Source organism: Lissotriton vulgaris, chromosome 7 (genome assembly GCF_964263255.1).
Source record: "Lissotriton vulgaris chromosome 7, aLisVul1.2, whole genome shotgun sequence".
Lineage (NCBI taxonomy): Eukaryota > Metazoa > Chordata > Amphibia > Caudata > Salamandridae > Lissotriton > Lissotriton vulgaris.
In genome coordinates this window covers 1237470557-1237614735 of record NC_141695.1, presented here as the reverse complement: position 1 = coordinate 1237614735, position 144179 = coordinate 1237470557, and the positions used below count along the sequence as shown (strand labels likewise).

General features: G+C 44.7%; 1 protein-coding gene across 2 annotated transcripts; it reads left to right on the top strand.

Annotated features, from left to right (window-relative positions):
* The first annotated feature begins 31946 nt into the window (after positions 1-31946).
* On the top strand, positions 31947-133627 carry LOC147703300 (uncharacterized). 2 transcript variants are annotated; one of them, XM_086931735.1, is made up of 18 exons: positions 31947-32088; positions 33306-33371; positions 55287-55327; positions 56246-56311; positions 56630-56695; positions 57206-57259; positions 71164-71205; positions 74873-74947; positions 77286-77351; positions 86141-86173; positions 103099-103131; positions 106892-106924; positions 107375-107407; positions 108121-108153; positions 108313-108345; positions 130843-130866; positions 130963-130977; positions 133430-133627. In XM_086931735.1, exons 1-17 carry the CDS (start codon positions 32040-32042, stop codon positions 130969-130971), a joined length of 756 nt encoding a protein of 251 aa, XP_086787861.1. In that variant the 5' UTR covers positions 31947-32039; the 3' UTR covers positions 130972-130977; positions 133430-133627. The 2 variants fall into 2 exon arrangements, with proteins under 2 accessions (XP_086787861.1, XP_086787860.1); XM_086931734.1 differs by having other exon boundaries at positions 33306-33383.
* The last annotated feature ends 10552 nt before the right edge of the window (positions 133628-144179 follow it).

Below are 144179 nucleotides of genomic sequence, written 5' to 3'. Positions count from 1 at the left end.
GCCTCAACTGATTTCCATGAGTCCGACTTGCAGGACCAGTGTTTGGCCATCTTTTGAGCTTGAGTTACTTCAAGAGTTTGTTGGAGTAAATTTGAGCGTGCTCAGTCTGCAGTACTTTCAGCAGCAGATGTTGATGTAACTTTGATGAAAAACATTTGTCTCTCTCTTTTGTTGGAGGGGTGCATGTGCCTAGCTGGGCCTTTCTTTGCTCTCCTCTCCGCTCCCCCGATTTGGTAGTAGATATTTCTCATTTTCCAACCACTCCTCCTTTATCCTTGAACATTTTCATCAAAAAAACGTACTTCCCCATTTGCAGAGTTGGCAGCATTGTGGCTCAGATATTCTTGCATAAGGGACAGGGCAGGCATAGATGGGGCTCACCACCCACCTGTTAATGAGTAGAATTTGTGAGTACATAAAGTAGGCCCATTTGGAGGATACTTTTCATGCTTAAAAATGCTTTGGCACAAGATGCCCATAATAGCAATCACCAGACTGTATATTTAATAGTTCAGTACAAAAACTCATTTATTAAATGTGTTGACTTTTGGCCCCCATTATGGACTATGGGAATGTTCTTTTTCTGGGTGCATGCAAGGAGGTGACTCGCAAACTTCAGACGGTTCAAAACATGGCCGTCCGATTACTTTGCAATCTCCCCAGAACCTGCTCCACTTCTGCTTCTCTGCGTAGCCGTCACTGGCTCCGAATCGAAAACCGCTCTAAATGCAAGGCCCTCTGTATCATGCACCGTATTAAGTCAGGCAATGCCCCTCATTATTTAAGCACTTTGGTTCACCATTAGTGTTCCACCCGCACTCTCCGTTCGTCTACCCAATATAGATATCAGGTGCCTCGCATTAGGAGAGCTAAAATGGGCGCCCGCTCATTCGCTTACTTAGCCCCTTCCCTGTGGAATGCCCTACCTCTTTCCCTACGTTCTGAATCCTGCTATCTAAGGTTCCACAGAGACCTCAAGACCTGTTTTTTTAACCTATAGACCCTACATGTTCTTTAGAGATTCTTTCTACAACTAACCCGTCCTCTCTCTTCTGTTTAGCTCCGGGAAACCTCCGGGTAGCTGTGCGCTGTATAAAATTAAATATAATAATAATAATAATATTATGAGTCTGGAGGAACGGTAGTCAGAATTTGAAATTACCACGTGATGGAACATCAACTGCGTGTCCACAACAGGTTAAAGTTGACAGGATCAGTGAACAGAGTTGAAACCTGGTCCTTGTCCTAATACTCCCTACACCACATTTAGAGCATGGAACGCTCTCCACAGCCGTGTCACACCCTATCCTGTCCTGCTCTCCTCACACTCCATATCCCCTAACCCCTACACTGATTGTGATTTGTTGCTGCTTTATACCTTAAGATCAGAGCAGCTGGTAAATCTCATATGATTGGTCCCCAGACTTCAGAATAAGCATAGGAAAAGGATTTCTAGGTATTACCAGGTATGCATGGTTATTTTTTATTCTGGGGACTAACATTTGTAATGCTAGAGTAAGGAGGGTAAATACAGGCTGGAATCAGTAAGTCTCATCTGCATATCTTTTCTTCCAAACCCTGCACGTCTTTGTGGAGCCCTAGATGGGCTGTCAAGTTAATGTGGATGTTCACAACAGGACAAAATTCAAGAACATTTTATTTTGACTGTGTATACATAATACACTTTTCTTTCTTTCTTTGATAACTTTATTTCGGTCACAAAGGACCATACAAGTACATGATAAAATACATAAAACAGTACATTCCAGTAATAAATAACACAGAGTATATCACTCACTGCTATAAACATATATACACACACCTATTTACGCATATAAAAGCAGCACTACTAAAATTCAAATTAAATCATTCACAATAGTTATCAGAAGAATACATTTGAATTCATAGAATATATGGATGACAGTTTATATCTTTAAAAAGGTTCTGCGTTTTGACCACATTCCGTTTAGGAAGCGGGAGATGGCGAAAACGATAGGAGGATGAGTGTCATATTTTAGTACTCTAAAATCATTTTCACATTCTTTCTATCCCAAGTTCCTGCAAATTAGTTTCACCCAGCGATTACGCACCAACTGGTATTAAGGACAGAAAAAGAAAACATGGATTTCCCTTTCCGAGTGGTGTCTGCATGCTGGGCACTCTGTATTGTTGTTCGAGTCCCATTTACTAGTAAATGCTCTAAGCGGCAGACAACCCATTCTGAATTGCAAGTACAACTTCCTTGCAGATGCTGGATATATCAGGTCAAGAAAGTCCTCCTTTTTGTACTCCTCTTTTATTTGAAGGAAATGAGTAGTCAGTCTACCCACTGATGAGCTAGCATGAAGAGCTGCTGATTATGGTGCCTGTACTGATGTACCAAGTTCGCCCTAGAAAGGGCCAGGCATGATACATCAGGTGAATCCCAAACCTCTGGTAGGCCAATCCTGCCACAAAGATCCTTAATATGGATTAGCCAAGGAGTTTTCTTGTGTCTAATTACTGCCCACACATCCCTGAACTCATTTCGGTAGGAGACCAATTCTGGGACAGACCAGAGTCTTCTCCAATAGGTAAGTGGCCTTGATGCCACCTCCTCCTCCAAAGGGAGTAACCCCAGATCCAGCCTGAGAGGCACTAACAGGGTGCTAACTGGCAGTCCTAGCAAGTTCCTCATAAATGAGTGTTCTACCCTAGCTAGACTTGTAGGCCTATAGTGCCCCCATAGTTCCACCCCATACATAGAAGCCGCTCTCGCTTGTACTTTACCCCCCTTAGATTGTTGGGGTAAAGTTCCCATGAACGTCTTGTCCGACTTCCCACCCCTTACACTGGAGCAGCTAGACTCTCTCCTAAATAGAACCAAGTCAGGCTCGCCTCTAGATCCCTGCCCTTTGAAGATCCTGAAAGAATGCAGGGAAACTCTGCTGCCCCCTCTGTTGGAGATAATGAACGGTGCCATGACCCAGGGCATTTTCCCTACTGTTTGGAAAAAGGCCATAGTCAAGCCGCTGCTTAAAAAGCTGACTTAGAACCCGGAAATCCTTAAAATTTTTCGACCTATATCGTTGCTGCCTGCCCCAGCTAAAATGCTTGAATGGCATCTCAATCAGCATCTGACTTCTTTTCTGGAGGTCTTGGGGTTTCTGGACCAATCACAGCACGGCTTTAGAAAGTTCCATAGTACCGAGTCGGCTCTCACGGTAGTAGTCAACAATATTAGATCAAAAGGTCGACCGAGGCCAGACCATTCTACTGGTCTTACTCGACCTGACTGCAGCTTTTGACACCCTATCTCCTTTGACTTTAAGAGCTCGGTTAAAGGAGATAGGGGTGGAGGGCCCAGCACTGAGCCTCCTGTCCTCTTTCCTCAGCCATAGAGAGCAGAGGGGCAAGCTTGGAGAGTTCCTCTCCCCTGCTAAGCCTGTAAATGTAAATGTACAGGAATTTATATAGCGCAAATCACCAAGCGGTTTCTAAGCGCTTGCTTAGGGAACCTGTCCTGGTATTCCCCTGTAAGATAACCCCGGCAGGGTATCCACAAGGTGAAAGCCAGGCATCCTGCCGTGAGGGGCCGTTGTGGAGATTTAGCAAGCTATTGCCCAGAGTCGCAGAGTGTGAACCCGTGAATTGAGTAGGCACCGGAGCGAGAATTGTTGAGTCCATGGACATTTTTAGGACTCAAGACCCCGTCGAGCCGGGAATTGAAGCCTGGTCCCAGGCTGACCTCTGCTTCCAGGTCTGCCTCCTCTAACCAGTGAGCCACACTTCTCTAAGCCTGTACAATGTGGGGTCCCACAGTGGTCGGCCTTGAGTCCGACCCTTTTTAACATCTATGTGGCCCCACTTGCTAGGTTAGTAAGATCGCACGGGATGGAGGTGGTGTCATACGCCGACGACACGCAGATCATGGTGTCCCTCTCCCACTCGGTGAGTACCTCCGCATTCAGCTTCAGGAACTGCATGCAGGCAGTTTCCGAATGAATGATTTTAAATTCCCTGAAGCTGAATGGAGAGAAAACCGAGGTCTTGATCTTCGGCAAAGATCAAAATATATGGTCCAGTGATTGGTGGCCCCCCTCACTGGGAACATGTCCTATGCCTGTTAAATCAGCCCGCAATCTGGGAGTGATTTTTGATACTTCACTGGCCAAGACGCAACAGGTTAACCGGACTGTGTCCACATGTTGGGGAGTCATCAAGATACGTAGAAAAGTAGCCCATTATCTTCCCCCCCAAGCTCGTAAACAGACCGTGGTGGCCCTTCTGGCTTCACGCTTAGATTACTGTAATACACTGTACGCGGGAATCAATAAGAGGCTGATTCTACGCCTGCAGTCCATTCAGAATGCGGCTGCCAAATTTGTCCTGGGCGTTTTTAATACCTCCTCTGCTACTCTTGCTAGGAAGAGTTTGCACTGGCTCCCGATTCATCTTAGGATCACTTTCAAAATCTTATGCCTGGTCTTCAGTGCCCTAGCAGGTGGAGGTTCAGAAGCCATTGGCTCCCTCCTGGTCCCCTACATCCCTAGCAGAAGCCTCCGTTCTACCTCTAAGAATCTCTAGCCGTTCCCCGAACAAATAGAGTCAGATTAGGTGGAAGGGCCTTCTCCTCAATGGCCCCCAAACTGCGGAATGAACTCCCTTCCGAGTTAAAAGCACAACCTTCTCTGGCCCTTGTGGTAAATATTTTAGTAATTTACCTTGATCGGATATTCTATAATATCAATAAGGTCAAGTATGAAGAGCAGAGTCCGTGGTGGTTCGAATAAAGGGTCTTTATTCAGTAACTCGAGTTAAGGGAGAGCTCCGTCACCTGAGGAGGATCGGAAGAATCTCTAACTTTCATCAAAGAGGACATGGCATTTATACACAGAAAAGAGGAAGGAGCTTCCCTTGAGCAAAACTCGGATAGCTGTGTCTGCAACAATACAGAAGTCAGTAAAACTCGGATAGCTGTGTCACAATTTTACAGAAATCATAGTAGCGTTACTGTGTCGAAATTATACGAAAGTCATGACAGGAAGAAGCAGGACTGTGTCTTTAATCATGAGGAAGTCACAGCAGAAGCAGAGCATTGAGAAATAATCCTAGGCTGGTTCCTTGGAGAAGAGAGAGAGAGAGAGAGAGAGAGAAAGGAGAACTGGGCGTTGACAGGATGTCTGGTGTCGTGTCTTTCAGCAAAGGGGGGCTCTTCTTCTCGGAATTGGTTGTCGTGGTTTAGCAGAACGGGGCCTATTTACAAAGGAATTGGTCCGTGGAAGGGCTTGCAGTGGCTCACATGGAGCCATCCTTTTCGTCCTTCAACTTTGATGGCGGTCCTCGTTGTGAGCAGCACCAGCTTGGGAGACGTCCACCTTATTTCCAGAGGGCTGGTTCGGTCAAAATTTCTGACGAGCACCCATTGGCCACGTTGAAGGGGGTGCTCGTCGGGCGTGGTCTTGTCTGGAAAGGCTGCAGCCACCTGTGAACGGCAAGAACGTAGTGCAGACATCAAAGAAGCCAAGTAATCTGTCAGTACATTTGCATCAATGTCAGTTAGCTTTTTAGGAGATGGGACACCGCAGATATTTGGAGGTCCTCCCATATGTGATCTCATAGGGTGACAGGCCCGTCCGAGAATGTGCCACCATTCGCATGTAGAACAGGGCAACTGGAAGAGCTGTCACCCAGTCTATTTGCTTTTCAGCGCAAATCTTGGCCAGTTTGGTTTTTAGTGTTTGGTTGTGCCGCTCCACCAGGCCTGTTGCTTGGGGATGCCTGACACAATGAAATTTCCATGTGTAACCTAACAGTAGGGAAACTGCTTCCATTAACTTAGAGGAGAAGGGTTGTCCATTGTCAGAGTAGATGACTCCGGGCAACCCGTATCTTGGGAAAAATTCTCTAACCAATTGTTTAGCTGTCATTTGGGCACCATAGTCTGGGACAGGGTAAGCTTCAGTCCATCGGGTTAAGGTACAGACCACTACGAGGACATACTTGAAAACATGGATTTCCCTTTCCGAGTGGTGTCTGCATGCTGGGCACTCTGTATTGTTGTTCGAGTCCCATTTACTAGTAAATGCTCTAAGCGGCAGACAACCCATTCTGAATTGCAAGTACAACTTCCTTGCAGATGCTGGATATATCAGGTCAAGAAAGTCCTCCTTTTTGTACTCCTCTTTTATTTGAAGGAAATGAGTAGTCAGTCTACCCACTGATGAGCTAGCATGAAGAGCTGCTGATTATGGTGCCTGTACTGATGTACCAAGTTCGCCCTAGAAAGGGCCAGGCATGATACATCAGGTGAATCCCAAACCTCTGGTAGGCCAATCCTGCCACAAAGATCCTTAATATGGATTAGCCAAGGAGTTTTCTTGTGTCTAATTACTGCCCACACATCCCTGAACTCATTTCGGTAGGAGACCAATTCTGGGACAGACCAGAGTCTTCTCCAATAGGTAAGTGGCCTTGATGCCACCTCCTCCTCCAAAGGGAGTAACCCCAGATCCAGCCTGAGAGGCACTAACAGGGTGCTAACTGGCAGTCCTAGCAAGTTCCTCATAAATGAGTGTTCTACCCTAGCTAGACTTGTAGGCCTATAGTGCCCCCATAGTTCCACCCCATACATAGAAGCCGCTCTCGCTTGTACTTTACCCCCCTTAGATTGTTGGGGTAAAGTTCCCATGAACGTCTTGTCCGACTTCCCACCCCTTACACTGGAGCAGCTAGACTCTCTCCTAAATAGAACCAAGTCAGGCTCGCCTCTAGATCCCTGCCCTTTGAAGATCCTGAAAGAATGCAGGGAAACTCTGCTGCCCCCTCTGTTGGAGATAATGAACGGTGCCATGACCCAGGGCATTTTCCCTACTGTTTGGAAAAAGGCCATAGTCAAGCCGCTGCTTAAAAAGCTGACTTAGGACCCGGAAATCCTTAGAAATTTTCGACCTATATCGTTGCTGCCTGCCCCAGCTAAAATGCTTGAATGGCATCTCAATCAGCATCTGACTTCTTTTCTGGAGGTCTTGGGGTTTCTGGACCAATCACAGCACGGCTTTAGAAAGTTCCATAGTACCGAGTCGGCTCTCACGGTAGTAGTCAACAATATTAGATCAAAAGGTCGACCGAGGCCAGACCATTCTACTGGTCTTACTCGACCTGACTGCAGCTTTTGACACCCTATCTCCTTTGACTTTAAGAGCTCGGTTAAAGGAGATAGGGGTGGAGGGCCCAGCACTGAGCCTCCTGTCCTCTTTCCTCAGCCATAGAGAGCAGAGGGTCAAGCTTGGAGAGTTCCTCTCCCCTGCTAAGCCTGTATATGTAAATGTACAGGAATTTATATAGCGCAAATCACCGAGCGGTTTCTAAGCGCTTGCTTAGGGAACCTGTCCTGGTATTCCCCTGTAAGATAACCCCGGCAGGGTATCCACAAGGTGAAAGCCAGGCATCCTGCCGCGAGGGGCCGTTGTGGAGATTTAGCAAGCTATTGCCCAGAGTCGCAGAGTGTGAACCCGTGAATTGAGTAGGCACCGGAGCGAGAATTGTTGAGTCCATGGACATTTTTAGGACTCAAGACCCCGTCGAGCCGGGAATTGAAGCCTGGTCCCAGGCTGACCTCTGCTTCCAGGTCTGCCTCCTCTAACCAGTGAGCCACACTTCTCTAAGCCTGTACAATGTGGGGTCCCACAGTGGTCGGCCTTGAGTCCGACCCTTTTTAACATCTATGTGGCCCCACTTGCTAGGTTAGTAAGATCGCACGGGATGGAGGTGGTGTCATACGCCGACGACACGCAGATCATGGTGTCCCTCTCCCACTCGGTGAGTACCTCCGCATTCAGCTTCAGGAACTGCATGCAGGCAGTTTCCGAATGAATGATTTTAAATTCCCTGAAGCTGAATGGAGAGAAAACCGAGGTCTTGATCTTCGGCAAAGATCAAAATATATGGTCCAGTGATTGGTGGCCCCCCTCACTGGGAACATGTCCTATGCCTGTTAAATCAGCCCGCAATCTGGGAGTGATTTTTGATACTTCACTGGCCAAGACGCAACAGGTTAACCGGACTGTGTCCACATGTTGGGGAGTCATCAAGATTCTTAGAAAAATAGCCCATTATCTTCCCCCCCAAGCTCGTAAACAGACCGTGGTGGCCCTTCTGGCTTCACGCTTAGATTACTGTAATACACTGTACGCGGGAATCAATAAGAGCCTGATTCTACGCCTGCAGTCCATTCAGAATGCGGCTGCCAAATTTGTCCTGGGCGTTTTTAATACCTCCTCTGCTACTCTTGCTAGGAAGAGTTTGCACTGGCTCCCGATTCATCTTAGGATCACTTTCAAAATCTTATGCCTGGTCTTCAGTGCCCTAGCAGGTGGAGGTTCAGAAGCCATTGGCTCCCTCCTGGTCCCCTACATCCCTAGCAGAAGCCTCCGTTCTACCTCTAAGAATCTCTAGCCGTTCCCCGAACAAATAGAGTCAGATTAGGTGGAAGGGCCTTCTCCTCAATGGCCCCCAAACTGCGGAATGAACTCCCTTCCGAGTTAAAAGCACAACCTTCTCTGGCCCTTGTGGTAAATATTTTAGTAATTTACCTTGATCGGATATTCTATAATATCAATAAGGTCAAGTATGAAGAGCAGAGTCCGTGGTGGTTCGAATAAAGGGTCTTTATTCAGTAACTCGAGTTAAGGGAGAGCTCCGGCACCTGAGGAGGATCGGAAGAATCTCTAACTTTCATCAAAGAGGACATGGCATTTATACACAGAAAAGAGGAAGGAGCTTCCCTTGAGCAAAACTCGGATAGCTGTGTCTGCAACAATACAGAAGTCAGTAAAACTCGGATAGCTGTGTCACAATTTTACAGAAATCATAGTAGCGTTACTGTGTCGAAATCATACGAAAGTCATGACAGGAAGAAGCAGGACTGTGTCTTTAATCATGAGGAAGTCACAGCAGAAGCAGAGCATTGAGAAATAATCCTAGGCTGGTTCCTTGGAGAAGAGAGAGAGAGAGAGAGAAAAAGGAGAACTGGGCGTTGACAGGATGTCTGGTGTCGTGTCTTTCAGCAAAGGGGGGCTCTTCTTCTCGGAATTGGTTGTCGTGGTTTAGCAGAACGGGGCCTATTTCTCGGAATCGGCCCGATTGTAGGGAAATGGTTACAAATGGGGGGGTCTTGTTCTCGGAATCGGCTTAACCATAGGAATGTACAGTTTGAGTGAGGAAGTTGTTTCTCGGCATCGCCCTAACCATGAGAATGTACCTTTGAATTTTAGAGGAAGGAGAGTGCATGTGCAACTTTTGTGTGCGCGTGATCGGGTTTGCTCTTGTTCTCGTTTGCTTGTTTTCCGACATGAGGGGCTCGGGGACGTGACTGTGAGGGTGTATGATGGGACATAAACTACGAAAAATAATCTTTTTCCACATTCCCTCCTTGTCCCATAATATACCCTTTAAAATTATTTTTCTGATTAGTCTACTTCTATACTCATTAGGCCGTCTACTTGTTCCTGTAACATGATTCTTTCCTGTTCTTTATTTCTGGACTGGGGTTTGGGAATGTAGGTAGTGATACAGAAACTATAGAGAGCTGAGCCACACTGAATACAGAGGCAACAGGTGAAGAAAATGCCTAGAGCAAGACCTAGTATCGTAAGGATCTTCCACCCCCATGAGGACAGGAGGCCCCAGAGCCATCCCGTCAGGGACCAGGCTCCGGTGTCTGCGTCTAGCTTCTTTGAAAATACATGAAGGCAGGAAATGACAGCATATACTGATGGAGCATTATATGGAATGTATATACAGCAGCTGGATCTGATCAGTTCACATACGCCACCACGGTCCGCTAATATGATATCTAGGACCATACGGTTCTGTAACGTCATGAGTCTATCGGAAGCCATCTCAGCCGTGATGTTGTTTAACGCACCAGCGGTTTCGTTTATAGCTCCCCGAACTACACGAGTTAGTTGTCTTATGTGGCGGCTATTGATCAGGGGCCCCCAGAAAGGGATTATTCCTTTGAAGAAATTGCCAGCCTCTTGATCCACTGTGTCTTCAGCATCCATGACCCCCCCTTCGCTGTCTATTAATCACGGTCGGAGGATCGCTTAGATGATAATCTGCTGGGGCGGTGTAAGTAGGGGGGAGGAGAAATGCAATGTAGCATTTCCCGGACCAGCCTTGAGGTAGCCAAGTACGTGCGGGAGGTCCACAAATAAAATAAGTGTTGGGGGCGGTGGTCATTGTTGGGAAGTTTAAGTCAGTTAAGGTGTACGTCTTATTACACTCACTGTCTCCCATCTTCTGACCCTTGCCCTTACCTCTTACAAAAAACAGGCCCTTATGAGGCAGAGCCCATCCTCCCTGCTCTGTCTGTATCTTCTGAACTGAGAATGTTTCTCTAAAGGAAGTAGTGTCGTTAAAGAGGGAATAACTAGTGTTTTCACTATTATCTGCTCGTCCCCTTGTTACGGTGAAATCTACCATCTTTTGAACAGCGCGCACAGTCTTTGTTTTTATCTCGTTCCAGGTTCTTGGTCTTGGTTTCAGGGATGTTTCTAACAGAGGCGGAGAATATCATAGAGAGAGCATAGGTAGATCCAGCATAGCCGTAAGGGAGAGGGATAAAAGGCATACCTCCGAGTACGGAGTGTGGCATTAAGCCGCAGACCCAACAGTTGGTTTTGTTAATAACTAGTTGGTGTTGATGGAGTGTGGAGATGAATGTGTTATTGAAGAATTATTTTCTCCTACTTTCAAGATGCGGGGGAAGATCTACGTGTGAATGCATAGCAGTTTTGTTCAAAAGCGTAGGGGAAGAAAGTGGGAAGGATAGATGAAGGAACCAACCTAGACAAGCCATGATGCAGAAAATAAGGATCATGATAGAAAGGAAAATAGGAACTTTGTTTAGAAATAGTTCTTTGAAATGAGTCTTGGTCTTCATGATTTCGGCTGCTTAGTGTGAGTAAAGTATGCGCCAGTGACCGGACACTTCCCAGCAACCGCTTCACCAAGTGTCCGTCTTGGGCTTAATTAGCCACTGGTCGGTCGAGGTCAGGCACAATGTCTCAAGTCTGTTTTGGGCACGATCACAGCCGCAATTTGTACTCTTCTTTGGGCAAAAGTTCTGGAAGGGGTGAAATAAAGTCTGTTGTTTCAGTGTCTTTAAAGTCTGATGGTTTAGTGTCTCTGGTCTCGGGATCAGCAACAGCGTACGAAGGAATTGGTCCGTGGAAGGGCTTGCAGTGGCTCACATGGAGCCATCCTTTTCGTCCTTCAACTTTGATGGCGGTCCTCGTTGTGAGCAGCACCAGCTTGGGAGACGTCCACCTTATTTCCAGAGGGCTGGTTCGGTCAAAATTTCTGACGAGCACCCATTGGCCACGTTGAAGGGGGTGCTCGTCGGGCGTGGTCTTGTCTGGAAAGGCTGCAGCCACCTGTGAACGGCAAGAACGTAGTGCAGACATCAAAGAAGCCAAGTAATCTGTCAGTACATTTGCATCAATGTCAGTTAGCTTTTTAGGAGATGGGACACCGCAGATATTTGGAGGTCCTCCCATATGTGATCTCATAGGGTGACAGGCCCGTCCGAGAATGTGCCACCATTCGCATGTAGAACAGGGCAACTGGAAGAGCTGTCACCCAGTCTATTTGCTTTTCAGCGCAAATCTGGGCCAGTTTGGTTTTTAGTGTTTGGTTGTGCCGCTCCACCAGGCCTGTTGCTTGGGGATGCCTGACACAATGAAATTTCCATGTGTAACCTAACAGTAGGGAAAATGCATCCATTAACTTAGAGGAGAAGGGTTGTCCATTGTCAGAGTAGATGACTCCGGGCAACCCGTATCTTGGGAAAAATTCTCTAACCAATTGTTTAGCTGTCATTTGGGCACCATAGTCTGGGACAGGGTAAGCTTCAGTCCATCGGGTTAAGGTACAGACCACTACGAGGACATACTTGTATCCTCGACATCTTTCCATCTGGATATAATCCATTTGGAGGACTTCAAAGGGGTGATCTGGAGGATGGAACCCTCCTTGTTCAACTGACACACTTTTCCCGGGATTGAACTGACAACAAATCATACAGGTTCGCACTTTTTGTTTGGCTGTTGCATGCAGATGCTTGTTGTGCCATATCAAATTCAGACTATCTAACATTCCTTTTTCTCCTAGGTGGGCAGGGCCATGGGCAGTTTCTATCATTACGGGAACCATTATGTCAGGGAGAAACCATTTGGACTTGTATTTTGTTACCCAACCTTGATCTGTGTGTGTACCTCCCTCTTCCTCCCATTTTCTCTTTTCGGTCTCTGTTGCTTGGTTTTGGATGTCTACTACATCTTTGGTGGGATCGATAACTGGACAGATAGTTCTAGTGTTGATTTCAGTGCTTAGTGTTCCTGTCTGAGCAGCATGTTTAGCTGTGGCGTCCGCCAGAGCATTGCCTCTAGTGATAGAGTCTATGACTTTGGTATGTGCTTTGCATTTTAGTATAGCTACTTCTTTGGGTCTGTGTACTGCTTCTAGTAGCTGGAGGATAAGATCTCCATGTTGGATCTTTGTTCCATGAGAGGTTAGGAAACCTCTCTCTCTCCACAGAATGCCAAAATTGTGGACGACTCCGAATGCGTACTGTGAATCGGTGTAGATGTTGACTCGTTTTCCTTTAGACCACTCACATGCTTGTGTGAGAGCTATTAGCTCTGCTGCTTGTGCTGAATGTACGGATATCCTAGCTGCTAAGAGAACTGTGTTTTCTGTAGTGACAGCATAGGCTGCTGAAAGTTCGCCTGATTGGAGGCGCATACAGGAACTGTCTACAAACAGTGTGTGTTCTGGGATGTACGACATTACAACGCATGCTTTTACATCGCATGCTTTTACAACTCGGGTTTTACAACGCATACCATTACAACGCATAGTGCTTTGGGGCACTGGATAGTGAATAGTTTAATTTACTATTCCAACTCCAGTCCCCGTGGATAGTAGGGAAGGTGTTGGACAGTATATTAAACCTATTCTCTATCCTAGAGCGCCCCCCAGCGCAATGCGTTGTAATGGTTTGCGTTGTGGCACCAATTGAACGCCTGTAACCTAAGTTCCTGTCTTGGTAGGTACAGCTTATTGCTGTACAATGGCAATAAATGCTTGAGGGTACGATGAGTGTCCTGATCAGACCATCTTTGCCACCAAGCCCGAGATCTTTGTCTTGTGATTTCTTACAGAAAATGATCTAATGTCACCACACATAACACCTTATTGGGATTAACTATCGCTTTGGTGATGCCTTTGTGGCGTCCAGAACACTCGTCCTGACGTGACAATGCGTCTGCCTTTTAGTTTTCCGACCCAGGACAGAAGGTAACGACAAAGTCATGGTCTGCAAAGAATAACATTCAGCGCATTTGTCTCTGTGTGAGTTGCCTGGCTGTTTTCATGTTCTGTAAGTTTTGGTGGTCTGTGTATACAGTAACTGGGTATTGAGCCCCCCACAAATACTGTATCCACTCCTCGAATGCCTTCTTGATGGCCAGCAACTCCTTTTCTGCAACCATGTAGTTGAGCGCTGCCCCAGTCAACTTCCTGGACAAAAAGCACAGGATGTAAATGTCCTGTCTGTTTATCATGTTGGGACAACACCCCCGCTACCGCTATCAGATGCATCGGCGTTCATGATAAACGGGTTTTCGGTTTGTGGATGTCTCTGTAATTTTTAGAATTGAAAACGCTTCCATGGCCTCAGTGCTCCAGAAAAATGGCATTCCTTTTCGTAACAGACGTGTGATTGGAGAGGCCAGATGGGAGAAATGAGAGATAAACCAATGATGATAGTAGTTGGCAAACCCCATGAAACACTGCACCTCTCTCACATTCTTGGGCAAGGCCTTTCTTGCATCGCTTTCACTTTCCTCTCAGCCATGCTCATCTGAACGGGTTTAATACAACCCCTAAAAACTCCTCCTCAGACACAGGAAACAAAAATTTTCTCAACTTACAGAACAAGTTATGTTCCTGAAGTCTCTGCAGCACCTGAAAGATGTGTTTCACATGTATATCCTGAGCTTGGGAGTAAATCAGGGGATGTACGACATTACAACGCATGCTTTTACATCGCATGCTTTTACAACGCGGGTTTTACAACGCATACCATTACAACGCATAGTGCTTTGGGGCGCTGGATAGTGAATAGTTTAATTTACTATTCCAACTCCAGTCCCCGTGGATAGTAGGGAAGGTGTTGGACAGTAAATTAAACCTATTCCCTATCCTAGAGCGCCCCCAGCGCAATGCGCTGTAATGGTTTGTGTTGTAATGGTTTGCGTTGTAAAAGTTGCGTCGTAAAGGCACTGCGTGGTAAAAGTTGCGTTATAAGTGATGTTTCCTGTGTTCTGGTGTACTTAGAGGGACATCTGTAAGATCAGACCGGGGCTTTGTGACTAGTTCGACTACTGCCAAGCAGTTGTGAATCTGATTGTCAACTGGAATAGTAGGCAGTAATGTAGCTGGGTTGAGGATATTGCATCTTTTGATGATGATGTGGGGTTGGAACAGAGTGACTTCGTAACCTGTGAGGCGGGCTATGGTCAAGTGTTGAGTCTGGGTCCTATTCAAGAGTAGTTCTACAGCATGTGGAACTTGTACTTCGAGAGAGTGTCCTAGTACTATGGAATCCCTTTGTCATATTGCTAGAGCTATGGCTGCGACAGATTTCTGACAGGCAGGCAAACCTTGTGCAACAGGGTCAAGAGTGCTAGAAAAATAAGCACAGGGACGATGTTTGTTGGCTTGTGTTTGTGTGAGCACTGACAAGGCTGTACCTTCCCGTTCTGACAAAGAGGACAAAAGGTTTGGCATAATCGGGTGTAGCTCGGAGTGGTGCAGAACATAGTGCTTGTTTAAGCGTTTCGAAAGCAAAAGTATGATCAGGTGTCCATGGCAATGGGGAGGAGGTCGTGGTCATTAGTTGTATCAGGGGTTTGGCCAAGTATGCAAATTGAGGAATCCACTGACTACAGTAGGACGGGAGGCCAATAAAGGCACAGACTTCTTTCTGTGTCTTAGGGACAGGAATGTTAAAAATGAGTTGAATTCTTTCAGGTGTGAGTGCCCTACCCTCCTTTGACAGTAGGTGTCCTAGGTAGGCCACCTGCTGTAAACACAATTGTAATTTTGAGGGTGACACCTTGTGGCCATGTTGTGCAAGGAACATTAGGACAATCCGTGATGCTTGTTCACATTCTGGTTCAAAGCGTGCGGTGATCAGTAGGTCATCGACATATTGTAACAATGTTGTATTTGAGGGCATAACAATGTCATCTAACTGTCTTTTAAGTGCCTGTCTGTAGATACTGGGACTTTCTGTGTACCCTTGAGGAGCTCTTGTGAAACAGAAGCTACGACCTTGTAGTGAGAATCCGAATAGGTACTGACTGTCATGGTGAATGGTTACACTAAAGAAAGCGTTTTTCAGGTCGATTACAGTAAAATGTGTGGCTTCAGGATCTATAGCTGTTAGCAGAGTACTGATGTCAGAGACCACAGGGTATTGTATTACCACACACTTGTTTAATTCACGTAGGTCAGCCACTAGTCGGTAAACGGGTGGTGCACCGTCATCTGTTTTCTTTCTTACTGGTAAGACTGGTGAATTATATATGTTGGAAGGTACTTCTCTGACTACTCCTTTCTGTATTAAGTCATCGATAATATGGATGAGGGCTTGTTCTGCATCTGGAGGGAACTTGTATTGTCGGACACGAGGTAGGACAACACCTTTTTTCAATGTGACCATGTGTGGTGTGATGTCCATGAACCCTACGTCAGTCGGATCTGTCGCCCATAATGTAGCAGGAACGTCCTTTAGTCTGATATCTAATTCTCGTGTGGTGAAATGGCCTTTGAAATCTCGGCAGAATAGTCGTATTCCTTCCGGGGAACAGCATATCACAGCACCCAGTTCCTTTAATGTCTGGATGCCGAGTAAGTTTGACATGACTTAGTAAGTACCAAATCAGTGGATGTTGTGAGAGGACCAACTTGAAGTGATACTGGTTCAGAAACCCTATTGATGACTGGTGTACCTGAGAAACCCAAAGAAATACTATTCGAGCCAGAGAGGGGTACCTTGGGAACTTCGTTGTGCTGTACTGTCGTCCTACTGGCCCCGGTGTCTATTACAAATTTTGATTCCTTACCTAAGAAGTTAGCACTTACATAGGGACCCTTTTGGTCGACCGGGACCGGGATCAGTGGACGACTGTCGTGTTCTTCCAAGCTGTCTCATAAAATTGAGGGAAATTCAGGATAGGATGACACTGGGTACTGAGTTGGGTGGCAGGTTTAGCATCAGTCGGAGGAGCTGATGTGGGAACAGAGGGTTGTGGGGGATAGTTACAGGGTTGGGTCTTCCCAGTGGCAATATTATGCTGTAATACTGGACAGTCACGCACAAAGTGACCTAGCCTTTTGCAATAATTGCAAGTAACTTTTCCTTGTGACACTTGAGCTTGTTTAGGGGTCTGTTGGATTGTATTAGTCTGTGCTACAATACCTTCATTTTAGTATCTTTCGTTCTTTTCTTTTCTTGTTCTTGTTCGTCTCTAATCCTGTTTTGGTGATATTGGAGCACCTGAAGTGCTTGTGAAGGGGAACTTGCTTGCCAAGTACTCTCTACCTTTAGTACTCTATTTTTGATCGAAGGCAAAGCATTTACTACGAATTTTGAGACAAATAATCGACTATAGGCGTCTCCACTTGAGGAGAGGCCGCTGTTGATGAGAAAACATTTCTCTAACCTGGTATAGTAGTTCCCTATATCCTCATCTGGTTTCTGTTTGCATGCAGAGATAGCATCCCAATCTTCTTTCTTAGTAGTCAGCAACTGGGAGAGTATTTTCGGAAGAAGGCGAGGGAGTTCTAGGACTGAGGTCCCGGGCCTTGTCCAGCGGCACAAGTACTTTCTTCTGTTTCTAAAGCTGTCCATACTATCTTTTTCCCTTCTACCTCTCAATCTTTTCCTTTTAGTTTATCGTATGTCCCTTGAGGTAGTAGGACTTTGAGGAGAATGTTGAGATCTTTATAGGTAAAGGAACCCATTTTAAGAATATCCTTGAGTTCCCTATGAAAACCCGAATGATCTTGTTCGTGAGAAGGGACCATTTTGTTAATTTCTAGTATTTCTATTTTTGTCAGGGGTGTGCAGACAAATGTTTGTTGTAGCTTTCCTCCAGAATCTATAACAAGATGTACTTCTCGGAGGGGGAACTGTCCTTGGTCATAGTGATGGGGATTTGCGTCATAACTGTCTGAAAGGTATTGGACATATCGCTGTCGGAGGTCAAGGAAGATATTAATGAGTTCTTGTCCCCTGGCCACCCACCTCCCTTCTAAGCAGTCTCGTAAGAGAGAATGTAACTTTTTGGTCAGGCAACCAGTATCTTCGTACATCGTAATGAGGTGTTGAACCATATAGATGCTTGCTAGCCTTTGGGATGTTAGAGGGATCAATAAAAACATTTGAGCGTCTATATCAGGACCATATATAGAGTATTGAGATACCCAATGGGTGCTTGATCGGGCTAATTCTTTTTCTTGGGTAGTGAGTGGAGGTTCGTCGTCCATCCAATCATCTAGAGTGTCTTGTGTTCTTTGGAACAACCTATCTGTAGGAGCTGATAATTTCTTATTTTTAATCCTTATTTGTCTACTATTCTGGGAACGAGGGATATGGGAGCGTACTGCTCCTTGAAAAGCATTTTCTTCTTCTCTGTCTGTACTCTCGTTCTCTATTTCCTGAGTAGGGGTGTCTTTTTGGTGGAAGTCATAAACCTTGCTTGTAAAGAGTGGAATAAAGAGATCTATTTCTTTAATCTTATTATAACTACCTGTAACCACTGCTTGATCTAGTTGTAACAAATCATCAGGAACTCTTTTTCCTGCACTGGCTAATATTCTGATAAAACAGGTGATCATGATTTGTGAGAGGCATTTTCTATGGGCTATGGGTCTATTTTTGATAGCTTCCTGTAGGGCTTCTAAATTTTCTCCTGTTCGGAGAGTTTCGTAAATCTTGATTAGGCAATTTGCAACATCGGTACCTCTCGTATACCTTCTAGGGATTCTCGTAGATGAAGGGAGATATCTGCTTGTGAACCTTCCCCTGGGGTTGGGTCGTAATCACATTCTAACATGGGTGGATCCCTGCTTGAGGTGTCGGAGATGGTTTCGGTCTGGGTGACTATTCGTCTAGCCATTATTTGATTGGTATAAGCAGGAGGAAGTTCCATTAAGTAGGTGGAAAAGAAGTCTTTGGGAGCAGAAGTATTCTTAGGACATGGGGGTACTCTGGGAGTACTAGGGTTATCATCGGACTCTGTCTTTTGTGAAAGGACGGGATACATTTCTGTCACGGAGGCCGAGGCCTCCCTCTTTATTTGTTCAAAATTAATATCCGCGGAGGAAGAGCTTAGCGGGCATCTAAGATGGTCGCGTGAGCACAGAGCTCCCCGGACCCTCGCCGCTCCTCGCAATTTATCCTGAGTCTATCCTGATTTCTTGGACAGCTCTTCAAAGATGACCCTAAGCTGAGTCCATAACTCTTCTCAGAATTGAAATCAGACATCGGCGGCCGAAGTTATGGTACTTTGAAGTTCTCTGGCCCATCTGGAGCCTGTGCCGGGGTCTTGGCCACTTGTGGATCCGGGACGGAGTTGAATAACAACGGCAATGGTCCTCCCTGGAGACCGTACCTCTACTTTCGGTTTCGTTCCCGGATCCCCGCACCGTCTGATTGAGAGACCGTTTTGCCCGGTTGGGGACCAGTCCAGCCCCCATTTAGCCTCTGAATACTTTTCTCATTTCAACTCTTTTACTGCATCGTGCCTTTTCTCGGTCCTACGAGCCAGCTCTCGTGGTCTCGTTGGCGCCCGGACTGTCGGCGGCCATTTTCACAAGGTCGTGTGGTCCCCTCCGGAGAACAGTTTCCAGTATGGCGGGAAGGGGAGATGCCGAGAGGAGGAGGACAAAATCGTCTCTACGTGGTGGACCGGTCCAGACCAATGTCATGGATCGGTACACCCAAGCTAAATGCTCCCCTGGGCTTTCCAGCCGAACCCCGGTATGAGGGAAACCATCGGCCAACAGTACGAAGCCCTGGCTAGTAAAATTGACACGGTCGCGGTGGATGTCACCCTGATCCGGGCTGACTTGTCCAAAACGAATGAAAAGGTTAAGTCGCTCGATTTGAAGACCTCAAGCCTCATGGCTGATGTGGTGGAACTCCAAACGGAACTTGGGAATTTGAAATTGGTGTATGGCCAAATGTCCCATTGGCTGGAGGACTATGAAAACAGGGCAAGACACAATAATATCCGTGTCACTGGGGTCCCGGAAAACCCCGAGTCTCATTCTGTGGATCTCCTGATCGAGGATCTGATCCTCACCCATCTTGCTCCCAATGGCCTAGGTAAATTCTTCGTGGTGGAGCGTGCACACAGAGTTCCGCGCGGACAACCCAAGCCGGGAGCCTGTCCGAGGCCCATTATTGCAAGACTTTTTCACTTTAAAGACCGCAATGCGATTTTGCAGGCATTGAGAGTGCATGGCCCAGTGAAATTTGAGAACTCCTCGATTAACTTTTTCCCCGACTTTACGCAACTTGTGCAACGACAACGGATGGGTTTTCTGGGAGTGAAGCGACGTCTCTGGGACCTGGGTCTCAAGTACGCCATGCTTTTCCCTACCAGGCTTCATGTGGAATATCTGGAACGGACCTACTTTTTCGATCGACCAGACAGTGTGAGCGACTGGTTGGATTCCCTGCCGGGGCAAGGCGATCGTACGGAGCACCCTGGCGGTGCCGAGGGTGGTGAGCCTACGCATAAGTGACTCTTCGGTCCTTGATCTCTGAACATTGGGCTTTGCTCAGCTGGGTGCTATCTTTCTATTTCTGTTGCCTTGTAGAAGTCCACATTTGGGTGGTGGGTGGGAACGGGCCTCTTTCCTCCTCCGGGGTCTTTCTGTAGAATGGGGTTGTTAGGGAGACAGGCACACTGCATTTTGGGGTGGTGTCTTGTTCTTTTGCAGGGGTGCAGGGAGGGGGGTGTTGAAGCGGGTTCCAGTTGGGGGGTGGGGGGTGTTTCTGTTTGTCTTTTCCTTGCTCAAGGTGGCATATAGATTCTTTCTCTGATCCTGATGTCCTGCTCTTCATGGGGACCCCCATGTAACATGTTTGGGAATGGGGGGTAGTGGGCTGAAGATTATATCGCGGATTGTTAATGGTTTGGTTGATCGTATAAAACGGGGTGTTGTTTTGCAATACCTACAACGTTTGTCCCCCGATGTGGTACTCCTGCAGGAGACCCACCTAGTCGGCAATGTGTGTCATGCGATGAATAGATGGGGTTACAGACTGGTAGCACATTCTGGATTTATCACTGGTTCTAGGGGAGTGGGTATTTTGATCCGGTCTTCCCTCCCTCTTGAGATCGATAGCTTTACTCCCGATGACGGGGGGCGCTATATCGCCCTCACTGGTAGGTGGGAGGGTAAGACTCTTTCTTTGGTTTCTGTTTATGTGCCCCCGGCCTCCAGGCCTCTACTTTTTTTGATGTGGGTCCGTTGCTGCTGGGACTCCCTGATGGTCTTCTCCTTGTGGGTGGGGATTTCAATTCGGTACTTTCCGGCGACATGGACCGTCACCCCCGAGGGACCTTCAAGCGTCTCAATCGTGGTTGGGCGGGTTCTTGGACACCTTTGGTCTGGTTGATGCCTGGAGGCGGATGCATCCGACTCTACGTCACTATACCTTTCACTCTGGTGCTCATGGGAGTCTCTCCAGGCTAGACTACTTTCTAATGCCCGCTGTCCAGTCCTCATACATCGGCGAAATCAGCCATTTGGCCAATGGTATCTCTGACCACTCTCCTGTTTTGCTTCTTTTGACGTGGGTTTACATACTGTGGGACGGGTTGCCCCTATCAACCCTTGGCACCTGCGTAACCCTAAGACTCGCGCCAGCCTCACTAAGTCACTTGATCACTATTTCCTTGAGAATGAGGGGTCTGTCTCGTCCTCGGTGCCCTTATGGGAGGCCTTTAAAGCTGTTATTCACGGACACGCCCTATCGTTAATAGCAGAGACCAAGAAAGCGAAGGACGGGGAGGCCGAGAGTCTTGAGGCCGAAATATTGAGCCTAGAAGACGACCTGGATACGGGTGTCACCCAGGATAGACTCCACGCCCTTAGCTTGAAACAGTTTGATGACAAATCCCTTGTGACAGAGGCTGCCAAATCGATGTACAGAGAACAACAATGTAGAGTGTGTGACGTTGGTGACAAGGCGGGTAAGCTGATTGCCTGGCTTGATAAGAAGGAGAGAGCGAATCGTGTGGTCCCTTTGATTCATAATTCCGATGGTGTGGAGGTGACTGACCCTGGTGAGATTGTGGAATGTTTTGCTGACTATTTTCGTGTGGTCTACTCCCCGGTGTCCGACAGGGACGAGGATGACTCTCGGTTTTTGCTGAGGGATATGCTACCCTGCCTGTCCGAAGAGGACCGGGAGAGTATGGAGGTATCGTTGTCAGTAGATGAGATAGCAACTGCCATTCGTTTCCTCCGTTCCGGCAAAGCCATGGGGCCAAATGGCCTGCCCATCGAATTATATAAACTTCGCCCGGACAGGGTCGCACCGTACCTCCGTGACATGTTCGCGGAGGCGCGTGACCTTGGCTACCTTCCCGTTGATCAGTTCCTGGCCACCATAGTGGTGATTCCCAAAGAGGGCAAACCTTGTGACCGCTGTGCCTCATACCGACCTATCTCTCTACTAAAATTCTCGCGAAGGTTCTTGCCAACTGCCTCCTCACTGTTATTTGTGACCTGGTCCATCCGGATCAATCCGGCTTCATCCCGCACCGGAACACGGCTTTAAACCTGCGTCGCCTTTATGGCGTTCTTGCAAGGGCGGAGATTCTGATCTGAACCGGCCATTTTGGCTTCATTAGATGCCACGATGGCCTTTGATACAATAGAGTGGCCGTATTTTTGGGCCACACTTGAGAAGTTTGGGTTTGGTGCTGGATTCATTAGTTGGGTGAGGCTATTGTATGTGGACCCTCTGGCCTGGGTGGTTGTTAACGGTAGAGTCTCCCATCCTTTTGCCCTTGGGAGGGGTACTAGACAGGGGTGTCCATTGTCCCCCCTGCTCTTTGCCCTCGCCCTAGAACCGCTTGCCGTCTGGCTTCGATGGGAACCCTTGATAAAGGACATTTGTTGGGTCCCTGACTTTGAAGACCGGGTGTCGTTATACGCAGATGATATTCTCCTGTACCTTACCTCCCCCCGTAAGTCCCTTAACGTCCTCTTTGATGTCCTAACTTCCTTCAGCAAGAACTCAGGGTTGATTATCAACTGGTCTAAGTCCTGCGTATATGTTATCTCTGGTGGTCTTCCTACCCTACCGGCCATGTTTCCCATTCAGGTCTCCCACTCTGGCTTTAAATATTTAGAGGTTTATATATCGTTGGACTCGGCTGCCCGTTACAAACATAATCTCCTTCCTCCTCTGCGGTGCTTGAAGCTCGACGTGGATCATTGACGCAGATTGCCGCTGTCCCCACTTGGTCGAGCGGCGCTGTTCAAAATGATTTCCCTACCCCGATTCCTCTATGCACTCCAGAACTCCTTTGATATCATTCCCGCACGCTACTTTTGGGAGGTTGAGGGACTCCAGAGGAGACTTGTTTGGGACGGCCGAGCACGCATTGCTCTCTCGAAGCTGACCCTCCCCTGGTACGATGGAGGTATTGCTCTCCAGGACATCAGGAGGTACTATTGGGCTTCCCAGTTGTCCGTAATAAACCATGCCACATACACTTCCGGGCCGAATCCTGCCTACGCTATGGACAAATACTTGTTGCCAGGTGGCGACTTTAACAGAGCACTCTACTCTCGGACGGCGGGGAGGAACCTTACGGGACCCACTAAAATTGCAGTGCGTGTGTGGAACGATGCAAATGTGGCTCTGGGATGGAATGATCGATTGACGCATGTGACCCCTTTGTTTGCTTCGGAACGGTTGCGGTGGCTCTGGAAGATGAAAGGTTTTGAGAACTGGGATATGATTGGACTTAGCAGAGTGGGCGATCTTTGGGTGAGGGGTGCGGTGAAAACATTTGCGGAGCTTTGGAGTGAATACGAATTGAGTGAGCGGGAGTTCTTCAGATACGCAGAGGTGTGTCATGCTTTACTGTCGGTCTTCACGGCCGATACTGTGGTCCCTGAATCTTCCCCACTTGAGGATCGTATACTTGGCGGTCATCTGCCCGATAGTACGATTTCCTTGATCTATAAAGAGTTGATCAACAATCGGGCAGATCTCCTTGTGCGCCTCAGGGAGACCTGGGCCAGAGACGGGTTGGAATTGGACGACGAAGACTGGCAGTCTGCTCTATCCTCCCCTAAAGAGGTTGCCATTCGGGCCTGTGTCCGCCTTGTTCAGCTTAAAATTCTTCACCGCGTATATGTAACTGGTCCTCGTTTGGTTGCCATTAGTTTTTCGTCGGATGGGTTGTGTAGGAGAGGCTGTGGAATGAGTGCCACCTTTCTTCACATCCTTTGGAAGTGCCATGAGGTCGCTATGTATTGGCGTTGTGTGCATGCTGTTATGGAGTGCGTCACTGGGGTCGCTCTGTTGCCTGAGGCTCGAAGATGTTTGTTGAATGTGTGGGAGCCGAATGATTACAAAGTTGCCCAGACCCGGTGGGCGGCTCTTGGGAACATGATTGCCAAAAGGGACGTCGCATCGCTCTGGGGATCCCAACGGCCTCCCACCGTGTCGAAGTGGAAGGAGAACATGGACTGGTGCATGTTCAGGGAGAAGACGGTATATTTGGCTAGGGGCAAGCCTAGGGCGTGGAGTAAAATTTGGGGCCAATGGAATGCGTACCGAGGAGACATCTGCACTCCCCCTTCGCAGATATCCCTGATATTTCCCTTTCCCCCTGACGTCTGAGGTTCCTCAATACCATATTCCTTGATTGAATGTCCTGATTTCCCCACTGCTTTCCCCCCCCCCGTTGGTACTACAATGTCCTCCTGATTCCCTATCCGTTATGGTTGGTCCCCAGAATCGGAGCTCGACTTCATTTATCATGCTTCGCGCCTTGAGTTGTTTGTCTCTTTGTTTTTCATTGTTTCTTTCATAAAATAAAAAATTGCGTATCCTGCATGCGTCCTTGTTGCCGATTGTGTATCCTGTACTTTTGTTGGACCTACCCGGGACCTGCTGCTGTTTCACTGATTGCCTATTTATTTGATGATCACTAGCGGCCGGCCTCCGGGTTGTAGGCCTATACTGGTAATTCTTCTGTTTTGCACAATAAAGTTAAAAAAATAATTTAAAAAAAAATTAATATCCGCATACTGTTCTCGCAACTTTCTCCTCTTACTTTCTTCTGACATTCTATTTGCTTTCTCTACTTTCCTGTGCTCTTTCTGTTCCCTTTGATGTGCTTCCTTTCGCCATAATTCAATACTCTCTAACATCGAGGGTCTTGCTTTCTTTTCCCAACATTTCTTTTCAACTGCCATGATACAATTCAAATCCCATGTGCCACTCTTTGGACATCTAATTGCAATTTGTAAATCTTGAGTGTACTCTTTCCACAAATTCAAATATAAAACGGCACCTATGCCATACTTGGTGTACATAAGGAAACCAGGAGTATCCTTTGGGGGGACTGGTACATCTTGTTCCAGTAATCCCCTCCGGGTACTCAGTTTACACAACTTTGAAAACAAAGGCATTGTGACAACAAACAACAAACAACAAACAACAAAAACGTATACTTGATAACTTGATATATTCTGAGTATCAGAATACAAACATACCGTTTTCTAGAAACCTAGAATCCGTCTTGACCATGCTCTGAAAAATCAGAACCCGTCTTGACCGTGCTCTGTATAAATCAGAACCCGTCCTGATACACCCCCAGCAGTACTCACCGAGGTGCAGAGAACTTGAAGATCTTGAAGATCTGGACACTGGACTAGTTGAGCTGCGCTCTTGGCGGGATTCTGAAGACCTCGGACTCGGCAATCTTCACAGGTTTTGGGCTCTGGGTCGAGACTACGGCTGTCGTCCTCACCGCCTCGTATGGATACTCAGACCTCGGTACAGCCTCTCTCGGACACGAAGGAGTTCATGCAGGAACACCCTGCAGCGTGCACTCTTTTGAAGTCCGTCGATGTCTTAAAGAGACCGGTTTGGGTCCGCATCACCGGCGTGTGGGGAGAAAGGGAAGCCCCTGTTCGGGCGCCAATTTGCTGTGGTAAATATTTTAGTAATTTACCTTGATCGGAATTTCTATAATATCAATAGGGTCAAGTATGAAGAGCAGAGTCCGTGGTGGTTCGAATAAAGGGTCTTTATTCAGTAACTCGAGTTAAGGGAGAGCTCCGTCACCTGAGGAGGATCGGAAGAATCTCTGACTTTCATCAAAGAGGACATGGCATTTATACACAGAAAAGAGGAAGGAGCTTCCCTTGAGCAAAACTCGGATAGCTGTGTTTGCAACAATACAGAAGTCAGTAAAAGTCGGATAGCTGTGTCACAATTTTACAGAAATCATAGTAGCGTTACTGTGTCGAAATCATACGAAAGTCATGACTGGAAGAAGCGTGACTGTGTCTTTAATCATGAGGAAGTCACGGCAGAAGCAGAGCATTGAGAAATAATCCTAGGCTGGTTCCTTGGATAAGAGAGAGAGAGAGAGAGAGAAAAAGGAGAACTGGTCATTGACAGGATGTCTGGTGTCGTGTCTTTCAGCAAACGGGGGCTCTTCTTCTCGGAATTGGTTGTCGTGGTTTAGCAGAACGGGGCCTATTTCTCGGAATCGGCCCGATTGTAGGGAAATGGTTACAAATGGGGGGGTCTTGTTCTTGGAATCGGCTTAACCATAGGAATGTACAGTTTGAGTGAGGAAGTTGTTTTTCGGCATCGCCCTAACCATGAGAATGTACCTTTGAATTTTAGAGGAAGGAGAGTGCATGTGCAACTTTTGTGTGCGCGTGATCGGGTTTGCTCGTGTTCTCGTTTGCTTGTTTTCAGACATGAGGGGCTCAGGGACATGACTGAGAGGGTGTATGATGGGACATCAACTACGAAAAATATTCTTTTTCCTAACCCTTTTTAAGAAAGCATTAAAACTGCGGCTTTTCGTTGAGGCCTATCAGTAGCATGTTTCTCTGATTCTTTTATTTGGTATAATGTTTGGTTAGGCGCCTTGACGCCCGTTGGGCAAAGTTGCGCGTTATAAATTGCTTTTCATTCATACTTTGTAAATTTCTAATACTGGAGCGGCCGGCTTGTAAACGGATACTCTGTGCAGTTTTGATAGCCCACCTGCCATTTGAGTCAGCTTTAAAGCAGACTTGGCAACTTGGGTGCCCCTTCCCAGATGTTCCTCGAGAGTGATACCAAGATATTCAAAGGTCTTTACTCTCTCTAAGGGTATTCCATTCAATACTGGGTTTGGGCGCATCTTCCTTGGAGGGTTAAAGATTATAAATTTCGTTTTAGACCATGACCTTGATGGCTTCAATTAGGTCTCTTTTCTTTTTACGACAGTTGGCATTGTACCATGAGTGGGTCGGCCCGTTTTTTCTTTGATGCTCCCTTCCGGGTAAAACACCTCGAGCAATTTAGAGGTCAGCTGATAGTGAATTTTAACAGGCCTCATATCCCACCCCGCTTGGGAACCGAGTGTCCCACCCCTAGCCTTTTCACTGAGATGCGGCACAACCTGCTGATATGTGTATGCCAACTTATTCAGAGAACCCAGTATATAGGGCCACTTTACTCTCCGTCTATTGTTATGTACAGGAGAGGTTGTTGCACGGGGTTGGGCTCTGCTTGGTAGTTTGACAGGCCCCAGGTCCCTGGCTTTAATATCGTTACCAGAGCATTGTGGTCGCTGTCATACCGCCTTAGGATCCGAAAGTCCAAAATCCTATCTCAGGATCTAGATTCAATCATAATATAGTCTATGATTGATGTTTTCCCTTCTCTATTAAATGTCGATAGGCCAGGTCTATCCGATTTTGATCTCCCATTACAGGGCCTCAGGGATAGGGAGAGAGTAAATGAAATAATTTGTAAAACCAGCTGCGTCCATGCTTTAACTGGTGGGATCATGGGATCCGGGATGTTCCAGTGCTGGTTATCCAGATCATCTAGACCAATATTACTAAGAGGTTCGAACTGACAGTTCGAACCTCAGTTAAAACTGACAGTTAAAATCGCCCCCTAATAACACAATACACTCTGGGTCAAGAGACAATATGTATTCTCTCAGTTGATTTATAACAGTAGACTCTTGCCACTCTGGGTTGGCCTGGAGTAGATGTTAATTAGGGCTATGTGCTTTTTGGTTGGAAGGGTTAGTAGAACACATTGTATATCGAGTGAGTTTGTTGGCAGCTGTTCAGCTTTAACTCCCAGGTGCGTGCCTACCCATATACTTAATCCACCCGATGATCTACCCCTACCCTTCGTTGTGGCCAGTATGTTAAAAGTATCAAAGCCACTCCGCTGATTGTTTTCCAAAGCCCACGTCTCCTGCATGAGGCAAATGTCATGTTTGTCTATGAACAGCCCCTAGTCTGGGTATATTAGCTTGTTTTTTTTTATCCCTGTCACATTCCATGAAAGAATGCTAATGTTGCCATTTGCCTCTCCAGCCGTAGTCCTCTTGTTTATACCACAGCTTGTTGGCCCTGGTAGTGGGTCAGCTTTTATGTATATGTGTCCCACCCCCGTCTCACAGCTGACCCCTCTGTTTTTCCCCGACGCAAGGTAGGGACCCCGACCAAACCACCACATAAGGTATAGACTCGGGCGGGAGGTCCAAACGAGGTTGCTCGGTCTTACGAACATCAGAGGACCTTGCCCTATTTACCATATTTACTAGTCGATCAGGGCTTTAGGCCCCCATATCCCCTCCTCCCTCCCTATTCATATCTATTGCCAATGCATTAGAAACAACAGGAGCAGAAAGCATTGTATGTTGATCGCCCAGTGGAACAGGTGGGACAGGCAAGTTCATTATGGCATTTGTTGCTTGCTGACAACCTAAGTTTGTTGGCCTGGGGAGCCCCTGGCCATTGCTGGTACTATCCACAGCCCACATACCCTCCCCACCCTGTGCTGAGGTACACAGTGATTCAATATGAGAGAGTCTGTGTTCAATAGAATTCAGTCTTTCGTAGATGGGAAGGCACGTTTCTGTGAATATTTGTTTCAGTTTGAACCAAAAGTCTCCCCTATTCTCAGGAGGGATCATATCATCAATTGCATGGGTAGTCAGAGGTGCGTTTACAGTTAGCTGCACTATATCCAGATCAGCTACAATTGAGTTACTCTCTGCATTACCACATTTCTGCATTTTTGCTTTTCTGTTCAATAGTGCAGTTCCTCTGCGCTTTCTTTTAACTACTACATCAGGCACCTGTTTAATAGTTCCATGTTTGTTACCAGATGCCAACCGTATTGACAATCCCAATCTGGTTGTACCTGGGCTTTGTGGGACAATGCATGGGTCAGTTATTACCGTTATCACGGTCGCTGTAGGACTAAGCGACCTGCCTACTGTGTCTGCTGGCTTTTTACCTTCTCCTGGGGATCCAACGGGCATAGTTTTGGCCGTTGTTTGAGCCGCCGGTGATAACTCCTGGGTCGTGATTCGAGACACTGGCGATGGTACATTAGCCAGTCTACCCAGCGATGACCGTTTCTCGAAAATTCGCTCCATGGATATCCTTTTTTCAGTTATCTCGATTTCATGTTGTAGCACTGATGAAGCCCTTATTAGGAATTGATCTAACGTCCCCACAATAGTTCCACCAGTGAGCGACCTTCTCCCCTTCCCCATACCGGCTGCAGCCATTTTCCTAGTCGAGGCAGTGAAACAGTAGTAGATGTCGATTTAAAATAAACTAACCTTACTGTATTGTTTACAGAAAGAGGTCAAGAGGGGGGCCTGTCCCGTCCTCGGTCGTACTCGGACGGGCTCAGACGGGCCCACCCTTGGCCCGTGCTTCGCCCAGCACGCGCCCGCGCACGTCTCGCGGGGCGGGAAGAGGTGCTCAGGGAAATACACCCGCTTGCAGGTGGGAGGGGCGGGTGATGTGCGTCTGGCCCCTGCGGCCTCCTGGGTCTCGTAGTCCTTCTTTGTGCCCCAACAATCTCTCCTTGCTTCCAGGTTCAAGAAGCGTAGAGTCTCCCGCGGAGCGGGAGTCGCAAGAAGTATTTGAGTTCCCCGCTTGCAGGGGGAGGGGCGGGTGATGCGCGTCTGGCTTCTGCGGCCTCCTGGGTCTCGTAGTCCTTTCTTGTGCCCCAACAATCTCTCCTTGCTTCCCAGTTCAAGAAGCGCAGCGTCTCCCCCACTTTTGGATTTTTTGTGAGAAAAGATCATTTGGAGGAGCCAATGGGGAAATAAAGGAATATAAATCTTTCTCTACCCAAAAATACTTTCTTTCACCTTCTTTGAGTCACATGATATATGAAAAACGCCATAGTAGGCCAGAATATAATGCTCATGATAGTTCCTAATGCGTACACTGATACAAATGATGGGCAGGTGTGAGGGAATTAATATCTTTATTGGATAAATGTTTTTAAACCCCTAACTGTCCATTTAGAGGATTTTCATATAAAAGGGCCAATCCGATATCACTGTGAACATGGCTGTTATTGCTCACTTAATTTCTGCAGCTCTGATGAAAAACCCACCAAAACATTTTACTAAAGCTTGAATTTTCTTCCACAAAAATTTGGGGCAGAAAAATTCTTCTGCAAAATATTTTTTTGCAAGAATTTTCACCCATGTGATGTTCTATAAACTTTACATACATTTGCAACCTTCTCAAATAGTGAAACTTGTAAATTTGGCAAACATTTTAATTTCAGCCTCCAGCAGTACCCTTGGATCATTATCACCTCCTTAACCACGTGACTGCTAAGGCAATTACCCTCCTGTGCTGGAAGTTCCTATATTCCATGGATCATGACGAGCTCAGCTCGTCATGAGCACACGACCAGTGTACTGCATGACGAGCTGAGCTCGTCATGAGCAGCGAAGGGGTTAAAGAACTGTGGCAAGGTCATGCAAGGATGAGGAATCATCGTCAGGCCTTGCCTTCACCCCATTGGCGAGGAGGTCATACTGTCAAAGTAGCAACAATTAAACCACCTTACAAAGATGAATTGTGCATCCTGTGGCTGAATACCCAGTTTCAGGGCTTTTAATATAGTGGTGGTATTTTATTGGCATTCTTAGGGTCAGATTTACAAACATTTTGCACTGTGTCTGTATCACAAAAGCGACATAAACCAGCACAAAAGTTATTTTTGTTATTTACATTCGGTAAATTGCCTAACAGTAACGTATGCATTACTTATCATCAAGCCAGCGTTACATGGGTGATACATGGGCGTTCCCATGATGTTTGACACAAAAACATATCTATCAAAAATTTGAGACAGGGCTTTACATCACCAAATTGATCCCACTTGAAAGGAGGCATTAAAAGGAGTATTGGTTTCATTTCTCCTTTCTTTTCCGACTTTGCATGTGTGCTGCAATATACAGCACACAGACAAAATTGGAAACGTTTTAAAAGCTGTATAGGAATAGGATTTTGTACTGGAAGGAAACTCTTCCAGTACAAAACCTATGATAGACTCAAGCAAACAACCTTATACTACAGCGCAAAGGAGTGTACATGGCACTCAACAGCAAAATTCTGTGCTGGCGAGGGTGGAGGAAAAAGACATGTCTGTAGATGTGGCACTCTCCCAGGCGTGTAACATAGGCTCCTGCAGCCCCTGCAGTGTGGGGGAGAGGGGCAAGCTCCAGGGGGCCCTCTCAACACAGCACCTTTGCTGGAGAACTCCCGATTGAGTCCAGAGAGGCCCCTCCACGTACCTTGCAGGGGAGCCCCCTCAAGTTTCGTTATGCCATTGCGCTCCCCTGCTCTCTCCTTCCCATGTACTGGAGCTCAGTATTTTTTGGCTACTACACTGTGTTGCTTGAGAATTTATTTAATCTGGCTCTGGGTTTCAATTTAGGTTCCAAATCACATTTAGAAATCACGAAATGCAATATTTCACTAAATTTGTTCCTTTACCTGAGCATTAAATTCAAGATGGCGTAGTCTTTGCGCACAAAGTGGTGGTTCACGCAGACCCAAGGAATTACACTATTTACCTCAATTGTGGGGTTCAGCTTGGGTCTAGGAGGTGCACTCCTATTCGGAGTGATGACCACCTCTGGAGCTCAGTCTAACTCAGCTACTTCCACTCAAAAAATCCTGAATACAGTAGGCCATGGTCAAAGCACTACCCATCGGTTTGTCTATACAATGGAATGAAACGTTCCCACTGATCCCCTTGCAATGAGGCATTGCCACATAAAAATCAGAGGGTTCCCGCCCACTGAAAAACAACTTGAAAATGTCCCTCCATTGTCTTTCAGAAGGCAGTGGACGATATAGTGCAGCCAATTGTGTCACTGCTTTTCATTCTCTTGTTCTAGCATGTAACTTCACTGTCCAATCGGGAGAATATGTGTATTGTCCCCTCAACTGAAGGAAGTCCAGAATTATACGGAACTGTGATTTCACAAATGCAACTTTTTCTCCACTGAAACATCTTTTCGATATTGCAAGAGTCATCATTACTGTAAAAAACGAGGTGGTAGGTAAAGCAAACGTCAGCTCAAAATCTAGACCCCTGGGAATGTTTACTTTCTGCTTATAGGTTTAGTGACAAGTGCTACGTGTTTGGTTTTGACATATGACTGCAATGAAGCACATTAATTCACTAATCTAGGATGTGTGTTGTTTGCTGACCATAGCGCCTGCCTTGCCACGTCACTCTGGGGGTTGAGCTGTAGCATCCGAGACTGGTACAAGTACAGGGTCTCTGTTCAGAACTTTTCATCAAGATCCAAACAGGTTGAAGCTTGAGATCGACAAACTCTCCTCTCGCCAACATGAAGATGGTCATTGCCTTCCTCCTAGTGGCTCTCTGCTGCTCCCTTGGTAAGTGGCTTATTCTCTTACTAGAGATTCCCTGATAAAGTTCATTCTAGATTCTAGTTAGTTCAGAAATTATTGTGGCCTGTCCAACCAGAGAGAACTTTACTGCCTACATGCCAGGGATGGAATCCTGTTCAAAGCACCATCCATTAATCTGAGGGTGGTAACCAAATGATGCTAGGTCCAATCAGTGGTGTCCAACGGTGGTCAAGGAGGGCCAGAACCATGGCAGGAAAGATAAGTCTACATGGAATGATTTTGAGCCGAACTGATTTACATTATTTGCGCTCATTCTAAAATCCTGGCATGGATCAGGTGCTACTGGTCCTACGCTGGACACCCCTGGTATACACTGGTAATGCCTCGACCTTGGCAAAAAAAACACAGCAGCTCTGTCCTTCCAGTAATTCCTGACTTGCAAACAACATGAACAGAACACTGAGAGTGAATCTGGAATCTAAGAGGCACTGTGCCTGAATACATATTTTTTAAAACATTTTTTTAATCTTTCTGTTTCTGTATCTATTTATTTATATAGTTACTATTAAGTAGCAGAAGCATTTCGACATGAACCATTTCGTCATGTACCGAGCTCAAGAAAACAGTCTACCTGTCATAAAACATTTGTGTGGGTAACACTTTTAGAAGGCGGGGAAGAGCAACTATGGTGAATAAAAAAGCTAAAATGTAAACATTTGTATAATTTACATACTTACATCCTTTCCATTCGGTTGAGTCAGTTCCATCCTTCTCCCACTTTGACTCCCAAACACACTCAGCAAGCAGGCTGTTGTCTATTTCTAACTCAGTTTATCAGCGCATGTAAGGTCCAGACTGTGTCACCTGCACCTTACATACCGAATACCCCTCCCCAAATGTGTCCTACGACAGCAGGGTCTTCGCTGGTGTCAACATCCTCTAGGAGTGCTAAGGCTTCCTCTTATGCATCAAAAGTAAAATATAAGGTCTGACTGCAGAAGCAAATTTGGGGAGACTTTTAAACATGTGTGGGTTCATGTCTGAAATACTTGTCAGAGAGGAGGATTTTTCTGCAACTCAAGAGGGCAACATTGACAGATTTCGCAAAAGAACAGGGCAATTCCTCAAAGCCCATTGCAAAAAGACACCTAGGAAGTGCTAAAACGAAAATCTGCTTAGCTCTTGATCTGAAGGTGCAGCAGAGCCGTGCTTCCACTCATCATTTCGAACTTCTTCTGCAGGTACCGGATACAGTACTGGAAGGCGCCGGAGACAAGTGCAGACTGTGAGTTACACCTACTATAAAGGTGAGTCTTCAGGTAAAGAAGCTGGCTGTCCTGGACACATATAGGGCAGACGTCTTCCTATAAATGTTACATTTTCATTATCCAAAATAAAGAAAAAAACACACAGTATAAGGACAAGTTCTAAACTACAAGATTTTCCTCCCTACCTCCGACTTGGTCCAACTTAATTGGCTAATATCAAACTATTTGGGTATTTTGACATTTTGATAAAAGTAGTGACATTTTTACCCATTTTTAGGGACGAACCTGCGTGAGCATGTGCGCTGGAGCATGCTCTCACTTACAAGACACTATTGTTTGCAGTAAAGGGCTTTTAGTCCTTACATTGTTCACTATTTGTTGGCTTTAGTGGCACTTTTCTTAGCTGCCTCTTGATTGGGCGGCGCAGGTCAAGTATCAGTTCTATTGCTTTCTGTGGAGCACAGACCCAGCACAGATATATTTAACTTGATTAGTGTCCGTCCGCTGCTCACACTCTGATTGAGGTACCATTTATTTTTTCCCTCCCACTGTCCCGTCTGGGGCTTCCTCTGTCCAACTCCCAACCCTTCATTCATAAGACTTAGGGGCTTATTTATGAGAGGCTTGCGCCGCGTCACTTTTTCTGACACTTCGGCAAGCAAATCTATGAGGCCACGCAAAGGCAAATCTATGAGGCCACGCAAAGGCAAATCTATGAGGCCACGCAAAGGCAAATCTATGAGGCCACGCAAAGGCAAATCTATGAGGCCACGCAAAGGCAAATCTATGAGGCCACGCAAAGCCATTTTGCAGGGCTTTGCATGACCTCATAGATATAGAGTAAGAGAAAGCAGAGCAAGTGGCTGTGTTGCCTTACATTGTGCCAGGGAGACAGGGACGGACTGGCCGTAGCGGGCACCGGGAAATCTCCCGGTGCGCCGCACGGATGGGGGGCGGTTTTGGGCCCCTTGGGGGCCGTTTTTGTTACATGGCCATTTTTGCAGCATTGCAAAAACAATCCTGCATGCAACGCAGACATCCTTGCACCATGGTGCAACAGTGCCTGCATTGGCACTAGGCAGCAAATTGTACGCCAGTGCAGAGTGAACGGACCGGAATGCATTGTATTTCAATAAAGTGCTGCATTCCTGCCCTTTCGCATTGGCATAGACCAGCTCAGCAAGAACACTTGCAGTGCTGCCCTAGACATTTCCTCATAAAGGAGGCACTTAAGGTACTGTCACCTGCAAGCACACAGAGCTGCATTGCTTCTGGTCATGCGGCTCTCTGTGCATTGCTTGTTCGGAACATCAGACCTTTTAAAGCTCTGGCTGTTCCCTTCCCTGCCAGCCAGAGGCAGCTGCAAAGTCAATAAGAAAGCAGCAGTGTAAAGGAACAAGGAGAATAATTAGATCAAGGGCAGGCTCCCCTGTAGTGCAGCCTTCTTACAACAAAATAAGCTGGTTTAGTAAAATTGCATGTACCGGTATTCAGCTCTGAAAAAAAAGCTCATGTTTTTTCTCTTTTGTTTCATTGAAATATCAAATAATCCTATGATGGCTTTTCTCCTAGACATGTTTCATCATAAATTTATTGTGAAGTCATGCAAAAAACCTTTTATTGAACTAACCCTAGCTCCGCCCCCTCTCTTCATCTTTTCCAAGAAGCAGATGGAGGATGAAATATGATGGAAAACTTATATTAACATGCAACCAGAGTGTAGATACGTCACTCTGTCAACCTCTAAATGGAAAGCAAGCCAGCAGCAGTAACATTCACAAAACGCATTGAAGAAGACAATAAAAACTTGTCCTACTACATTGAACAAAAAAAGTGTGAGAGATAGACGCAAACCACTGGCAACAGTAACCCAGTACAAATAATAATACATACCACTCTTCACAGGCAAATGAACCGCATCCGCCCAATCAGTGATTTCATATTTCATCTTTGCAGGTGGATGAGGAGTCAGCTGCCGGTAAGAACTGTGGGGACGGGTGGGTTGAATTTAAATAGACGGCAATAAATAACTTAGGGCCAGATGTAGGTATCCAAATACTGGTCGGTAACGGCCGAAAATACTAATTTTCGGTCTTTACCGACCGGTATTTGGATACTGAGATGTAGGGCATCTCAAAATACAGATTCGGTAATTTTACCGAATCGGTAATTTTACCGAATCGGTAATTTTACTGAATATATAAAATTACTGATTTGGTAAAATTACTGAATCTGTAAAATACCGAATCTGTCTTTTGAGATGTAGGTGGCACTGTAAACAGTGCCACAGGGCTTTAAGGATTCGTTATTTACCACCAACTATTAATTGGTGGTAAATAACGAATACCTGTGTATATGCAAATCTGTGCATGTACACCTGTGCCATGTGGCACACATACATGCCCTTAGGGCATGTTTGTGTGCCACATGGCACACAAGCCCTAATCAGGGGTGCAACAGGGTGTAAAAGTGTCACCCTGCCACCCTTGAATTTTTCGGTATTTACCAAATTGGTATTTACCGATTCGGTAATTGATATTTATTCCTATGGGCCAGGCCCATAGGAATCAATGCCAAATATTGAATTGGTAAATACCGATTCGGTAAATACCGAATCCTACCGATTCTTTATTTTTTACCGAATAATTACCTACATTGGATTTACCGATTCATAAATACCGAATCGGTAAAATTCGGTATTTATGAATCGGTAAATCCAAATTACCTACTTCTAGCCCTTATTTTCCCTCTTCGTCGTCTGTCGAAATTCCACCTACCGAGTCCCACTGCCCCACTGCTCTTACCAGCATGGGCTGTGGCTGTAAGGTGTTCTGGCTCCTGCATCCTTGTCCCTGACTCAGTGACATAAATAGTGTCAGGCATGCCTGCTATGTTCTGTGGCTACAAATGATGAACCATACTTTTTTTTTTCAATTTGGCTCTGCTCACTGGATAAAAAAAAACAATGTTCCTTGAGCATCGTTCAGTCAGGGAAATGGGTGCTTCATCGTGCTTACTGCTCCTAAATCTGAGTTTACTGTTTACTTTCTAAATTTGCGTTTGCACCTGAGCCCTTTGAAAAGATGCGCAGGTACACGGAAGGTAAAGGAAGGTTTTATTTTAAATTAAAAAGACAACAGGAGGGAGCTGTCAGCCAGTTCTCCAACGGTCAAGATCTCTCTTGTCTTTCACAACACTGCATGTCTCGAAATGCAGACTTTAAAGAGTGTAAGTGCAACACATCTCCATTCCAATAATAACCCACTAATCTGGGTAAGCTCAGAAACCATTTACTAAACAAGTGAAATTAAAATAACCAAAAGGAAAGAAATACAATTTAACAAAAGCAATGTGTGTGTGTGTGTATGTATGCATTGGCGAAACAATTAAGGTTGTAGTATTGATGCTTATTCACTTTTCATGTACATAGAGAATTGGATTTTAGGTTATCTGTTAATATATGCTCAGCATTTTTATGGGATTTTTGTATATATGTATATAACTATTTATAGCAAAATACCTATCATTTTTATGGTGTCGTGTATAACAATGCACGTTTAAATTATCAATGCTATCCATTGTGGTCCTGAGACAGGTTCCTAAAATTGTTATTGATTTATATGGAAACAGAGAATGTTATGGTTAGGGATTTATCCCATAACTTTGTATAACCATGATGCCAGGACACATCAGATTACCAGCATTATGCGACCAAATTCATCATGTTGATTCATGTGCAATATCATGCTTAGAGGGATTGATCCCAATACTGTTACTTCTGTCTTTAAAGCGCATGGCAAATTAAGGGTTAATATTGTAGTATTTCTACTATTTTCCTTGTGCTTCAAATGTACACCCACTGTAATTGGTTAATTCAGTTGCACTAGCACTTTAAATTTCTGCCGCCGCCCTCTGTGGCGCCGTGTGACCAAGGCCTCTGGGAGGCCGAAACGTTATGCTGTCCGTTGCAGAAAATAAATAATTACTCACGGAAACTTGGGTCTCCTGTTTCTTGGCAGTGCCGCGGTGGGATTGAGCCTGCTGCATTGTTTTTTGAAACCTGTGTGGATATATATATATATATATATATATATATCTATACTACTATTATAAAGAGAGAACTGTGTCCTTTGAGCCAGGTAAACTCGAAAAGTACACCACCAATCCAAACACCCAAGACATCTTTGAAAATGTCAGGGCAAGCAGAAGGACATAGGCTATATAAAAATAAAAAATATACGTTCTTTAAAAAATGTACAAATAAAAAAAAAGTAGTCCCTTGGAAGTAGCGCCGGCCGCGACGTGCTTGATGACATCGGGAGCGCGGGGAGGAGCGGCGTTCAGGAGCAAGAGGAAGAGCGGCCGACATGAGCGCGGGGAGGAGCTGCGGACAGGTGGGGAGGAGCGGCAAGCGGACAAGCGGTGAGGAGCGTCGAGAAGAGGAGGAGCAGTGGAGCAGTAAACTTAGCAGCGCGGGGAGGAGCGGCGGATGAGGTAAGTGAAGCAGCCGCGGGTGCGCACCAAGGGACGGGCGGGGGCCATGAACACTGAGTGCTCAAAAAGCATTTTCCTCAAAGTCGGGACGTCGGGGGAAAACAAAGCGTGGGCAGAAGCGGCCAGGACCTACGACGGGCGGGGGCCATGAACACTGAGTGCTCAGAAAGCCTTTTCTATAAAGTCGGGGGAAACAAAGTGTGGGCAGAAGCGGCCAGGACCTACGACGGGCGGGGGCCATAAACACTGAGTGCTCAGAAAGCCTTTTCCACAAAGTCGGGACGTCGGGGGGAAAAAAGCGTGGGCAGAAGCGGCCAGGACCTACGACGGGCGGGGGCCATGAACACTGAGTGCTCAGAAAGCCTTTTCCACAAAGTCGGGACGTCGGGGAAAACAAAGCATGGGCAGAAGTGGCCAGGACCAACAAAACGGCCGCTCTGCTGCGCGTCTCCTGCTGCGATGCTGCCCCCAGCCCCTTCTTCCCCGGGCAACGCCGGGGCGGGCTGCTAGTATATATATATATATATACACACACACAACTACCAAATACACAAAGACGTTCACATGTAAACAAACATATATATGCACTAAACTAACATCAATGTAAAAAAGTGCGTGACACTATCACAAGTATCACTTACAAGAAAGACCCTACAATTACACCGAATTCGCATTCTACATACCCACATGTTTGGAGTCACCCCATGACATAATCTTCATGCCAAGCCAGCTTCTGCCTAACTCTTGTGGAAGGATGTGTGGAATCACCATCACAATGTTCTTCACTCCTTTGTCCCATTTGCCTCTTTCTATTCTGCACACCATGTTCAACATCTACATCTACATCAATGTTGCCCCCAGTTTCACCTTTCACAAGCAATCTTCAATTTTAACCACTTTTTTTCAATTACATACATTTCCGTCACTCAATTCAATTCAATTCTTTTATTCGATTAACGTTTTGATATTCATAAAAAGTACATCATACAAGGTAAATACATTTCCATAAAAACACATTATTACATTACAAAGTAAAAATATAAAAAAGATTATACTATAAATCTATGTACAGAAATTGATTAATTCAGATATTCGAAAAATCAATTAGACATTATCTCCATGGTATTACGGGTCATTAAGCATGATTTTAGGAAAAGCGCTACATTCTTTGCCACGTATTGTGAGTCTAGGTGCTGAAGTGCTAAAAGTGCCGTGCGACAAGTCCTCAACCCCATTTGGCGCAACAGTGGAATAATCCAACGTTTACGTGCTTGGTTATAGTACAGACAAAACAAAACAGCATGAATAGTCGTTTGGGGAGAGACTTGATCACACGGACATTTGACTAAATCATGTGACCAGTTTGACACAGTGGGAAATGTGACAAGGCGAAAAAACAAATTAAAACGAAACCTAGTTAATAGGTATTTTTCATAATTCGATAAATAGAAAGTGAGATAGGGCTGGATACCTGGAGAAACTTGGACCGTCAATGCTTGCACATTAGTTTGTTTATCTACTTCACAAGAGAGGCGCAGTTCTCTTAAGTGGCTAAGGCATTGGTTTTTTAATGCATTTCTGCTTATTTCAACTATGGAAGAAGGCTCCGTGAAGTAATGTGTAAGGTTCAGGTCCTTCAAAAAGTTAAAAACATACATTAACCATGGAATTTTCTTCCAGGACATCAACTTTAAACAATCGGAGATCAAGGCACGTGTTAGGTGACATTGAGGTTTGTTCCAAATACGGTGCCATAAGAGGATTGGTTGACATTTGATGTTATCGGAAAGATAGTCAATATCAAGCTCAATATGGCAACCGTATATTGGAGCACTCTGTGGGAGTGCAGGTAGGTATTTTATAAAACCGTTTTGGATTTCTTGTAGATCTTCTGAGTTTACGTAGCCCCATACACCTGCGCCATATGTTGCAACGCTATGACATTTGGCTTGATAAATTTTGAGCAACTCGGATGGAGCAGGTTTGCCCAATTTTCTGGAGAAGGAGACAAGCGCCGAGGTCGCTCTCTGATAGAGCAGTTTCCTGCTTGCCATTGCCCTTTTCCAGGTTAATTGGTCATCGATTAAAATACCTAGATAGGGGTATTCCCTAGTTCGTTCCAATTTAGTTTGTTCGATGTAAAGATGTTTAGGGTTTTTAACCTTCGGACCCGTATACATGACAAAGGTCTTACTTTTATTCACTTTTAGTCCCAAAGAAAGCATGTAAGTACAGTATTTATCCAGTTGTTTTTGCAGCTGTACTAGAGTTCTGGCTAGTATGACGGAGTCATTAGCATAGAGTAATGCTGGGATAGGGCGTTGGTTGATGGTGGGTAGGTCCTGGTTCCCTACTAACATGGCTATTTCCAGCCCGTTAGTATATAGGTTAAACAAAAAGGGAGCCAGGACACAGCCCTGTCTGACTCCTCGTGTTATACGGAATGAGGATGATAATTCTCCACCTATCCCGTATCTTACGCAGGCTGATGCATCAGAGTAAAGCTCACGCAGAAACTTGATAAGTGGAGGATCAACGCCCAATTCCTCCAATATAGACCACAACCTGGCGTGTATCACGCAGTCAAACGCCGCACTGAGGTCGACGTAGACCATGTACAGATTGCCCCGTTTTACTCCCACATACTTGCCTATTAAAAGGGTTAAATTTAAGGCCTGTTCAACAGTACCAAGTCCCTCCTGGAAACCATACTGGAGGTCGGTGATGATGTTCTTCTCTGTCGCCCAATCCTGGAGTCGTTCCAGGATTAGGCGTCCTGCGACCTTCCCCGTTGAATCCAGGAGGGAGATGGGCCTGTAGCAGGCCGGGTTGTTTCTATCGCCATTTTTGAAAATTGGAAGAAGTATGGAGGAGGACCAAGAGTCCAAAAGGCCAATTTTTGATACTGCAACCATCACCTGGGTGATGATTGGGGACCATAGATCAATATTAGTAACAAAAATATCGAGGGGGACTCCGTCGGGGCCAGGGGCCTTTCCAGTTTTAGAGGAGGTTAAAGCGTGTATGATCTCGCTAAGAGTGAAGTGAAGATCTATTGGATATACCTCCGTTTTGGTGGAATCAGCTGTCGATTCAACCTGTGCAGCGCCGATCGTGGGGGAGTCACTAAAGATCTTTGAAAAGTGAGTCACCCACTCGTCTGCAGTCACCGCCACGTCCAGATGCTGATGCGAGTTTGCATCAACCAGGAAGGGGGATTTGACTACCTGCCAGAATTGGGAGCAGTCCTTGCTACGGCAGCTCGCATGTAATTGGGCCCAAAGTTTTTTCTTATGGTCTTTTTTACAATTAATTTGGGCCTGTTTATATTCTGATCTAAGTTTCGCTACTTCGATTTTATCTCTGACTGGGTTATGTAAAGCCTTCTTTAGGGCAGTTAATGCTTTACAACAAGCCGAGTTAAACCATCTTGGGGCTGGCTGGTTACCTGTTTTGTGATGACGGAGTAATTCAACCTGAATGACTTTTAAGATCTCCCGGAAGCTAGATATAATTTGCTCGGGGGAGGTGTCTTCCGCCAGACAGGTGTTTATCCATAGGAATGCCTTGGATATAACCTTCTTGGTAATTGTTATAGGATCGATCTTTGACCATTTCACGGAAAAACCATTGGTTCTATCCATGGTCAGAGATTTCTGGGTCAGTAGGCTCTTCCTGATAGGGTTGGAGTCATTTGAGGTTAACTTAAGAGTAATGCTATTAGGAAAATGATCACCTGAAATTTCTGAACCGGTGGTAAACTGGAAAAGTTTACCCTTTAAAAAGTAGGAACATAAAATAAAATCTATGGTGCTTGAACAACCCCTACTGTGGAAAGTGGGTCTAAAATCTACAAGTTCATTTGCATACATCAGTTCTAGCGAAGTAAGGCTGTCATTGAGAGAGTCACCTAGATAGGAATGAGTGAAGTGTGTCAATGGACAATCTTGTTCATCTATAAGGCCACAAGTGCCTTTTTTGTAACTAACACACAATGGTACATGGAAGTCCCCTCCCCATATTACATTACAGGCAGATGGTAAATGTTTAAAGAGTTGTTCATTTATAAGATGGGAAATTGCAGAAACAGTTTTAGCAGAGTCCTCTGGGGATAGGTTGTTATAAAAATGAATAAGACAGTATGACGTACCATCATTAAAAATAATCGATAAGATCTGATAATTCGGGGTAATATGGGGGATGGAAATATTCCTTACTGCCAGGTTATTTGAGATATATACTACTAGGCCTCCCATGGGTCTACCATGAGTGGTAGTACACGCTGGGGAGTGAAATGTTTTATAGCCTTGTAGATGTATTGGGTCGATTGCCCAGGTTTCCTGCAGGCAAATTATCTGGTGGATAGATACGAATTCTAGCCAGGATTTAAGTAAGATCTTTGATCGAAGGCCTGCTACATTCCAGAATAATACGGATACTAGCAAGCTCGATGAAATTATGGTGTCGTGTGCTGGACTTCCTAGTTGTGGCGAAGTATGGAGGGAGATGCGATTGTCATCGTTACCAGAGTAGGGCGAGATTTCAACACATGGTGGTAACACAGGACTGGGGGGTGGAATCGAGGGTAGTAGAGGTCTGGGTGAAATAGATGGTGATGGGCCTAAAGAAGGGGGATTCCTGCTATCCTGGTTGTTGGCCGATGGTGGTCAATCTACCATCTCCAGGCAATCAAATCTATTATACATGGGAACACCCCTCCAATCATAGGGTGGTGCGGTGTCTCTGCCTCCTTGTCCCGACCAGTCTGCCCAGTCTGATCTTCTATTCCAGCTTCCTACTTGAGTCCAGTTCCACTCAGGACCTGGGGCATAGCGGTTAGCTGGGGGATAAAAGAAGGACAGTCTTTTTGTACCTATTCCTTCTGAGGATAATTAGGACCCCCAGGAGGAGATATGTTCGACCGTTTGGGGGTCTTCAAAATTAATTATTACACAATCTCCAGGAATTGTTTTGAACTCTTTACCCACCCAAGGAACCCTACGGACTGAAGTGACTCTGTTGTTGGTGTAGGGAGGAAGTGGCCTGTTGGTTGATAGCCAATGTAACACTTTATTTTTAAGGACCATCCTGGTTCCTCTGAGTTTGGATTCAACTCAGGAACCCCGGTCATGATAACGACAAATGGAGTTGCTTCCGGGGGGAGATGGGCTGAGCGAGCTCCATTGCGTCTAGTGTTATAAGCGGCGTTTTTAGTTGCCGGTGTTTTTGTTGTATTCATTGTGTGGGGTAGAGTATGGGTAGGAACTGGTACCAAAGGAGGAGCTGGGAGTGATGGTGTGGCAGGGCCCTTTTTTGCAGCGATAGATGGTAACGTTTGCTGCACAGTTGTGGTTATTGGTTTTTGATGGACTACCACTGTGGTAGTCACAGATTTGAGTGCTTGAGGTGCTTGATGAGTGGTAGGTGTCCCTGTTTTGGTAGATTTTGAATGAATTGTTTGAACCACGGAGGGGGTAGGAATTGAAGTCTTCTTAGTCTTTAGATCAGATGTTAGTGTTGCTAACGTTTTTTCAATTTTGGACAATGATAACTCAATAGGTTTCATGTATAATTTAATTAGTGCCTCTAAAGAAACCAATATATGAGTATCGTAAGTGCGGGGGTCCTGCCCACTTCCCACATTACCACTAAGAGTAGGGTTGGGAATATCAGATGAAAGATTAATGATATTTGATGTTATAAAACTAGTCTGTTGCTGAGGTAACAATGGATGACTTATACCTTGTTTGGGGAGAGAGGATTGGGCAGTGAGTTGTAACGGAGATCCTTGCCGGGTCTGTGGGTTAGTTTTCTGGGGTGAGTTCTTTTTCCCTTTTCTCCCCCTTCTTTTTTTCGGTATGGCTCCCTCCCTCTGGCCTCTAGTATTCGGGGAGTGAGAATCCTCGTCTATTGGGTTTGTAAAGAGAGTTGGGGTTCTCTCGATTGATAGGGGTGATTGAGGTGGAGGAGAGTGTGATAATTGTGTAGCTGAGAGATCAATCGATACCGACAGGTCCACGGTGCCCGGGACCATGTGGGGCTCTGACAATGCGCCAGGGTCTAAATTGCGCAGTGGGGTTTTAGCTGCTGCCAGTAGACCCAAAGAGGAACGCTTGGCTGTAGCTAGGTCTTGGGAAACCCTCCTTTCTAACAAAAGGACGCCTTGATTTATGGCGTCATCTGCCCTTGCGATGAATTGATCAATTGGGCCTATTGTCTGAGCAGCATGAGATGGTTTGCTGCTTCTGGTAGTTCTTGGTGACATACTTTCAGTAAAGGTAACAAAAAATGGAAAGCTAATAAGGAACACCAGGACACAGCAGGGCATAAACAAATGAAATATCGTGTAGAAGGGAAATAGGTGAAACTGTCAATAAGGTGGCCCAGTCCAGTCTTACCCGGTCTTGAACGGGCTTAAACGGGCCCGCCCTTGGCCCGGGCTTCGCCCGGCGTCCCGAGAGACGGGGGTGACGTTGAATTTAAGTGCCTCCTGGCGCGCAAAAGTCGCGGTTTGTGCCGCTGAGGATGCTGGGTATTGTAGTCCTCTTGCCCCACACCACGCTCCGCTCGGCGGCCAGACCCCGAGATGGAACAGGAGTCAGGCGGCGGGAGGCGGGTGGGCGAAGACACGGGTTTTGGCAATCCTGTTTGGCCTCAAAAAGTCAGCAAAAGGTCCTGAGTACAACGGTTCATGTGGCAGAAGGTTCCCCCCCTCGACCGGGGTGACGCTGAATTTAAGCGCCACCTGGCGCGCAAAAGTCGCGGTTTGTGCCGCTGAGGATACTGGGTATTGTAGTCCTCTTGCCCCACACCATGCTCCGCTCGGCGGCCAGACCCCGAGATGGAACAGGAGTCAGGCGGCGGGAGGCGGGTGGGCGAAGACACGGGTTTTGGCAATCCTGTTTGGCCTCAAAAAGTCAGCAAAAGGTCCTGAGCACAACGGTTCATGTGGCAGTAGGTTCCCCCCCTCGACCGGGGTGACGCTGAATTTAAGCGCCTCCTGGCGCGCAAAAGTCGCGGTTTGTGCCGCTGAGGATACTGGGTATTGTAGTCCTCTTGCCCCACACCATGCTCCGCTCGGCGGCCAGACCCCGAGATGGAACAGGAGTCAGGCGGCGGGAGGCGGGTGGGCGAAGACACGGGTTTTGGCAATCCTGTTTGGCCTCAAAAAGTCAGCAAAAGGTCCTGAGCACAACGGTTCATGTGGCAGAAGGTTCCCCCCCTCGACCGGGGTGACGCTGAATTTAAGCGCCTCCTGGCGCGCAAAAGTCGCGGTTTGTGCCGCTGAGGATGCTGGGTATTGTAGTCTTCTTGCCCCACACCACGCTCCGCTCAGCGGCCAGACCCCGAGATGGAACAGGAGTCAGGGGGCGGGAGGCGGGTGGGCGAAGACACGGGTTTTGGCAATCCTGTTTGGCCTCAAAAAGTCAGCAAAAGGTCCTGAGTACAACGGTTCATGTGGCAGAAGGTTCCCCCCCTCGACCGGGGTGACGCTGAATTTAAGCGCCACCTGGCGCGCAAAAGTCGCGGTTTGTGCCGCTGAGGATACTGGGTATTGTAGTCCTCTTGCCCCACACCATGCTCCGCTCGGCGGCCAGACCCCGAGATGGAACAGGAGTCAGGCGGCGGGAGGCGGGTGGGCGAAGACACGGGTTTTGGCAATCCTGTTTGGCCTCAAAAAGTCAGCAAAAGGTCCTGAGCACAACGGTTCATGTGGCAGAAGGTTCCCCCCCTCGACCGGGGTGACGCTGAATTTAAGCGCCTCCTGGCGCGCAAAAGTCGCGGTTTGTGCCGCTGAGGATGCTGGGTATTGTAGTCCTCTTGCCCCACACCACGCTCGGCTCGGCAGCCAGACCCCGAGATGGAACAGGAGTCAGGCGGCGGGAGGCGGGTGGGCGAAGACACGGGTTTTGGCAATCCTGTTTGGCCTCAAAAAGTCAGCAAAAGGTCCTGAGCACAACGGTTCATGTGGCAGAAGGTTCCCCGTCACTCAATAATACAGTATACAGATACACCTTCTTCACTTGTTAAGATCAGAGAATTGAGCCAACCCTTTCTCCTCCTTGAGTCCTTTACTCACACGTGCCCACTCTGTAATTCCAAAAGGTTTCCCTGGCCCAACAACTTTCTCAGCCCAATTTCTTCTTTTGACCCCTTTCTTCAGCAACCTTCTCACTTTTCTTCCTTGCAGAACCTCGAACAGAACCTTGCCAGTGACACAGTTGGGCGTGGTGCGATAAGTCCACACCAATTTCTCCACCACAATCTTCCATTGATACCCCTAATTCGATGGCAGTTGCAGACCCTCTTTCAAGGTTCTATTGCCCCTCTCCATGAGTCCATTACTCTGAAGAAAATAGACCAAAGACCTGATGTGCTCAACACCATACATTCTAGGAAAATCCTTCATCTCCTCTGAGATGTTACCATCTGTTCATGTACCCCTTTTGTATGCCATAACTCTTCCAGAAATGTCATCACATCCTGAGATGTTACATGATCTGTAAGTTTCATGTCTGGCCACCACAAATAATAATCAATGGCCACCAGAGCAAATCTGGGACACAAACCCACCACAGGGTATGGACCAGGGATGTCCAAACCCAACTTCTTCCAGGGTGCATCCATTTTGTCCACTTCCACAGCTGGATATTCTACTGTCTTTTGCAATTTGTCACTCCATGTGCACAGTAAAAAATCTTATCACCCATTCACGTTGGTCTAATCCAGGCCACCAGTATTCTGATGTCACTCTGCACTTGGTTTCACTCATGCCAGGATGACCCTCGTGTGCTAAACTCACTATGCGATTCCTCAATACCTCTGCAACCAACAATTCGCCCCTAAAAACCACCTGACCAATGACATAAAATTCTTAGTCAATATTCCTCAATGACTCTGCCTTCTCAGATGCTTTACTCTTGGCCGGCCATCCCTTAATCATATACTCCTTCACCTCATGCAATGTGACTCCTAACGGATTGCCTTTACCCACTCCAGCTGGCATATCCGATTCATAGTGAGCACATCCACACTTGCCACATGGCAATGCTCCTCATCTTCAACCCCTTCATCCTCACTTTCCACTGGTAGTCTTGACAAACTGTCCACATGCATGTTTTTGCTTCCAGGCACATTCTTCATTCTGAAAGTGTATTCCATCAATCTCAAAACCCACTTGATAATCCTAGATTAAATCTGTCTAGTACCTTTCCTAGTAAACACATCCACCAAGGGTCAATGAATGGTGAAAATCACGTAGTCCATTCCGCACAAAACCTTTCAAAGTGACACACACCCCTCCAACACGCCAAACATTCTCTTTCAATCGTGGAACATGACAACTCAGCACCAATCCTCAGCCATCTCCTCAACAACTGATCATGCTTTTCAATATCATTCCAAAAAACATGGATGTCATCTTGTAAGTTAGTCACCTTATCTTCTTTCTTAAACCAGTGGTGCGTGTCCCTTTGATACATTACTGCCGCGGATGCCAGACCAAAAGGCATATGCTTGAACCAGTATACTCCTTCATTGGTGTAAAAAAATGTGAGTTGCCTTGACTCCAGATTTAGTGTGATCAGGTGATATGCTGATGACTGATCAAGCGTAGAGAAACAATTAGCACCCTTGACTGTCATCAACATATCACCAATGTCAGTAAGAGAATGCCGATCTAATAATAATAAACCATTTATTGAGCGCCTGGTTACACAGAAGACAGTGTGTTCCCGCGCTAATTGCTGCAAAGATTTCAGAAGGCAGATGATAAGAGAGCCATAGGGAGGAGGAATTACGTGATCTATCCAAATACATTTGTTTGTCATGCTGATCCACACACATACGCACATTCTAATTTCCCGTCTTAGCTAAAATAACTAAACCCTTCTCCTTTCCTTGCACCTACCATTCTTTTCTGGCCCTCCTAAGTTGTTATTTGAATGGTCGAGGTTTGAGAAAGGGCAGCCACCTCTATAACTGGGTTCAAATCCCAGCGTTTGGTCAACATCCTGAGATTCTGGGCGCATCACGTATCTCACTGTGCCTAAAAATGAACGTTACCCTGTGGAATGTAACTGTTGCTTATGCCTTTGCTTCGATTGGGCCCTGAATAAAAACTGCAAAAAACTTTTAAAAATAAACATTGCAAAGCTAGTAGAGCTTGCCAAATTTGTATTTATACATGTTGTACAGCCCAACTACAAGGGCAGAAAAAGTGCTTTGGCATGGTCCACACTGGTTGCCTTCTAGCGCTTTTAAAAATGTTCAACCATGCTGCACAGCAGCTACACGTATGCTTTGTAAATGTTTTATTTTCCATATTGTACGGCTGGGTAGTTGCTGTGCAGCATGGTTGAAGGTAAAAAAAAACTGTATAAAGGGGCCAGCATTGATCGCGTCATGGCACTTTTTGTACGTTAAGCCATGCTGCACAACAGCTATACTGTGGTACAACATGGTTAAAAAATACGAAACCTATTGGCTTTGCTTTGCCAATGTTTATTTTTCCCCCGGAAGGACAGGATCAAGTCCGAAGTATCTTGCAGGAACAATGAAACAGAAGTATGCCACAGTTGTGAGGCATGGTCTTCTCAAATTAATCTTCCACTGAATGCCTTGTGTGACTTTTGAATGTGATGTATGTCCTGGCATGCAACTTACTCACAATATACCAGCCAAAAACATATCATGTAACCAGTATTTCTGAACATTTAGATGAAACTTTCTGTTATTGAAAATATTTCAGTGCAGCCTATTTTCCACAGAAGTAAGTCTGAGTCAAAAGGTGTAGACATGGGTGTCTCAAGTGAGGTATCGGGATGTGCCATTGGAATACAGTGAACAGCCACAGAATACATTGCCCAATTTCCCCACACTACTCACACAGGCAAATAGACTCTACAAAATGGTCGTAGAACATTTGTACAAGGGTTTTTAAGATACCTCAAACACCCTGTTATTTAATAAAGGTATACATGAAGGCATTTCTCTAACAGAGAAATACTGTTCTGTAAAAATAAAAATAAAAGTATAGTCAGATTTATTTCTGTGAATGCCCAAACAACAAACCATACAAGGATTAGTACTCTAGAACATTTTCGTAAATATCCTGAAGTTGGAAATCTATCAATTTGTATGAAGAAAACTACAATATTTATATTTCTAACTCTAAAAAGATAGCTTGGTGCTTTGGTTCATTAGTGTCTCCCACCATTTTTCAATTACCGATCAGTAGCAGCCTCCCATCATAGTCTTTTAAAGGAAATTTGTAATGTTGATTTTTTTCAACCCTGCTGCATATACATAGCTGGCAAGTATCCCAGGTTCACACGTGACTCGTTAGTTTAGTCCTGTTTTTTTCTAGGAATTCTGGGACTTTTAGTCCTGGTTTTATACTGGGTTAAGTAAGACTAGAAGTCTCAGAAGTCTAAGAGAAATCCAGGTCTGGCGTTCCTAGTCATGCATGGAACTGGGGAACTTGGCTCGTATGCATATACTTCTTTGTGGCCATTATCCATCATCATTCCATTAAACTCATTGTGTATTTATTTCCCACCAAGCCTGCACCAGGTGGGGCCCCAGAGGATAATATTTTAGCTAGGGTTTAAAAAACTACCTGCAACTAAGGACGCAGTGATCCAGTCCTGGGCTCTTCTTTTACAAATCATTATTCTGGTGTTTTTGCTAATTGGAATCATCTAATGACAACCAGAACTGCAACTCCCTGAATGCATTTGGTTGTTAAATTAAAACCCAGTACTTGTGCATTCAGTCATGATTACTTATAGAGAAACCTGTATTAGTAAATCCCATTTAAGGTGTGGGGCTTGGACCTTGCAAGGCAAGTTTTGTCTGGAAGGTTGTAAATTCCCACAAAAATGTAGCTGTGTGGGTATTTACAAACTGAAATCCAAAACCTTTTACTCTGTGGAAATGGTTGAAAAGTTACTCATTTCAAGAGCTGGAATAACTATAATTCCAGGATCCGGAGAGGGAAGCATCACCCATACGTTTTGTTGTTTTGAGCTTTCTCCTTTGGGAAAATATGTTTTCCTCAGAGACGGAGTTGGCTTTGGGACAGTGTGACTGGTGCGGCCGCACAGGACGCTGACCTGGAGAGGGGGACGCTGACCTCAGGGGAGCCGCTGTATTTAGCAGTAACTTATGATTTAAAAGCGCCTGTGGCAGAGTTCCCTGTGAACCCAGTTTTCAGACTGATGTATACAGGCCTCAGCAAGGCCTGTAAGAGCAAAGGGTTCGCTCCTCTGTGCAAACTACAGAAGAAATTGGCACGGAAACTGGAAATACAAAAACATAGTTTAATAAACCTTTAAAGGTGGTACTACAGCTTACACAACACTCTACAGTATTGTACAAGGTAGCACAAAGAACTCAGACATGCGGTCCCCTTTTATCCACAAAGAAGGGGCTCATAAGTGGGTGGTTACTGCTCAAAGCATGATTTACAACCATATATGGACATTTCTTGAACATAATCGATACATGGGTGGAGTTAACAGTTCTTGAGACCCGCCTAACACACATTCCAATCCACGCTAATCAGAAACAGATGTGACTCCTACTGGACATGCGCTGGACGCACAAGGAACTATTTATAGCCTGTTGTTGGGCAAACTTCAGGGGTGACAATCAGTTAGGTAGGGCTCGCCTCGTGGCGAGCACATGGTAATGTACGGCACACAAGATGGACACCAGAAAACAAAATGGAGTCTGGCCGTATTTCAATTACGGGCGGGAAAACTAGAATGAAGACATGATAGCATGTCTTCAGCGAATGCTTAATACTATCACTGTTTTATTTACAACAAGACAGCAATAAAAATGTCAAGAAAACTCCCGTCATTAATGTTCCTGCCAGAGAGAGATAAGAGTCTTGTCTAGTTACAGTTTTCACTTGCTATAAAGTAGTGCAAAGGGTTAATATGCCTGCCACAAAGAACTCCTACCGTGCAGATCACAGATCTGCATTTTATGTGGATAGCTGAGTGGATTACTACTTTTGTCACAGTGATCCTTTTGTCACTGCAGTTCATAAGATACAACCCCAATATAGAACAGTGACTGTTCCCAACAGTAATTAAAGAGCTGCACTTTGTTTTTTCCCCAGTCTTATCTAGTCCTAATGGTGGTGAAAAGGGTTTGTTTGGGCAGCTCTACATTCTTATTAGTAAAGTCAGTGCTTTAAAAAATAAATGTATGAGAGAGAGTGTCTATGGAGAGATGAGGGGCACTTTTGCTTGGTGGTAATAAGGAAATCCGAGGAGGAGGTAATGGGGTGCATACATGATTGTCAGAAGGGTGCCAACAGCGCTAAAGCTGGCCCTGCAGACAGAGAAAAAGAAATGCATTTGCACAGCTGGCTCCATTCCTCCTGTGCAGAACTTTACGCTTTCTACATTTTTGCAAACGGGGAACAGGAGCTCCTGGGAGAGGTAAATTGACTGTTTCAGTAGTAGCGTGGAAACTTCCCTTGTGGCGCTGCTTTTCAGTTGTACTGTTGGCAATGTTTATGAATTGAACACAAGCATATATGTAGGTTCAGGCCAAGTCATAAATCTCTTTCTGGTGTTTTTTTTTAAAGTTAATTAGTTCTCAAAACTTTTTTGGCCATCAATGGTTATTTCGTAAACCAATATCAGAATATTTGCCTCCAAAGTTGTTGTAACACATTTGAAGTAAAATAAATAATTATTCGGGTCACGTGGTATAAATGCTGCTCTCTCCTAGGGGTTATCACCACAAAACAAGCCATGACAATTTAAATGACATAGCATGCCTGCATTCTCAATATGTAGAATGTAACTTGGTTGTGCTGCCTAATATTGTTTATCATTCTTATGCCTGAGATTCCAACATTGAGCAATCCAGACTATTTTGTCTTTCACATATCTCTCTGTAGGGGGGCCTTCCAACAAGGGATGGGGATTTTGAGGCACTTTATCAATATTCATCAAAGGAATAACAAAATATATAGTAGCTTGTCTTGCAGGTCATGGTGTGGATACCAAAAAATTCTGCAGTGCATTTACTTTTTATAATTATATAATTAATAAGCTATTATTTCCATCTACACAGTTTACTAGCCCCTTCCGATTTCTCCGCGATATTATGATTGACAGATATTAATACGCCTTCTTCGTGTGATAAAATGTGTCAATTCCACTATCCATTCATCCTAGTGAATCATTTGGAGTATCTTTTTCACTCAACTGTGTAACAAGATTTATTCAAGAGTGATCTCATTGTAGAGGTGGCCAGCATTGACTTGCATGGACTGGATTCATGTTAGACGCTCAGGACAGCAAGTGACGGGTTAAAGGATTCCCATTAAAATGCATTGTTGGGGTATTTAGCCACTGTGGGTCTTGGGCATCAGGTTCAGAGGACAGTCCTTGTCCTAAGTGCTGTTATGAACTTGGAGCGACTCAGTTTGATGAGGAGTTCTAAAAATCTTCCAAACATGTGGCCCACATGGACCAAGGGTAGACATCCATACTCTAGGGAGACTGACTTTTCAATTTTATTTGTTAAACCTTATGACATAGTTCTTGCAAAAACGTGCAATACAAACTTGATAAACAAAAACACAAAACCCTAGTTTTATAACATGTTGTTTAAGAATACGTATAAACCCAATTTCACTTAATATTGGAGATGTAACTACTGTATCCAATATAATATACACAATATAACACTCAGACAATACAGATGAAACCTACAACATGAATGAGGAGCAGATAGATTGTGATGTAAAAAAAAATAACTGTCCTCCACATTTTCTGAAAACTTGAAGAGCGGTTCAAAAACCATGTTACATATTTATATCAAACTCTGAAACAGTAAATAAATGTATCATGAGGTAAAGTGCCATGTGCCCCAACAGAGCAATTACATGCTCCCTATGATTTAGAAACAATGTTGTTTTTTTCGGTTTTATGATGCAACAGAAGTACACCATACACTGCCCACAACCTCCTGACTGGCACACATCAAAGGATACGAAAGAGAAAGGAAAGAAAAAAGACTAAACTAAGTTTAACTTACCCTCCCAGGACCCTTCTCCTCTCCTAACCAGCGGCCCTATGCCCTAGGCCTATCTCTGGGAGGTCCATGATCAAAACAGGAGATCTCCAATATTTGGTGCTGCTACGGCCCTTCCGACAGCCCCAATATGTGTTTGGAGAAATTCTGTGAGTACATTCCGAGCAGCAGAATTACTGGTACTAGCTATTTTTGTGACACAGGATTCCTTCAGTTATGAGTTGAACCTTTCTGAATGGGGAAAAGTCTGCAGAACTAGATTGCCTTTCAGAATTCCACACACTATTCCTGATTCCAAGGGGTTTAAGACAGGTATTTACCACCTGCTCCAGGCACTGGTGAATATCTGCAGCACCTCTGTGTAAAGGGATGGATAGAGAAGGTCAGAATGTCATCTAATGGAGGAGCATTACAAGCATCCACCATGCCTTCGCTAAGGATCAGGTGGGGGTGCAGGAACTGTGTACAGGGGTGCAATGTAGATTTTCGGCTGGTAACATTTTCCAGTGCAACCGCACCTGGAGATTCCGGTATGGGAACACGGTTTTCCTGATAATAATGCCAAGCAGAATGCCACACTGGAAATCCGCTCCACACTTCTTGTAATTTGGGCCTCAGTTCAGCCATGTAAAAGCCTAAAAGTCCTTTTTTGGTCTTGCCTACATAATTTTTTAGCTTCTGTTGGCCAGACCTGTTGTTTCCCAAACACTTAGAGTGGCACATGGGTTACTTCATTACACATGAATAAAGGGATGTGTAGTCTATCTCACTTCCCTCTCTTGATTCAATGGTTTTCCTTCTTATTTTTGTGTTTGTGTTTGTCCCACGCAAGAGCATTTCGGTCTCACATTGTTTTGAGGTTCACTTGTATCTGTCCTCTGCTGATGTTGAGGTTTCAGCACTCCAACCATCATCTCCTTGTGATTGCATTATGGAAACTACAGTGTTCTTTTATTTTGAGGACTTCATAAAGCATATAATTTTACTCGCTCTCTTACCTGTGTGCTGCTTTTTCTCCTCGCATTGCCCCACCAATGTGCATGTTGCTTCCCCATACTCCAGCTTTTATTTCTTACTTATTTTTTTGTAAATATAGATCTTCATTTGTGTCTTCCCCTTTGCTCCGACCACTCATCAGTGTTTACTTCCTGCCAACTCTCCATTCCTACCATTCCACACCCTCCCTTCCCTGTTCCATTTATTATATTTTTGTGTAGTTTATTTATTTATTGAGTTGTGGGCCCGGCTGCTGTATTTTGCTACTGCTGCACAATGTTCTCAAAATGAGACTCATTTTTTTAAAGAACTACTCCAAAGGAATGATCTGCCATCTTGGAACAGTAAATAAAAAAAAACAAAGGACATGGTGACCCTATTATGCCCTATGTGTGTGCATGCATGATAACTCATGGTAGTCATATAAGAACGAGTGTCCCTAAATAGGAAATCAATTTCTAAATTGCCAAACATGCTTGTGCATGCACTTTGACGCATACGTTCATATTTCGGTATAGAAAAGATGTGGCAAAGCCAAAAGCTCATCCTTTTAATACAAAGGCCTAGAGGCTTCACCAGAGCTATTTCATAAAAAAAAAATCGACAATTGGGGGCTTCCATATTAAATGGCAATTCTTCACTTTATCCTAATGCTAAATTGACCACAACTGATGGTGCCTTAAAATGCAGCTTTGGATGGTCTTTGACTTTTGAATATTCTGGACACATAAAGGGTTCTTTACAGGGTTGGACTGGCCATAGCGGGCACCGGCATTTCCCTGGTGGGCCACGAGGGTGGGGGCCTGTTTTGGGCTCCTGCGAGCCATTTTTGTTACCGGGAGCCGGCAATATCGTCCCGCTGTAAAAACAATTGACAGAAACCGTCCCTAGTAAACAGCTCGGCTGCTCCCCCTGGGGGCCGGCCGAGCAGTTTGCTAGGGCTAGTTATAGTTCCCAGTCCGGCCCTGGTTCTATAACCTTAACCTCTTAGTGGATATGGATATGTACTTATTATGATGGGTACAGAATAAAATGCACAAACAATCATTCATTATTTTATTCCTGAGAATTTACCATATGACATTTTAAAGTTATATCTTCCAATGTTACTCCTTACTGTTTACCTGTCATGGAGCAGACTATAGCCCTTAACACAAAAATACATGGCAGCAGAAATATATTAAAAACCTAACAGTCCAATTTTTGCATTGCTTTTGTGAAAGTCGATTAACCCAACAGGAGTGTCGCAACATAATACTACTGTTGCCAGTCACAAGTAAAGTCCACCACCAGGGATGCTTCTCCTTGCATCTCCTGTCACCCAACCACACACAAGAGACCAGATCACATACTTTATTTAAACTGCTATGGTATGCTAAATGTTTCATTTCATTCCAGATGGATTTAAGGGAACTGTTGAAGAACAGAAAATGTATTCCGTAAGTAACAGGGCAAGCATGTATGGTCTTAAGGTACATGGGTTGCATGGAAAATAAAGGGATATGGGGTGCAGCTTTTACGCTGTAGGAACAAATAGTGAACACTGCTGGCAAAAACAAACAAAATAGATACCATAAGTGACTCTCATTGGTCAAACTACATGTCACAGGTGTACCTGTGCAATAGTGTGTGTTGCTTCAAATTAGGTCGCAGTGTTTATGATTGAAGAGTTGGCTGTGGTTCTCCTTACTCCATCTGTAGGTCTTTGTGGGAGTTTGGTGCAGTGAGAATTTCTCTGCTTAATTGTTAGGTATCACTGGTGGGTGAGGAGTTTGAGGTCTTAATATTTTCTAGTAATATTTCAGGAGGGATATCTTTATAAAGTACCTTTGAATGGTAGAGTTTATCCCACTCAAAGCCCTTTCAATAGTATATTGGAGTTGAATCCAGATCTTAACTTCATGGCCTCAATTTGAGAAGGACCCTAGGAACACCTCTGAGGTTAACCTGAAATTAGTAGGTATTGCAGCATGAAGTAAAGATGGAGGTGTGTTTTGCTCTGAAGTGGTCCTGAAATTTAGACTTCTTGTTTCGTCAGATATCATTTTTTGTATTTTGCTTAATTTCATTTCAAGTTTATTTGTTAACTGTTTAAAGAATGGCAAAACCTATGCAGTTGATTGTAGTAGTTACTGCCTGTCAGTAATTTTCCCCAAAATGTACTTACACCTTTGCCCAGTACTAATTTCAGCATAACCGTATTTTACTGCCAGGAGTAATTTTTATTTAACATATGTCCCGGTGTTTGAAAGTTGAAAGGACTGAGTATAATAATTCAAATTGGCTTTCAGATGGATATTTATAAAATGGCTTTGTGATCTAGGAATGTACTGACGTATTCCTAAACTGTCTTGCAGAAGGATCAAGCACAGATGTTTGGCTTTATATTCCAAGGCATTGTCTGCCTCTACAATTCAGTCCGGGTAAGAGTCTCTGCCTCATACTTTACCACCAAGTCCAAGAAAATACACGGGGCCGGGGTGGCTAAAGGTGCTTTGTTGCAGTGAGTGGGGGATGGGAAGGTGATGCGTTGATGCACCTGTGCCGTGGTTTTACACCAGGCTAGCTCATATTTACAAATGTGCAGACTGGTGCCCCTCCTACATCCATCGCATGAAGGTCCCTGCAACTTTCTTCCTCACACAGAACCACTTGGCACACAGTACATCACCGAAAACTTACCCGCCTGAACACTTTACAGGCAAAAACTGAAGCAACTTCTTGATCTTTGTTTCTTTCAGAATGGGCCTGTGAACAAGAAAGCGGAATCCTATGAATTTATTACAATAAACACCATCAGATTTGTGGTAAGGATAACTGTTTTAATGTCATGCTATTTTGTGTGTGTTATTTGACTCAGTTAGACTCAACTGGTGTATGTCGGTGTATCTGAGTAGAAGTAGCAGCCACTGGCGTTTGTTGAGGAGAGGACACACAGGGTGGTGCCAGATACCGTGTAAGAGGTTTTTGAATGATGCAAGTGATGCATGTTGACAGGCACGCCCAGGGCTGGTCTCGGGTTAGGGACAAGGAGCTTGCACCCATTGACTCCTTAACTCCAAGCATTGTTGCTGCTTCTTCCACATAATATAAAACACAGATGAGATTTACAGGGATGTAAACCTGCTTGCGTGAGCCAAGTCAGAAAAGAATGTCTTACAGGAAGGGTATTACCAAGTCACGCATGTAGCTGAGTGCACCTTTTACTGCACATGTGTTCCTGACAAAGTAATGCATCACTGGCAGCTGGGTTAGCAGTGTGGATGATGTCTTCAAGAATATATATTTACTACAGACCAAGTTCTTTTTACCCTCAGGAAACTACTGCAGCCAGCTGTGGAGTGTCTACCCAACAGCTGTTCCTTAATCAGGTAAGAGTTTTCTTGCTCTAGTGTTACCCTATTGTAAACCACTGTGATAGGTCAATTGATTCTGGCCTCAGTTACTAAATATTCTTGAAGCCTATGGGATGCAGAATTGAGATCCTGCAGGTACGACTAGACCTGCGCAAACTGTTTTAAATCAGTAAAATATGTGACATTTTGTCAAATTTTACTGGAGAATACTTTTGCATATTTTTTCTATAGGGGATTTTTCACTAATCAGTCCCCTAACTGATATCTTCAAGTCTTTTGAACTCAACATTTGCCCACATAATCAATTTTTGCACAGGATTGCTTGATGCCAATTTTATCAAACGTTATTCAAGTTCCCATGGCATTTTCAAGAGGTCAATAAATTATACAATTAAGACCATTAATGAAATAAAGCCAGAATTAGAAAGGGTCTGAGTCGAATTGAATATGGTATGTTTGGATCTGCACATATGTGTGCAGGCATAAATCAGAGATTTGTATCCATCGCATCGTTACATGTGCATTTTGTTTGCATGGTTATGATTACCAATCAACACAGGCAATTTAGTTACACCCATTATTGAAGTGTAAATAAATGATATGGGGAAAGGCCCCTATTCAGAACAACTTTGAATTTCATTACCTAATTCTAACAATTCAGCCGCACATGATGCCAAACAATACTTAATCATAAGTTGAATTTTCAACAAATCGGTCACAACAAAGTTGTTAAACATATCCTGTCCACGGCTCAACCAACCTTAAAAGACACTGGTTTGACAGAGACAGAGATGGAAGCAGGGCTAGGGGTAGGTGTATACAGAGAAGAATCTTGAAAGCTCCTGAGGCGGAAGCCGGGAGAAGAAACCCTCATTTTTAAAAAATTGTATCTGTGTCACAAAAGCGCCGAAAATACTCTGTATTTTTTAATTTCACTTCACCCACCCGTTCTCCTCCTGAAGCGGGCTCTGAGTCACCAAAACAGCGACTCCTTCGCTGCAACGTTAAGCGACCAACAAACTTCCCTGGCGCCATTCTCGGCGAGGAAGAGAGGCCACGCCCACTCTAGGCCACGCCCACCCACCACCCCTGGTACTTAAACGCTGCCTTCAGCGCAACTCGCTTAGAATCTTGAAAGCTCCTGAGGCGGAAGCCGGGAGAAGAAACCCTCATTTTTAAAAAATTGTATCTGTGTCACAAAAGCGCCGAAAATACTCTGTATTTTTTAATTTCACTTCACCCACCCGTTCTCCTCCTGAAGCGGGCTCTGAGTCACCAAAACAGCGACTCCTTCGCTGCAACGTTAAGCGACCAACAAACTTCCCTGCCGCCATTCTCGGCGAGGGAGAGAGGCCACGCCCACTCTAGGCCATGCCCACCCGCCACCCCTGGTACTTAAACGCTGCCTTCAGCGCAACTCGCTTAGAATCTTGAAAGCTCCTGAGGCGGAAGCCGGGAGAAGAAACCCTCATTTTTAAAAAATTGTATCTGTGTCACAAAAGCGCCGAAAATACTCTGTATTTTTTAATTTCACTTCACCCACCCGTTCTCCTCCTGAAGCGGGCTCTGAGTCACCAAAACAGCGACTCCTTCGCTGCAACGTTAAGCGACCAACAAACTTCCCTGCCGCCATTCTCGGCGAGGGAGAGAGGCCACGCCCACTCTAGGCCACGCCCACCCGCCACCCCTGGTACTTAAACGCTGCCTTCAGCGCAACTCGCTTAGAATCTTGAAAGCTCCTGAGGCGGAAGCCGGGAGAAGAAACCCTCATTTTTAAAAAATTGTATCTGTGTCACAAAAGCGCCGAAAATACTCTGTATTTTTTAATTTCACTTCACCCACCCGTTCTCCTCCTGAAGCGGGCTCTGAGTCACCAAAACAGCGACTCCTTCGCTGCAACGTTAAGCGACCAACAAACTTCCCTGCCGCCATTCTCGGCGAGGGAGAGAGGCCACGCCCACTCTAGGCCACGCCCACCCGCCACCCCTGGTACTTAAACGCTGCCTTCAGCGCAACTCGCTTAGAATCTTGAAAGCTCCTGAGGCGGAAGCCGGGAGAAGAAACCCTCATTTTTAAAAAATTGTATCTGTGTCACAAAAGCGCCGAAAATACTCTGTATTTTTTAATTTCACTTCACCCACCCGTTCTCCTCCTGAAGCGGGCTCTGAGTCACCAAAACAGCGACTCCTTCGCTGCAACGTTAAGCGACCAACAAACTTCCCTGCCGCCATTCTCGGCGAGGGAGAGAGGCCACGCCCACTCTAGGCCACGCCCACCCGCCACCCCTGGTACTTAAACGCTGCCTCCAGCGCAACTCGCTTAGAATCTTGATAGCTCCTGAGGCGGAAGCCGGGAGAAGAAACCCTCATTTTTAAAAAATTGTATCTGTGTCACAAAAGCGCCGAAAATACTCTGTATTTTTTAATTTCACTTCACCCACCCGTTCTCCTCCTGAAGCGGGCTCTGAGTCACCAAAACAGCGACTCCTTCGCTGCAACGTTAAGCGACCAACAAACTTCCCTGCCGCCATTCTCAGCGAGGGAGAGAGGCCACGCCCACTCTAGGCCACGCCCACCCGCCACCCCTGGTACTTAAACGCTGCCTTCAGCGCAACTCGCTTAGAATCTTGAAAGCTCCTGAGGCGGAAGCCGGGAGAAGAAACCCTCATTTTTAAAAAATTGTATCTGTGTCACAAAAGCGCCGAAAATACTCTGTATTTTTTAATTTCACTTCACCCACCCGTTCTCCTCCTGAAGCGGGCTCTGAGTCACCAAAACAGCGACTCCTTCGCTGCAACGTTAAGCGACCAACAAACTTCCCTGCCGCCATTCTCGGCGAGGGAGAGAGGCCACGCCCACTCTAGGCCACGCCCACCCACCACCCCTGGTACTTAAACGCTGCCTTCAGCGCAACTCGCTTAGAATCTTGAAAGCTCCTGAGGCGGAAGCCGGGAGAAGAAACCCTCATTTTTAAAAAATTGTATCTGTGTCACAAAAGCGCCGAAAATACTCTGTATTTTTTAATTTCACTTCACCCACCCGTTCTCCTCCTGAAGCGGGCTCTGAGTCACCAAAACAGCGACTCCTTCGCTGCAACGTTAAGCGACCAACAAACTTCCCTGCCGCCATTCTCGGCGAGGGAGAGAGGCCACGCCCACTCTAGGCCACGCCCACCCGCCACCCCTGGTACTTAAACACTGCCTTCAGCGCAACTCGCTTAGAATCTTGAAAGCTCCTGAGGCGGAAGCCGGGAGAAGAAACCCTCATTTTTAAAAAATTGTATCTGTGTCACAAAAGCGCCGAAAATACTCTGTATTTTTTAATTTCACTTCACCCACCCGTTCTCCTCCTGAAGCGGGCTCTGAGTCACCAAAACAGCGACTCCTTCGCTGCAACGTTAAGCGACCAACAAACTTCCCTGCCGCCATTCTCGGCGAGGGAGAGAGGCCACGCCCACTCTAGGCCACGCCCACCCGCCACCCCTGGTACTTAAACGCTGCCTTCAGCGCAACTCGCTTAGAATCTTGATAGCTCCTGAGGCGGAAGCCGGGAGAAGAAACCCTCATTTTTAAAAAATTGTATCTGTGTCACAAAAGCGCCGAAAATACTCTGTATTTTTTAATTTCACTTCACCCACCCGTTCTCCTCCTGAAGCGGGCTCTGAGTCACCAAAACAGCGACTCCTTCGCTGCAACGTTAAGCGACCAACAAACTTCCCTGCCGCCATTCTCGGCGAGGGAGAGAGGCCACGCCCACTCTAGGCCACGCCCACCCGCCACCCCTGGTACTTAAACGCTGCCTTCAGCGCAACTCGCTTAGAATCTTGAAAGCTCCTGAGGCGGAAGCCGGGAGAAGAAACCCTCATTTTTAAAAAATTGTATCTGTGTCACAAAAGCGCCGAAAATACTCTGTATTTTTTAATTTCACTTCACCCACCCGTTCTCCTCCTGAAGCGGGCTCTGAGTCACCAAAACAGCGACTCCTTCGCTGCAACGTTAAGCGACCAACAAACTTCCCTGCCGCCATTCTCGGCGAGGGAGAGAGGCCACGCCCACTCTAGGCCACGCCCACCCGCCACCCCTGGTACTTAAACGCTGCCTTCAGCGCAACTCGCTTAGAATCTTGAAAGCTCCTGAGGCGGAAGCCGGGAGAAGAAACCCTCATTTTTAAAAAATTGTATCTGTGTCACAAAAGCGCCGAAAATACTCTGTATTTTTTAATTTCACTTCACCCACCCGTTCTCCTCCTGAAGCGGGCTCTGAGTCACCAAAACAGCGACTCCTTCGCTGCAACGTTAAGCGACCAACAAACTTCCCTGCCGCCATTCTCGGCGAGGGAGAGAGGCCACGCCCACTCTAGGCCACGCCCACCCGCCCCTTTTTCTCATACATATAGGATGTGCAACTACCGGACGCGCAGCGGACGGGCGCAGCGGGCGCGCCGTCAGCGCGCCGAAGGCGCGCCAAAGGCAAGCCCGTCTGGGCCCGTCCGGGCCCAGAAGGCCCTAGGCCCCGTCACTATGCCTGGCACCCCTCAGGATCGAGTAACGTATACAGCGGACACCTTATACAACCTACGACCTAAGAATACCCTAGCCTGCCACCACTCGCTTACTGCAGGTAAGGCATTCTCTACCTGTTCACAATGCACTCTGATTCCCACCTCCAAACCACCCATTTCTGCTCTGAAACTAGGACTTCTTAATTGCCGCTCCCTCCCCAAACATGCTACCGAAATGAACCTCCTGATTCAGAACCAGGAGCTTGACCTTCTGTTCATAACGGAAACATGGCTCTCTGACAATACCGATTCAGATGTTGTCACGGCCCTCCCCACCGGGTACATCTGTCAAACTCTTAATAGACCAAGAGGGAGAGGAGGCGGGATAGCCATTATCCACAGGGAACAATTTACCTGCCGCATGACCAACGCTGGTATTGAGGACTGTGAGAGCGGCCAATTCTCCATCCAAGTCGCCCCAGCTCTTACCCTGGCAGGACTTCTAATCTACCGCCCACCAGGGGCCCCGGGTAATTTCACCAACGCTGTTGTCGAAACCAGCTCACAACTAGCTTCTTCGGCCCCCAATTTCCTCTTACTAGGTGACCTGAACGTCCATTTTCTGGACCCCATGGATCGAGCAGCATCGGACATTAGGATCGATCTAACATCTCTAGACATCCGTCTAGTGAATAATGAGCCTACTCATGATAAAGGCCACCTATTAGACCCGATCCTCACCAACATAGCAACAATGACCTCTGACCCACCGCTGTCCTTACCATGGACGGACCACTTTTTGGTACCCTTTTTTTGGGAAATCTCCACTCGCACTTACTCGATCCCAAAAACCCAAGTCACCGACCGACAATGGCGCAAACTATCTCCGGAGACCTGGGCCGCCTCTCTTGCAGAGTCCACTCCTGCGCTCTCATCTGATCCCAATATAGCTGACAAACAGTTCAGCGACTGGATCACTTCCTCACTGGATACGTTGCTCCCGATAGTTACCACCCTTAAACAACCTAAAAGAATACCACCTGCTTTATGGTACACTCCTGAGCTTAAAACTCTGCGGCAAGAGTGTAAAAAAAACGAACGCGCATGGAGACGCGACAAAACAGCAACTAACAAAATCCTCTACTCTACTTCTCTCCTGACTTATAAAACTACTATTCATAAAACCAAAAGTATGTTTTTTCAGGAGAGAATAGAGAATGCAGGTTGCTCCAGTAAGGAAGCTTACGCCATCCTTAAAGAGCTGTCTAAACCCCAAGGACAAGGAATAAGACCCATTGCCGACCCTGAAGCAGATCTGAAGAAATGCCAGGAACTGGCCAATTTCTTCCACGATAAAATCAGACTTATTCTGGAAACTATCCCCCCCTCCAGCCCCGAGGAAAACATCGTTTGCCCACACACCTCCACCTACCTGTCCACATGGGGCCAGGTCACGGTGGATGAGGTATCAAATGTGCTCAACTCTATGAAGAGCGGCTCCCCTAGTGACCCTGCTCCTATCCGTAACCTTAAAGAGGTAGCCCCCACTATCATCCCTTCCCTGACCCACTTGATTAATACCTCTCTCCAACAAGGAGCTGTACCCCCAAGCTGGAAGAAGGCGGTGGTAAAAGCCCTGCTGAAGAAACCTACGCTGGACCCCGAGAATCTGGCTAACTACCGACCCATCTCCCTATTGCCGGGAGTAAGCAAGGTCGCAGAAAATTTGGTCAATAGGAGACTCTCTCAGTTCCTAGAGGCCAATAATAAATTAAAAAGCTCCCAGACAGGTTTTCGACCTGGACAGGGCACGGATATCGCCCTCCTGGCTGCTGTAGAGGAGGCAAGAGCACTATTGGATGGGGGAGGATCAGTGGCAGTGATCCTCCTCGACCTCAGTGCAGCGTTCGATACAGTTGACCACCAACTTCTTATCGAAAGACTGGCTAGGGTGGGAGTGAAAGGAACAGCCTTATCCTGGCTCTCATCTTTTCTGGCCCAACGCTCTTACCAGATCTGGGAAAAGAACGCCCGCTCCTCCGAAATGCCCCTCCAATGTGGTGTTCCTCAGGGCTCCTCCCTGAGCCCCACTTTATTTAATATCTATATGTCCACATTGGAGGAGGTTATCATCCCTTTCGGAGTGAGCGTCGTCAGCTACGCCGACGACACTCAACTAGTGGTGTTCCTGTCCCACCCCAAGCAACAGAAAGCTGATCTGCTCAACTGCCTTACCCAGGTCCATCACTGGATGAACAGATCAGCCCTAAAACTCAACGGGACAAAAACCGAGGTCCTTATACTGGGCCCGAAAGGAGCCTCACTTCCTCTGGACTGCTGGCCAGCCTGTCTGGGCCCGCCCCCTGACCCTAAGAAAGAGGTGAAAAGCCTGGGGGTGTGGATCGATTCCGATCTCTCCTTCACCTCACAAGCCAAGAAGGTGGCAGGGACCTGCTTCGGCCTCTTAAAATCTCTGAGGAAAGTCCTGCCCCTTCTCCCCCCTAAATCCCAAAAACTTTTAGTCCAAGGTCTCATAATATCGAGACTGGACTATAGCAATGTGATTTATCTGGGTGCTCCCGAAGCTACCCTTACTAAACTACAGATTATTCAGAATGCGGCCGCCCGGATCATCACCAACACCCCGGCCAGATCATCTGCCAAGCCCGCCCTTAAACTCCTCCATTGGCTCCCCATAAGGGAGAGAGTCAAATTTAAAGCCTTATGTCTCGTTCACAAAACACTGCAGAACCAAGGCCCTCCTGTTCTCAGGAAAATGGTCACTCCCTATAGGAACTCTAGGCCCCTCCGCTCCAATGCAGAAAACTTTACGAACATCCCTAGATTTAGAAAAACCCGAGCAGGAGGAAGACGTTTCTCGGTTCAAGCCTCCCGCCTTTGGAACGCACTCCCCCGTAACCTACGTCTTGAACCCCAATACCTGCGCTTCAGGAAACTGTTAAAAACTCATCTTTTTCCCTAATCCTGTACCCCCCTTCCCCTCTTGTTGCTTCAGTTTCCCCCTTCGTTCCTTGCCCTTCTTAGTCTCTGGCTCCGTTTGACCTGGTGAATTCAGGGTTCTTCAGCGCTGGGATACCTCCGGGTGACTATCGCGCTTTACAAAAATAAATAATAATAATAATAATAATAATAATAATAATAATAATAATAATAATAATAATAATAATAATAAGAGGGTGAGAGGTTAATACAGAGAGGTAGGTGGAATAGAGAGAAAGTACACTTTCCCAGGAGTCCCTTGGAAGATGGGGGTCCGGCAATGCCCACTTTGCTGATGCCCTAAATCATCTCTGACCATGGTCATCCAAGGGCAGGATCCACAGAGATATTTAGGTTTGATTCATTCTATGTGAATTTATCTGACATGTATATTCTTAAAATCTCGCGTAGATCAGGCCTCCTAGATCTATCCTGGACATGTCAGATAAATCTTTGTCTGTCCCTCAAGGAGAGGATGGTGAACATTAATTTTAATAATTTATTGTTTTTGCCTCTCAGGGATTCTATCCATATTGTAATAACACCCATATATTACAAAAAATCTCACAATAGGAAGATGAGGAAAATTCATACATCACCACAAAAAATGATGCCTATGACAAATCACAAAGGAGTTGACCGATAATCTTCTGATGGAGAGGAGGCCTTTCGTGGGGGACAGCATCTCGTGAAAAGGATCATCCCTCACTTCTTGTGCGCCTAATTCGACCATGCATAGTTCACACTCACATGCAACGATCCCTTAAACTTGAAATTGCTACATCAAGAATACAAAATAAAAATGTTTTCTCTCTGTCCTTACTTTTTAAACCCTTTGCATTTATTTACCATCACTATTCCCTCTGTGACATATTCCTTTACTCTTTTTAGCACTTTTTGGCGGAGAGTCCAGTTTCTGTCTTCACCTCACAAGTTTTCTCATCCACTCTTGGTATTCTACTTTTGAGCAGGAATATCCGTCCCCAAATCAAGAAACTTTGACATCTAATGAAGCAGTAGTAATCACAACCGCACAAATAGTTAACAGGATCAAGAAAGGGAGAAGAGATGGAGCCCCAGGTCCAAATGGAATACCTCCAATTTTTTTCAAACAGGAACCAAAATATTGGGCGTTTATTCTTAAACCAATGGTCGAAAAAAATCGGCAAACTCTGACAATCCCACAGTCATGGAGGGGGGCAATAATATCACCAATATACAAAATAGGCGATAGAAAAGACCCAAGACGCTATCGGTTAATAGCCCTACTAGATAACGAGGCTAAGTATTTCGCGGGCCTCCTACTTCAGGAATTGACATTGTGGGCAGAAGAAACCTCAGCAATCCCGTTTAACCAAATGGGCTTCATGAAAAATATGGGGACACAGTTGTCCAACCTATTTTACGCCGATGACCTGGTGTTAATTAGCCGGACTCAGATTGGCCTACAGCGGCTTCTCGACATCACCGCAGAATATTCCAATGCAAACAAACTCAGTATCAACTACAGCAAAACAAAAGTCATGCGCCTTAACCATCGCAAAAATAAACCATCATTCAGTTGGTACTTGGACTCAAATAAACTAGAAAACACAAACAAATATTGCTACTTGGGAGTGATCATTGACGACACAAGTGGAGGAGATAAAGAAGAGAGGCCTATTGATTGCAGTTTCTTTAAGGAACCTTAAAAAGAAGATCACTGGTCCAAACTTCACTCCACTCCTCCAAGTGATTCAAGCAAAACTGTCTCCGTCCATCACATATGGAAGTGAAGCTATGAGAGGCAGGGACCTAGGAACTCTGAATGGAGTAGTCACAAGAGCAATGCGGATAATGTTCGGTCTCCCGAAATACACCTCTCCGGCGCAGATCCGACTTGAATTTGGGTTGTTCAAGGAAGAGATTGCACGCAAGGGATCATATCTTAAGACCTGGTATAAAATAAGCAGAGGTGAAGCACACACTCTTAACGCACTCCTCTGGAAAGATCTACTAAACAAAAACGACAGTCCAGCAAGACTCTTTCTGGAGGATGCCATTAACCAACTGGGGGTAAGGCAGCTATGGGAACTGCAAGGGAACCTGGCAGGCTTTAAAAAAAAACGTAAATAAAATTGTTAAGAAAGAATCCCTCATTCAAGACAAAGCTTCATTAGCTAAGCGAGCACATGGCTGGCTGACGGTTCAAACTTATAACAAACTCACTCCACAGTCGTATATGTCGACCAGTTTTACCAAAACAACAAAAGATTGGGAGTACTACCGTCAGCGGACCACATGGCCCCATGGCTGCGCCCCTCAAATGCAGCAAAATGCCGCTTATGCGGTATGCACGAGGAAAACATCATACACCTCATTACCATCTGCAAGGAGCTGCAGTAAGTGCGCAAGAACTTATTGAGACCTCTATTTATAAAAAACGGAAACAGAACCTGTAGAGAAGCAACTTTGGCCTGCTTCAGAGGCGTGGATGTGCAAACCGCCTGCCGACTGGTTAAATATCTTGGAGCAGCAGAATCCAGGCTCAAAAGAAATGATGAAAGTCTGAATGTACACTGTTACTACACCCCTAAAGACGCCAGCTCCTAAATATCAGGTCGGCCTAGAGTCTTAAACTGACCCGGAACACTGAAGCACCTCCTCCAAGAGGTACAAACATTTAGGGAGAGTCCCAGCCTGTCCTCCAAAAGGAAAAAAGAGGATTGGAGCTGACATAACATACCGTCCTTCGAGAACAAGACCTATGACAGATTACCAAAAATCGCCTCGTAGAAACTTACGAGTATCTTGAGGTGAAGTGATACTTCACCAAATATATATATTTTTTTTAATTCCTTTTTTTAACTGTTTTTAACTATCTTCTTTTACAATCTGCTCTCTTTTATTGTCTATGGCTATTTGTAATGGTTTTTATTAACTGAACATTAAGCATTTACTTACTCTACTTTTGAGCATATTTCCCTGATGTAATTCCGATTCTTCACCTTGTCACTGAGCATATTACCTAATTGGCATTCAAGTGTAAAATATGTTTTCCTACTTTTACACTTTGTCAACGTTGCACATGTCCTTAATTTCTTTCGACGTTGTTCTTCGTGCTCTCTTTATTGGTCTCCAAAGTATAATCTCCATCCTTCCTTCTCTTTGAATTTCTAGTTGTCCTCATCAGTACTCATCATCCATAAATGTAGTTTTCCTCTGCATCTTGGAATGGGCATTTTGCCTCTATGTTTTCACCTTTTTCCTTGGTTGCACAAAGTTCTTGTTCTGAAGACAGACTTTCCAAAATAGATTGTGTTTCTAAACTTTCTATCTTCTGTAGTTTTAGGCCGCATTTACTACGGCCCGGTATTGCCGATGCCTCCTGGTTAACTGACCCCTCCTCCTCAACTCCAGCAACCCCTGACAAATTTGGTTTGGGGTCATAAATCCCTGACCGTATTTATTTACACATACAAACGAGACAAAAAACACATTTTACTTTATGGACAGTAACAAACATTTGTACAGTTGGTTTACAAGAATCAAAGCCTAGCCTAACAAAGACACTAATACATTTATTTCCTATCCATAACTACATTTCTGTTCCATTGCATCCTCAAAATTCATTTTTGGGTGAGATCATCACTGGCCCTAGTGTCCTTTCCTCTTAACATCCTGTGTCCAATCAAAGCTGCACCTTGATGTGTTCCTCCTTATGGGAAGAGCCCACACAAGGATCTCCCTTACCGGGATAATCCTGTGCAGGGGGCCCATCTGCCAACTGGGATACCTCTCTTGGACACCTCCTGCACCCATCATTTGCCTCTCCAAGGGACTGTGCTAGGTTGCGCCCAGTGTGCCTGCAGGAGTGGATGGCAGGTAAAGAGAGCAGGTCAAAGGGTACCCCCTACCACCTGTGCCCCTGTAAACTCCTTTGAACTCACTGCCAGCAGTCCTTGGAGGGTCCTGTGATGCTGTTGTTATTTTAGTGTAGAAGGAAAAGGATACCTTATATAGAGCATAAATGTCCAACCAATCAGGACCTCACAAGCCACAGGCCAGCATAGTTCACCTGCTATCTGGCCGCCCTCCAACCAAATTGCATTGGACATGTCCTAGCCATGCCACCAAGTTCTCAAGAATATTTTCTTACCTTCCTCAGTGCAGTGTACCCCATCCTTCGAGAACCAACCGCCCAGCCTTGATGCAGGCTGGGATATAGATAACCCCCCTGGCTGGCTTAACCAACTTACCCATTCTATTGTGCACATGGTTTGGACTGGGAATGATGGCTGGCCCCACTCGCACTGTCTCAGGAGACTGTTCCTCATGCCAACCAGGCTTGCAGATACCAACACAAAGCAAGTCGTCCCTTTCGGTTGGAGAAGTGCCTTTTTTTCTGTGCAGGTAGCAGCAGGTGTGTGGAATGTGTCTAGGAAAGCATAGGCTTGTGGGTCTTTCTGGCAAAGGTTGACTTAGCAGTGCTCCCACTTGCGGTTTCTTCCCGTTGACGCCGCCAATGAAAGGTCCTAATTGAATTTTCACCTTTCACAGAAACTGGATCAAATGTAAATAGTTAAAAAGGGTATATTTGGGACAATTCCCATATTTAAGGTGTGCCCTCTAATTGGATTCCTACGTGCATGAGACCTTGCTTGTTTTCTGGATGCAAACCACGCATCCAGAAAATATACTTCAATTTCCCCTGACGGACTAACTACATTAGTGCAAAATCAGCCTAGTGCATTGGAGTGCTTTACCTGAATTCCAGTTAGCCCTAGGCAGACAACGCCAAGTAATGAATGATACTGGTGCAACAATGCAAACAAAGGAACCCCAAAACCACCCAGTGCCCCCTCGCCTCCACAGCCTAGAAGTGCCCACCGGAGCCACCACTGAGTACAGGAATTCATAAATTGCACTTGGGTATGGTGGGAAATGGCTCTCAAGCCCCTGTGGCTCTATTAGGCATTTGATGGACCTTGGCTGCCAAGAAGATTCTGAAAAAAGATATTCAAGACCATTACCATAGTGCTGGCAGTAATCAGCATTGGCCCACAGGAGCCTAAAACAAAGAAACAGAAAAACAAAGAAACATGCAGGCAAAACTCTGGGTTCCAAGCACATAGGGTATAGAGGTGGCGTCTTGTCCATGGTGGCCAGTGGGAAAAAGAGACCCATTTGCCACCTCCCAGCACCTTTTATGGGCTAAGCTGACAAACTTGCTCCAACAGCCCAGGAAGCACTCAAATGCCTCTAGTACAGCGCCAACCGTCAGCCAATCCTGCACTGACCTTCCCCATGAAGGTCATGATGCACCACATCCCTGGTTCTACTCAGATCACCACCATATGTATGGCTCCCTGAGTTGGGCGAGCCTTTCTCAATTTCTACATGATGAGTAATTTAGTTTCATCTCCTTGGGTAGTTTTCAGTGAAGGTCTGACATCCTGTCTACTTGCATATCATTCCTGAGAGACTACCCACTTCCGGTGACTCATATCTAAATCATAGACTACCTAAATATGGTCATGGCCATATTGCAGGTGCGCCAGAAGCAAGTGTGGCAGACGCACCAAATTTAAGATTGTCTGTGTTGTTCACTGCCATTTTCGACATGCCATCATTTATATTGTTTTCAGAAGACAGATCTACAGAGATAGACTTCTCTTCTTCAGACACAATATAACTTATGTTCCTCACTCACTTCTAATTTTCTTTCAGTGTGCATGGGACAGTTCTGAACTTTTCTGCATGAGACTTCAAGGGAGTAAAGGGCAGACCCAGCAAAAACGATACTAGTAGGAACAGCACTGGGAGGACACACACTAAATTGAATTGCCCTTTTGAAGTCAACCAAAAAAGAGCTTCTGATTGACGAGCTGATGGTGATTGCAAAAATTAGGTAATTTGGCTCCCCCTGCACTCTGAAAGAGGCAGGAAAGAAAGGGATAATGTAGTAACTGTTAATCAATTTTAAAAGGGTGCCCTAGTTCCACCAAAATCTGTTTGAGGGCTCTTGGATTATTCTTATCTCATTGTCCTTGCATTCAGCCTCGTATACCTGACCTCCTCTTCTCTTTTGTAGTCCACCAAAAATGAACCTTACATCTAACCCCCTTCCTGCTGGATGTGAATAGGTGAATCTGGATATACGTAAATGTGTAGATTCTCAATATTGCAATGTATCCAATGACATAACATGCCTTTGCCATCCATCCTTCTGTTCGATTGGTTTATTCTAGTGATCAAATTAGAAAATGTAGTTCATGTAATCATGTGATTGTTGTGTTATGCATGCTTTATGTTCCTTCATATCGCCTATTACACTTTCTCAAATCTGTAAAACCATTCACTGGTCCAATTATTAGGCAAGTGCCAACTAATCACCATTGTCTGAACCTGAAGTTCAATATATGTTTTATTTTGTTACAGAATGACTACAACATCTACATGGAACTCGTGAAGATTGCTCAGGTAAGTTTGCTATTTTGTATGTTATTATTACTAATGTAGGAATCGTTGCACGGTTGTGGCATTTATTGAAATCCATCTCAGTGTAGGGATGATAGCTATCAAAGTAAGAGTTGAGTTATCTTTGCTTGGCATTAGTAATGCCCCTGCATGTGCACACACGAATATTCTCCTTAAAAAAATAATCAAAGTCTCTTGTATTTGGTTTCTTAAGAACCCTTTTATTAGGCTTTAGCATGAGCACAATGCATATTGTACATTGTACAGTATCATTTAATGATTCAGATAATCAATGTGTAATGTCCCATTAGGTCACTATATCAAATATAGTAGAGGAAACACATGAAGAGGACATTGGTCTATTCTTTAACCTAACCTTGACAAATGATATTGTTAACAGTTTGAACAGGCCCAGCACTAAAATTTCCAAAGACAAGAACTGTGTCTCCTATGTAGAGGGGTCTATGTCTGGCAATTGATATTTAGTTCTGTTCTCACCCACAGCAGCACCGCTTCAGCCACACCAAGAAGTGGGAATGAACCAAGATAGTGGGGCACTCCAGGCATGGCTTTGGGAGCAAAGAAAGAGTGTGGGAACAGAGTCACCACACACTGTCGGACACCCTTTCCCTGGTCCCCTCAAAGTGGACCTGTAGCTCACACACAAAAATATCCCAATCCTGCACTATTGGAACCCTTCATAAGCCCCTCAGCTCCTCCCTGCACAGCGCAGTGGACTCAGCTTTTCTCCATTTTAACATTGACACATTCCAGTAGGACATGTTTGGAAGGCAGGCACCTTTCCAGTTCATGGCAATTGCGTGTTAAGTTTTTATTAGGACTAAGTCTATGAATCAGACTGTTGGACCCCTCTGTCTCCTATGTCAGAAAATCCCCAGTAATTCCACCTCCATGGTGCTGAGATCCACTCTACCCGCAACCTCTGCCAAGGCATCTAAGACCGCCCCTTATAATAACTGTGCCCCTGGACAGTTCCAGAACATATGTGCCATATCTGGAATTCCAGAATCACATCTGGGGCACACAGACTTGCTTTCTTATTTGCGGTGCAGTCTCTCGGAGGTAAGATAGGCCCAGTGTAAAATGTTGAGCTGGATGTATTGGAACTTTGCATTGCTGGAAATTTTACGGGGGAAGATGAGAGCCCTATCTCATTCTTTAGGAGTGCTCTCATGGCCAATGTCTCGTTCCCAGTGTAATTTTGCAGGCTGCATCAAGTCCCAAGAACTAGAGGCCATTGTGTGTGTGAACATTGTGATCCCTCACATAGACTGCATGAACCAATGGTTGTGTCTCAGGTTCTTGTAATATGCCAAAGCCGCTGCAATTCAGCCAGTATTGTGCAGTGCACTAGGTAATGACCTGGGGGGTTCTCATGATGTTCGTGTAGGTGCTCAAAGGGTGCAAGAGCTCCCTAGTGAAACAGGGTGCCCAGAGTGAATGCCCCTCCTGCCTCTCAAAGTTCCACCCTCTCACTTCATAGCAGATCCCTGAAAAGGTCCTATAGATTTAACTCTGATCTCCAGCATGTATGGTACATGTGTCAGAGTGAAGCTCAATAGGGTATTGGAATGCAGGGGGAGTTTACCATTCAGCAACAGAAGTTCATGTATTATTTGAGCAGCTTGGCCCAGTATAGATGAGCCAGCTCAGCCAGATGTCATCCGCCCGCCATCTTGATGGCCACGGTGCCACAAGATAATAAAGCCCGAAGTTAGGAGCCCCCAGTCATCCCACCGCAAAAGGAAGCTGGAGCTACCTCTTTTCAACCCGTCTCCACCCTTTGTTTCAGATAAGGCAGCCCAACATCCCATGCAGTGTGTGGAATGTGGAGAGTGGTTCAGTGACCGGCAGGTTCTGGAAGTAATACAGGAGATGGGGAGCATCACCATCTTAGAGAGGGAAGCTCACCTGCACTGTGAGGGGTAGCGTTCTCCAGAAGGATATCTGTGGCCTCAAGGTGGTAATTGCCCTCGTAAGATTGCCATCATGTTGTTCACGGGCTTCATGGTAGATATGAACCCTCAGGTAGCGGAACTTGGATGGTTCTCAGTGCACCTGGTGGGGTCCTGCCATGGGGGCTGTGGAGGGCATTACGGTCTCAATGGAACAAGACAAGTCGTGTCCAAGTTCACTAAATTGTTCAAGCACTGAGTTGATGCTCCCAAGTCCCTGTCGGATGTCATGTATGTAAAGAAGGACATCATCCATGTATTGGGAGACCGCATGTGGTTCAGTGCCTCAATCAAAGGCTATTGTAAGTAAAATCCTCTGTATCAAACTGACATTTTTGGGAATGTTTAGATCTGATGACAGCATTTCCAAAAATGCCTGAATCAAGCACTCACAGTAAAGTGAGAGAAGATTGAATAATTTGAGCGTTCATTTCAACATAATGTAAATAAAACTGCTGGGGATATCCAGGTGATATATTCTCCATAACATGTGTTAACGGTATCTCAAAAAATCAAACATCAGAACGCTTGAAACATATATCAGATTTGGTACTGAGGTTTAAGCATATCACAAACAAATACAACCTCAAGACAGAAAGGTGATGCATTTCGGTTGATATTTCCTGTCCTATCAAAGTGGTAAATAGTGAGCAATATGTGTTTTATCATTTTCAGTATTTCTAAATGACTGATGTGTTGTCCTGTTATTAGACAAAGGCAAGTGTGTTCTTTTCAATGTATTTACTTTTCTGAAATGGCAGCATTTCAATGGTGATTTTATTGATTATTCATTATGGAGTTGCTTCTTGTTTAACACCTTCCCTAAGGACTGAGTGTCATTCATTAATTGCTCTTTGGCGCTCATAACTCCAGTTTGCGGCCATATCAACATGTTGATATGCAACCTTTTTTCTTTATAAAGTAAAGACATGCACACACATAGGCTTTCTTAAAGATGCAATGACAATGCTGGTCTCTTTTTAACATTCTTTACTATGCAATATTTCATTATTTATACTTTTTAACTTCATCAGGTAAATTGTCAATTTCATCTTCTGGCTCCTTTTCACAACACACTTGTTTGAGAGTAAAGCTTAATTCTAGTAACTTAGTGTAATCAGGAAAATGGCTCTTCTCTCCATATGACATATTCTTTCTATTACAGCGGGGGGTGACACAAAGACAGCCAATCGTTACCAACCATTTCCCCTAACAATAGGCCAGACCTGTAGGATTTGCCATTGCTTATTTTCTATTCTCTCTGATCAGTGATTCAGTTCTAACAAAACTAGGTGGCACCACTTTCGACTTTTTTTAATACATACATCTGACTTTTCATTTGTATATTTTTTTAATTTGCCTACTTGAATAACTTTTAATGTGTTATGACTGCTATTTCTCTTCTAAAGAGAAATATTTGGAACATGAGCTTGGTGATGTACAACTTGTAATGTTCTCTCTCTGTGTAATCAGTTTGTTCCTAATTTTGAAAGCCCCACCTAGGTCTTGCATCCTCTCAAGCGGGGATGTAATAAGAAAACAGATGTTGAGCCATGTTTCATCAAAGCAGCATAGGTTCATTGAAATGTGTTGTGATGTTTTTAAAAAGTGTTTGAGGCTATATATTCAACTGATGTTAAAATAATGTAATAAATTAACAATCAATAATGTCTCTTTCTCTAAAATGTTCTTAGTCTGGAGATTATCGAAACATTGAAAAAGTGGAACGTACTTGCGATGGTTTGTTTGCTGCTCTGGGAGCAGGACTGGTAAGTTCACTTTCTTACAAAAAACATGGCGCTTGAAAATTTCCTGATTAAGTCTAAATATAGAACTTGTTTTTGCTTTACATTTCCAAACTCTTCAATACACGTCATGCATGATAACCTTTTAGTGTGATATCTGAACTTTACAACATGATGTAGATCGTAGAGTTTCTCTACCACCTGTCAGCCGCACACCTGCCAACATTGAGTGTATATTCCTCACCATAAAACTTAGGTTGCTTGCCACCCAACACTCAGCAAGCTACTTCACATAGCTTGGCCAGAATAGTCATAAGTATATAAATCTCGAGGATAAAATATTAAATCCAAATTATCCTAAGGTGAGTATATATTTTCTGTACCTAACTCCATTCATATGATCCTTTGTGATTTATACATCTTCCTGGGGGGTAGCTGTGAAGTTGGGCATAGTAAATCTATGCATCTGCTGTATGTACTTACCTTTTGATATTTTGGTCTATGATGTTTTGTCCACAGTATTCTTGTATCTCAATATTCTGAGCTTCAATAGTCAGCAGTACAACTATGAGTGGGTGTTAGAAAATCCAACACACATTTAAATGGAGGAGTAACCTATGGAACCTACTTGCCAATAGAAGGCAGAATCCAGGGCAAACCGCTTATAAATAATTAGACAAACCATGAAACATTGGCATACATTTGTTGATTCACTACAGACTGTAGGGGGGTGACCTTTGAAAGCCATCTTCATCAGAGCTCTTTAAAGCAGAGCCCTCTTGTTGGAAGATGGATCCCGTTTTCAAATGGAATTTGGTCATACAACTTGTAGTTGGACAAAGAGAAGTATACCAAGTACTTTCATCGGGTCCATGATGTCTTGTTCATCTGGTTTCACCAATCTGAAAGGTTTCGGAACACTTTACAAACATCATTAGAGTTATATAGGTCTAGATGTACAACAGAGTTTAATGTTGCCATGAAGTCTATGTCAATATTGAAATACATGTCTTTTAAACATGCTATATAGAGAATACCTAAAATAAATGTAATACAGATCCACTTTGCAGTCAACGTCTGACAGAGACATATATTTATTGTGTTGTTGGAGAAAACGACAGGGGACACTGCTGGAAGTGCCTTGGTTATCTGAATTTGAGTGCACATGGGAGTTTGCTCCCGTATTGTATTCCACGTTGTGCAAAATTCCAAAACAAATTTCGTCAGACAAAATCTGGCAAATGCTGAATGGAGAAAAAAACACTCTAAATTATACAAAGCAAGATGCAAGAAAATGCCTCATATTAAACATTACTACTGCAAATGGGATAACCTGAGCTCTGTGGTATTCATATTTCCTCAGACAGTGGTATCTCTAGTGAATACTGAGGCTCTGGAAATGTGAGACTAGAAATGAGGATTAGCATATGAGCACTTAGATTCTCACAAGGGTTTTAAGAGGGCCATAGTCATTGATACCAAACCAAGAAATGACTGCTAAATGACTCTAGTGAACTATCAGTGTGTCTAAGAAAGTGACTAAAAACAAAAATGACAGATTTGTTCATTGTGGCAGAGTAGCCTGCATATGTGAGAATTGACAACAAGGACTGCATTTCATGCTTTTAAATGTGTTGCTGACAGCGCAAGTCCTCATTCTTAGAAGGTACATCTGCTCAGATTTACAAAGATGTCACGAAATTCAGTGCATCAACCAAAGTTGCTGTGCTTTGTTGTGAGAGAGGAGGAGAGCAGGAAACCACCATATCTTCTAAGATATCCTGCTCTCTCCTAGCACCGGTGCACATTTGAGCTCCCTAGCGCCACATATACACACCATTGCACCTTATTACAAAGTTGTCTGCATCATGTCTAGCACAGGTTTTGTATTGAAAGAGTACCCTTCTGTTGCAAAATACTGTTCTTAGACAAACTTTAAAACGTTTCCTAACTTTGGATGTGTCGGCAGCACATTTGCAAAGTAGGAAAAGTTTAGAGAAATAGAAACGTTTCTTCTTTTTACACCTGCCTCAAAGAAGCATTATTTTTGGGTGAAAAACCTTGGCTACTATTGTAAGGAGATTAGGTTTTGCAAGAATAACTGTGCATGGAAACAACCTTGTACTATCCATTGAACATCCCTCTTGCTGCAAATCATTGGATATTAGTTTCAGCCAACTCTCCAGCATAAAGCACATTTTATGTAACTTTTGTGAAGAAATCTGCCCCATCGATTTAACAGGCAATTGTGGGATATGGAGCAAATTTACAAATGTGAATGTTCAAATAGATGTTGTTTGTGTGGCCTGGTCTGTTTCTACTAGAAGGTGTCTGTGGCTTACTTTCTTCTGTCCTCTTACAGGGTGGAGTCTTTCATGCCCTTGGATTTACTGCTGCCGAAATTGGCCTATGTGCGGCTGGACTATTGGTAAAAGCTCTTTCTTTAATACATACATTCCTGTCTGTTCAATGCCTACTACTTTAAACATCGAATGATAGAAAGGCAAACATTGTCTAGTGGATTCTGGCAGAAATGAGAACTAAGTGCCAAGAGGTGATTTTCATTTGACTCCTATGTGCCTCCACTTCTCATTATCTGAGATAATCATCAGACTACAAAATGTAGAATGGTCAAACCCAATCACACGACAGCTTCACTATCAGTCATTCGCCTGTTCATAACATATTTTTTCAAATTCCAAGCAAATATGCATAAGATTTACCCATGTCCACTGCAACAGCCCAACCTAGATTATGAAATGAGTAAATGAGCTTCAACCAGCAATGCAGCATTTTATCCTACCATAACTATAAAGTAACTTATTTGTTTGCTGCAAATCTATTTTCCGACAATTTAAATTTTTTTATGTATTTTCAGAGCATGTATCTATAGACCAGAAGGGATTCACTCTGGTTAACAATATTATTATCATTGAATGGATTGGCACAAGACCAAATAACCAGGCTGTAGTATGACAGCATATCATCCGCATAAATATGTTGTCCTAAATAAGTTTGCAAAAATAATGTCTGATTAGATGTAGCTTTTCTTTTATTAAGTTCAATGGGGTGATATTTGTGTTAACCATATTTTGGGAAAAATCTTTATGTCAGATGGTACCAGATACGGTTTTGGTAGGTACAAAGCAAAAATGATGCTACATAATTCAAAATTCAAACATGAGATTTTGCAATATATCAAGCTCGTTAAGTACTGAAAAATGTCCAATGCCACTCATAAGGACTGGTACACTAGAAACCTTCTGTTAGGGAGATTGTATCTAGCTAGGACTTAATTGTTGTCCCTATGTTATTTATACAAAACCTATTTAAACCTATGAAAGCCTTTGATTAGGATCCTTTGACATAAAATCAGCTTTTCTAGTGGCGGACGTCAGCTAAGATAGTCTGCCAGCCTCAGTCCAAAGAGACATCCTCTGACAGTAAAAGATGTTCATATTAATGAGTAAACACTGCCTCTTATTTTCAACTAAAGACACTTACTTGTTGAAAGGATGAGCCCCTAAGTGAGGATGAGCTAGGGCGTTTTACGTAAAAAGAACACTGCAGGATGGAAGATTCTAAACTAGTAGTGTGAGAAGTTGGCCTGGTATATGCTGTACACTAATTAAAGTGGGCCTTGAACCAGTCCAAACAACCCTTATGTTGATTAGGTCAAAGATAACATTTAGTGAAAGTTATCCTAGTGGTAGCTATGGAGAGCAGCCTTCAGGCTTAGTTTTGAAGGAATGTTAAGCACCTTGTTTTACTAGTGTGCAACCTTATAGTATTAGCTAAATGAAAGGGGAACCACACAGTAGTTATAAAAATAGGTATGTATTATCTATGACACTCTCTAGTATCCACTACACGTGGCTAGAACACAAATAAAATAATACTGTTGCAAAGACTCAAACGTAAGTAGCACAATACACAGTGGACTCCAGGGGGAGACCAAACCATATACTAAATAAGTGGCATAAAAACCACAACTCGGGACTAGACTTAGTCTAGGAGGTGTAGAATTGCTGGGACCCCATGGAGTTCACACCCATGGTGAGTGAATAGGGGCTCCATGGAGGACGGTTGCAGAGTGAGAACACGACCGCGTGCTCCGTACAATTCAATGGGAAAGTCGCAGTTGGAAAATCAGAGATTAAGGACCATTCCCAGCAGATCACGAAGACAAGCCATGGAACTTAAGAGTTTGAAGAGCGACCCCACCCGTGGATACTTTTGTACCAGAGTTACCTATCCCAGAGGAGCCGGGTGCATAGGAACGAAGTGGCATCGGAAACCCTCTTCGTTCTCTATGGATGTCGACAAAGAAATGCTGCTGCAGGAAATACGAAAAGTGTACAAAGTACGAAAAATTTGCGGTGGAATCCAAACGTGGATTCTAGATGGGAAGAACCTGAAGGCAGAGGGGACAGAGTCTGGGTAACTCTGGAGTGATTAGGGGCTCGTAGACGAATGCCCTCTGATGTCGGGTGCTTCAGGTGTGTTGACGGTGACCTTGACTTCAAGCCTTGGCAGGAAGGTCAAACAGGTTACTGTGTGGACCAGCAAAGTCCAGGGAACTCACGAAGCAATGGAGAGTCAGGGCACGTCTGGAGCAACCAGTAAAGCCCATGAGAAATCAATGTGACCTTAAGAAGGACACATAGGCCAAATGACCAGGAGTCACGAGGGGACCTCAAGCAAGATTGTGAAGTACCAGCCCACAGAGCACTCAGTGCAAGGAGGCCAGAGGTCTTTGGTGCAAATACTGCTAAGGGTGATGACTACACAGAGACCAATGCACAAGCTCGGGATTGCAAAACAAGCATATGCAACTGCAAATGGATGAAGTGCACAGGTGTTTGGGTTATGCAGTCCCTACGAGGGATGCTGATCTCAATCTTGGTGAGAGGACACATCGACCTCAGGGACCTTCGGAAACCTACCTCCTGTGTTGCTGACATCTTGAGAGTCCGCAGGAGATCAGGAGCAGCAGACCAGTCAGTTGAGTTTTGGTGCCTAAGAATGCAGGGAAGTGACTCCTTTACTCCAAGAGAGATTCTTCAGTTGTCTTAAGTGCACCACAGGTCCTGCACGGAGCCTGTATGTAGCAAAGGCACAAACTAAGCTTCGGACAGAAAGGGCGACAAAGTCGAGCCCAGTCGAGTTCCAGCAAAGTCCAAGGTGTCCAGACGGTGGAAGGTCAGTGGTGTCTTCTTGTAGAATCTTGTCCACATAAAGTCTAATATCTTACAGCCAGGTAAGCCATTTTATACCCAAGGGAGGGTGTTGGACAGATTCAGGGGACCCTCCTAGGGGAGGTGCAGGACAGAGGGGTGGTTACACCCATGTCTTTTGTTCAGTTTCGTGCCAGAGCAGGAACCAATGGCTCCTAGAACTGATTTTATTTATTTATTTATTTATTTATGTGCGGGTTTATAACGCGCTAGGATCACCTCCCAAAGGAGTATCTCCGCGCCTTTGGCATCCTTCCTGCACATAGACAGTGAGTACATGACCTATCTAATAATTTTGAAATAAAAAGGTTTTTAATTGTTTCCTAAACGGAAGATATTCCTTACAGAGTCTTAAGGAAGCTGGGAGGCTGTTCCACAGCATTGGACCCGCAATTGAGAGGGCTCTACCACCCTGTCTAGTCTTTTTTGCTCTTGGGACCTGCAGCAGAGCTTGTTCACTGGATCTTAAGGATCGCAAAGGTTTGTAGGGGAGAAATGTATTAAACAAATACCCAGAGCCTTTCTTCTGGAGACACTTGTGTATAATACAACAAGTCTTGTACTTCACCCTTTGCTTGACAGGAAGCCAATGCAGGGTGTTCAAGAGGGGGTTGGAGGGTGTGCGGGGAGGCTGTTTTAGAACAAGGCGGGCCGCAGTATTTTGGACCACCTGCAATCTGGCAATTACTCCCTCATTGGCTGATAGAAGCAGCCCATTACAGTAGTCTAAACGACTCAACACCAAGGCCTGCACTAGCGTCCTCCTGATAGAGTCAGGGAGCAAGGGAAACACTTTCCTTAACATACCGATGACATGGAAACAGGAGCCCACCACTTGGTTGCTGTGTTGCTTCAGGGATAGCTCCTGGTCCAGACGCACACCGAGATTTTCTACCACCTGTTTAGGCTCTGGGACTGGTCCCAAATCCTGCGGCCACCAATCGGGGGACCACAGGAGTTTGGCCTCACCGAACAGCATCACTTCCGTTTTAGCAACATTACATTGCAGGAAATTAGATGCCATCCAGTGGGCCACTGCCTTCATCCCCTGGGAGAAGGAGCTCCTGACCTCACCGGTAAAGTGTGTAAAAGGGAAGAGGAGTTGGGTGTCGTCGACGAGACAGGGATAAACCCATGGGACCTCATGATGTTCGCTAGGAGGGCCACGTAGATATTGAACAAGGTAGGGCTCAAGCAGGAGCACTGTGGCAGCCCCTTCGAGATCTCCAACTCCTCTGACCGATCAACGTCCAAGGTGACTGTTTGGGTGCCGTCTGTCAGGAAGCTCCTCAACCACGCTAGGGCCTCACCTTCCAGGCCGATGTTAATAAGCCTGGTGGTCAAGATGTCATGTGACACGGTGTCAAACGCCGCAGACAGATCCAACAGAACCAGGATAACAGAATGACCTTTATCCTGGAACATGTGTAAGTCGTCTGCGACTGACAACAAGGTGGTCTCGGTGCTATGCCGCGGCCTGAAACCCGACTGGGATGGGTCCAGTCCATCTGTCTCCTCAACATAATTGGACAAATGCCTATTAACAAATTTCTCTATCACTTTACCCATAAAGGGAAGGAGAGAAATGGGTCTCAGGTTGGTGAGTTCCGTCTCCAAGGAATGGTGGTGTTTTTCCTCAGCGGTCTCACGAGTGCCCTTTTCCAGTCCCTCGGGACCTCTCCCGTACTTAGTGACAAGTTGATTAACTGCTGGATTTCTGGGCCCAGAACTTCTGCCAGCATGGGCATGATGCGGGCAGGGATGAGGTCCTCTGGGCTGCCACTCTTAATCTCAGTCATTAGAGCAGTAACTTCCTCCAAGGAAATAGGGGGAAAGTTCTTTAGATACTTATCATGTGGCTTGTGTTGTGTGTTATTATGGAAGAGACTATTGGGATCGGCCACCTCAGTATTCTTTGAGGTCATTATCTTTCCGTAGATAGCATCTATCTTCCTCATGAAGAATTGAGAGATCCCGTTGCATAGGTCTTGAGATGCAACCTCTACAGTTTGACATGCCACAGGCTTAGTAAAAGTTTGTAAGATCTTAAATAAAACTTTTGAATCTTTCCCTGCCTTGGTGAGTTGCATCGCGATATAGTTTTTGTGAGCTGCCCTTATGGCCTTTTGATAAGACCTGAGAGCGGTTATGTGGTGTTGTTTATCCTCCGGTCTCCGAGACTGTCTCCATACTTTTTCTAACTTTCTGGTTTTTTGTTTCATCAGTCTCAGATCCTCGGAATACCAGATTTCTTGCTTGACTGCCTGACGGGGTTTGTATATTTTCAGCGGAATGGTGTGGTTAATTGCTTCACTAACTGCCTTTTTAAACCGTTCAAGTTCATTTGACATAGTTCCTCTATGGTCATTGATCAGGGGGGCTTGATAGGCTTCACGAAAATTTTCCGCCGTTAATTTGTGCCAGGGTCTTCTTTTAGTGGGCAAGGGCAACTGTATGCGTGGCTTATCCATAGCATCAGTGTAAAATTTTAAAATAAAATGGTCAGTCCATTCAACCTGTGTAGGGGGCATACACGTAGGGGAGAGTTAGAAAACACCAGATCTAAAATGTGGCCAGCCTCATGTGTAGGTCCCTGATTAATCTTTTTAAGACCTAAATGTTCCATATCCATTAAGAGGGTTTTAGCTTCCATGCATTTCTCTAGATCGCTATGCATATTAAAGTCCCCTACTAATAGGAAGTTCTGCTTTTCTTCTATGAATGGTGCAAGAGCCTCCTTAAGGAGAATGGAAAAGTTTCCACTCGAACCTGGGGGTCGATACAATACTGCACCCCTTCTATTTTCCCTAGATGCGGAGGTGAGTTTAAAAATGAATAGTTCCATCCGCGGGGTACTAATTTCCTCCAAAATTGTGATGTTTAACTCCTCCTTATATACAATGGCAACTCCCCCTCCTAATTTAGTAGGGCGGTCCATTCTGATTATCTTATATCCCATAGGGATCCCTAATGTGATGGCAGGAGCTGAGTGCGGCTTGAGCCAAGTCTCTGTTAGGAAGCATAAGTCAGGTTTCTCTGTGAAAATCATATCCCATACCTGTATGGCATGCTTCACAAGTGAGCGTACATTGCAAAGCAGATTTTTGCTCCCTAAAGGGGGATTTGTGTTCTTGGCATGGACAATACTATGTAGTTCACATCGTCTTGAAATTTTAAAAAACGATCTTAAAACGATCTCGAGCTCCCTTGATAATTTTGTAAGTTAACCCAGCGTGGCTGTGCGAGGTCAGCGCCAAGCGGAGTTAGAGTAGCTGCCACCAACTCCTTACCGCAAATGCGCCTGCCTCCTCGCTGCCTAAATAGCCTTTCAAAAGCAGAGGTCTAGAGCGCTAACCGCTCGACTCTCCGTGTGGCCTGTCTCTGCCCCGCCCTCCACACACCGCGATAGGCTGCAGTGCTGCAGTGCCGGTTCAGGGGTCAGGAGGCAGACAAACAAATCCCTAGTTGTATGCAAGTAAGTGAATTCAAAACACAGCGTGCCTCTAATTATCTGACCAGGAGCAATATACTTTTAAAATCAGTATTCATGGTTTGTATTCAGGGTTTGTGACAAGTTATTACAAAGTGCAAAGAAATTTTAAAAAATGATCTGAAAACGATCTCGAGCTCCCTTGATAATTTTGTAAGTTAACCCAGCGTCGCTGTGCGAGGTTAGCGCCAAGCGGAGTTAGAGTAGCTGCCACCAACTCCTTACCGTTCGATTTGAGCTGGACTATGCAGAGGGACACCAAATGTGGCCAAAGTGCAGACTTTTAGGCACTCTCACGGTGCATCCACTCAGCCCCAATACACTAAATCCCGTTTGGGAGGTGGTCACACCTCCCTGTGATAGGATGTCTATTGTGCTGCCTTCCTCTGCTCGAGCTTGGCTCAGCAGCAGGAGGACAAAAATGTGTCTCTGGTCGGCAGAATCTATTCTGTGCTGTCCGGGTCGAGAAGGCTGGCCAGTTAGACCAGTGACACCACAAAGCTCGCTTCAGAAGGGTAGAATCATACCTCCCACACCAGTTACTGGTGTGGAGGTATGATTCCAAGGTGTTTGATATCAAACACGATATGTTTCCATGCAGCTGCTTTCGAGATAGCAATTACCGCAAGAGAATGGTTTCTGAAGGCTGCAGAGAGGCTCTGCTCATGCAGGGGCATTCTCTTACATAAAACACAGCACCCTAGCTTCAGGATTGTTAAGGTTTGCTATAGGAGTGACTTATACGTTTTAAGTGTAGTGACAAATAGATATAGTGAACCTATGTCTAAGGTAAGTGGTGCAAGCACCAGCTTACACAGTTTGCAGTAGCAGACCTGTAGTTCTATTTTGCATTGTCTCTCATGGGTGCCATTATACATTCTTCAGCCCATGGGAGGACTCTGGGGTACCTATGCCCTGGGTACCTGGGTACGATATACTAGGGACTTATAAAGGTACCCCAGTATCCTATCTGGAGTGTACCAAAGTACATGCATAACAATTCTAGGGAGAAAGCAGATAGAAGGGGATCCTGATTAGCAGGATTCCAGTCAGACTAGTCAAAAACCAGCAAAACACCAGGCAAAAATGTGGGGGTAACCATGCAGTCAGATCCTACCTTCCTACAATAATATTTGTGACTTTCCATTTTGCTCTGTGATATACAACTAGGCCCAGATATATATATCACTTAAGTCGCACAAGGCAGCAGAAAAGTTGCTCTGCATGGATGGCAGAGAGCAGAACAGTGCCATTTTTCTAAGACATGATGATGTTTCTACTCTCTCTCTAAGTTGGTGCACTTAAGGCTGCCATTACCCTATGCAGACACCCTTGTGACATAGTGCCATGGTTTCTGCATTGTAGAAAGCATAGGTGTTATACCATAATCGGTCTCTTCCGGATCGGTATGCTTTAAGGCATTTCCCACTTTGAATGAGTGCTGTACTCTGCAGAACACATGCAAAGTGGGAGAAACAAGGGAGAAATGAAAAAAATTCTTCTCGTTATACCTGCCTTGAGGAGGTGCAGGATTTGGGTAAAAATCCCTTTCTACAATTTTTTGTAGATAGGGATTTGAGGCAAAACCTACAGATGGTTGCGTGAGAATGCCCATGCGCCACCCATGAAACACGCCCTCGAGACAAAGAAACTCAAGACAGTGCATTGCTCAGCTCTGTGTTACTTCGGGTTACAATTCAACGCAAATCGGTCTTTGCGTTGGATTGCTAATACCAACTGACTGCTTTGCTTGGAGTTTGAGCTACAAAAGTAACGCAAACCTGATGCCAAGTGCTTGTACACCTGGGCCTAATTGGGAAATACATTTCATGTCCCTTCAACAAGTACAAGATTATGTTAAGGTGCATGACCCAGGTACAGGATGGGCCACTGGGATCTTGCTTTAAGACTTCATTTAGAGTTGGATGGTGCAGAAAAGGTAGAGAGAGTGGGATATATACTGGAGAGGAATAAACATAAAGTGAGAGACTAAGGGGGTTGTTCAGGATTTGGGACAGCAGTAGCCTTGCCATTTATCAGCAGGGTGACCATCCCTGCACACATGCAATCCCTCTGCTTCATCTAGAGATGGGGTGCTGTTAGGTTTCAGGGAGTGAGGCCTTTAGTGACAATACTTTTTGAAACTTTTGACCTGGCAATCCATTGCCAAAGAGCTACTGGGTCATCAGTAGTCTTAAAGCCTCCATAATTAGACATATAATTTTCTTGCATCATTCAGGAAAAAAAGCCTATTGGTCTCTGAGGCATGTGACATAAATTCCTCTTTGCCTCAAGGCCATTGTTTTTTCATTTGGTTTACAGAGCCTTGCTTTGTGTATTTTTTAAAATCGTGTTCACCTGAAAAAAGACTTACACCATTTTTAATTTCCGAAAGAGTCTCTGTGCTTTTTCCATAACCGGCGAAGACTGTGTAAGGGCTTACCTCTTTGAAATCTTGTACTTCTAATTATTGTTTTCTCTTCCTTTCAGGGAGGAATTGCAGGAATAGCTGGAGAGCTTGTGGTAAATTTAGCTTCATTGTTTGAACCAATTTATGTTGAAGTTTGCCTGCACAGATGGAATCACTTTATAAATGTTTACATCTTCTCAGTAATTCTTTCTGAATAAAATGCACTTCCTCTCCTAGGCACATTTGTGTTTCATTAAGTGATAGGCACAGCATCACAGATCAGATTTTTAACCTTTCATGCAGAACAGTGTGGCTGTATTGAACGAAAGAGGAGATCAAAAGAGCACCATTTATTCTGGCTCACTTTGGACTGATCTCAGTCAAAGCACATACCCTTGCATCATAGTGCAAGGGTGTTCTATCAAGCATAGTTTTTGTGCTGGAAGGGGACCCTTCCAGCACAAAAACCACCTTCCAGCACAAAAACCATGCTGTAATACTGTTACAACTTCCTATGTGTGCTGTATGGTGCAGAAGACATGCATAGTTGTAAAAATGTCTGTTACTGTGACTCTCACGCTGGCCTTGGAGAGGCATAATGTTTTGGCACAAATACTTGTCTACAAATGTTGTCAAAACTCATAGGCGGTTGCATGGGAATTCCAATGTACCATCCATGGAAAATCCTCTTGATGCAAAAAAGCACAAAGTGTAATTTTAGGCAACATTCCAATGCAAATCAATATTTGAGTTGGAAAGTACCGTACAGTACAATACTTTGTGCTGGGTTTGTATCACTTTTGTGTGACTAAATCTGGGCCGGATGCCTAACATGTAACAACAAAAAGATCTGAGAACCCACATCATATTTGTTAACGCTGATGTTTGTGAATCAGGCTTCCCTTAATAATTATGTTCTCCTATTGGGGAAAAATGCACATGAATTTGCTGAAAGATTGGATTCATTCTTTTACCATTAACTGAGGAAGTAATGAGTTCCAAAGTACACTCCCCAGATCCTACACCCTAATCTGCGCATGTTTACTTAAATGTGTCTTCTCTAGTGCTATGTAATGTACCCATCACTAGATGTTGCATATTTTAGGATATACACCTGTGAGTGTCCCTCCTACAAAAGATCAAACACAAAAAAGGTTAAAATTACAAAAATATGTCGAGTGATACAGTTTCTGATGCACATGTAAATGGAAAAAGAACAACATGAAAATCATGAAAAAAAGAATGTTAAAACTCAGACTGTCAGATGTAAAACAGAGATACAGAGGAAATGTAGCACAATAGATCTCAAGCTATTCCTTCTCAAGATGTATGGCCATTTCCTGGTTAATACATGTATATATGTATATATATATATATATATATATATATATATATATATATATATATATATATATATATATATATATATATATATATATATATATATATATATATATTCACTGAAAAAACCATAGGTTATAGACCATATATAGTTAGGAATTAGCCTTTACAAAACCTTAATTTACTCGCACAAAACCATAGAAATTCGCATATATAGTTAGTTGCAATAACTATATATCGCGCACCCGCAATCCACTGCTGAGATGTCACATATTACATCATTCATGACATGGTCAGTGACATCACTGACGACATCACTGATGACATCACTGATGACATCACTGATGACATCTCATTTGACATTACTGATCGCATCACTGATAATATCATTCATGTGATAATACGATGAACCTCTTCAGACTCTAATATAACCTTAGATACAATCAGTGTAAACAGACACTCACAGATTGTCACTCATCCATGGAATTACTCACACATCTAGTCAGTCATGTAAAGAATCAATCACTCCTCCATTTCCTCAACTATACAGTTATACACACCTTACTAATTCAAACATATTCTAACACATATGTACTCTCTTATACAATCTCTGATACAAGTTCAAAATGATTCATAAAGCCACTCTCACATTCACTGGCTCTTATGCTCAGTTATTTATATATGTCAACTCTCACATGTACTGTGTTTTACATATGTACTTACTTTGACATGTAGCACTGAGATATCCATTCACTCACCAATACACTCATAAACACAGTCAACTGCCCATACAGCTGTTTCCACATGCACGTTTGAACCCATACATCTAGTGAATCAACTGCTCACACATCTATGCACAGAGTCATACACCTCCCAGCCACCCACACACATACTCAGTCTCCCATACAAATACTTGGGCAACCAATCAATAACCCATATAGTTACTCATATAGCTACTGATGAACACATGCAGCAGTTTACAGAACAACAGACATAATGATGCACAAATTAAGACAGTTTAGTCACTAACCCATGTACTCAGTGAAACACATTTAATCACTCTCTCATACAGTCAGTCATGCACCTACTAAATCCTTCATCCAGACACTTATACATCCACTCATTCTTCAATAGGTAAGACATATTTTAACTTTACAGAAACATACAAACACTGGATGATGTCATCAGTGATGTCATCAGTGATGTCACTGACCATGTCATGAATGATGTAATATGTGACATCATCAGCAGTGGATTGCGGGTGCGCGATATATAGTTATTACAACTAACTATATATGCAAATTTCTATGGTTTTGTGCGAGTAAATTAAGGTTTTGTAAATGCTAATTCCTAAGTATATATGGTCTATAACCTATGGTTTTTTCAGTGAATTTCAATGGTTTTTAATAGCAAATATCAAAAGCTGTAAAATGTCAAGTACGTGGTAGGTAAAAACATTTTCGTATTTATGCACGCTGATGTGCTTTGAACGCTGCCCCCCCCCCTCTTTTCTTTTAAGAAGGAGTATTCTCTCTTTGCAGATAGTGAAGGGTAGGTAACGTAAGCCTTTGCCCCCATTGTAACCCGTCATGCCTGCTTCCCTCTACATTTGATTGATTGTTATCCAAGCATTTACTGTTTTAGAATTGGGTGCTCTCATGCTGACGCCAGCTTCAATCTGAAACATCCAGAAACACTGTAGACTACCAATTCAATCAGTTCCGGTGGAGCCCCAACGTGACCCGGTAGAGAAGAACTTGCCCTCCCCTCTTTGACTGATTGTTTTTGTTGCCTGTCCCTTCTCTTGTCATTTAACAGAACTTTTTGGACTGCTGAAAGGGGTTGCATTCCGACCGCTGGTTGGTGGAGACATTTTGACTATATTCTGGACCTGAGTTGTCGCGTAATGCGTCATATGACACGCCGCGTTAGCGCACCCGGAAGTGCTCCCATTGGCAAGGCGCAGCTTCCCGGAAACGATCCAGAGCGCGGCGCGCAGCGCGTAACGTAAGCATAACAGGTCATGTGACTTGTTAATAAAACTTTTCATTGGTTCATTTTACTTTTGTTATTATAATGATGAAAGGCTTGGTTATATGACCTAAAAATAACGCTTTTCATTGCTTTCGAAAAAATTTTTTTCCCAAATGATGAAAGCCCCACCTTTTTTTCTCACTCTGACTTGTAAAGCAAAGGACCCAGATGCATTTACAGTTTATCACTTACAATGTTCCAGGCTAATGTATTTTCCCGGGAAATTTACAACTGCCCTGCAAGTAAAATATTCCTTTTTCGAGAAAAAGGGCGTTTCTTCGTCCCATGAGGGAGCCGTTGAGCAAAAGAGGCTCGGCCTGCTGTCTTAGTCGCTGATAGGCATGAATATCAGATTCTTATCGATCACTTTATGTTGCAGGAGTAGAAAACACAACAGCCCTTGACCATTTTTCTTTACTGCGTTCCTGCGTATTATACCTTTTAACTGTCATGTAATTGGACTACTTTATTTCACTTGCCTTTTACTGATTCGAAAACAGTGGCTATTATTCAAAACTTTACCAATGTAGGTACTACTACCATGTTTTTTTAAAAAAACCTTTATTGTGAAAATGTCAGTATACAAATACGGGCCTATAACCACGTGAGCCGGCCATGGAGCAAACTGGAATCATATATGATGAGGGCACATTTACACTGTAGAAGAACGTAACGGGCGACCCATTAGATTGCAAGAACTAAGGTGTCTACCATTTACGGAATCGGTGGACGTACATTTTATAATTAAAGTACGACAGGGCCAGTTACAATAAAATTATCTAGATATACATTTGCGGGCAAGTACCATGGGTGACGTTAATTCGAACTTTCAATAGTACAGTAATCAATAACACATCAGAACTTAATATCAATAGGGATGTCAAAATGTACAATCAATTCTCGTCCCTGCTCGCCATGTGCTTCAAAACTGAATACGTATCTCGTGATATCAAGGTTGGGCAACCAGTACACAACAAGGAGTTACGAGTCCCATTTATACCGGCGCCATTTTGGGCGCGGCCGGGCAGGTCCAGGATATAGTCAAACATAACAAATGAGGCTGACGTCTCTGAAGCAGTTGACGCACAGCAGGACATAGCAAATAAACATGAAGTCTCTGAAGCTGTTAACTCACTGCAGGACAAAACAAGTGAAACTGAAACCTCTGGAATAATTGTCGCTCAGAAGAACAACACACAAAATTCCGTAGTGTCTGAGGAAAATAAAACAGAGAAGGGCACTGTAGTTTCAGACACACTTAACACTAATGACTTAACAAAGATATCGTCTGTCTATGAAGCAGCTGTCATGTTCACAGAATTGACAAAGAAGTGTGCAGACACCAATGCTATTAAGAAACACAAGGAAATCCCTAACGCATCAGCATTCTCGGAAGAGGTTGACACAGATGACATCTTAAGGAACAAAGAAAGACAAATTAAGGATGAGGAAGTTGAAACATTTGTGAGTTTTAAATTTCCGGAGAAGTATAATTCACCAATAGTTTTCTCTGTAGATGTTTTTCCATTAACAATCCCAGTTCCATCACCCGCCCAGGAAATCACTACTGTTCCCCATGTCATAAAACCTTAGGATGTTCAATAACTGAAACAGCTAATATGGGTTTACTTACAGGGGACATCTTTTGTTCTGTTTTGTAAAGTAAAACTATTGTGAACACAAGTATTATACACAGTAAGTGTTAATATAGCATTTGTCAGTCATTGGTTAAGCAGCTAGGACCTGTTCACTCTTGACACCCCAGGTGCTGTGTATGGTGCCATCCGGATCTCAGTGCGTTCGAGTCACTGTACCGCAAGAGTGGGAGAAACTCAGCTGGACACGCCGTCTTTCGGCGCAGCATTGTAGGATGGCCACACCAGTGCGGCAACTTGCTGGACACCACCTCGGTGCCATCCGGATCTCGTCGCGTTGTGCTGCCTTCGGCGTACTGTAGCAGCAAGAGTGACCGCAACTCAGCTGGACACGCCGTCTTTCGGCGCAGCATTGTAGGATGGCCACACCAGTGCGGCAACTTGCTGGACACCACCTCGGTGCCATCCGGATCTTGGCGCGTTGTCCTGCCTTTGGCCTATTCGCACATCGGTCCGCTACTGACGCCGCCTCATGGGCCAACTGGTTTTGTATGCTTTTTATAACCCAAAGCCGCATAACAGGTCATGTGACTTGTTTATAAAACTTTTCATTGGTTCATTTTACTTTTGGTTTCCTAATGATGGAAGGCTTGATCATATGACCTAAAAATAACACTTTTCATTGGATTAAAACATTTTTGTTTCCCAAACGATGAAAGACCCACCTTTTTTTTTCTCACGCGGCAATCAAAAAAGGATCCATTAGATGACAACAGAGGGGACAGGCAACAAGAACCATCACTCAAAAAAGGGGAGGGCAAGTTCTTCCCTACCGGGTCACGTTGGGGCTCCACCGGCACTCATCGAATTGATAGTCTACAGTGTTTCTGGATGTTTCAGACTAAAGCTGGCGTCAGCATGAGAGCACCACCATCTTGTAGCTCTGTCGTGGCCATTCCGCAAGCAATCATGGCAGCGGCTCCCCACCGGAAGCTTGCGGGAGTCGGGGGCCCCCAAGACTTTTGTAGAATCTTCAAGGCTGAGGGGACGCTTTCGAGAATGGAGCCCAAGCCCTAGCAGACAAGCGTCCGAGTTCCAAGGTGTCCCAGGGCCATTTTAGTGGACCAGGCCCAAATCCGAAGAGCCGGCCGCCATTTTAAGAGTCCTGTGGCAGCTGCCTATCGCTGCACCACAAGAGTGGGAGCAACTCAACTACATGGTGAGCGAGACGCTGTAGCCGCAAGAGCGGGCGGTAAACAGCTGAATGGCGGAAGAGGCACAGTGTAGCAAAAGCGGGCGTAATGGCAACTGAAACGGTAAAGGGGCGCCCCACTACAGCAGACGAGCCTCCACCTGGGGAGGCCCGTTCACGCCGCCTCACCCCCCCCCCCCCCCCCGGGGCGCCCCACGCCGTTTTCCGGAGCAGCATTGTAGGATACTAAAACCAGTGCGGCACCCAGGGGCGCATACGGTGCATACGTATCTTGTGATATCAAGGTTGGGAAACCAGTACACAACAAGGATTTACGAGTCCCATTTATACCGGCGCCATTTTGGGCGCGGACGGGCAGGTCCAGGATATAGTCAAACATAACAAATGAGGCTGACGTCTCTGAAGCAGTTGACGCACAGCAGGACATAGCAAATAAACATGAAGTCTCTGAAGCTGTTAACTCACTGCAGGACAAAACAAGTGAACCTGAAACCTCTGGAATAATTGTCGCTCAGAAGAACAACACACAAAACTCTGTAGTGTCTGAGGAAAGTAAAACAGAAGGGCACTGTAGTTTCAGACACACTTAACACTAATGACTTAACAAAGATATCGTCTGTCTATGAAGCAGCTGTCATGTTCACATAATTGACAAAGAAGTGTGCAGACACCAATGCTATTAAGAAACACAAGGAAATCTATAAACTATAGTTGGTCACCATGGGGTTTAAAGAAGGGATGGTTCTTCACCTGGGTGCCGTCCAGAACTCAGCACGTTGTGCTGCCTTGGAAATATTCGCACAACAGACCGCTACTGACCATTGTTGCTTCTGATTTAATAAAAAAAAATTAAGATGTTTACTGTTTTTGTTGCGATGTATATATTTATAAGTTATTAAAGTGTTATAATCCTACTACTTTGTTGGAGTGCTATATATTTTTAATGTGACACATAATTGTGAAGACTTTGATGTACAAAATGGCATCCCTGGAATCTTCCGCTTCAGGCTCGGTCCCACACACCCTTACAGTGAGAATCCTCTCCCCAATCACAATACAGGATCGTTATCAGATAGTAGGAACGCGTGTGGTGTGACGGATCTCATGGGGTGGGGGCCTTGATCTACTGTAACTTCTTTGAAGAGGGGTGATTCTTTACAGTTGGGGCCATAAACTACATCCGCAGGGCTAGGTGATAGCCTGGGACCGGCCTGGACAATCGGACACAGAGTAAGAGGAGTGTCAGAGGGTGCGGTAGTGAATAGGGTGAAAGGGTGGTGTCGGGCGGGCACAGGGTGTGATTCTCAGGGAAGAGCAGTGCAGATGGGGGGAGGTTTATGGCCCATGCATAAGACAGAGAGCGGGGGTGACCAGTGCGTTAGGGAGATGCTTGAGAGGGTGGGGAGCCATGCTGAGGATCAGCGGCGTTCAGAGAGTGGGTCTGGTCAAGGCATCTAATATGGCTGCCGTGCACGACAAAAGTGTGGCATTGGAAAAAAAGCAAGATGGCGCAGACAATGTTTATCAATACGAATTCATTTATAACAATTATTTTTAACAATATATTTACTCGCAGTGTCAAAATGGCGGTCAACACTTCCTGATTTCCTTCGAATCGAACGTTAATAGACGTCACGATCGGCGTCGTGCAGAGAGTGGGTCTGGTCAAGGCATCTAAAATGGCTACCGTGCACGACAAAAGTGTGGCATTGGAAAAAAAGCAAGATGGCGCAGACAATGTTTATCAATACGGATTAATTTATAACAATTATTTTTAACAATATATTTACTCACAGTGTCAAAATGGCGGTCAACACTTCCTGATTTCCTTCGAATCGAACGTTAACAGACGTCACGCAGCAAAAAAAACCAAAAAACACTCACGCGCAGCCGCTGGAAGACAAGTATCAACATATATGAGCATCCTCAGCCACCCTCAGAAAACATAGGGGGTCAGAATACGTCTCCCGTACCCCCTTATACCCATTTCTCACATTGTTTTTCCTCCATCTTGTAATGTAATTAAAACGAAACACAAAATGGCGAATTCCCATTTTGCGACCCGGTTCGCGAACCGTGAAGCGCTTCTTCCGCAAAAAATCAATTTTTTTTTATTTGCCCCACGGGACCCTTTAATAACCCCAACATCATTCCTAGGGGGTCAAGAAGGGTCTACCTTGCCCCCTTTCATTAAATTCGCCCTTCGTTTTTCTCCTCGATCCTACCGAGAGACAAGATGGCGGCCGAACCGGACTTTTTAGAATGTTGACAGACACCAAAGAGCCAATCAGCTTCACTTTGCAAAGCTCCGTTACGCGAAAAGTTCGCGAACCGGAGCGCTACCTGGGACGCTGTCACAGATATATCTGTTTTTTAAAACGTTAATTTCTCAAAATCCACTGGAGCACATATATTGAGATCCAGCAAAGGCACATCGGGCTAACAGTCCCTACAATTTTGCCAAGTTTTGTGCAAATCCATCGAGCCGTTCAAGCTAAAAGTGAGGCCAAACGCCATATGGAAAAATGAATGGGAAAAACGTGTTTTGGGACCCCCCTTTTTTCGCGGCATCCTCTTGACGAAACCCCCCCAAATTTTTTAGGGGCTGCTCAGAAACAAAATGTGCCATTTTCCTGAAAATTGCAGCCGATTCCGTCCACAAACGCTAAAGTTATTAGACATAGAATTTTCAAAAGTCCCATAGAGAAAAAATCCTAACTATATATACCTACTTGCGACCGCCAGTAGGTAATATATATATATATATATATATATATATATATATATATATATATATATATATATTATAGAGATAGATAGATATATATATATATCCAGTTTCCACCCTCAGCGCTGAATAAGGAGTAGGAAAAGCATAACCAGTACTTATGTAGTAGGTTGTATCCTGTGGTTTCTACTGTCAAATTATAGCATTATTATATAGGGGAAAGGCACTATACTCACGAAGGTAGATTGTATGTTGGGTATTGATGTTATTTTAAATTGTATCACGTATTCTTACAGTATTTGACACATTCACTTATATATATATACATCTCACCTTACACTCATCCCCCATGTGAAAGCACTCATGCCCTGACCCTACCACCGCCAGTCACCATCTCCTAATCCACACATGACGGTCAGATTGCGAGGGGAGCTCTCCTCGATTGACATACCTAGCAATGATCCATTTATCATAAGATCAGACTGGGTTCCAGTGCCTACTCTTTGCATCCTAAACGGGGAGCTCCCACAGTACAATTTAACTTCGAGACTACGGTCTCGAATTCCGCAATGTCACCAACAAAACTACACTTCCCGGTAGACATAGCGCCCGTCTGTCAGTTCCCGGCAATACATTGATCCGGGACCATCGTTACCACGATACAGAGGACTACAGTCCGAAACTCGACGGGCGTCCCTCTATAGAAAACCAGACCATTGAGGGACAACATATGTACGTAATAGATTAAGGGTTGGTGACTATATTAATTGATGCGAGGCACATACCGAACTACATTACCCCGTAGGCATATCGCCTGGGGTAGTTCACAGTCACAATCATCTGACCGCTTTCGGGACTACAACTTCCGATAGGCAATGTGATTATCACCAAACTCATTACGTTATATGCTCCCACTAACTGACGGACTTACACTCATCTTTTATGAACTCAAGTACACCAAATGTTTTTATGTATTTGCTTTGAATGTTGAATGCGATTATCAAGCATAATGTACTTAGTAGAGTGTTTTTTCTATGTCCATGAGCATTGACACAAATGTGGGACTTTAAGTTTGGCAAAATACAATATGGTGGTTACTTGAAAAAGGCTTACGCCGAAACGCGTCGTCCTTGGTTAAAGAGTGCACAATAAAGGATTTGTGCAAGATCTCCTGGTGTGCCGTCTCTGTGTCCTTCTATACGGTGGATCCAGTACCTGTAAAAAAAAAAAAAAATATATATATATATATATATATATATATATATATATATATATATATATTCACTGAAAAAACCATAGGTTATAGACCATATATAGTTAGGAATTTGCATTTACAAAACCTTGAAAATTCACTGAAAAAACCATAGGTTAGAGACCATATATAGTTAGCTGGACATTTTATTGACATAAAACCAATGAAATTCCATATATAGTTAGTTGCACTAACTATATATCGCGCACCCGCAATCCACTGCTGATGATGTCACATATTACATCATTCATGACATGGTCAGTGACATCACTGATGACATCACTGATGACATCTCAAATGACATCACTGATGACATCACTGATGACATCTCAAATGACATCACTGATGACATCATCTAGTGTCTGTGTGTTTTTGTAAAGTTTAAATATGTTTTACATATTGAAGAATGAGTGGATGTATGGAAGACTGAGTGTGTGTGTGGCTGGCTGGGAGGTGTGTGACTCTGTGCATATCAATGTGTACTTGTATCAGTGATTGTATAAGAGAGTAAGTATGTGTTAGTATATGTGTGAAAAGTATGGTGTTCTGTGTTTAACTGTATAGATGAGGAAATCGAAGTGTGATTGATTCTTCACAGGACTGACTAGGTGTATGAGTGCATATGATAGTGTTGTAATAATGAGTGACTGTATGTATGAGTGATTGTATGGGTGAATGAGTGAATGTGTGTGTAGACGTAGGAATCAGTGAGTGCGTATGTAGTAACTGGTATTGGTGTGTCATGATGTCATCAGTGATGTCATTTGAGATGTCATCAGTGATGTCATTTGAGATGTCATCAGTGATGTCATCAGTGATGTCACTGAAGTATGGTGTTCTGTGTTTAACTGTATAGATGAGGAAATGGAAGTGTGATTGATTCTTTACAGGACTGACTAGGTGTGTGAGTAACTCCATGGATGAGTGGCAGTGTGTGAGTGTCTGCATAGGTGTATGAGTGCATATGATAGTGTTGTAATAATGAGTGACTGTATGTATGAGTGATTGTATGGGTGAATGAGTGAATGTGTGTGTAGACGTAGGAATCAGTGAGTGCGTATGTAGTAACTGGTATTGGTGTGTCATGATGTCATCACTGATGTCATTTGAGATGTCATCAGTGATGTCATCAGTGATGTCATTTGAGATGTCATCAGTGATGTCATCAGTGATGTCACTGACCATGTCATGAATGATGTAATATGTGACATCATCAGCAGTGGATTGCGGGTGCGCGATATATAGTTAGTGCAACTAACTATATATGGAATTTCATTGGTTTTATGTCAATAAAATGTCCAGCTAACTATATATGGTCTCTAACCTATGGTTTTTTCAGTGAATTTTCAAGGTTTTGTAAATGCAAATTCCTAACTATATATGGTCTATAACCTATGGTTTTTTCAGTGAATTTCATTGGTTTTTTAAAAGCTAATATCTATAGCTGTAAAATATATTCTTTATTACGTGACGTATCACGTAGCCACGTGAGACGCCTCATGACGCGTCGCATAACCGTGACGCATCGGTTCTGCAGCGCAAACAAAACCCGTAACGTAAGCGTGCCGGAGCACGCTTACAGATATATATATTTTTTTTAACCTTAATTAGACAAAATCCACACGTGCACATATCTTGAGGCCTTGCAAAGGCACATCAAACAAACAGTCCCTACAATTTTGCCAAGTTTGCTGGAAATCTATTCCCTTAATTTTTTTTTTACTGTTTCTCTTGGTTTTCCCCTTGTTACGTTTACCGGGACGCTACCCGGTACGCGAACCGGACGCTCCAAAAACACAAGATGGCGGACTCCCGTTACGCTGCCGGTTAGCTGCCCGGTTCGCGTACCGGGAAGCGCCTCTACCGCGAAAAATCGCAGGGGACTTTAATATCCCCCTCATCAATCCTAGGGGGTCAGGAGGGGTTTACCTTGCCCCCTTTCCTTCATTTCCCCCTTGTTTTTTCACCACATCTTGTCTCTCGAACCTACCGAGAGACAAGATGGCGGCCGCTCCGGACTGTTTACAATGTTGACAGCTACGCTGCCGGTTAGCTGCCCGGTTAGCTGCCCGGTGAGCTGCCCGGTTCGCGTACCGGGACGCGCCTCTACGGCGTAAAATCGCAAAATCTTTTGCCCCGCGGGGCACTTTAATATCCCCCTCATCAATCCTAGGGGGTCAGGAGTGGTCTACCTTGCCCCCTTTCCTTCATTTCCCCCTTCGTTTTTCACCACATCTTGTCTCTCGATCGTACCGAGAGACAAGATGGCGGCCGCTCCGGTTTGTTTAGAATGTTGACAGACACCGGAGAGCCAATCAGATTCGCTTCGCGAAGTTCCGTTACGCGTTTGGTACGCGAACCGGGGCGCTAACCGGAGCGCTGTCACAGATATATATATTTTTTTAAACGTTAATTTCTCAAAATCCACTGGAGCACATATATTGAGACATAGCAAAGGCACGTCGGGCAAACCATATCTACAATTTTGCCAAGTTTCATGTAAATCTATTCAGCCGTTCGAGCTAAAAGTGAGTCTAACCGCCCTATGGAAAAATGAATGGGAAAAACGCGTTTTGGGACCCCCCTTTGTTCTCGGCCCCCCCTTGACGAAACCCCACCAAATTTTCAGGGGCTGCTCAAACAAAAAATGTGCCATTTTCCTGAAAATTTCAGCCAATTCCGTCCACAAACGCCAAAGTTATTAGACATAGAATTTTCAGAAATCCCATAGAGAAAAAATCCTAACTATATATACCCACTGGCTATCGCCAGTAGGTAATATACATATATAAACATATGTAATCTGCATATCTATATAAATATAAATGCATGCATACATATACATATATGCATACATATGCATGTTATTTACATGAAAGTTTTAAAAACACTAATAAAAGCAAAGCTAAAAAGCCACCTCATTACAAACAGAATGGCTTTAACTTAAACGAGGGCGAGATCTATTGCATTTTCAATGCTTGTTTACTTTGGTTCTATCAAGAAGGCATTCAGATGTGTAACACATTTGCCATAAATTCTGAATGTTAGCACTCTAGTTGCTCATTAGATCACTGTAGTAAAGCTAGTGCTCACCAGGGAAGTCTGCTGCTAATCATGGTTTGCAGCCATTTTCCCGCATTTTTTATCCAGCAGACTTTCAGTCCGCATACCATTATCCCGCAAGGTCATTGAGCTCGCATACCATTATCCCGCATTTTTTCAAAACGCATGTGCATTTATCGCGCATGCCTTTACAAAGAATTACGTTTTAAAGGCATGTATGGTAAATGCATTTGCGTTGTGAAAACCACGATGACGAGAGAGGTAAGTGGGTTTGTGTTAATTTTTTCGTGGGTTAGTGATTGTGTAGTGTAGTGTAGTGTTGTGTAGTGTAGTGTTGTGTTAGTGTAGTGTAGAGTTGTGGTGGTTGTTTAGTGTAGGGTCATGCTGGGGGTAGTGTTTTAGGGTTTAGGGTTGTGTTGTAGTGTTTGCGTAGTGTACGGTCATGCTGGGGGTAGTGTTTTAGGGTTCAGGGTAGTGTTGTAGTGTTTGCGTAGTGTAGGGTCATGCTGGGGGTAGTGTTTTAGGGTTTAGGGTTGTGTTGTAGTGTTTGCGTAGTGTAGGGTCATGCTGGGGCTAGTGTTTTAGGGTTTAGGGTAGTGTTGTAGTGTTTGCGTAGTGTAGGGTCATGCTGGGCGTAGTGTTTTAGGGTTTAGGATAGTGTTGTAGTGTTTGCGTAGTGTAGGGTCATGCTGGGGGTAGTGTTTTAGGGTTCTGGGTAGTGTTGTAGTGTTTGCGTAGTGTAGGGTCATGCTGGGGGTAGTGTTTTAGGGTTTTGGGTAGTGTTGTAGTGTTTGCGTAGTGTAGGGTCATGCTGGGGTGTAGTGTTTTAGGGTTTTGGGTAGTGTTGTAGTGTTTGCGTAGTGTAGGGTCATGCTGGGGGTAGTGTTTTAGGGTTTTGGGTAGTGTTTTAGTGTTTGCGTAGTGTAGGGTCATGCTGGGGGGTAGTGTTTTAGGGTTTAGGGTAGTGTTGTAGTGTTTGCGTAGTGTAGGGTCATGCTGGGGGTAGTGTTTTAGGGTTTAGGGTAGTGTTGTAGTGTTTGCGTAGTGTAGGGTCATGCTGGGGGTAGTGTTTTAGGGTTTAGGGTAGTGTTGTAGTGTTTGCGTAGTGTAGGGTCATGCTGGGGGTAGTGTTTTAGGGTTTAGGGTAGTGTTGTAGTGTTTGCGTAGTGTAGGGTCATGCTGGGGTGTAGTGTTTTAGGGCTTTGGGTAGTGTTGTAGTGTTTGCGTAGTGTAGGGTCATGCTGGGGGTAGTGTTTTAGGGTTTAGGGTAGTGTTGTAGTGTTTGCGTAGTGTAGGGTCATGCTGGGGTGTAGTGTTTTAGGGTTTTGGGTAGTGTTGTAGTGTTTGCGTAGTGTAGGGTCATGCTGGGGGTAGTGTTTTAGGATTTAGGGTAGTGTTGTAGTGTTTGCGTAGTGTAGGGTCATGCTGGGGGTAGTGTTTTAGGGTTTTGGGTAGTGTTATAGTGTTTGCGTAGTGTAGGGTCATGCTGGGGGGTAGTGTTTTAGGGTTTTGGGTAGTGTTATAGTGTTTGCGTAGTGTAGGGTCATGCTGGGGGTAGTGTTTTAGGGTTTTGGGTAGTGTTGTAGTGTTTGCGTAGTGTAGGGTCATGCTGAGGGTAGTGTTTTAGGGTTTAGGGTAGTGTTGTAGTGTTTGCGTAGTGTAGGGTCATGCTGGGGGTAGTGTTTTAGGGTTTAGGGTAGTGTTGTAGTGTTTGCGTAGTGTAGGGTCATGCTGGGGGTAGTGTTTTAGGGTTTAGGGTAGTGTTGTAGTGTTTGCGTAGTGTAGGGTCATGCTGGGGGTAGTGTTTTAGGGTTTAAGGTAGTGTTGTAGTGTTTGCGTAGTGTAGGGTCATGCTGGGGGTAGTGTTTTAGGGTTTAGGGTAGTGTTGTAGTGTTTGCGTAGTGTAGGGTCATGCTGGGGTGTAGTGTTTTAGGGTTTTGGGTAGTGTTGTAGTGTTTGCGTAGTGTAGGGTCATGCTGGGGGTAGTGTTTTAGGGTTTAGGGTAGTGTTGTAGTGTTTGCGTAGTGTAGGGTCATGCTGGGGTGTAGTGTTTTAGGGTTTTGGGTAGTGTTGTAGTGTTTGCGCAGTGTAGGGTCATGCTGGGGGTAGTGTTTTAGGATTTAGGTTAGTGTTGTAGTGTTTGCGTAGTGTAGGGTCATGCTGGGTCTAGTGTTTTAGGGTTTAGGGTTGTGTTGTAGTGTTTGCGTAGTGTAGGGTCATGCTGGGGGTAGTGTTTTAGGGTTTAGGGTTGTGTTGTAGTGTTTGTGTAGTGTAGGGTCATGCTGGGGGTAGTGTTTTAGGGTTTAGGGTAGTGTTGTAGTGTTTGCATAGTGTAGGGTCATGCTGGGGTGTAGTGTTTTAGGGTTTTGGGTAGTGTTGTAGTGTTTGCGTAGTGTAGGGTCATGCTGGGGGTAGTGTTTTAGGGTTTAGGGTAGTGTTGTAGTGTTTGTGTAGTGTAGGGTCATGCTGGGGGTAGTGTTTTAGGGTTTAGGGTGGTGTTGTAGTGTTTGTGTAGTGTAGGGTCATGCTGGGGGTAGTGTTTTAGGGTTTAGGGTAGTGTTGTAGTGTTTGTGTAGTTTAGGGTCATGCTGGGGGTAGTGTTTTAGGGTTTAGGGTAGTGTTGTACTGTTTGTGTAGTGTAGGGTCATGCTGGGGGTAGTGTTTTAGGGTTTAGGGTAGTTTAGTTGTTTAGTGTATGCTAAAGGCATATTCGTTCTAAAAGTTTTCGTTATTTTAATTTGCGGCCTAATAGTACATGCGGGATTTTTTTTGCGGACTGATGGTATGCGGGATTTCGTCATATATTCGCTAATCATACTTTCTATGGCAAAATGAAACCCCTCATTTTGTTCCTTTTTAAATTAAATGTTTTAAGAGTTACCACTTTATTCCAATCAAGATGGCTTCAGGTGTGCCATACCTTTGTAATAAGTAGGACTGTTAGCACTCTAGTTGTTCTTTAGAACACTCTGGGACAATCTGTCATTGGGCTATAGTTGGGCTACAACTGGCTGATATTTGGGCTACATTTGTTTTTTTTTGTCTCTGGCGGCCATCTTTGGGCTACATTGGGCTACATTGGGCTACATTGGGCTACATTTGGGCTCCAACATATATATAGCCCAATGTAGCCCAATATATATTTTTCAAAGTTAATTTTCGTAAAAACCACTGGAGCCTATATCTTGAGACATAGCAAAGGCACATCGGGCTACCAGTCCCTACAATTTTGCCAAGTTTGGTGTAAATCCATTCAGCCGTTCAGGCTAAAAGTGAGGCCAACCGCCCTATGGAAAATTGCATGGGAAAAACACGTTTTGGGACCCCCCTTTTTTCTCGGCCCCCCCTTGACGAAACCCCCCCAAATTTTCAGGGGCTGCTCAGAAACAAAATGTTCAATTTTCCTGAAAATTTCAGCCAATTCTGTCCTCATAAGCCAAAGTTATTCGACATAGAATTTTCAAAAATCCCATAGGAAAAAAATCCTAACTATATATACCTACTGGCTATCGCCAGTAGGTAATATATATATATCTCCACCAGTTTAGCTCAACGGAGAAGGAAGATATGAGCATCATTAGAAATACAAGCATACATCCCAACAGTTCGCTGTAGACATTTACATTGTCATCATTTTGTAAACATTTCCGTTAAACCTTCTAATTATATTGTCTTTGTTCATTATTTGTCCATTATTGTTCTAAACTTGCCTGGTTCTCATGCTGAAAAAGCTATTCATATGCAGTTTCATATTTCTGTGTGGTGAGGTGGAAGATTTCCCTCTTTAATTGTTTCTTGTTTCTTTCCTGAAGGGAGGCCTTCTGCAGGGACTAGGAGGCCTTGTGGTAAGATCAGTCTCTAATTAAAAAATTATTTGTCACAAACTCTCTCATGTATCTGCGTTTAAACCCTTCCGACTGCTAGACTTCCATGAACTCCTCTGCACACATGCATGCACACACACACACACACACACACACACTATGTGCAGTTGAATAATTAGTTTAAATGAATGTTACGTGGTAAGAAAAGTGCCTCTCCAAATATTATTAAGAAAGTGAGGAAGATCGACCACCTGCTGCGAAGTCTTTCCAATATTGCCCATTCTGTACAATGAGTTTTAAACTCCACTCAAGTGGTTAAGGCCTCAGTTAGAGTTCAGCGGCCAGGCTACTGGTTCACAAATGTGACTAATGTCTTGTCCACCCTATTACAAGTACTTTATATCCAATGGCACATTTAATAATAGGATGGGATATCTGCCACATATCTATCACATCTGTGACTGAGTAACTAACATATCTAGTGAACTCTAAATCAGGCTCTTAGTCTAAATTGCTAAGGGCCATATTTAGATTTTGGTGGTTGGGATATGACATCAGAAAGGTGACAGATATTCTGTCCACTGTATTACAAGTGCATTAGATTTATTTATTTATGCTTTTTTATATAGCTCAAACTTTACCCGAAGGTATCAGAGCGCTTTACAATAGAATTAGTTACTGTACATAAGGACTTCAGAGTACTCAAATAACATAAAATATACGAAACAAATAAACTCTAAACTCACGTAAGAATGGTAGTAAGTACAAATGTCAACTACAGTTACATAAATACAAGATTCAAATTGACCCATGATTACATTTTAAGAAGAGTTGAAGAGATTAGGGTTGGACAAATATATATTACATTTTTACAGAGCATGATCTTGCCATTGCTGGAGTTATTGAAGTGCACATTCAGGCAGGCCTTTAGGTGCTGTTGCACTCATGGGCTGCATTCCTGGAGGGATCCTAGAGCTGCTGAAGTTCAGATGTCTTTCACACCTGTTGACCTGTTTGCCTCAACCTCTCCAAGGCAGCAGCAGAAATGCCCAGGGGCCTGCAGGGCATCGATGGGGGTACAGAAGTTTGCTTCAGTTTTGCTGAACCCAGCACATGGACTGGGGGTTGAGATGGGGGAGGGGTAGCGTCAGAGTGGTTTCAGTTGCAGGGATGTCCAAGTTAGAGGAGGCCACCGACACACCAGCTCACCTTTGGCACCGAGTTGGTGTCTCCATGTCAGTCAAAATAGTGTCCCTGGTACCAGTTGGCTGGGCACAGCAGGGCATCGGCATTGGACCCGGGGTCAAAAGGCCAAAGATCAGCAGCAGCCTCACTAAACACCAGATGGTGCTCACCAGCCTTCTATGCACCATTTACTAGGCATGGCGGAGCACATCAGCGGACCCGGTAGCACACATCAGACGAGTCCAGGCCAGGCCACAAAGCACACCACACTCCCACTGGAGTGGGCTTCACCGCCAAGATGGTGGTCTCCCACATTTCCTCTCTCCATTGTTCTTGCTCTAATGCCCCATTCCATGATCCTGGGCTCCATTGTCTGCCATGGGAGATCGAGCAATAGTCTCACTCGACTCCTGAACACGCGGTGGCTAGACAGACGGGCTCCATTGGGATGCATGCCAGAACGATGATCCGGACACCAGGAGATCCCGAAGGGAGCCCCTTACCAGTCGGCTATCGTGAAGCATGTTCAATGGCATTTGTAATATGGTAGGCAAGATATTGGTCACATTTGTGACGGAGTATCACATTTTCCAAATTCTAAATTAGGTCCAAATGACTCTGTTATGCGCACATCAATACTGGGAACAAAAAGTCTAACAGTCACATCACTCCTTTTTGGTGCTTGCATAAGGATTTCATTATTATTTAAAGTCCGTAATCTAAAGTGTATTAAGCTGCATGCTTTTGCAAAAATTGTATTAGTCTCGTCCTTTTGCATTACATATTACTACAGTTTTGCCATTCTGCTTGTGAGGGAAGAATTAAACAGACAATAATGTGGTCATTTTGGTCCAGTCCCAGCACTTTTATTAAAACTTAAATTTAGAAAACACAACCACTAACTTTTCTTAGTACATTACACATTCATGTACAACTGTCTGATGGTCAGAATTGCTGAATCCATCAAGGTCTCGAATGTACATTTGTATGTTTATGGTTACGAGTTGCCTTCATATCCTGACATTTAAACAGGCTCCATTCAGATATGTACTTGCACTCCTACGTTGAGCATTGGTGTGAAAACATTCCTCGTCATCGAACCCCCCGTGTTTTTTTTGAAAAACGTGAATTTACGTTCAGAAAAGACATTGTTTGCAGATAATATTATGTCAATGTAGCAAATCTGCTCACTTGTAGTCGGGTCATAGAATTTTAGCCCAGCTTAATGAACGTGCGACTGAAAAGTCCCACGATTAATCACCTGCATAAACTTTCACATATAAAGAATAGTTGCAACGTTTCATGTGGACCAGTGGTTTCCCCCCAGAAACTCCTAATGGGAGCGTGCCTGCCACACGTTTGTAAGTTCTCACAACGTTTCAAGGACATTCATTTGGTAGAAATCCCTTGCCCTTGATTAACCATAACATTTCTCAATGAGCAGAGGTAGTCCTACAGGCCATTCTGCCACACTGGAGGAGTTTGTGCAACGCCATGCATGAGTACAAGTGAAAATGTTTACTCAGAAATTACTGTTTGCCCATACTCAAGTGTCACATTCACAGAAATCCCTGTGAGATGGCTTCGAAGTTACCTGTAGCTGCAATACAGGACTCCACAGTGGGGCCAAGATCAAAGAGAGGGGTAAATATCACTGCTGCATATATATAGAAACCCCACTCAAGTCATTTACATGGTATCTATCTCCTGATAGGTTTTGCAAATTGTCACACCCACTTTGTCTATGCTGATATGTTACTTGCCAAGGGTGGCATCTGATCTTTAGCAGGTGGGTGCAACTTTGATGTAAAATATGTTTGTAGGTCAGTGGACCTGCTTAGCGTTCTTCTCTAAGCAGATAGCACCAAACATGGATTTAAAGTGGCACAGTAGAGTGGCCACCACACTCCAGGGCATTATGGGTACAGTTTACACGTCTGTACACTTCGGTGATGGCGTATTGCATTATCAGTGCTGTTGTCATGTTTTGCTATCATAAAACAAATTAAAATAATAAACCTAAAAGCAGTTATTTGTAGGTATAAATTGGGGGTGGGGGGGATTGACAAATTTTCACAATTCACTTTTGCGGAATTATGGACAATTACAAGAAATTACATGTAATTATTAAATGTGTCCTGATCCATTTTGTGGCAATAAAATGGTGCAAATAACAGCAAACAAAGCCTGCTCTCATTCTGCCATTCGCTTTCTTCCTCCACATTCACGGTAACCAAATTTACCACAAATGGCAAATTTTCCTAACATGTAATTACGCAATGTGGCATAATAGTTCACATTTGGGTATACAAAATGACATGAAATTGTGCTAATTACGCCAGTGCAACAAAAATCCCATCTGGGCCTAGTGAGGTGGTCATCCTTCATGTTTTGGAGTGAACAACAATCTTCTCTGCTAAAATTGTTTTCCGGTCATTTTTGTGTGGTAATTAATAGAGCAGTGTTAATCACAGTGAAACAAATGCTCATTGCTACATATGATTGTCACAGGACAGACCACTCTACAGCACTTCATGAAATTTCGCAACACAGGTTTTGTTCTCCCTTTTAATTCAGACTATTTTCCCTCCTTCAGGGTGGTGTGGATCATTTGGCGACCGGAATCGTGGTACAAATTTAACTCATATTCTATTGGTGCATTGAGGGTTATTTGTATGAATTATATTTTCATGTTTTTGTTGTATTTGACCATATCTGTGGCATGTTTTGAAGTATGTCACAGTCTACCCTGCAACTACTGTTCTTCAGCATGAATACAATAACTGAAAAGTTGATCAACTGCAAAACAACACGCTGGTGTGGGCCCATAAGATGCCAAAGTCCAGTGGTGCAGAAAGGGTGCCATGGGCCCACATGCAAGGATTGAAACCAAACCCCAAAATCTCAATTGTTTAGTGAAAACAGCCCTGTCTGAGATGCATTGGGTCCCTTAAGCTACTGCAACTGCTGTCCCATTGACGTCTATGCCTCTGCCAAAGTCCCTCCCAAACCGATTCACCATAGCAGTCATTACAGTGCATCAGCCCTCTGCTCAGTTATTCTCTGTTTTGTCTTGCAGGGCGGCGCTGCTAATTTGTTAAGTGGAGTTGCGGTAAGCATTACCTTGCATGACTGCAGGGGAGGGAGCCTGCAAGAAACAGATATCCCTATTTGATTGATTCTGACTGATAATGCAATCATGTTTTACAATATTCCATCCCCTCCTCCCAGTATTGCTGTTCTCTAGTTTCCCTGCAGAATAGGCCGGTTTCACCTCACCGATATACACATCATATTTTAGATGTATGTCACAATCTACCCTGCTGCTACTGTTCTCCATTTTCAGTTTCCTTTGGACCTGTTGCCAGGGGCGGAGCTTTGGGGGGAATGAGGGGGTGTGTTTGTAGTATATTGTAGGGTATAGATGCTTTCAGTCTGGTATGATGAAGTCTCTGTCGAAGTTCACCCTGGATTTTTACATTTCCGCACTGACAAACACATACAGACATTCTCTCTCTGTTTCTAGTCTCTGCCTTAAAACTTGATTAGTTTGAAAACTATTCTGTTTTAAGTACGCCTAACACTGCTCTCTCTCCACTGCCTCTTAGGCCCCCCTGTCCTGCTCTCATAATGTATTTAAGAAATACAGTGTGCTTGTTGGGAAATCTGAAGGCACCCCCCTAACCTTACTTACCAAGCTATGCCCCTGCCTTCTGCACCTTTGATAGGTATGCCACTGCTAAAGTCCCTCCAACATATGTTGCCTGCAGAAGAATTAACAATGTGGCTCATTCCCTGCTAACCTGATGTGTATTTGTCCCCCAGGGCGGTGTTGGAAATGCACTAACCGGACTTGTGGTAAGCTTTAGCTCTGATTTATATTGTTGAAGAGTGGAGGGGAACTCCTGCTGGGAACTGTTGGTCTCACATATGTATTGCTTTTGATCAATAAATGAATCATATTTTACAGTTTTACACCTTCCTCTCTATTAATACTGTCCTCTATTTGTCGTCTAGAAAGGTGTTGCGAACATAGGAGGCGGAGCTACAGTAAGGAAAATAATATATATATCTATATCATATAAATTATAAATTTTATGACTCACGTCTTTTCATTGTACACAAATTATGAGTAGGGGCTGTCGATAGCATATGTCCTTTGAGATAGGGCTAGACCACCTTTGGTTGTTACATGACATTTTATCCACTAGTTGTGGAAGATGTCACCATCCCTTTTACAAAAAAATCAGCTCTGTTTGATTGACAAGGATGGTGGTTTAAATACAACAGTGTTTGTTTACTAAATGAAACAGATAAAACTACATTAGTGGTGATTCCTGTCGTTTTAGTAAAAGCCAAAGTTTCCCTGTTTCAAGCTCAGGAGTATGGAGACCACTTAATGGCAGATCAATAAGCTACTGCTCAAGTTCATATCTAAAGGTGTGACTACGCTGTACATATATATGCACACTGTGTCATTCCATCCCTGTATCGTTCTCAATTCTCTTAGTGAGCTAATCAGTTGAAAAGAGTAATACAATATTAAAGGCAGAAGAGCATGGGATAAGAGGTCAATTTTTCATACTGGTAGGTCAAGATCACACCTGCTAGTAACTGATGCAAAAAGATTTCTAAAACCAGATTCCCGGAAAGGGCAATTTTGTTGGTGTACCAGTCTTTAGGAAAAAGTCAAGTGTTCATAAGGAAGTTGTGTGATCGAACAATACATTCCTAAACAATTCATGCTTTACCATGCGGTCTTAACCATGACCGAGTCTTTACCACACGCTCCTTTACCATGCATGCCTTTACCAAGCAATTTTGTGATAAATACATGACTGGTAAAGGGACATGTGTGGTAAAGATCACACTCCTGCCCCTCTGCCCTAATCCCTTACAATTACCCCCTACAGTCTAATCTACCCACCCCAGCCCTATAAACTACCCTGACCCCTATCCTGATCCTTAAAATCCAACCTCCATTCCTGAAAATACTACTTCGACCCCAGCCCCCACCTCGAGGTCTAAAAACATCCCCACCCCCTAAAACCTACCCACACCCCCACCTGCCCCAGCCCAATAGCCCCTCAAATTGTAAACTGTACCTTTCCTGTCCCCTGCCCTAAGCCCTAAAACCAAGCCACCTAAAAAATTACTCCAAAACCAGCCCCCTTCCCTGAGCCCTAAAACCAGCCCCACCACCTAAAACCTACCCCCAATTACCCCCTGCACCAACCCAACTGCCACCTCAGCCCATAACTTTCCCTTTTCTGTCCCCTACCCTGAGCCCTAAGACTCATGATCCCCCAGCCCTGAAAATTACATGACCACCCCAGCCCCCAAAACTATCCCAGCCCCCAAAACTACCCCAATCCCCTGCAAACTACCCCACCCCAAAACCCCACTTACCTTGCAATCCTTTTTCTTCCTGCTTTCTGCACTTCCGCCAGCCAGCCAGCAAGGTAACCACGCATATGCGTGGTTAAGGCATATGCGCTGTTAAGGCATATGTGTGGTTAAGGCAAGCGTGGTAGTGCTTGCAATGTCGGAACACGCGAGGGCTGAGGCCACTGTGTTCCAACTGTTTCTCTCATAAGGACACCCTACGAAATTTAGCATCACTGTTGGAACATATGTTTAAACAACAATGGACACCACTGACACATCCACTGAGAGAACCATACATCCAGGCACACATCTACTCACATGCCTATACAGACACTCAGGCATCCATTCACACACTGGTACAGACAGTCACACAGCCACTCAGATGACACATCAGAAATAATAATCAATATCAAGCAGTAGAGAGAGGAAAGGCTAGAGCTAGTTCACTTCCCCTAGTGATGTATGAAAATCAATGGGAACTAGCTACAGGGTAGAAGCTCCTAATGTGTGTTTGCAGATGGAAAAGCATTTTGAAAAAGCATTTGTTTTATATGAAGATCCTAAACCCACCAACCTAGTTGGTGGCATGCTTCATCATCGGGTCCCATACAAGGCTCTGAGTGTACCTCGGGTGTGCTTCAATGCCTGATTACAGCGGAGCGGGTATTTTGCCGTGAGTGTGCAGTGAAGGTGAATAGTGTGTGTATTAAAAAACTGTCCAAAGGGTCCCTGGACTCAAAATACTTTTTTAATGGTGGGCCCTTGGCAGTTATATAAACTGAGAGGTGGATATTAGTGGAGTGCCTTGGTTTTTCCCCCAGTGCAAAATCACTTGTCTCATTGCCAGGAGTAGAAGCATTGCATGTAGTTTCTGTGTGCTCATTGGAGTATCTTTCATGTATTCCAGTACGCCTGTCAAAGGTGTAAGGTCTACCAGAGTTCCTAGTGATTCCCCAATCATGCCGTAGATATCAACCCAGTATTTTGCTACAGGAAGGCAACTCCAGGCCACATGCAGAAAAGTCGCTGGCTCAGACCTGCATCTCCAACAGTTATGTAGTCTTTTCTATGGTTGGTATATAGCAAGTGGTAGCGGCGTGGGTGCAGATTTATCTTGTTCAACTGTGAAATGCGGCTGAATCAGTAAAGGGTGGACCCAATAATAGAGGAACTAAGCTTGGAGGCCATATGCATATAACAGAATGTCTGGTGCCCCCAGCCCTCCCTGTGTCAGGGGAAGCGTCAGTAGCTCCCGTGAGACCCAAGCTTGTTTTCCAGCCAGATCAATGAAGTTAATAGGGACTAAAGTGTCTTGATGAAAGCCTATGTTAGTGTAAGTGGGATATTTATAAATAGATATAAAAAGGTAGGCAAAATAACCAATTGAGCTAAAGCTATACGACCTGCCAAAGACAAAGGTAGTCTATTCCAAGTCCTTATCTTGCCCTCTAGCCATGTTACCGCCCTGCCATAGTTCATGTCCCACAGTTCTTGAATATCACTGCTCAGCCATATTCCCAAATATCAAATAGGTCTTTCATCCTATTTCAGAGGGTATTCTGTTTGACAGGGCTTGGTGTTTGTCGTGAATGGACATAGAACCGACTTTGTCCAATTTAGATATAAAAAGGTAGGCAAAATAACCAATTTAGCTAAAGCTATACGACCTGCTAAAGACAAAGGTAGTCTATTCCAAGTCCCGCCCTTGCCCTCTAGCCATGTCACCGCCCTGCCATAGTTCATGTCCAACAGTTCTTGAATATCACTGCTCAGCCATATTCCCAAATATCAAATAGGTCTTTCAGCCCATTTCAGAGGGTATTCTGTTTGACAGGGCTTGGTGTTTGTCGTGAGTGGACATAGAACCGACTTTGTCCAATTTATTTGTATACCTGATAGTCCCCCAAATTTTAAGTTGTCTGCCGGATTAATATAATATAATGTGATATCATCTGCATACAGTGATATGAATATTCCCCTGGTGGAGAAACCCAGTCCCATGTCCTCGTGGTGCTGCCTCAATCTCGCAGCTAATGGCTCCATAGCGATTATATACAGGAGGGAGGACAAGGGGCTGCCCTGTCTTGTACCTCAGTGATTGGTATCATCGAAGATACCAATCCATTTAATCTAAGTCGAGCAGAAGGGCTTGTATACAGTAATTTGATCTGGTTAATGTATGTTGGGCTAAATCCTAATCTTGCTAACAGAGTAAAAAGATAGTGCCACCCTAGCGAGTCAAAGGCCTTGCTTGGTGGTATCTACAAATGCCACCAAGCCTTGTGTTTTGGGATTTAAATAATGAAGTACCGCAAAAAAGGTGCGTATCTTGTGTTCTGTAGATCTATCTGGGATGAATCACGATCGATCAGGACTGGCGATCAAGGGAAGTAGGGTCTGCATTCTGTTTGCCAAAAATTTTGCATACATTTGGTATCGGTATTAATTAAAGATAGAGGGCGATATGCGTCTCTTTCATTTGGCGGTTTCCCTGGCTTAAGCAGTAATAATATGTTTGCTTCTCTCATTGTGGGGGGTAGAATCCCAGTTTTCTGGGCTTCAACATACAGCGTATGGAGCAGTGGGGCTAACAGGTCCACATAGCTTTTATAGAATGCAGCTGAGAGGCCATCCGACCCCAGGGCTTTATTCGAGGGCAGGCTGTTTATTACTTGTTTTATATCTTCTACAGTGTGATGCTCATCCAGGTAGGCCTGGTGCCCCTCGCTCAACCACAGCAGCTCAATTAAATCTAAATAGGTCTGCACCTCTGCGGGTTTTGTACATGTGGAGGAGAAATATAATGTTGTGTGGAATTTAGTAAATTAGTCTAAAATTTCTTGCGGGCCTCTGACCTCAACTTGGTTATCATCCAGTATCTCGGATATGAACGTGGCATTACCAGGTGGGCACAGCATATTAGCTAGAGTTTTCCTGGGTCTGTCTCCCTCGCCATATCGTCTAGCCTGTGCATATTTCCCCCAAAATGTCACCTCAATGAGTGCCTCCTCTTGGTATTCAGAAATTAGCTCCTGAATGTCTCCCAGGAGTTTTAGTTCTCCAATTCTGTAATACTGTAGTTCCAGGGTTCTTGTGTTAGATTCCAGTTTCTGGAGGGTCAGCGTAATTGATTTCAATATCCCAGCCTGTCTGGAAATACACTGCCCCTGTATAACCGTCTTGAAGGCCTCCCATAAAGTAGCTTGGGATTGCACTGTGCCTGCGTTTGTGGAAAAGTAATCTTCTATATCCCCTCTGATTTGTTCCCTGAAGACTGTATCAGTTAGCACATGAGAAGGGAATCTCCAAATATTAACCTTGGGGGACCCTCAGGCATGGTCAATCGCAACAAGACAGGAGCATGATCCGACAAGGTTCTTGATAGGTGTCTGACCTCCGTCATACAAGCCTCCATGTCTGGTGACACCAACCAGTAGTCTAAGCATGACCAGGCACTATGATGCAATATATATATATCCCCTCAGATGTATCCGGGTGCCTGTGTCTCCAAATATCTAATAAATGTCCCTCTGTTATTATGGCGATAAGTATCTCGTTAGATCTTGGGTGTTGTCTGCAAGCCACTCCATTCCTGTCCATACGGTCATCTAGTGGAGCGTTGAAGTCTCTGCCCCATATGTTACTGTGCCGTGTCCTACCATGGTGATTTTAGCCCACACAGTTTGAAAGAAATCTGGCAAGTCAACATTTGAGCCATATATAGCAGCGAGTAAGACTTTTGTCGCACCTAGCCTCTGTAGTGTCCTGGAAATAACCTAGATACACAAGACACAGGACACATGCAGTTTGGTTGGTGGCGGCAAACTACCTGACCACGCCCGGCGCCCCGGGCCTTTTATTACATAACTCACGTACTCACGTACGCGCTAGGGCTAAACCACTGACTCTTTACGCTCAAGGGGTGAGGCCTGTGGAAACAGTGGGAGGGAGCGTGTGCGGCAGTGGTATGCTCTCACTGCCCGCAACACTACATTCCTCCTTTACCTAGGGATGAAATAAACAAAAACAGCAGAACTAAACACCTCACAAGTGTCTCTGGATGAGGGAGCAGGAGCTTCTGCTGGGTTCATCACCGACAGCTCGACAGTCTCAAATGTAAGTTCAAAGAATCATGGACCCACATAATCGCTACATTGACAATTAAACTTAAACAGTCTTACTTGGGTCTCGGCGGGGTCAGTCGCGTGGATTGGTTCACGCCAGCAGCGTGCGACAAAGTCTCTGTACCTCTGAGAGGGTCTGGGGCAGGGGCGTAGGTTGTACCTGGATTGACCGTGGCGTTCCCCTGTGGCTTGGGGGCGTCGCTGGTCTTGCTGGGGTCCAAACTGCTGGGAAACTCTGTGAAGTCCAGCGGATCCTCTTGTTTCGGGGCAGCGTCCTCGGGGCGCTGCGCTGGGTGGCTCACCTCGAGATGATCCGCAGGTCGGTGCAGGGGGCTTTCAGGTTCAGTTTCTGGTGTTGGGCTACCTGTGTGCCAGTCGTCGGTGTCGGGATCTTCTTCCTGCTCACGCACTCGTTTGAAGAAAGAGACGTTCCTCGTGACCACTTCCCCATTTCTGGCGGCGGTGATCATTGTTCCGTGCACTTTGGTGACTCTCCAGGGGTCCAGCTCAAACGGTAGTCGGAACTTCCCGCCGGGATGGCAATCCTTCACCAGCACTGCGTCACCTGCTCGAATGGGGCTCTCTTTGGATCTCCGTCTTCGTGACGCTTCCAGGTTGTTCTTCAGACGCTGCTCCATGGACCGGTTCGGGGGGGTCGGAGCAGTCGCCCATTTAGGATGGTGCTGGAGGGTGTCCACTACTACTCGGTTGAAAGACAGGCGGTTTGGGGCGACTCCGGTGGTGCAGTGGGGAGTCTGATGATACTCTCGTAGGAACTGGTATATGGCTAGTTCTATGCATTGGCCATCAGCCACTGCGATTTGGATGACTTTGTTCAAAGTCCTCATCAGCCTCTCTACTTCTCCGTTTGCCTGCGGCCATCTCGGTGTTACCCGTCTGTGCTTGATGTTGTGGCTTCGCAGGTACTCCGAGAACTCGCTGCCATTAAACGGGGGCCCATTATCAGTGCGGACTTCTTGCATGATTCCGTGCGTTGCGATGATCTTCTCGAGTTTCGGGATCACTTCGGCCGCCGCAGTGGAGGTCACAATTTCCACTTCGGGGTAGCGGGAGAAGTCGTCCACTACGACAAACATGTGTTTGCCCCCTGGGAGACTCCCGAAGTCTGCGCTTACTCTGGCCCATGGGGTGGTAGGCCCGTCTTCGGTGACAATCAGGGCTGGAGGATTGGGTAAGCTGGTGGCCAGGCACACAGGACAGCTGTGGACGACCTCTTCTCCAGCCTTGTCAAGCCCGGGGAACCATAGCTTGCTGCGGAGTCTGTTCTTTGATTTGACAATTCCTTGATGTGATCCGTGTGCTAGCTGGGCGGCTTGCTGGGTGAGGCTGCTGGGGAGCACGAGGCGTGGGCCTCTCAGGAGACACCCTTCGGTAGACACTGACAGTTCATCTTTGACCTGAAACAGGGCCTTCAGGATTGCTTGAGCGGCGGGGGTCCGGAAGAATGCGGGGCTTTGCAGAGCTTTCCAGTCTCCGGACTTCAGGGCTTGGGCTGCGATCTGGAGGCAGTCGTCATCCTTGGTGGCTCTCGCAACCTCTTCCAGGGACATTGGGCGTGGCTTAGACCTCTCAACAACGAGCCGGACATATTCTTCAGTGGCGGTGGCCTCCGCCGCTTCTGCGTCTGTGACTGGACGAGCGTGTCTCGAGAGATGGTCTGCTCGGTTTCGGGTTCCTGGCTGGTACTCCACTGTGAACCGGAATTCTTGCAGCTGGAGAACCCATTTTTCTATCCTCGGCGGTGGTCGAGAGGATGTCCCCTGGAAGAGGGGAACCAGTGGCTTGTGATCGGTGATCACAGCAAAAGGGTGTCCATACAGATAGATGTGGAAGTGGCGGCACCCCCATAATATGGCGATTGCTTCGCGCTCGATCTGCGAGTAGCGCTGTTCGGTGGGAGTCAGCGTGCGGCTGGCGTACGCTATTGGGGCCCACTCCCCGCATGGTTGTCGCTGCGACAAGACTGCTCCCAGGCCGGTGGGGCTGGCGTCCACTATCAGCTGAGACTCGTTCCGTGGATCGAAGTAGGCTAATGTCGTGTCTGCTGACAGGGCTGCCTTGGTGTTGAGGAATGACTCTTGCTGCTCGGGGCCCCAGTTCCAGGTGGCATTAGCCTTGGTGAGGTCGCAGAGAGGTCCCATGAGGTCTGAGAGGTTCTTGATGAAACGCCCGCAGTAGGTTACCATGCCTAGGAAGCTGCGAACGGCTGTTACTGATGACGGTGCAGGGGCATTGTGTATATCCTGGACTTTCGCCGGGTCGGGGCCTATTCCTTGGTCGGAGAATTTGTACCCAAAGAAACTGATGTCCCTTCTCAGGAACTCGCATTTGTCCTTGTGTAGTGTTAGCCCCTTCTCTTGTAGTCGGTGGAACACTGCTTGCACTCGTTGAATATGCTCTTCCAGGGTTGGGGCGTGGACAAGGATGTCGTCGCTCACGTTGAGCACGCCGTCCAGGCCTTGGAGGACGTTGTGCACGATGTTTTGGAAGACTTCCGCGGCGCTTGAGATGCCGAAATTTAGTCTGGTGTACCTCCACAAACCCGCGTGAGTGGAGAAAGTTGTGATGGCACGGGAGTCAGGGTGGAGGGGAATCTGGTGGTACCCAGACCGTAAGTCCATCTTGGAGAACCACTTGGAGCCCGCGAGCTCCCCGATGATGTCATCGATCGTTGGTGTTAAATGTCGTTCTCTTTTGATGGCTAGGTTCGGGAGGCGCATATCTACGCAGATTCTCACTGCGTCGGGCTGCTTTGCTTCTTGGCCACCACAATGGGCGACACCCATGGTGTAGGCCCCGTGACCCGCTCGATGATGCCTGCTCGTTCTAGCATTTGCAGTTCAGCTTCGACCTTGGGCCGCAGATGGAAGGCAATTCGTCTGTGTCGGAGGGCCACTGGGGTGACAGATTGGTCGATGTGGAGCCGGACTGGGGGTCCGCGGAGGCACCCGATGCCGTCGAACAAAGAGGAGTGTTCTGCCACTAGATGGTCGAGTCCTTGGGCCTGCACTGTGAGGGCAAAATGTATGAGCCCTAGCTCTTTGGCAGTCTTGCAGCCGAGGAGGAATCCTGATCCTTCCTGGGACACGTAGCCTTTCGTTTCTAGACAGGTCGAATCATGGGCAACGGTGGTCGGAAAACTCCACATAGGCGCAGGGGCCGCCGAGTCCCGTAGGCAAATACTTGTACCCTGGTTGGGTGGAGAGCGGGGGCTTCTTCGAGACTCTGGTATACGCTGGCGGCCATGAGGTTGATGGTGGCACCCGTGTCGATGAGGGCCTGGATCGTTTGGCCATGGACCAGGATGGAGCACATGGGTTCGTTCGCCGAGGCAGCTGCCAGGGTGTTGAGAATGTGTACCACGTGGACGGATGCTGCGTCATCACCGTCGTCATCCATGTCGCTGCTGGCCGACGTGTCTTGCTGCGGCACCACCTGTCGCACTCTCCTGGGCGTGCCGCTCTGCCTTTTCCTTTGAGATGTTAGACAGACGCTAGCAAAGTGGTTGGCTTTCCCACATGCGCTGCAGATTTTGCCTTGAGACGGGCAGGCGCCTTTGTGGGGGGTGGGGCCTCCGCACCAGATGCAGGATCGGTCTTGGGTGGGCTGCCCTTGCCTTGCGCGCCTTTTCTTGGGCGTTCCCGCCTTTTTGTCCGCCGGGTGGGGCCTAACTGCCCAGACAGGCTCCGTCTTGATAGTGACGGGCGACTTCGGCTCCATATGGGCGGCACGTGCTTTCGAAAGTTCTTTGGTACGCCCCAGGGCCAAGATGTCGCGCATGGACATGGCATCAGTTTCGAGAACTCTCTCCCGTAGTTTCAGCGAAGCGCACCCTTGGATGAACTGGGCGCGGATCTCATCCTCCGCATCGGGAAGGGTGCACGTGCTAGCCAGTTTTTTGAGGCGCGCGTAGAAGACGTCGATGGACTCTTCCGGAAGTTGGCGCTCCTGGGGCAGCAGGAAACGTTCATAGTCAGCGCTGGCAAACGGCTCAAAGTACCTGCTGATGGCGTCGCGGAGGGTAGCGTAGGTGTGTGGGGTGTCGCCTTCTGTGATGTCTTTGGAGATGTCGTGGATGGCTTCACCACCGAGATGCAGCAGCATGGCGCGTCGGCGGCCTACGGCGATGTCTGCCGCGATGAAGTAGTTCTCTAGCCGCTCCACCCATTTCTTCCACCGGGTGGCCTGCGACGGGGGAGGGCCTGAGACCTCAAACGGCTCGAGGTGTGGCACAGTGGCCATGATAGATGAGGTCCCGCCGACTGGAAGGCGGGGTTCGAGGCCGTGGGCTTCACGTGGGGCACCAGTGAAGCGAGGGGAGGTGGGACGTAGACCACCTCGTCGCCAGTGTAGTGTCCTGGAAATAACCTAGATACACAAGACACAGGACACATGCAGTTTGGTTGGTGGCGGCAAACTACCTGACCACGCCCGGCGCCCCGGGCCTTTTATTACATAACTCACGTACTCACGTACGCGCTAGGGCTAAACCACTGACTCTTTACGCTCAAGGGGTGAGGCCTGTGGAAACAGTGGGAGGGGGCGTGTGCGGCAGTGGTATGCTCTCACTGCCCGCAACACTACAGCCTCCCACCCAGGACCACATATCTGTCCTCTGGGTCTGTATGTGTCATTGTTTCTGTACAATCTATGCAATGTCTGATCAATATGGACACCCCACTGGTAAAATTAGAATAGATAGAAGAGTCGATTGAGCTCCAGCACTTGTTATTTATCTTAGTTTGCGTATTGTTTCTTAAGTGCGTTTCTTGCATATATCTATGGTGTGTCTTGTCAAGTAAGCATGTACCAGTCTAATCTTACAGTGGTTATTTAGTCCTCTGATGTTCCAAGTAAGTAGATTAAGGGCCATTATGGATGAGGTGCTTTAGCATTAGGTGACAAATCTAGTGTGCCTATTGTCTCTGGGTAGTTACAATAAAAATTATTGTTGAAGTGACATAGTGGTATATGAAACAGGGACCAAGTGTAAAAGTCAAGCTTGTATTTATCCAGTAGTGGAATCCTACTATAGATTTAATGATCATTTTGTTACTGTCCTGTATTACTTTATTGACATTACCATCCCTCCCTCCACCCACACCAACCCCCCAAACAGGTTGAGTATACGTTCCCCCCATCTGTCAAACTAAAGGAACATCCCCAGTCAAGGGCCCTGGGAACTTCAATGGGAGATCTCCCTGGGGGCATATATGCACTAGCACACAACCCTGCATTACAGTGGGGTGGGTGCACAGGTGTTTGACAGCCTACCTGCAATATAACAATGCAAACATTTAATTGGCAGTACCGGCACTGGCCGACTATACATTATTCTGACATTTTAGAGATATTTGCGACTGAGCAATAGCATAAAATAGAGTTATAGCAAGTTAGCAACAATTTAGCAATACCTGGCGAAGCAGGCTACACGATTTAGTAATTATCACTAATTCTGGCATCAGGTGACACAGCCGCAACTGCCCTGTTTGCTTTCTTCTGGCCCCCAACATGTTTTGCATACTTCATGGATGATTTTGTGTCTTTAAAATGGTGCACTGAACCCTTGTGTGTTATTTTTAGTTTGGCCAGGTACAGAAGAGCCTAGGGTATCTCTGCTTGTTTCAGGAACCTGCTACAAATTCCCTCCTGGCTGCCTGTACCGCCGGGCTGAAGTCCGGGAACATGGAAATGTTACCCTTGTAAAGGATGGTGCCTTATTCTCTGGCTAGGCGCAAGACGGTGTCTCAATACCTGTAGTTTAATAACTGCGGCAAAATTGGGCAAGGTGTGGCACCAACCGGTGGCCTAGGTCCAAGTGCCCTGTGGGCTCTCTCTACTATAAACATTCCAGAGAGCTCTGTGCCAAAAAGGTCTCGTAGGAAATGTTTCCATCTTGCAGATCACCGTAGTTTCCGGAATGCCTATTATCCATAGATTGTTTTGGTGAGATCTCGCTTCAAGGTCATATTCTTGGCTCTGATAAAGTAGTTTGTCCATGTGAAGCAGCTGCTCCTTGGTTTTGAGTTGGAATTCGCACGCTTCCATTGCGCCATTGTCTAATAGGTCTAGTCAGGTCTCACAGGAGTCTACTTGTTTCTTGACCTGATCCATTTGTGAGGTAAGTAGACCTAGTTTATTGTCTATTGTTTTAAGGCTAGATTTCATGTCTAGCAGTAGGGATTTAAGGTCCCAGTTTACGCCCACCGCCCCATCCTTAGCACCCTGGTAAGTGTCCGCATCTGTACCCACATCCAACTGGCAAGTGAGTCTTTTATTTTAAAAGGCTAGCTTCGTTTGCTTAGTATCATGTTTTCCCATGGCCCCAGGATTTTAAAATGTAATTCCCAAATCAGAAAGTCAAAGGAGGAAGGGGGCATATCTCAGGCTAGTGAGAGAATCAGACCCAGGGTCGTCCAGTTTTTACTGTTATCCTACGCCCTGTGGTCACTCTAGAGCAGGGTCTCCGGTGTACTACCAAGTGCCCTACTCGCAGAGTTTTGTGTGTAGTTTGGATATTAGCTATGCTTAAACACCCTGGTATTGCGTTGTGGTAGGTCTTACCGGACTTCCCAGCTGTCCGCCTTGGGCTTAGTGCTACATCTCGCTCAACTCGGCCTCATCTACAGCCCAATATGATTGGATAATTCCTTTACGGGCGCACTGCAGGCAGATCTTGATTTAAGGCCTTCTGTAACAAGTCTCTACTTGTTTCTGGGTTGACAGCTTTGATATTTTACACCTCACTTAGGGCCTGTATGATTCGTCCTGGTTCCAGCCCCAATATTCACTCCTGTATCTCCACACGCCCGGCTGGGGGGCAACAGAGAAGCAGTCTCTGCACTTCCCCTAGGTGGCACACCCAGCAGTCACAAAGATCCCGTCTGGGGGGGGGGGACCACAGCAGCAAACACCGACAGTAGGAGCAGCCTCCCGGCAGGGCCCAAGACACATGCAGAGCAGCAACAGTCAAATGTGGTGGCTACCACAAGCGTGCATTGTCGGTGGAATTCGGTCCCTGGAACACACTGGCACTCTCAGTAGCTCCTTACTGGACCTCAAATGCAACCTTTGGCTTATTCAGCGCACACAGGTAGGCGCCAAGTCTGCATCAGCATTTCGCAACATTAGGCCGCTACCTACGGGGCACGCCACAGCAGTCACCTTGTATCCCCGGGCAGGCCGCGCACCTCCGCAGGGCTCCGGTAGGGCCGGTAAGTTGTTTAGCGTCCTTATTTCAGCAGCAGTCTCTGCTCTCTCCTTCACAGGCTCATTCTGCAGATTCAACGATCCCGCCCGGGGGCGCCATAGCAAAGATCACCGACATCAGGAGCAGCCTTCTGCCCGGGCACCAGAACTCTCGGAGAGCAGCAGCAGTCAAAAGTGGCGGCCGCCGCGAGCGCGCATCGTCCGGTGGAAAATGGTCCAAGGACCTCTATTGCACTCTCAGTTTATCCTTAATGAACCTCCAATGCAGTCTGCGGCCTTTTCAGCACACTCAGGTAGGCACCTAGTCCTCATTGGCATTTGGCGATATTAGGCCGCTACCTCCGGGTCTCTCCGCAGCAGTCACTGCTCGTCCTCTGGTAGGCCTCACGTCCTCCCCTGGGTTCCGGCAGGGCAGGTTAGTTGTTTAGCGGCCTTATTTCTACAATAGTTGCAGCTGTCACAGGTGGGCACTTGCCTGCACCCACCCAGTCACCTTTACGACAGATATTTTTGCCCCGCCTTGGCGTCACAGTGTCAATGCATCGGTCTATTTCTTCCGATTACTAGCGCCAGTCGTGGGTTCAACTGTGATTACAGCTCATTGTGCAGTCGCTCATCAATTTTACGTACCACAGCCGGTTCCGGCCTTTGTTGCAGATGTATGCCTCACATCCAGAGCAGTTTTAGGCTCCCAGTTATTTAGGATTGTGACTAATTATTTTGAAGCCGGCAGAGACTCTCAAAGAGCGGCCATCTTGCTGCTCGGCTGGCCATGCCCCCAAGCATTCGTCTACCTTAATTATATTTCAGTGCAGAGCTGTCATACCGCTTTGTGCCTCTATTGGGAGTGCACCAGTCTGGAGACTGCCCTGCTGTGAGGGTCATCACTACACAAAGGCTGGTTCTGGAGTGCAGCCTCGAAGACATTTGAAATGTAAATGCAGTGAAATTTCCCTTTCCTTATGAGGAAAGGTAGCTGCCACAGTCCTCTTGTTTTTGCAGATATGGGCTGTTTTAAAGGCAGGAAAATGAATGGGAATTTGCTTCGTCAGCATGTCGGTGTGTGTTTGTATAGCATCCTGTGTGAAAGTACATCTGTACTTCTTTGGTTTCTTACAATATAGCCACTGGATGGAACTCTCCCATTGCAGTGCATGTCCCACCTGTTGCTAACAATTCCATTTGCAGTCATGAATTCCCCAGAGACCCTCTTACTCCAGCTGCACCTAAGCACCCACTATGTGTATATTCTGAACTTTCACTGGGGAAACTAGAGATCAACAAAAAGGCCCTTTTGCTAAAAATCGCTTGAAGCCGAAAATATACAGAACCAGATGAATACATTGTATTTGCACACACACCTGTGCCATTTGCAGTGGCTACTTTTCTGAAGCCTTCTTAGCTCAGAAGGTATGTAATTAGGTTGTGCATTGGGTGTCCAAACCCATGTCCAATCTACAGTTTCAGGACAAATCCCAAAGAGCCAAGTAAGCATTTATTTGTTCGGATGCCAATGAACCGACTAGCTTTGAAATTGTTGACAATAACACCTTCTGTGTTCAGTGCCTCAAGGCCATAGAACATCTGGAAGCGCTGCGGCAACCCACCATTTATTATCTACAGTATTCTATAATCTCTGCCCTTCGAAAGTGATAGAACGTGCCCTGTTTTGACATACTAAACTTTTTGCTAAGGCGCCAAAGGCCATTCAGTCAGTAATGTGCGCTGAATGCAAATGAGCTTCACTATCGCAAAAGCACCATTATTATGAGTCCCACGAACCCTCTTGACAGTGTTGCGCAGTTTGGTGGGGGAGGGGTGAAGTTAGACACTGGACACTGCACACCCGAGCCTCAGCTGTTGCTGTCTTATCGGAGACGAGCAGGCTTTGCATTCTTAGACAGTCCGAATAAATTTGGAAGTAAGAAATGTTTCCTGGGAATGAATATAGTATTCAGGTCTGTGGGAACATCACCAATTTTTTACTAAGGACTCCAAGAAATAAATAACAAAAACTGGTCCTTCTGGGAAGTTTCTTGTGTACCCTTTGGGAAACAATTTTACCACCCCACTTACCTGCCTCTGAGAGGCTCCAGTGGGCTGCACTGTTCTTGAAGGAGTTCCCTTCTTTATCTTTATGCAGTTTAACTTGTACTTCCTTTTTAGGTCTCGCGCCTGCGATTGCAGGGGCGAAAGCCCCTGTGTCGCAGAGCGAATCTATTGTAATCGTTTCAGTTTTTTTTGCTTTCAAGGACTAGGCAGAGCGGACAAGAGGCTGTTACGCGCACGCAGCCTGCCGGAATCGGATCAGGTCGCGCGCATGAACACGCGCTCCGATTCCGGCAGGCTCTTCACAACACATGCACAACACACATACAGCCCAACACCCCCGCCGCGCATACACACACATACAGAACCCGCCCACCGAGCATACACAAACGCACACACAGAACCCCCGACGCTTACACACACACATCTCCTACCTCATCTCAGCATGTCTTCTCGCTCCCTTGCCCCCGCTCCTCTGGTGCGCGCGCCGGCTCCTCTGTGGTGCAGTTCCGTGCTTGACTTTATCACATCCAAACAGCTCAAAATTATAACTACAGTTGCCCTGTTGTATTACTATGGGACACCCTTGTCTTATCAATGCTGAACAGGCCACCGTAGGCTTCCTAAGACGCTGCCGCGCTGACACCAAGCTTGAAACAGGTTGTTGACGTCATCGAACAGTCAGCTCTTCTCGGTAATTTTATAGGCTAGCTGATCTGGTGCAGGCCAATAGGTACTTCCGGGCTGTGTAACGGGAGCGGCTCACAAGGCTGGATGTTGCGCTGCGCACCGATGGGAAGTTGCTTGCTTGTGTGTTGACACCGGTCGAGGTGGCTGCTCGGTGCTCTGGCCTGCTGCCGCCGCGCACATTTTCAGGAAGAGAGCATGGGTACTGAGCAATAGCCATCGAAGACCAGCCAAATCATATTTTCCCCAGCTAACAATTGAGAACTCCCGTGGAGCAGTCTCGAAAATGCACAGTCTTCCCACACATAGCTGCCAAGGTTTTAGATTACTGTGTGTGACATTTTCATAATTTCATTGCAATTATGAGTGACATTTCAACAACTATGAGTGATACTTTCTCGCAAGCAACATCACGCAGTGAACATTAGGGAAACTACATATAAATATCAGTAATTACACTCATTTGAGTAACGAGAACCTCTAAAAAGATCTTAAAACTACTACAAAGCACCAGAAATGGAAGGGCACTAATAGACTGTGTGCCTGCAGTTTCAGTAGCAAAAGGCAGGCAGGCACTGATGCTGCTCTGAAGATGTCATTGATTTGATCATTCATGAGTGGGCAATAGCCTAAAAAACAAAGCTCATAGCATAGCATGTGCAACTAAGAGATTATACCCTAAATCGGGATTCTCTGAGACCAGTCCAACTGAAAGAGAAACTAACTTTGTTTTTCATTTCTGTTTGAAGACTCACTGACTAGAGAAAATGCTGAACATTTGACACAGTAGACACGATGCATATATCTGCTAAGGCGCCACTTTCAATACTGGGAGCCAGGAGCCCAAGTGCACTCCGAGGGTAGAGGGGGTGTAGTTATGCCCCTGTCAAACCCTTAATAGTCCCTGGATATTACTGCACATTGTTATTACAGCCTTTCTTTCACCTTGTGTTATACAAGTTAAAAATAATGACATGCATATTTATAGTGCTGCAGGAGGTCGGGACTTTGTAGCATGTCACTAATCTCCAATGCATCAACTAGGGTTCAATTCTGTGTCAATGATGTTACAAACACAGCTGCAGTAATTACATTAACTAGATGTCTCAGCACTGCACCTGGGTCCACACATTAGCGCCACCTGCTGTTCCAGAACTGGAGCCCACCCATACCCCTCACTGTCCGTTATCTCCCTCGTATAATGCTCCAGTGGTGCTAACACACATAGGACAGACACTGCTACATATAGCACTGGTAGCTTGCATTTGCCCAGCACCTGTGCACCAACCATTTAACGTACCTGTAAACCCTTCGATTTGTTCTTTACAGCAGTCAGACTCCCTTGTCCTGCCACACTGCCTTGAATGTGACTGGCCCCATGATCTCCTGAATACCGGGCTGCACATGTGGGTCGGGGGTGCTGTGGACTAAAACGTGCAACTCTGGCAGGCGGCCCCTGTATTGGCAAGAAAAATCAAAGTTGCCTGCTAGTTTCCAGTCTCTTTCTGTCTCTGGCCTACAAGGACACCAAGGCCTTTCCCGAAAACAACAGACAGGGCACAGAACCAGGGGCTGCGAGCACGCACTGTCTTCTGGATCGCATTAATTTATTTGACAACAGAACACTGTGAAACGTCACGTGGACGGTACCTAATCTATGGGGGATCTGAATTCACAAATCGGGCACCAGAGCAGAGAGTTAATTTAATCAGTCTCTGCTCTGCAGCGTTGGTTGCTGCAGGCCGTGAGCCACCACGGGCCGCAGAAATTAAGGGATTTGCCGCCCGGCCCACCTGCTGATAGTTGTCCACAGGCGGGGGCTCCCTTGACTCCTGTGAGTCCCAGGGGGAGGGCGGGGGAGGGTTTCCGGTGACAGAGAGTAATTGGACACACTACCTCGATGACGTCAGGCTGACAGAGCCGTGCCCCGTGGAATTGCAATAATGGAGTGTGCTACATTGTAGCAGTTGGAGAGAGTGAGCGCCAGCCAGCAGCCTACCTTAACTCTGCTGGGAGCCCCATGCTGGCTGCAGAAACAGCGAGTACACCACGGACAGCACTCTGTCTTAACTCTGCTGGAGCCCCACACTGGCTGCAGGAACAGCGAGTACGCCACGGACAGCATGTTGCCACACTTAGCAGTTTACCTGCGTATGCGTGAAAATACATTTCAGTGTGGTAATGCGGAGTACTACACTGAAATCCCTAGTGTCACGCCTGATGCATGACACTTGGCAGGACTGCATCGGTCCTGCTCTTCCTCTTGTTGCTACTCCCGGCACTGCCTGGGCGGGCGATCGCCATCCAAGAAGATGACGGCGGGGGACACGGAAATAAGGAGCCACTACCACCCCCTGCCCGACCGCAGCACAAACCCGAGCCAACCCCGCAAGGCCCTGCAGAGGTAAGCCCTAGGGGAAGTAGATAAAGTATACATTTAAGTCGCTGCACAGGGGTATAAATAAACCGGAACTTCAGAGGGGGAGGGGGGAAGGAATAATCATACAGTGGAGACGGAGCTAATTATTACTTCAAACAATTAGTGGGCAGAGTTATCCTCTGAAACCAATACATCAAAACATAGTGATCAGTTGTGCATTTTAAACCTATTGGATAAGCCCAATACTATTAGAACAAACATGTTTTTGGTGCAGTTTTCAATGTTTATATGTTCACTACTGAGATATTTAAATTGAGTGGTTTGAGATGGCAGAATCAGAATGCAGTTTAACCCCTTCCATGCTCATGATGAACCCCAGCCGTCATGCACTACGGTGCTCGTGTGCTGATGACGGCTGGGGTTCGTCACGGCCCGCCCCTGTTCGTGCTGTTTACAGCACAACAGGGGAATCGCGGCTGCATGGAAGGGGTTAATCAGATTTCAGTACAGAGCACATTGCACCAGTTTTTACAGGTTTTTCAAGATGACAGCTCTTCTCGTCAATTCTGTGAAATTCCTACTATGGCAGGGTAATGTGCTCATTTAGTTTTTACGTTGAAAGGCGCTCCTGCCGGATTGTTGATGCAAGGCCCGTTTTTAGTTTGTGCATTAGAACTTTTCAACATATGCTTGTTTGAGATTGCAGTAATGCACAGGTATCAAAAAGCTGAGCTCAGTTTAGTGGGTTATTGGTCGGAGTGCGTGGCTGGCAAGTAACAGGTTTGATCCCTGATTCATCCTTCATTCCTTCAGAGAGAAACTGAATACCCTCAATTGGCAACATTAAAACTTAATTGCTCTACCATGAATGTGTACAGTCTTAAATATAACATAGTGTTGTTAGCATCCCATATTGAGCCGTTCTTATATGCAATCCATAATTGTGCTGTATCCATGCAGGAAGCCACCAAACCTAAAAAAACACCTGTTGCTTTGCCCTCTGAGAACATTATTCCAAATTAAACAAAAATAGTATCTTTTTTCAACATACTTTATAGTAGATAGGTTTTAATTATTATAAAGTATCAAAACCTCTAAACATATCAATGTTAAATCCTGGATGGGCAATGTGCTTTATAAAATACGTATTTTGATACTGATTTCTTAAGAACGCCTTCCTGTAGAATGACCATGTTCTCTATAATGGTGGTTCCTAAATATTCATACTAATTATAGGAAAAAGTGTGATGCACTTGTTGAAATATGTACACAAAGAGTGTATTTTTCCTGTACATTGTTTTTGTACTGGTAACATTATGGTCAACATCATGCTGTATTTGATAGTCAATGGTTCAGTTTGACAGCCCATTTACAATACCAATAGCTCAAACTTTCCTAATGCGAGACCTATTGCATTGCAAATGCTTGTTCTATGTGCTAACAAAGGTGGAGCACAGAAAAGAAGAATGATAAATGTCCTACCTTACAGCACAAGATCCTTATCTTTGTATCTGGAGGCAGAAGCTTCAGCCTGTAGGCTATCTGGGGTAAGCACGAGATGAGGCACCTTTGTCAATAGGAGACTATTCCCAAAAATTTAGTTTTTCCATCCCCAGGCAGTGTGCTCCCTCACAGTACGGGTCTGCAAGAGAGGCTATGCTGGGTCCCTAGATCCACTGCCAATCGCTGTTGTGCGTTAATGCAGTGAATGTGATGCATTGCCTCATTTTTTGAGAGAGTAAGGAATTCATGGGCACACACAGTAACATCTTACTTGGGAGAAAAAAACAGAGGGGCATGCACAGCTGAAACTTCCTTTTGGAGAAAGGTTTACAAGCATAGCACTCACACTGATGCCGTTCACAGAAGAGAAATGAGTACATTCATATGCACAACAAACAACCTACATGGGAGAATAAAAGCCAGAAACAGTTCTTGCCAATGTTGAGAAATGCCTGCTGGGCTGGCGGACATCCCTAAACTTGGTGGGCAGAGGACCCTCTGTATGGCGGGTGCAATGTATTCTGCCATACCAATGGATTTACCTCTGTCCGCAAATTACGTCCCTTTGTGAATGTGACTCTGTTCATCATTTCTCTTATGAACAGAATAAAAATAATGTAATTAAAATAATATGTTGTTCATCTAAATAAGATTAATGTCAAGTACTGCATCATCCAGTGGCCTTGTCAAATGAGTGAGGTTACTCGTAGCACATGAATACACACTCATTAGACAAGAGCTCAAAAGATCCACACTCTAATTTTGGACTGACTATCCAGCCTAAGTACCAATTTTTAGAGTTTGTGATGCAGCGCTGTGCAGCTAATCACTTTGCTACGCAGCACCAGATGTAAAGGGTAGAAACGCACTGTATGTATCCAATACAAAACATTTCTATCCTTAACACTTGTACTGGTACTGTTTTCTCTGCCAAGCACCAACAATGGCACATTTCCACCATGGTGCTAGGGTGCCTTCTTTGCATGCAGAAGTGTTTTGTGCACCTTCCTGCACACAAACAATCCTGAGAGGTTTCTTCCTCAACAGAAATACACCGAGTTTGAAAGGAAGGTAGATTTTGGTTCACAGATCATGCTTTCAGTTATCCGGTGTAAGTCTGTTAATTAGTTGTTGAGAAATTTAAGGAAATTCAACCTTGCTTGTCGGTGATTGCGACAAGTTCACAAAAATTTCATGATTAAATGCAAATGCTTGAGCCAACAGTCAAGGATCCAATCACAGACCCACTCAAAACTCATACACCCATTCAAAGAGCCACTGAGTGACTGATTGACCCTCTGACAGACCTACTCAAACACTCACGCCCCTAGTTACAGACCCACTCTAAGACTGACGCTCCCACTCACAGATGCGCTCAGGCACTCATGAATCCACTTTCAGATCCTCTGAGACACTTATACACCCAGTTCAGATCCACTCAGACACTCATGCACCCATTTTTCCATCCAGTGGTTCGAGCTTCAGGCGTGTTATAACACTCTATGCGAATTAACATTGGAAACATACTTTTCGGACCATCCCTTTTTCTTTGCCTCTGCTTGATGAAACACCCCAAAACGTACCGTGTGCAACCAGAATTACAACAGACATTTTTGGGAAAATGTTGTGACGATTCTTCAAGTGATGCCAAAGATATATAGCCAAGTCCAAAAATGCTTTTCCTATAGAAACATGGTCCTTATGCATTCTGCAGCACACCTAGAAAGAGGAACAAACAAGGAGATATACATGTATTTCTCCTCATTACACCTCAGCTGCAGAGGCATGAAACGTTGCTGCATTCCCAGGTGTACAATTCCTTGTAAATCTGGGAATGCGTAAAAAAACATGAGAGATGTTTGGTAACATCCACCGCAAAGCTCATGGAACGCTTCCCTTGAACAGAGTAAGGTAACGCAACCATGTGTGCGGCGTTGCTGTACTCCATATTTTTTAACCATTCACAACAATGCAAAGTAGCTTTGCATGGCTTCATAAATCTGACTTAGAGGCTTGCATCACAGATGTATATCTATGCATTTTGAAACAAGACGCATGCCTCTCATAAATATGCCCCCTACTTTTTCAGTGGACCTGTACAAGTGCCAGCATAGTCGATTATATGGCATCAAGTTTCAATTGAGTAGCACTTTGTGATTAATATTTGGATGTACCATGTTACAACGCATACCATTACAACTACCTACCATTACAACGCGACCATTACAACGCATACCATTACAACGCATAGCGCTTAGAGGTGCTGGATAGTGGTAAGTATAATTTACTATTCCAACTCCAGTCCCCGTGGACACTAGGGAAGGTGTTGGATAGTAAATTATACTTATTCCCTATCCTAGAGCGCCCCCCAGCGCAATGCGTTGTAATGGTATGCGTTGTAAAAGTTGCGTTGTAATAGTAGGTAGTTGTAAAAGTTGCGTTGTAACAGGTGTATACCTTAATATTTCTTCTTTTAGAAATCTATACACCTCTAGGTCTTGGCATTATTGCTACTATTTCCTGTCCTACACTGTTGCTGTTATTTTCACAAAATAGTTCCTTTGATTTCCATGTAGGAAAATGGGCTAGTATTTAAAGACTACTTCTTTTCCAGTACCAAAACTGATGTGTGCAAGGCGCCGGCACAAAATGCCCTCCCCATGGAAAAAGATATCAGGAAGATACAGAATGAAGGTCTACACAGGCCTTGTAAGAATAATAAAGTGGGGTCTAATACATTACATCAATTGCTCCTCTATGTTTGATACTGAATACTTTCTGATTCTTGATGTCTAAATCAGTGTGATTTAAAGTATAAAAGAGAAAACTGTCAGAATTCAAGGTTTGTTAAGGCCTGTTGAGTTGGTGGATACAGGAAAGGGTGCTAATGTTGCTTCGTTAAACCTCTCACAAAGCACTTACAGAAAGGAAGAGGACCAACGAGTTGCATCTTTAATGAAAAAGCAGCAACAGTGTAATGATATTTTATTGTGCATGGAATAGGTCTGTGTGTCCTACTTTGGGAACTGTTTCTCTGACGGGAATATATTTTGAAAGCCACACTTAATGTGAAGATAATTCTTCAAATGAAGTGTAAGGAAAACAAAGAGTGTGTCTTTTATACTAGATTTTACAAGTAAGGATTTCTGTCAATGACCTCTTATCTCTTTTTATTTCCTTTTACAGGGTGGTCATAGGGGAGGCTTTATGGTAAAATAAACTTTTCTTTTAATTATATATCAAAAATTATCTATGTCTGTGAAGTGACATTGATTCTAACGTTTTCCTTTACTTTTCCTTCTGCAGTTCAACTGAGTGCTGGTAAAAACCTTTATTTTACTATGTATTACAATGCACTGTTTCAGGTAGCATCCTAATTCACCGGTTGAAATCCAGAGCTGGAACGGATATTGTTTTCGCTTTGCTGCGCTCTGTTCACAGTACCACTTGATTGAAGAGAAACACATTTCAATACAGCCTGTGTGAATTAATGTCACGGGATCCATGGATGTGACGTGACACAGTCCTGGACGGTAACAATTCAGAGCAAGAAGTGTAAACTTTGTGGTCTCCTTGAAGATTACTCCAAATTTACTTTAGTGGCATTTCTCAAGCACTTGCTGATATTGAGGTGATATGTGCATAGTGGTGATAGGGTATTGTTCTACGTCTATAATGAGCTGTGCAGTTAAACGTGGTGTTGTTCACCTTGAATATAAACCCTGTTTCTACTTTTACAAAGTCAACTATTGTGTACCTTCATTATATTGAACTGGTTGCACCCAATGTGTAAATAAATTGATACTTGTATAGCGCACTACTCACCCGCAAGGGTCTCAAGGCGCTTTTACGAATACCGCTGTGGAACCCATCCTGGCTTTCCCTGTGAGGCGTCCACTCCTAGACACCCCCAAGGTGGAGGCCAGGCATCCTTAGCGTTGTGGGGGCCGTTGTGGAGATTAAGCAATCTATTGCCCAGAGTTGCAGAGTGGGACTCCATGATTGGACTAGGCACCGAGGCGAGAATTATCAGGTCCGTGGAATTTTAGAGCCCAAGACCCGCCGAGGTGGGGAATTGAACCCTGGTCCCGGGCTAGACCTCTGCATCAGGGTCTGCCGCTCTAATCATTGAGCCACACTTCGTATGTACCGTTGAATTTGTATAGATATTCCAAGAACTCTTTGCCACTGAAAAAAAGATTACAGCCCATTTCAGCCTTGTGACTCAGTGCACAGATGTTCTAAGGAGGAGCCAGAAAATATATGTGCCAATGTGAAACATTTGTGTAGACAACAGCAGGTGCCGATGAAACATCAGTCTGTGGAACTCATTAGGAGTAGTGTGGTAATGGAATGGATTTAGCACATGATAAATTCACGTCATTGCACCATTACAAAGTAGTAAAATCCGTTTAGATCCATGGCATCGGTGATAACGATTTGAGATCGATTTGTTTAGTTACAACATCATATGGAAGTCGCAACTGCATGGGTTATTTCTCCGACCAGGTGGTAAATGTATGCATGGGCACATACATGGGGTGGGAAGTGGGTGAAGGTGGTGGGTAGATTGGGTGGGATTTTTTTCTAACAAAGGATATCATTGTATGTTTCCCCTCATAGAAAAAAGGGGAATGTGACTTGGCTAGTACAAAAAAATTCTCATGATATTTTTCAGGTCAGTTTTTCATGCTGCAAAAATCGGGTCAAGCTCTTCCGCATCCGGTAATATTGGATGTGGGAAAACTTAACCTGTTTTAATAAAGTGGAGCTAAATTAATGAATAAAAGCATGCATTAAATGTGTTCCTCTTTACTTGAATTCAGGTCCGATATCTCTTAATTTTTAAGAAAGTTTGAGTACTACATACCCATCAGGTTTTCAGGCCTTTCAGAGAGGATCTGGGCAGCAGACATAGCCCAAACGTTATTTGTTATGTATTCTGTAAATGTTTTGGTTACTTTAAAGAAGCTTATATAGCAAATATGCTTTTTTTTTTATTGAAAAACGTATTTTGAGAGCAGGTATTTCAGTACAGTATTTCAGGTTTTGGTTTGTCTTTAGTAAAAAGTAAAGTAAATGTTTAAATATGATGTTCAGAAGGCAGCGTTTGAGTGAATGCTGTAGTTTTGCCATTGTAAGATGTGCTTTGTGAATTGTAGAAGCAAGACGTTTTTTGGAAAAGCATTCAATGAGGAACAGCTAACAATGTGCCCCAGGAGCAATTAGAAAATTCAGGGTTTGTTTACCTTTTATGAAGAAGGCTCAGATTTAAAAAAGTACTGTAGTAAAGTTTATAATTTTGGTTTAGACAGTAATTTTCTAAAAGCAGTGCTATGCTAACAGTTGAGGGGAAGAAAATCATTGACAAGGCCTGCAGTAGGATACAATCCATACTTCAAGGAATTGTCGTATACCTGAAACAATAGGAACAAAGTATGTGTTTGACATCACCCCTATAATAAAAAATATTTTTAAACTACTGCGTTTTGTGCAATAAAAGCAACAAAAAGCAGCTAAATATTCATCAATGTTGTTGGTCCTAGGTGCTCTCTAAAGAGGATCAAGATGGTTGGGATGGGAGTGTTAAAATATACACACACACAGACACACACACATACAAACATTAAAATGCTGGTTTGCGAAGGAGGTATTGAGAGCTGACTGATACTGCGACTGTTGGTGCTTCATTGAGTAGTTTCTTTAGGTATGTATGCTCTTCGATCATTTCACACAAATCAGTTATTTTGTATTTTCTGTAATTTCCTTTCAGTAATGCCTGGCCTGCTATCTGCATCACCTGGAAGATTCTGAACAGAATTGAAAGTTAATTGCTTGATTCTTCTCTTTCCTGGTTTTTAATTCAAGGACTCGTCTTCCAGATTCAGATATGCATGTGATGACCAACATTCCCACTGTGGTCCTGCCGTCTCATCTAAATGATGTGTAATAAAATAACTAATGCATCCCACTTTTTCTGTGTCCCTGGTGTTGATTGGGTCCTCCATGTCTTGGTGATGGTTGATAGGGTTAGAGAGCAAGATCTGCAAACACCAGACATCTATTGAGAACAGAGTACCCTTGTGATGCACCATATCTTGTATCACATTAAATGAGCATGGCCACTAGGCAACACCTGGTCATGTTTGACATCTGCTATTCTGATAATTTACTTGCTAGTATTTTTAAGTCCAAACCTATAGCCCCAATAAACTTCAATCGCCATGATGCACAATGTACCGAGCTACAAGGCCAGGAATGGATGGAAGTGCCACACACTACTTGGGGTACTTATGAATGTGATCTATAACGCTAGTTGGAAAATTGAACCTTGGTGTCAAAATGCAGTGCTGCGGAATGGGTTGAGCTGTTTCATCATCATCATAAAACTTTAGTTCGATAATCCAAGATCATAAAAGTGCAAATACAAACAAAACATATTAAAACGAACCAATTGGTACTATAGATGCCATATACATCCACAAATCTCCAAAGTGCAAAACATTATACGCTAAAGTCCCAATTTTTCACATAACCCATCAGCAGATTCTCTAGTTCCACTAAACACAGGACACATCCTGCTGTTCATAGGGTAGCTTATAAACTAATCTGTGCAGATGTTTGAATAATGAAGTGTAGATTTAGCTAGTGTCCTCACATGGACCCACAATTCTAATGCCTTAGGGCCTCATTTCTGACATTTTGACAAAGGGCAGCACAACAAAGCAGCTTGCTGCACTGCTCTACGCCAAAGTGAAAGTGCAGGTATGGACGGTATTTAAGCAATACAGTGCATTACTGTCTTTTCTGCCTGCGCTGGTGCCATTTCGGCAGCCTAGTGCCAATGTAGGCACCCTTGGAACATGGTGAAAGACTAAAAAATTAGGAGAAATTAACATATTCCTCCTGGTTACACCTGATCTCGGGAGGACTCCAGATTTAAAGCTTTGACCGGTTTACATCAATTTGTAAATATGAGGCAGTGTCAAATTCCATGGGTGATGTGCTGGAAAACCCTCTGGGTGCACTGTATGGTGACACAGCGATTTGAGTTGCATTGCCTTACTCATGATTTATGAAGCCACTCAAAACCATGCAGGGGGACTTTGCATGGCTTCATACATTTTTAGGATAGCCCTGCGTCATGCACTATAGGTGATGCAAACGTGACGCAACGCTTTCATAAATCTGCCCCTTAATATGCAATTTTCAGTTTTTTTAGTGCAAATGTTAGAATGAAGTGCTAGTACGTGTAACACCCACATATGGGTTCAAAGCAATAAAACATTTTTATACATAACAAAGTAGCAGTGGGCTATATACATTTGTGAGGGTTTCATCAAAGTGGCCATATGAGCTGAAACACTGCTAAAATATTTATGAATAAAAAATCTATAATATATACATGGATAAATGCAAGGGGTTAAATTTCATGATGAACTCTCTACTTGCAGTACAGATGAAATTAAGAGTTAAATGGAGAAGAACTCATCTGATCCCTTTTGCGTAACTACCATACCAATTCCGAGTTGCTTGCTTGGGTAGACTTTGAACTCCAGATCCAGGCAGCCATGAAGGTATTTTGAAACAGCAAATACCACCAACCTAGAGGACTCTGTCTTTAAAATCCTAAGTGCCTTCCGGTGACGTCTAGGGCCAAGATTCCTACACAATGGCAGTAGCCATTTTTTCCTCTGGGAACCATGAGCATGGAAAGAAATAAAATATATATATATATATCGCGTTACCCACGATGCGCATGCAGGACCCTCTCATATTTGTGGCCAGAGAATCATGGGACAATTTGTGATGTTAACCGTGGTAACGGAGTACTTTCCTGGCCCTCCACCGCACCCTCCGACAAGTCACTGGTTGTGACTTTTGAGAACTGCTTTGAGCGCGGAGGTTGGTGGATGAGAGAAGGGGTTAAAGACAATTTATTTAAAGTTACGTTCCCGGACTACACTGCACTAATGTGGCATCTTGCGGCATTATGGGACTGGTAGTCCCCTCCTATTCGCAAGTGTCAGCACGAGGTGCAGGGGAACCAACCACCACTGGGCAAGGAGGAGCCAAACAGAATTAAATGCTGATTTGCTATCTGCTTTTGTTGCTGTGGTTGCTGCTGATTTACCCAAAACTGCACCTGCGGATTCAATGATGTATTTTCCCCATTAACTCTAGGTGGACATTTACACTCGCGTTTCCAATGCCCTATCTGGCCGCCATTGAAACATGGCATTTTCTTTTTCATTTCATCAATATTCATCAATATTCCCCACTTTCTTAGGTTTACCTTTAAACCCACCTTGACTCCCAACATTTTTGTTCTCTATTTGTGCTACTTGCTGTTCAGCTACTTTTACTTGTGCCCACATGGATTTCTCTTTCAGCTTCTTTTGTTTTGCATCAATCTCCTCACTACAATATTTTGCTTGTCTCAGAACCTTATCTACTGAACTCGACTGCCAATCCATTATACTATGTCTAATCATATCTGCGATTTCTGGTCTCAATCCATATACAAATCTATACACAAAGTGACTCATGTCCTCATTTAGCTCATCAAAACCACTAACAACAACCTTTCGTAAAATGAATGCACAGTTTCTTTCAGTTCCTGTGTTGTTCTGTCTATCTTTACCCAATCAGTTTCTTTTGGAGGCATTTTGTTTTTCAACCATACTATCACTTGCTCATATTTCCTCATCACTTCTGGTGATGGGGCTCCTGTTTTCTCATCTCTTTGTAACTTCTCTCTTGGCCAATCCACAGATATTTTGCATTCTGTCCATAAATCGGCAGGCACTACTATGTCAAACAATCCATCCAAATCAGTCCACAGTACCTTTGACACTTTTACAAATCTGTCAACCTGCCGGTACCATTCTACTGGCTTTTTCCTCAATCTGGGGAAATCATTCGTAAATGACAATATGTCTTGTCTGCTCCAAGGCACATGCACATATCCTCCTCCAGGAATTTCTCTCATAGGGAATTCAGTTGCCACTTTTCTCTTCTCTCTAACGGGGAAAGCTAAAGTAGATTTATCACTATTTTCTTCTTTCTTCTTTGCCCATTTGACTCTCCATTTGCCTACATCACCCCATTTAGGTAGCAACCCAATCAAACCTTTTATCTGAACTTGTCTTCCTGCAGTATTCATATTTTCAATGTCTTTTTCTGCAAAATCTACTTGATAAGATTTCTGTAATGACTTTATTTTAGAAAAATCTATTCCATTTTCACTTGCCACCTTTCCAATTGATCATACATTGTTTTTGCTCTCCATGTTATACTTTTACATAGAAACATGAGCTCATCATCCTGGTAAGTTTTTAATCTGTCTGTCCCAATTGTTCCAAATATTAATTCCTCCATGTCTATTTTTAATTTAGCCACATCCAGTATCTTTGATTCTTGCTCTTTTAATTTTAATGTTTTTATCCATTCACCTAATTATCTGTCTGATGGACCCATAGGCGTTTGTGTTAAATCTATTCTGTCTACACTCCTCTCTGGAGTCACAGAATCTGATTCTGCTCCTGTCGGGAAGCCGCATGTCAAATTTTTATTAAAAGTTAACTCTGGTGGGTTTACACTCATACTCTGTCTTATTTCTGACACATCAGGGTGAACACTCTCTCTTGCTCTCTGTAGGCTTTGTTGTAACGGAATAGTTAGTCTTGGCTCTCTTATTTTCTGATCATCAAATACCGGTATCACAGGTCCTATGGTTACTGGTACAGTTACAGCTTCCATATTTTTAGTAAGGTTTTGGATCAATTCATGGACTGAACGCTCATATTCAGACATAGTTTGTCTTTCCGGACTTAACATAACTCTGTGAATCATTACTTTGTACAGGAGTACCTGTAATTCTAGCTTCTCCTATTGGTGTACTCTGGATATATCTTGTTTCTACCCTTTCAGGGAAATCTCTGAAATTTGAAGGTTGTCTTGGCGTTTCATCCACTTTTTCTTCTGACATTGGGGCATTTGGGGTAGTCCATAAAGAACTTGGCTGATATGGGGGTGATCTCCTATTTAATATTTCTTCTAAAACAGCATCTTCTGATTCGCTTTCACCATAGCTTTGATTTGCCAATTCAGTATTCTTTTTCTTTTCTGTACTCTTTCGTCCCTCATATTCTTCTACCAATCTAACTGGGTACATGCCATCGCACATACTTGCATCTCTCCATCTTCGCATTCTACTCTCATGTGTTTCTCACCACAAATCTCTGCCTTTACCTCTCGGTCTAAGATGCCTACTCAACCTCTCGCTCTCCATTTGATGCATCTCATCTTCCCATTCCACCAAACCTTCAAACTGAGCCGGTCTAGGTCTTGGTTCAAGTTTCAACATTTTGTCTCTCAAATTTCCCAAAATTGCTACATCAAATGATCCTCCTTCTGGAAAAGCTAATCATCGTCCTTGGTATAATGTACCCAATTTTCCAACTAAACACATGTATGGTAACCATATTTGCTCAACATATAGAAAGCTGGCGTTTTCGGTGAAGGAAGTACCCTTCCCTCTCTCGTAACTACCGCTTTGTCTTTTACAAACATCTTTTCAACTTTTTAAACCATGAGGATTTCTTCCTGTCATCATCATATTAGTAGTATGACATTTTCGGAAACATTCCTGCTTTCAAAAGATCGCGTACTATTCTGTTGTTGATTCCGTATTACCAACCTATCACAGCGCGGTTCGCACTAATGCACCAGGAAGAACACGATACGTCACTATAGTGCTTAACCAATAGCTTCTGCTGCTTTCTGTGGTGAACCAATCAACTCCTACTCTGTCTTGGTCACGCGGACCAATCCCAGCGCAACACTTTTGACGTCACCAGCGCTCCGGCTTCTGCAGCGCCGACTGACCCCTCCTTTACAGAGTTTTTCAAGAAGCCGTATTTACAAGATATTTTACAAAATCAGTTAGTAACTTTACACAAAACAAATCCACTAATCTGTTTCGCTAAAAAAGTGATAGAATTTCCAATCACACAAGTATTCTGTAACCAGAGTAGACAACGCTTATCTCCTCAGAATTTTTAGACTCGCCGATAAAGCAACACTACTGGCTTTACCCTTCTATCAGGCAATAACGATCTCGTTTTTCCAGGAAAGCACATAGAGATGACCTCCTTACAGTCAGTCCCAGAGTTTCACTTGAACGTGTATTGCAATATCATTTACACACGTTCATACGGAAAACCCTATTCATATATACGTGAACTCAGTATTACCAGTAGGCAGCGCGTCCACTAACCCACCACAGAATCCCTCTTTTGTTAGCACAAGAGAGACGCCACTCTCTTTACCCTTCAAACAAGCTCGGGTTAAGACCTATTACTCTCCCAGCAGTAAGTTTTAGTCGGGAAGCACGGAATGATCCCTATACTTGAAGGCTGAAGTTTCATAGACTCTTCTCACTATACATTTATCCTTTCACACCTAAAGTCCCTAAACATTGATACACGCCGATACCACCGCAGTATTTGGCAATACTCCTTTTTTGAAACAGACTAATTCACTGTGCGACTACCTTGCCACACTTCCTCCACCTGCAGAAGGAGGCACTGGCTTCACCCTACTCTATGAAGCCTTTCCAGGACTACATGTAACGTAATACAAACTCAACAGATGTTAGTCATAATTCTGTACATCAAACTCTATATAGTACTTTATACATAACCCTAGCTAAATTCCTTAGCAACCATTACTCTGCTACCAAGTAATATACTGCTCCAGCGCGGCTCCAGAAGTCATTTCTAATCAATACTCACCATTTCCTGAAACCTTAAAAACACAAACATCATGCACCAGTGGGGCCCATAACGGATGTATGATGTTAGCACGCACACTTTTACCACGCATACCATTATCACACATTTTTTACAACGCGATACCTTTACAACGCATAGTGCTTTGGGTGCTGGATAGTGAATAGTTTAATTTACTATTCCAACACCAGTCCCCGTGGACACTAGGGAAGGTTATTGGATAGTAAATTAACCTATTCACTAGCCATTCCCTAAGTCAGATCGCCCCCAAGCACTATGCGTTGTAACAGATGCGTGGTAATGGTAGTGCGTGGTAAAAGATGCGTGCTAAAGGTTGTATACCGCCCATAACACTGCACATTTACCCTGTTCACTTACACTAGGGTTCAAGGCTCTGGCGAATCACACTGGAGAAACGCTATTGCATTTTGGTGGAGCATCTAAACCTATTTAATTATTCATTATTTACACCTGCAGTTTTAACATTTAACCATGGATTAAACTATTCAGACACACCACCATAGTGGCAATTGATCTGCTAGAATGAAAATTAGGCGTAGGAAAAATCAAAGACCAGCTTTTACTTCTCCATTAAATCTAATTTTTATTCAAAACAAACTTCATCATGTCTGACATTTATGCATTAGTAAATCTTTTTATTCAGTAAAATCTTAAACTTTATTTCAAAATGATCATTTTATTTGAGCTCAAGAAAGAAATTGCTTTTTTCAGATGACAGTTAAAATCAACAAAGAAAAGATAGTTCCAAAGTCATTCTCTCCTAACATCCCTAACTAGCACCCTCATCTTATCCTAAAATCCTGCAAAGCAAACAAGAAAATTCTTAAGAGTCTAACATCCAGGAATCGGTCAGCAATCGGGCAGCATCTCCAATGGAAATGGAAAAAGTGACCCCAACTAGACAAATCCAGGGGTTTTTATACCTTAATTCCCTAACTTAATCTATCTAAAAAGTATCTAACAATTCTTATTCAAGTTTTCATTGGACAATTTCGGGGTGGGTGAGCATCATCTCACCATTACAGCATCAATTTCATAATGTGTCAGCGAAAAAAGAAAGGGGCTTTGTTTTAGGACAGTTTTTGGCCTAGGCACTTCTTTCAGTGGCAACATCTATACATCTTCCCAGGCTCTGAGCACAACATCATCTCTGTTTGGCACCCATCCTATGTTCCGGGTCCACATCAGCCTTGAACCTCCTCGAGCACAGGCAGTTCACTCTGAGTTGCAGGTTTTGGCGTGCCTGCGCAGTTCAGCTCTTGCTCTCAGTTTACCCCAGCGTCCATTTTCATACAGGCCTGCAAGGCCACTTTTGGAACTATTATGAAAACAAACACAGATTTATGTTAAATTGTGAATTTAAATCCGTTCTGTTTACCCCCCATCTTACTAATGTTTCCCAGTTAGTTGTTACCTAGCAGACAAGCCACATAAATGCATTTTCTACTCACATTTTGACCTCTCCATCACATAAATGAATACAATAAGCACATTTAAATTGCGTTTGTTTACGAATAAGCTGCACATTAGTTCACAACACGATAGCAATACACATTAGCTAGTTTTATTTGTGCCATACAAGCAAATTAGTCCTCCCCGTGTGTAAAAATAAAAATAATGTGTGCACTTTACTCTATTGTTGGTTAATTTCACAAAACATGCAATCAGTCAACGTTATTGTTATGGGACACTAATTTCACGAGGGGTACACAAAATTTTGCGTTTGCCACCTCGCTCCTTCAGTAGCATTGTATGCTTCACCTTGCTTTAAAAATACTTCACCCTCCCTCCCCCTCCTCCTCCCCTCATCCCTCTCCTTCACCTCCCATTCCATGCATCAGCCCTTGCATACATTTATCACCTGCTTAGACCAGGTTGTCGATGTATGCGGAAGCCAAACCCCCAATCATAGAATAGCAAATTATGTGTGATTTGATTTTCCTTGAAAAGTTGACACACACAGCACTTGATCTTTCCATGTGGATAAAGTTACAATCAATCAGTAGTGGACCTATTTTATTTCGCATTTACAGTACATTCACATTTTAATTTAACATGTGTTAACTCCACCCTATAACCATACAACTTATTGTTAGGGTATATATGTATTTTTCAAATACACTTTTTTTTTAATGCTCTATCTTTCCCATTAACTATTCATTATTAAAATTTTAAGTGTAGGGTGTACGAATATTACACTTAAAAGGCACTTCTGCTCCTTCAATGCCAGCAATGCTTCAAATGTTGGTGACTCTCTTGACTTGTTAACCATACAGTGTGAGCTTCTATCCTGGAGGTCGACCTCCTCCAGTTGTCAGTCTCTTTTGTTGATGTTATGAACATAAGGCTTCAAACTGATGGATCATACAACCCTCCACAACTCATATGTGTGGAGAGACCTCATTAAATTTACTTTGTATGTGTGTTAAGATTTTTTCCCTAGCATTTACACTAGTTTTGAGTGTTAAATGCCCCATTTTCTCTGACTTTTCTTTGACCGTCTCTTGCCTTTGAATTTGCAATTCAAACGTACTGAATTTAAATGTTCTCAGATGTTTGTGAGCTATGGTCTTGTTTGCAAGTCGCGAAGAAAGAGTGATTGAAATCTGTTAACAAATATTGAAATGGATTGAAGTGTCACAAATGGCTGACTCAAGCTCTTTGTTAGGCAAATGTAGCTCAAAAATAGCAAACATAAACACAGTGTTATTTACTAATCTGTCCAACCAAAAAAGATCTGACATCCTCGGCATGGCTTTCCCTGACTTTTTTGCCTTCTGACCTCCTGTTTTGCTGACTTTTTGCTGGCCTTGGTAACCTGGGCAATTTACCATTGCTAACCAGTGGTACAGTGCATGTGCTCTTTCCTTAAATCATGGTAACATTGGCATATTCACAATTGACTAGTAAAGTGCACTGTGTGTGCCCAGGGCCTGTAAATTAAATGCTACTGGTGGGCCTACAGCACTGATTGTAACACCCACATCAGTAGCCCATTAAACATGTTTCAGGTGTGTCATTGCAGAGACTGTGATTGCAATTTTAAACTGCTATGTCGACATGACAATTTAACCCTCTTGCCATGCCCCAACCTTCCTTTTAAATACATATATGTCACTCCCTAACGTAGGTCCTGGACAACCCCAAGGACAGGATGCAATGTATTTAAAGAGTAGGACATATACTTTTAAGATTTACATACCCTGGAAGTGAAAACGATAAAATTAATTTTTCACTACTGCAAGGCCTATCTCTCCCATAGGTTAACATTGGGATTACCTTATTACATTTTAAGTGTCATTTCCAACTGAGAAATTATTGAATTTTCAAGTCTGGTGTCTCTGGACTCACAATTTAAAATCATAACTTATGGTCAAGTCGGATTTTAAGTTGTAAGTCTGAAAATGCAACTTTTTAGAAAATTGGCATTTTTATACTTTAAACATTCGATTCCTCTGCTTGTCTCTGAATACATATCTGGGGTAGAACGCAGCTGGCCTTTGTGTATTCCCTCTAGACAATCACACACAAATGGAGCGGAGGTTTGTTATTTACAACCTGATGGCCCTGGTGGGTCTTCTTGGACTGGATGGGAAGGGGGAGCTGACACTTGCACCTGAATAGGGCTGTGCCTGTCCCCACACAGGGAGCTGCATACCCCCCTTTAGTGGGTCTGGAGTCAGGGCAGTAAACACTGGAACCTTGTGTACTTCAAAGGCCTCTCTTTGAAACCTCCCTCACTTCAAAGGCACAACTGGGTATAGGCACTGGACCTCTGACACCACCAACTCATCACACTTCTAGGCTTGAGGACACTCTGCCAAGAAGAATGACTGCTGTCCTGCTTAAAGGACTGTCCCTCGCTGGACTCTGCTGGACTCCTGCTCTGCTGTGCCTACCCTACAGCCTGCTGCCCTCCTTGCCTGGTAGTGAAAACATCCCCAGACCCAAGTGACTCCAAGGGCTTGCTAGCTTGCCTCCAGTTCTGAAGTCTGAGGGACATCAAAGACTTCCTTCAACCCTGCTATAGTCTCTGAACTCTTCCATAGTTGACCGGCACTACCACGCGGTGCCAATCCAGTCCGGAGCCCTTGGAGCTTCGACGTTGATGCATTGCTGCCTCGAGGACTGTACAGCACTGACAGCGTAGCTCGACCACAATGCATTGACTTCATCCCCGAAGTGTGTGACTCCGAACCATCGCATCCCCTACAATCCTTTGGATAGATGCTGACGCACCGCCTTTGACTGCTCCTCGCAACAGCTCCTCGATGTCGAAGGTACTGTTTTCAGCAGGGCCTGCATGACTCCTTTATTTTTAATTTTTTTATATTTTACTTGGGTAGAAAAAACGCATTCAGATCGTACAGAAAGAATTCATCTTTCGAATGTCAACAAACTGACATAATGGTACAAGAAAAAAGAAGAAGAGTTGATAATAATAAATCTCAAAATTCATTAGACTATAAATAGCATACATTCATGTTTCCATTTTATGTAGTACATAACCAGCATTACCTATAGAAAAACATGAAATACCTACAATGACGATAAATAAGGGCATAACATATTACTATAAACTTAAAACATAATGGTATCAGGTTAAAAAACCTTACGTAATAAAGAGACTCGTCTTTCATTACACAAAAGACAGCAGGAATATCATGTTTTCAATTTGCATGAGTTACCTAAGCATATAGCCCTAAA

Bases quoted from the DNA above. Each gene is read 5' to 3' on its own strand.
- LOC147703300 (XM_086931734.1), top strand. From the start codon at position 32,040: ATGAAGATGGTCATTGCCTTCCTCCTAGTGGCTCTCTGCTGCTCCCTT. The intron at 74,948-77,285 runs GTAAGTTCACTT...GTCCTCTTACAG, and splicing joins CTGCTCTGGGAGCAGGACTG to GGTGGAGTCTTTCATGCCCT. The intron at 107,408-108,120 runs GTAAGCATTACC...TTTGTCCCCCAG, and splicing joins ATTTGTTAAGTGGAGTTGCG to GGCGGTGTTGGAAATGCACT.